This window comes from Gorilla gorilla, chromosome 1 (assembly GCF_029281585.2).
Source record: "Gorilla gorilla gorilla isolate KB3781 chromosome 1, NHGRI_mGorGor1-v2.1_pri, whole genome shotgun sequence".
In the NCBI taxonomy this organism is placed as follows: Eukaryota; Metazoa; Chordata; class Mammalia; order Primates; family Hominidae; genus Gorilla; species Gorilla gorilla.
This window is the reverse complement of record NC_073224.2, coordinates 207,756,358-207,894,379: the sequence shown is the minus strand read 5'-3', so window position 1 is coordinate 207,894,379 and position 138,022 is coordinate 207,756,358. Positions and strand designations below refer to the sequence as shown.

Sequence of the window (138,022 nt, the reverse complement as noted above, 5' to 3'; positions counted from 1 at the left end):
CCTGTTACCACTTATGGCCCTTGGGATCTTCCTTTGAGAGCCCCGACTTGTTGGGCTTGGCCCACCCACCCAGCTGCCCTGTACGTCAGTCACCTCCCCTGTAAGCTAAGAAGGGATGACATCAGCCTTTCCCTCTTCCCCCCTCCCAAGCCTCTAGGCTGTTTTGAGCCATAAATATTTTAGCTGGGCCTTTCTCTGGCTGTTGCCAAGGTGATGGGCTCTCAGGGGACTGGGGTGGGAGTGTGGAGGTGGGGCTGGCAGCCTGGGGCCTGGCAGCAGAGCTGGCCCTGGAGGAGTGGGTATGAGGCCTGGCCAAGAGCCAATGCTTGCAGCTCGACAAGCAGGCTGTTGCTCTACCTGCCTGCCTTTCCTTTCCTCAGCCCCTCAGAGCCACTCCTATTGCCTACAGGCCCACTTCTGCCCTTGGCTGCTGCTCTTCAACCTCAGGTAAATTGTTCAATGTCCCTAGGCTTTCATTTTAACATCCGTAACAAAAATCCAAGAAAGCAAAGGAGGTTTTGTAAAAATGCTGTAAGATGCCAGGCTAGTGAATCATGATTGGAGAAGCTAGGTCCCACTGCCCTTTCTGATAGACCTAAAGGCTGAGGTCTTGATGCCATGTGGATGTCACCCTAAAGACAGCTCTTAGATATGCCACTCTCTCCCCTTCCTCCTTCCCCACGATGCACCCCCTGCTCTTTTTCCTAAAGTTCCCGGGCCAGCTAGATGACCTGGCCTGCCATGGGGTAGCCCAGGAAGGAGTTGGGCCTGGTGGCTTATGAGCAGAGTTGAGAGTCTCTTTTTCTTGAGATACAGAAATTCAGGTCCCTAAACTAGATCTGGCCCTCATCCTTACCCACCTCACCTCTTTCCTGGTGACCTTACATCTGGCTAGCTGCTAAATTCTAGGTTGTGGCAGCATGCCCCACCCCCTCTCCTTGGGATGGGTCTAAGAAGGCCCATAGAGGAGGCACTGGGATCCATTCCCTACCCTACCATTGAGAATCGCTGCAGTTGTATCCAGGATTCCACATCTTATGCCCAGCTTAATTTCTCTGTTGTACTTGGAGTTGAGATTCCTTTGTATCAGGCTCTCTCTGGTGGTTAAGATGTGCATTACAGAAAAATAAGATAAATGACAGACTGAATTTCAGGCCACCCTGAGAGGTGGGGATAGTTTACACTAAGGAAAAGAATCTGTGTCTCCAACTCCTAATAACATCCGCTCCATTTGTCACATAGGATATCTCTCCCATGTGTTTGCTTCTCTCCATTAATCCTCACAACATAGTAATTTTCCTAATTGTACAGATGAAACAGGCTTAGAGAGTTGAAATCAAGTCCAAATTCTTTACTGTGTGTAACATTCAGGATCATCAAGTGATCTGAATTGAACCTGTTTTTCCAACCTCATCTTCAGTTATTCTCAAGCCAAACTAGACTCATCCTTCTGGAACATAGCCTACTTGACAGTTCCCTCTATCTTAATTACCTTAAATACATTACCTGCCAAAATCTTATCTCTTTTTAAACTAAAGAAATGTGATATTTTCTGGGTTTTCTATAGTTTACATATATTTGTAATATAAGATGTGGGAAGACAAATGTCTGGATAAGAAGGGGGGTAGGGGGATTGCCTGACAGGTGGGAGGTTGTGTGGGGAGACTAATGAATACATGGAGTGAGAATGGCCCAGGAAACTGGAAGAACATGAAGACACCTGGATTCTCTGGTATTGAAAATCAGATGTAAGTATTCTTGCTGGCAAGAGAAGGTGAAAGCAAATCCCTGGTGGGCTGGGACCGGGCTGCAGGTGACATTTTTTTCAAAGCCTTCAATCTTAAATTCACATTAGTTTGTTTTGTTTGTTTGAGATGGAGTTTTGCTCTTGTTGCCCAGGCTGGAGTGCAATGGGATGATCTCGGCTCACCACAGCCTCTGCCTCCCGGGTTCAAGCGATTCTCCTGCCTCAGCCTCTTGAGTAGCTGGGATTACAGGCATGCGCCAACATGCCCGGCTAATTTTGTGTTTTTAGTAGAGACGGGGTTTCTCCATGTTGGTCAGGCTGTTCTCAAACTCCCGACCTCAGGTGATCCACCCGCCTCAGCCTCCCAAAGTGCTGGGATTACAGGCGTGAACCACCACGCCTGGCTTGTTTTTGTTTTTGACACAGGGTCTCGCTCTGTTTCCCAGGCTGGAGTGCAGTGGCACAATCTCAGCTCACTGTAACCTCCACTTCCCAGGTTCAAGTGATTCTCATGCCTCAGCCTCCTGAGTAGCTGGGATTACAGGTGCACAACACCAAACCTGCCTAATTTTTGTGTTTTTAGTAGAGGTGGGGTTTTGCCATGTTGGCCAGGCTGGTCTTGAAGTCCTGGCCTCAGGTGATCTGCCCATCTTGGCCTCCCAAAGTGCTGGGATTACAGGCGTGAGCCATCATGCCCAGCCCACATTAGTTGACTTTGTACTTCACAGTATATCCATGTTTTAATAAAAATAGCTAATGCTTCAATAGCACTGAATGCATGTCAGGTTCTAGTCTAAATACTTTACATAGATTCTCAAACCCATAAGGCTTGAGGAAACTGAGACCCAAAAAGGTTAAGTAACTTGCTAATGTCATACAGCCAGTAGGTGATGGGGCTAGGAAGTCTGGCTCCAGAGAACGTGTTCTTAATGACTGCGATTTGATGTTGAAAATTCTGCCTTACAGGCCGGGCGCGGTGGCTCACGCCTGTAATGTCAGCACTTTGGGAGGCCGAGGCGGGCAGATCACAAGGTCAGGAGATCGAGACCTTCCTGGCTAACGTGGTGAAACCCCGTCTCTACTAAAAAATACAAAAAATTAGCCAGGCCCGGTGGCAGGCACCTGTAGTCCCAGCTACTCGGGAGGCTGAGGCAGGAGAATGGCGTGAACCCAGGAGGCGGAGCTTGCAGTGAGGCGAGATTGCGCCACTGCACTCCAGCCTGAGCGACAGAGCGAGACTCCATCTCAAAAAAAAAAAAGAAAAAGAAAATTCTGCCATATATTTCCATTGAATAAAACTGACATTCCAGAAAGCTGCATTGTGTTTTATCCTGCGGATTCATCACTTCTGTGTACCACCAGAGGTCTGCATAGTCTGGTCTGAAAACTGCTGATTTAAGGCCAGGCGCAGTGGCTCATGCCTGTAATCCCAGCACTTTGGAAGGTCGAGGCGGGCGGATCACCTGAGGTTCAGGAGTTCGAGACCAGCCTGGCCAACATAGTAAAACCCCAACTCTACTAAAAATATGGAAATTAGGCATGGTGGTGGGCACCTGTAATTCCAGCTACTCAGGAGACTGAGGCAGGAGAATTGCCTGAACCCAGGAGGCAGAGAGGTTGCAGTGAGCCGAGATCGTGCCATTGCACTCCAGCCTGGGCAACAAGAGCAAAAGTCCATCTCAAAAAAAAAAACTGCTGATTTATAGGACAGATTTGGGCCAGGTGTGGTGGCTCCATTTTGTAAACCCAGTGATTTGGGAAGCCCAGGCAGGAGGATCATTTGGGCCCAGGAGTTGAAGACCAGCCTGGGTAACATAGTGAGACCCTGTCTCTACAAAAAAAAAAAAAAATTTGTTTTCATTTGAGATGGAGTCTTGCACTGTCGCCCAGGCTGGATGGAGTGCAATGGTGCAATCTTAGCTCGCTGAAACCTCCACCTCCCAGCTTCAGGCAATTCTCCTGCCTCAGCCTCCCAAGCAGCTGGGATACAGGTGCACACCGCCATGCCAGGCTAATTTTTTTTTTTTATATACTTTTAGTAGAGACGGGGTTTCACTATGTTGGCCAGGCTGGTCTCGAACTTGTGATCTGCCCACCTCGGCCTCCCAAAGTGCTAGGATTACAGGCCTGAGCCACCGCGCCTGGCCAGTTTTTTTTTTTTTTTTAATTAGCCAGGCACAGTGGTGTGCACCTGTAGTCCTAACTACTCGGGAGGCTTATGTAGGAGGATAACTTGAGCCCAAGAGTTGGAGGCTGAAGTGAGCTATGATTGCACCACTACATTCTAGCCTGGGTGACAAAGTGAGGCTGTGTCTCTAAAAAACAGGACAGATTGCCAGCTTTTGGCCACGGTCCCAGAATAACATGACCAAAGAAGAGATCTCAGCTTCCAGTACCCAGTGACAGGACTGGCTTAGAGCCAGTGGCATTTCCTCAAAAACTTAAGACTCCTGGAAGGGCCAATAGATAGCAAGTTTATCAGGAAATGAAGGCTCAGGGAGGGGAAGTGAGGGTTTCAAAGTTACAAAACAGCTGAGATTTGTGGCCACAGGTCTGGAAGACAAGGGCCTAGCCAAAATCCTGCCGTCTTACTATTTTCTCCAGAGATTGGTAATGATCGTATGTGAGATATAAGAATATTTTTTACAAAAGAAAAGATAAATATTTTATCCAGGGAAACTGTAAGAGGCAGATTTGAAAAGGACAAAAACCCTAGGTGTTTCAGGTAGATTCTATGACAGAATTGTAGATTCTAGATTATTTCAGTTGCAGTTGTCAAACACCAGGCACAAACTGGCTTTCTGCAACAGAAAAAAAATCCATAAAAGCTTCAGGTATAGTTGGATCCAATTGATGCCATCAAGAAAGTGTCGGGCCAGGCATGGTGGCTCACGCCTGTAATCCCAGCACTTTGGGAGGTTGAGGCAGGCAGATTGTGAGGTCGGGAGTTCGAGACCAGCCTAACCAATATGATGAAACCCCATCTCTACTAAAAATACAAAAATTAGCCGGGTGTAGTGGTACACGCCTGTAATCCCAGCTACTCAGGAGGCTGAGGCAGGAGGATTGCTTGGAGCTGGGAGACGGAGGTTGCAGTGAGCTGAGATCGCGCCATTGCACTCCAGCTTAGGCAACAGAGCAACAGCGAGACTCCATCTCAAAAAAAGAAAAAAAAGTGTTTTGGCTGGGCGTGGTTGCTCACACCTGTAATCCCAGCATTTTGAGAGGCCAAGGCAGGAGGATCACGAGTTTGAGATCAGTTTGGGCAACACAGACCCTGTCTCTCCAAAAAAAAATTTTTTTTAATTAGCCAGGTATGGGCCAGGCGCGGTGGTTCATGCCTGTAATCCCAGCACTTTGGGGGGCCAAGGCTGGCGGATCACCTGAGGTCGGGAGTTCAAAACCAGCCTGACCCATCCTGGCTAACACGGTGAAACCCCGTCTCTACTAAAAAAAATAGAAAAAATTAGCCGGGCGTGGTGGTGGGCGCCTGTAGTCCCAGCTACTCTGGAGGCTGAGGCAGGAGAATGGCATGAACCCGGGAGGCGGAGCCTGCAGTGAGCTGAGATCGCGCCACTGCACTCCAGCCTGGGCAACAGAGCGAGACTCTGTCTAAAAAAAAGAAAAAAAAAAAAAAGCAGCCTGATGAACATGGAGCAACCCTGTCTCTACTAAAAATACAAAAATTAGCCGGGCATGATGGTGCATGCCTGTAATCCCAGCTACTCGGGAGGCTGAGGCAGGAGAATCGCTTAAACCCAGGAGGCAGAGGCTTCAGTGAGCCGAGATCGTGCCATTGCACTCCAGCCTGGGCAACAAGAGTGAAACTCCATCTCAAAAAAAAAAAAAAAAAAAAATAGCCGGGTGTGGCCGCGTGGACCTGTAGTTCCAGAAACTCTGGGGGCTGAGGTAGAAAGATCACTTGAGCCCAAAAGGTAGAGGCTGCAGTGAGCCATGAACACACAATTGCACTCTAGCCTGGGTGACAAAGCAAGACCCTGTCTTGAAAAAGAAAGAGGCCAGGCACAGTGACTCACGCCTGTAATCCCAGCACGTTGGGAGGCCGAGGCGGGCAGATCACGAGGTCAGGAGATCGAGACCATCCTGGCTAACACGGTGAAACCCCGCCTCTACTAAAAAACACAAAAAATTAGCCGGGCATAGTGGTGGGTGCCTGTAGTCCCAGCTACTCGGGAGGCTGAGGCAGAAGAATGGAGTGAACCCAGGAGGCAGAGCTGGCAGTGAGCAAGATCACACCACTGCACTCCAGCCTGGGTGACGGAGCGAGACTCCGTCTCAAAAAAAGAAAAAAAGAAAGAAATGTCTACTGATCTCTTGACCTTTTTTTTTTTCCTTTTGAGACAACGTCTCTGTTGTCGAGGCCAGAGTGCAGCCTCAAAGGCCTGGGCTCAAGGAATCTTCCAGCCTCAGCCTCCTGAATAGCTGAAACTACAGGCATGCACCACCATGGCCAGCTAATTTTTTAAATTTTTTGTAGAGATGGATCTTGAATTCCCGGGCTCAAGTGATCCTCCTCCCTCCACCTCCCAAAGCACTGGGATTATGGGCATGAGCCACTGCAGCCAGGCATTTCTTGATTCTTCTGTTTCCTTGTCAGCTAAATAATTCTCAAAAGATGGCAAGATGGCCACCAAGACCTCCAAGTTTATAACTTACTTGCTCAGCCAGCCCAGAGGGGAATAAAAATTTCCTTCCCAATAGTTCTAACAAAGATCCTAGGATTGCACCTCATTTGGGCTGACAGGTCACTAATCCCCTCCTACTCCCCAACAACCCCAACCAGTCACTAGCCTTAGGAGGCAGGGATATTGGAATGCTTTGATTTGCCAAGCCTGTGTCTTCTGCCCACAAAGGAACTGCAAAGTAAGGCAAGTCCACCAAACCACACAGACTGAGAGAGTCAGAGGAAGAGTAGTTCCCCAAGGGAAAAATCAGTGTTCTTATGAGGAGGAAGAATATATGCTGAGCAGGCAAATTTAGTAGTCCACCACTACAAGGTAGGCTGGAGCCACAGGTAATAGGTGGGTCACATTCATGGCAGTCCATACAAGTGGACTTACCTCCCCCGCTTTTTTTGAGACAAGGTCTCACTCTGTCGCCCAGGATGAATGCAGTGGTGTGATCATTTCACTGTCATCTCAAACTCCTGGGCTCAAGTGATTTCTCTCCCTTCAGCCTCCCGAGTAGCTAGGACTACAGGCACGCATCCACCATGCCCAGCTAATTTTTAAATTTTTTGTAGAGACAGGGTTCCCCTGTGTTGCCCATGCTGGTCTCAAATTCCTGGACTCAAGTGATCCTCCCACCTCAGTCTTCCAAAGTGTTGAGAAAGTGTTGAGATGACAGGCATGAGCCACTGCACCCAGCCTCTAACAGAATTTCTTTTTTTTTCTTTTTTTCTCTATAAGAATTTCTGTGGCTGGAAAAAAGAACTCCCAGTCCTGCTTTCTTCTTTGCTTGTTGAGCCAGGGATAGTCATTTTCCATCCCTGGGCCACTTTTCCCCTTGAAGGGAAGGACTGACTTGGTGTAAAATCTGTCATAATTGGCCGGGCGCGGTGGCTCAAGCCTGTAATCCCAGCACTTTGGGAGGCCGAGGCGGGTGGATTACGAGGTCAGAAGATCGAGACCATCCTGGCTAACACGGTGAAACCCCCGTCTGTACTAAAAGTACAAAAAAATTAGCCGGACGTGGTGGTGGGCGCCTGTAGTCCCAGCTACTCCGGAGGCTGAGGCAGGAGAATGGCGTGAATCCGGGAGATGGAGCTTGCAATGAGCCGAGATCGCGCCACTGCACTCCAGGCTGGGCGACAGAGTGAGACTCCGTCTCAAAAAAAAAAAAAAAAAAAAAAAAACTGTCATAATTTTAAAATATACATCTGTTGAATTGGACTCCATATTTTCATTAGTGCAGGCTACATACCTTGGAGTCATCCTTCTCTCTTCTCTTCCTCACACACTCCTATCCATTTTGTCAACAGGTCCTGTTTTGTTTTTGTTTTAATTTTTTTTTAGATGGGGTCTTGCTACATTTCCCAGGCTGGAGTGCAGTGGCACTATCACGTCTCACTGCAGCCTCAGTTTCCCAGGGCTCAAGTGATCCTCGTACCTCAGCCTCCCAAGTAGCTGGGACTACAGGCGCATGCCACCACACCTTGCTCATTTTAAATTTTTTTTTTGTAGAGACAGGGTCTCACTTTGTTGCCCAGGCTGGTCTCAAACTCCTGGGCTCAAGCAATCTTTCCACCTCAGCCTCCCAAAGTGCTGGGATTACAGGCATCAGCCACCATAGTCAGCCCAACAGATCCTGTAGACTTTACCTTCAAATCCAGAATTCAACCATGTCTCACCATCTCACCCAACCTGGTGCAAACGATCAATATCTCTTGCTAAGATCATTGCCACAGCCTCCTGCCTGGTCTCCCTGCTTCCACCCTGGTGCCCCTGCAGTCTATTCTCACCATACAGCTGGAATAGTTCTTTTAAATAGAAGTCCAAACCCTATAATAGCTCTGCATCTCATTCAAAGTAAAAGCCACACAGCCCTACATGATCTATCCCTTCTCATGTCCTACTCTGATATCTATACCTGTGTCACACTGGCCTCCTTATTTCTCAAACACACCCTCTTGGCTGGGCATGGTGTCTCACGCCTGTAATCCCAGCACTTTGGGAGACCGAGACTGGCAGGTCAGTTGAGATCAGGAGTTCAAGATCAGCTTGGCCAACAAGGTAAAACCCCGTCTCTACTAAAAAGTACAAAAATTAGCCGGTGGTGGTGGCACGTGCCTGTAATCCCACCATTTTGGGAGGCCAAAGCAGGCAGATCATGAGGTCAGGAGATTGAGACCATTCTGGCTAACACGGTGAAACCCCATGTCTACTAAAAATACAAAAAATTAGCAGAGTGTGGTGGCACACACCTGTAGTCCCAGCTACTCGGGAGGCTGATGCAGGAGAATCGCTTGAAACCGGGAGGTGGAGGTTGCAGTGACCCGAGATCACACCACTGCACTCCAGCCTGGGGACAGAGTGAGACTCCGTCTCAAAAAAACAAACAAACAAAAAAACAAAAATTAGACCAGGCGTGGTGGTGCACACCTGTAATCCCAACATTTTGGGAGGTCGAGGTGGGTGGATCATTTGAGGTCAGGAGTTTGAGACCAGCCTGGCCAACATGGTGAAACCCCGCCTCTCCTAAAAATAGAAAAATTAGCCGGGCATGGTGGCGGGTGCCTGTAATCCCAGCTACTTGGGAGGCTGAGACAGGAGAATCGCTTGAACCCGGGAAGCGGAGGTTGCAGTGAGCCGAGATCGTGCCACTGCACTCCAGCCTGGGCAACAGAAAGGGAGACTCCAGTCTCAAAAAAACAAAACAGAACAAAAACAAAAATTAGCCGGGCATGGTGGTGCACGCCTGTAATTTCAGCTTGTTGGGAGGCTGAGGCAGGAGAATCGCTTGCACCCAGCAGGTGGAGGTTGCAGTGAGCCGAGATCGAGCCACTGCTCTCCAGCCTGGGCAACAGACTCCATCCCCCAAAAAAACAAAATAATAAAATAAATACACCCTCCTGCCTGAGGGACCTTGCACTAACTATTCCCTCTGCCTGAAATGCCCCCTTTCTCCAGAAATCTGCACCACTGACTCACTCATTTCCTTCATGTGTTTACTCAAGTCAACTCTGAAGCCTACTCTGCCTGCCCTATTTAAAACTGCAACCCCATCCCCCTTTCCTGTTTTTCCTTCACACCGTTCCCTTCTAACATACTACAGAATTTACTAATTTTGTTCATGTCTATCTCCTCCCACTTGACTGTAAGCTCTATGACTATTAATGAAATATCTACTAATTCATTCAATTAATTGAATACTGCTATTAAGTGCCAAGCACTGTGCTAAGCAATGGAGCTACAAGATGACTAAAACTGCTTGTAGGTCTTGTGAGGGAAGAAATCCTAATGACAATAAATGTAGCTCATTTAATCAATGCTTCTCCAAACATCATGATGGCTAATACTAAAACAGACTCAGTTCTGCATGCTCTATTTCATTTAACCCTCACCGAAACCTACACGGTGACTATCAGCAGCCTCAACGTAAAGCATAAAAAACAAGATTGCAAGGCTGGGAAATGGCAGTCAGGATCTGAACCACGGTGTTAACAATGAGAACGGTGAGTAACGTCAAATGTGAGAAATATTTAGGACTTAGGCTCACAAAGACTAAGGCAAAGATCGGATGTGGGGGCCGAGGGAGGGAGGAAATGACTCCTGGATTTTGACTGGGGTGGACTAAAGCGCAGTGAGGCCTAAGAGAAGGATGAAGCGCAACGTGGGGCTGGGCTGGAGGTGCCTGCGGACGGGTCAGGGATATGGTCCACCCCTAGGGGAGCGGAGAGGCGGCTCCGCACCCTCCCCCGGTCGCCGCCGCCCCGGTCCAGGAGATGCTGAGAGAAGACACGCACGGGAAGAGCAGGAGGTGGGTTCCGTTCCCCTCCCTCTTGAGTCTCTTCACCAGCAGCTGCAGGAAGGGCGTGGGGGACCGAGAAACAAAGAGCGCGCAGGCACCGCCTCCGTCCGGGCGGCCCCTTTAAGAAGCGCGCGCCAGCTTCCAGCCCGCCTTGTATGCAAATGCAGCGGCGCGGCGGGAGCGCGCGGCTGATACCCGGGACTGGGCTGCGGCGGTTAGTCCTCTCCCGGCCGCCGTCGCCTCCGACATATTGCCCGCAGGAGCTGCGGCGGCGAAGCGGAGAGCACCGGGGGGAGGAGATGGGTGAGCAGAGCGGCTCAGGCTCGGCCTGGCAACGAGCGGGCGCACGGGTTAGGATGGCCAGGCTGCTAATTGCTGCTCCACGCGGACAGGAGCCCGGTGACGGGAGGGGGAGGGGATGCGAGCGCAGACGGGATCCCGCCCCCTCCTGTCGTTTTGCGGGGTGGGGCCTCTGTTGTGGGGGCGGGGCATTGGATGGTGGGCGGGGCTTCTAAGACGAAGCCCTGTGGGGGCTTGGGCTTTCGTGAGGACCAGTTCGTCGGGGCTAGAAAGGGGGGCGGGACTTACCAGTGGGCGTGGCTTCAGCGCTAAGGGTGGAGATTCTGGGCAGGGGGCGCTAGTGCAGTCGGCGTTTCTGGGTTGGAGGGGTTACACTGGGGGCGGTGGGGTGGGGAGACTTCCGACTGAGGGAGCCCATTCTGGAGTGGGGCTTCTGGGCTGAGAGGGCTTTTACTGGCTTGTGGGCGGGGTTTCTGGGCTGACAGTTGTGTGTAGGCGGAGCTTCTGGGCTGAGGGGCTTTATGTGGGTGCAGAGCTTCTGAAGAGAGGAGAGTGGGTGTGGGCAGAGCTTCTGGACTGGACTAAGGGTGTTTGTGTGGGATTTTCTAAGCCAAGTATAACAGCGTATGAACAGAGCTTCTGGTCTGGGGGTTTATGGAGGGCAGAGCTCTTCGCCAGGTACTTTTTAGAGACTTGTGGAGGTTTATAATTTTGGGCATACATCCAAGCCCAAAATTGGCTCCGAAGTGTGGGAAACGCTTCCGAGCTGAGATGCTACGGCGTGGGGTGTATGTGAATGGAGGCTGCTGTGTTACTGTGAAGAGGTATGAACAGGTTATAACTTTTTAAAAATATGTATATGTATATATATATTTTTAATAGAGACCGGGTTTCGCCATGTTGCCCAGGCTGGTCTCCAACTCCTGGTCTCAAGCGATCCTCCCGCCTCGGCCTCACAAATTGCTGAGATTACAGTCGTGAGCCACCACACCCAGTCAGGTTGTGACTTTTTTAGGTGCTTAGGAGCTTTGTGCAGAACTTTTGTGCAAAGTGGTGCGTGGGAGCTTGGGCTAGACTGCTCAGCCTAGTAGGTCCAATTTTTCAGTCCACAGCCACAGGATTCTCCCAGCCATATCCTTGACCCTTTATTTAGGCCCTGGGTCCTGCCCATGAGATCCCAGAATGCCCTTTGAGCTGAATCATGGGGCCCTGGATGAAAAAGCTGTCCCAAAGGTACCCAGAGTTATAGGCCTCCAGAAACTTATGTCTGAATGGGACCCAATGTGTACCAGAGTTGAGAGCACACGATCCAGCCACGATACTGTGACATAGTGTAAGCTGAGTTTCCTAATGTGTGAAAAACCTACCTTGCTGGGTTCATTCACTCATCAACATATACTTGCTGGGCACTGAGGTAGGGCATATAGCAGTGAAAAAGACAGATAAGGTAACTGACCTCATTGACCTTTCATTGTAATAGGACAGACAAGCAATAAGCATATTAACAAATGAGTAAGATAATTTCAGAGAGTGAATTCTGGTGGAAAAAAAGAATAGAAATTGGAGAGAGAGTGATGGGGAGTTACTTCAAAACTTCAGAAATGGCAGTCCAGGAAAGGCTTTCCAGATAGGATATTATAAGTGCTAGAGGTAGCAATGAGCTTGGCTTACTGAGGAAAGAAAGATCAAGATGTTTAGAGCATGGGGCGGGTGGTAGAGGGTGGGTGTGAGGTAGAGAATGATAGGGGATGAAGCTGAAGGTGTAAGAAGGGGCCAGATCATAGGTCTCAGTGAGGATTAAATGATAAAGTGAGATACTAGGTGACTGGCAGCTGGTTTCATTGCTGTTATCCTTGATATATGCCCCCTGGCTTGAGGCTCTATTTTATGTTGAGCCCCACAGGAGGACGAAGAGGTCCCAACAGGACATCTTACTGTCGAAATCCGCTCTGTGAGCCGGGATCCTCGGGGGGCTCTAGTGGAAGCCACACTTCCAGTGCATCGGTGACCAGTGTTCGTTCCCGCACCAGGTAAACCACCTCTCTGTCTCACCCCTCACTGTGGCCTCACAGGGACGGTGTGGACAGGGCTCTCTCTGACTGGATTCTAAGATGTGAAATCCTAGATGCCAGTGGGGGCTTAGAGGGGAGTAAGCAGCAGAAAAGACCCAGAGGGAGCTCAGTTGAGGGTGATCACTTGGACAGATGCAGTGGGACATGGTAGAATAAATCCAAAGGCCTGGATTCTAATTACAGTTCTGCTCCAGATTTGCTGATGGCTTGGACAAGTTGCCTCCCTTCTCTGGGCCTCCTTTTCCTCATCTGTAAGATGGACCTAATAATTCTTTCTCTCCTAGGGGGTGTTGGAAGACCTGAATAAGATTAGGGATAGGAAAAGGCTTTGTCAGGTTCCTTTGTCTGACAAGCAGGATTAGGAAGACCCCGTCCTTGCTATGAGCTGCTTTTCTGATCTTATCCCACAATCCTTTGCCTCAGAAGCCCTTCCTGGTAGGATTCTCAGGTCAGCTGCTGATGTTGTTCCCTCCCCACTGTCAGGAGCAGTTCTGGAACAGGCCTCTCCAGCCCTCCTCTGGCCACCCAAACTGTTGTGCCTCTACAGCACTGCAAGATCCCCGAGCTGCCAGTCCAGGCCAGCATTCTGTTTGAGTTGCAGCTCTTCTTCTGCCAGCTCATAGCACTCTTCGTCCACTACATCAACATCTACAAGACAGTGTGGTGGTATCCACCTTCCCACCCACCCTCCCACACCTCCCTGGTAGGTACCCAACAAGGGTGTGTGTGTGTGCATGTGTGTGTATGTGTGTGTGTGTTTCTTTTGGTTTCAGTTTAGCATATCCTACTAAGCACCGCTGTGCACTTGGCTCCATGCTGAACATGGAAGGTGCTGAAGGAACAGGAAACTGATGATTCACTGAATACTCCTAGTGTGTTTAGTAGCACATTGGGCACTGTAAGTGTATGGGAGATTAATCTGACAAAGATTTTGCCTAAAGGAGCTCAGAGTCCTTTTCTTTTCTTTTCTTCTTTTTTTTTTTGAGATGGAGTTTCACTGTTGTTGCCCAGGCTGGAGTGGAATGGCGCAATCTTAGCTCACTGCAACCTCCGCCTTCCAGTTTCAAGCGATTCTCCTGCCTCAGTCTCCCGAGTAGCTGGGATTACAGGCGTGTGCCGCCATGTCCGGCTAATTTTGTATTTTTAGTGGAGACAGGGTTTCACCATGTTGGTCAGGCTAGTCTCGAACTCCTGACCTCAAATGATCCACCTGCCTCAGCCTCCCAAAGTGCTGGGATTACAGGCGTGAGCCACCGCGCCCGGCCAGGAGCTGAGAGTCTTAATCCAGTAGTGGAGATGAACCACAGGCATACATGAGTGCTTCAAGGGGAGGAAAGACTTCAGTGCAGACACAGTATAGGGACAGGGGCATGTGTGAGCAGAGCAAGAGGGCTCACATACCACTCTCTTATCCCCAGGGACTGTCCCACTTCCCTTCTCGGGGTCCTGTCCTACTCCTCTAGGTAATTTCCTGGCCTGACTCAGCTGGAGGCCGATGAAGGTCAGAGAATGAGGACAGTCTCTGTGGAAAGAAATGGGCAGCGGGAGGTGGGTATGAAAAAAGCCTGCGTATGGGCAAGGGGCCCACATGACCCCCAGGCCTCTGCCCCCTGACAGAACTTCCATCTGATCGACTTCAACTTGCTGATGGTGACCACCATCGTTCTGGGCCGCCGCTTCATTGGGTCCATCGTGAAGGAGGTGATTGGGTCCTAGAGGCTGGCCAGGGACTTTGGGATTCCCCTTTTCCCCTGGGGATGCCAAGGAAACATGCCCAGCCCTTCAGCCTTAGGGTATTTCCTTGGGGCTCCCTTTGGACTTGGTTGAAGAACATTAGTTACATCCCATCTTGGAGTTTACTGGGCATCAAAGAGAAGGATTTACCTTGCCAGGTTCTGCCCAGCCTGCTGTGCCACCTCTCCCTGGGTGGGATCACAGGTCATGCTGGGTGGGATTTGGGCACAGCCCCTTCGGCCTCCATCCAAGGCCCCATCCCGTCCTATCTTGCCCTGACCCAGGCCTCTCAGAGGGGGAAGGTCTCCCTCTTTCGCTCCATCCTGCTGTTCCTCACTCGCTTCACCGTTCTCACGGCAACAGGCTGGAGTCTGTGCCGATCCCTCATCCACCTCTTCAGGACCTACTCCTTCCTGAACCTCCTGTTCCTCTGCTATCCGTGAGTACCCCTCACTTCACCCATCACTGCCCAGCACCTGGCCCCTGACCTCTGCCCTGACCGTGGCTGGCTCACCAGGCCTCCATATCTGGAAGATCGGAGGCAGGCAGCAACATCCTCTCACATTGTCAGATGACACTCACTGAGGTCAGGATAATTAGCCTTTTTTTGCAGAAGAAACTGAGGTGGCATAATTTACCCAGCTCTCACTATGGGGGAGGTCAGAATGGGACTCAGATCTGCATATATATCCCAAAGGAACATTCCCAAGAGGGAATGTATGGGCTTTGTCTCCCTCGCTGTTCCTTTCCCCTCCCTCTGGTTCTTTCCCTTTCTCTGTGTCTCTCTTTGTGTATCTCAGTGTTTGTGTAATCTCTTGGTGTCTCCCTGAGTCTGTGTGCCAGCAAACAGCTGCATGGTTGCATGTCTCTGTGTGGGTGTCTATGCTTGAAGCATGTGTGTGTGCCTGCATATGCATGTGTGTATGCCTTTGTGCCTGTTTTTGCTCTCTTTCTCCGTCTCACCAGACCCTAGATTGTTGAGGATGGAAAGACTGTTTCGAGGATGTGCCCAGGACTGCCCATTTCTCGCCTTGCATCAGGGAGAACTTTGGTGAGGTGTTGGATCTGGCTGCTTCTGGGGCAGGCTCCTGGCTGCCTGAGCATTAACAGTCATTTCCCAAGCCCTAGGTTTTCTGGTTCACAAAATTCCTCAAGCTGGGTCAATCCTGGTCTCTGGGAAGCTTCAGAGCTGGCACCTCCCCCTTTCTACCCTGCATGTCCAAAAAGGCACTGGCATGGGAGCCCTGTCACACTTCCTTCAGTTATATCTACTTTTTAATTATAAGAGTGACATGTGGCCAGGCACAGTAGCACACACCTGTAATCCCAGCACTTTGGGAGGCCAAGACAGGCAGATTGCTTGAGTCCAGGGGTTTGAGACCAGCCTAGGCAACATGGCGAAACCCTGTCTACTAAAAACATAAAAAACTAGCCAGGTGTGGTGAGGCACGCCTATAGTCCCAGCTACTCAGGAAGCTGAGGTGGGAGAATCACCTGAGCTCAGGAGGTCGAGGCTGCAGTGAGCCAAAATTGTGCCACTGTACTCTAGCTTAAGCAACTGGAGTGAGGTCCTGTCTTTAAAAAAAAAAAAAAAAAGTGACATGTGTGTCTTATAAAAACATTAAACTTTACAGAAGCTTTTAACATGGGAAAAGAAAGTCCCACATAGTCTTATTCCCCCAGAAATCCATTACTGGCAGCATATTTTCCCAAAATATTTTCTGTGCAAGTACACACACACAGTTTTTTTGTTTGTTTGTTCTTGAGACAGTCTTATGTCACCCGGGCTGGAGTGCGGTGGCACGATCTCAGCTCATTGCAACCTCTGCCTCCTGGATTCAAGCAATTTTCCTGCCTCAGCCTCCCAAGTAACTGGGATTACAGGTGCCCACCACCACACCTGGCTACTTTTTGTATTTTTAGTAGAGTTGGGGTTTCACCATGTTGGCCAGGCTGGTCTCGAACTCCTGGCCTCAAGTGATCTGCCCACCTTGTCCTCCCAAAGTGCTGGGATTACAGATGTGAGCCACCGTGCCTGGCCACATGCAGTTTTTTAAAAAAGAAAAATGATATTATGCTATGCATGATGTACAATTTACCACACTTTTCACTTAATCATATAACAGATATTTTTCTATGCCAATACATACGGGTCTGTCTCATTATTTTATTTTATTTTAGAGATGAGGGTCTTGCTGTATTGCCCAGGCTGGAGTGCAGTGGCTATTCACAGGTCTGTTCCAACTACTGATCAACACAGGAGTTTTGACCTGTTCTATTTCTTTCTTTCTTTTTTTTTTTTTTTTTTTTTTTTTGAGATGGAGTCTCGCTCTGTCGCCCAGGCTGGAGTGCAGTGGCACAATCTTGGCTCGCTGCAAGCTCCGCCTCCCGGGTTCACACCATTCTCCTGCCTCAGCCTCCCGAGTAGCTGGGACTACAGGCGCCCGCCACCTCGCCCGGCTAATTTTTTGTATTTTTAGTAGAGACAGGGTTTCACCATGTTAGCCAGGATGGTCTCGACCTCCTGACCTCATGATCTGCCCGCCTCGGCCTCCCAAAGTGCTGGCATTACAGGCATGAGCCACCGCGCCTGGCCAACCTGTTCTATTTCTAACCTGGACCAGTTCATCCCCTCCTTAGGCAATTATGTGGTCCCCCACTCCCAGGAGTTTACCATATGGATGCTGAACTTCTGTGCAGGCACCTCATCGGCATAGCACATTATAGCCTAGAATTCCTCGGCTCAAGCGATCCTCCCGCCTCAGCCTCCTGAGTAGCTGGGACTATGGGCATGCACCATCATGACCTGCTGCCTAATTTTTTTAATGGCCTCGCAGTATTCTATGTTATAGAATTTTCACAATTTATTTGTCTTCTGTTGGCAAATTTTTTTTTTTTTTTTCTGAGATGGAGTCTTGCTCTGTTGCCCAGGCTGGAGTGCAGTGGTGCAATCTTGGCTCACTGCAGCCTCCAACTCCCGGGTTCAAGCAGTTCTCCTGCCTCAGCCTCCCAAGTAGCTGAGATTACAGGCATGCTCCACCACACCCAGCTAATTTTGTATTTCTAGTAGAGATGGGGTTTCTCCATGTTGGTCAGGCTGGTCTCAGGTGATCCGCCTGCCTTGGCCTCCCAAAGTGCTGGGATTACAGGCATGAGCCACCGTGCTCGGCAATTTTTTGTATTTTTAGTAGAGATGGGGTTTCACCATGTTAGCCAGGATGGTCTCGATCTCCTGACCTCGTGATCCGCCCACCTTGGTCTCCCAAAGTGCTGCAATTACAGGCGCGAGCCACCGTGCCTGGCCTACTGGCAAATTTTTAAGTTGTTTCTAGCTTTTCCTTATTCATAACAATGAATAATTGCATATGTGTCCAGTATCTCTGCACAGTAGATTCCCAGAAGAATTAACTACACCAAAAGATGGATTCATTTAGATTTTTCATAGTTATTAACAAATTGTCCTTCGAAAGGGTTGCACTGGTTAGAACTTAAGAGTTGCCTGTCGGACGCAGTGGCTCATGCCTGTAATCCCAGCACTTTGGGAGGCCGAGGCGGGTGGATCACGAGGTCAGGAGATTGAGACCATCCTGGCTAACACGGTAAAACCCCGTCTCTACTAAAAAAATACAAAAAATTAGCCAGGCATGGTGGATGGCACTGGCAGTCCCAGCTACTCGGGAGGCTGAGGCAGGAGAATGGTGTGAACCTGGGAGGCGGAGCTTGCAGTGAGCCAAGATCGCACCACTGCACTCCAGCCTGGGCAACAGAGTGAGACTCTGTCTCAAAAAAAAAAAAAAAAAGAGTTGCCTTAATTTGACAGTTTATGGTTACTACCTGGTGAATCTTTTCTTCCTGGATGCAGATGACACCCAATGTCATATTATGCTTTATTTTTCATTATTTAATTTAAAAATGTTTATCGACCAAATATAAACATATTGTAAAAAATTGAATCCAATAGTGCTGAAAAGCTTATAATGAAAACCATTGCTGGGTGCGGTAGCTCATGCCTGTGATCTCAGTGACTTGGGAGGCTGAGGTGAGAAGATTGCTTTAGCTGGTGGATTTGAGGCCGAAGTGAGCCATGATCACACCAGTGCACTTCAGCGTGGACAACAGAGTGAGACCCTGTCTCTAAAAATAAATAAATAAATAAATAAATAGAAAAACATTAGCCTCCAATCCCGCCTCCAGATTTTTAGTCCCACTCTTCAATAGCAGTCTCTTTTACTTTCTGGGTTTTTTTATTTGTTTGTTTGTTTGTTTGTTTAGAGACAGAGTCTGTAAACCTATTATCCAGTTCTAAAGTGGCACTGCACTCCAGCCTGAGTGACAAGACCCTGAGTCAGGGTCTGGCTCTGTTGCCCAGGCTGGAGTGCAGTGGTGCGATCTTGGCTCACTGCAACCTCTGCCTCCCAGGCTTAAGCCGTCCTACCACCTCAGCCTTCTGAGTAGTTGGAACTACAGGCATCAGCCACTGTACCTAGCCTGCTTATTCTTTTTAAAAATTTATTTATTGGCCAAGCGCGGTGGCTCACGCTTGTAATCCTAGCACTTTGGAAGGCCAAGGTGAATGGATCACTTGAGGTCAGGAGTTCAAGACCAGCCTGGCCATCATGGTGAAACCCTTTCTCTACTAAAAATAAAAAAATTAGCCAGGCGTGGTGGTGCACGCCTGTAGTCCCAGCTACCTGGGAGGCTGAGGCAGGAGAATTGCTTGAAACTGGGAAGTGGAGGTTGCAGCGAGCTGAGTTTGCACCACTGCACTCCAGCCTGGGCAATAGAGTGAGACTCCGTCTCAAAAAAAAGAAAATTATTGATTTATTTTAGAATTGAATAAGAGGTTTACATAGTTAAAATTCAGAAGGTTTAAAAGAGTATACCATGAAAAAGTCTCCCCTTGACTGCTGCCTCCCAGCCACCCAGTTTCCTTTCCAAGAGGTAATTATCAATGTTTTTGGTTTCTTGTATATCCTGGAAACAAATGTTCTACGCATATACAAACATACCACATACACATATATGCAGGTATATTGATGTCCTGCAATGACAGATGATTTAGCTCACCATCCCATCCTTACTGTTCCCAGTAATTGATAGCTTTTAATATTTTTAAGTTTCTGTTGGTTATTTTCATCAATAGTATAAGTATCCCTATAATTTTTTTCCATCAACAATAGTCAATATCTTGAATCCTTTTTATGTAAGACAAGAATATTAGGCACCCTATCCAACCACTTTTCCTCCCCTCTTCCTCTTTTCACTTCCTGGCAGCTGTATTTTTACTTTTATATCGTCAAGCTTGACATTCACGTTCTCCTATGTAACCACGTTTAAACCTTCCATTCTTTGTCTAAGCCTAATTCTGAAAATTAAAAACCAGTATGTGGCTTTGATATAATTATGTGTATGAAAATATCGTTCACTCCAGGGCCCAGTAGTATGCATACATGATATTTCTTCTCTATAGTTACAGAGTTACAGTCTTGGACCTCTTTATTTTTTTTTTTTTGAGATGGAGTCTCTCTCTGTCACCCAGGCTGGAGTGCAGTGTCGCAATCTCAGCTCACTGCAACCTCCGCCTCCCAGGTTCAAGCAGTTCTCCTGCCTCAACCTCCCGAGTAGCTGGGATTACAGGTGTGCACCACCACGCCCAGCTAATTTTTTGTATTTTTAGTAGAGATGGGGTTTCGCCATGTTTGCCAGGCTGGTCTCGAACTCCCAACCTCAAGTGATCCATTCATCTTGGCCTCCCAAAGTGCTGGGATTACAGGCATGAACCACCAAGCCCAGCCAGGAACTTTTTTTGTTTTTTGTTTTTTGTTTTTTTTTGAGACGTAGTCTCGCTCTGTCGCCCAGGCTGGAGTGCAGTGGCGCGATCTCAACTCACTGCAAGCTCCGCCTCCTGGGTTCACGCCATTCTCCAGCCTCAGCCTCCCAAGTAGCTGGGACTACAGGCACCCGCCACCACGCCTGGCTAGTTTTTTGTATGTTTAGTAGAGACGGGGTTTCACCGTGTTAGCCAGGACGGTCTCGATCTCCTGACCTCATGATCTGCCCGCCTCAGCCTCCCAAAGTGCTGGGATTACAAGCGTGAGCCACTGCGCCCAGCCTGTTTTTTTTTTTTTTTTTTGAGACGGAGTTTTGCTCTTGTTGCCCAGCCTGGTGTGCAATGGCGCCATCTCTGCTCACTGCAGCCTCTGCCTCCCGAGTTCAAGTGATTCTCCTCCCTTAGCCTCCCGAGTAGCTGGAATTACAGGCATGCGCCACCATGCCTAGCTAATTTTGTATTTTCCGTAGAGATGGGGTTTCTCCATGTTGGTCAGGCTGGTCTCGAACTCCCGACCTCAGGTGATCCACCCACCTCGGCCTCCCAAAGTGCTGGGATTACAGGTGTGGGCTACCACGCCTGGCCGGCAGGAACATTTTTTTAAAGGACTTCTTTTTTTTTTTTTTTTTTTTTTGAGATGGAGATTCGCTGTTGTTGCCCAGGCTGGAGTGGAATAGTGCAATCTTGGCTCACTGCAACCTTCACTTTCCAGTTTCAAGCGATTTTCGTGCCTCAGCCTCCCGAGTAGCTGGGACTACACACGCCCGCCACCACGCCCGGCTAATTTTTTGTATTTTTAGTAGAGACGGGGTTTCACCTTGTTAGTCAGGATGGTCTCGATCTCCTGACCTCGTGATCCGTCCATCTCAGCTTCCCAAAGTGCTGGGATTACAGGTGTGAGCCACCACGCCCAGCCTTAAAGGACTTCTTTAAAGGACCTGTACTCCCAGCTACTCAGGAGGCTAAGGTATAAGAATCACTTGAACCCAGGAGGCAGTGGTGCAATCTCAGTTTATTGCAACCTCTGCCTCACTGGCTCAAGCCATCCTCCCATCTCAGCCTCCCAAGTAGCTGGGACTACAGGTGCAGGCTACCATGCCCAGCTAATGCCAGAGGTTACAGTGAGCTGAGATTGTTCCACTGCACTCCAGCATGGGCAATAGAGCAAGACCCTGTTTCAGACACACACACACACACACACACACACACACACACACACACACACACACACACAAATGTTCCTAGTGTCAAGGTGAAAAGATTTTTCTTACATTCCATCAGTTACTTAAAATCATAGCACATTTTAGTTTGCTTCATGTTTACACCATAACTTTCTTATATGGCTTTTTATTTTTCTTGGACTTTCTAATTGCCTTTCTTTTTTCTTATTGACAAAAGAATGATGAGCCTTCATCATATCCTCAAGTTTATCCAGCCTCTCAGTCATACTGCCTGTTGCCTGGAGTCCATTTCCTTCTCCCTGCTTCCCCCTACAAAGGCATCCCTCCTGGAGCCCTTCCTCCTCCTGCTGCAGTCTGGAGTGTTTGCTCTTTAGGTCTGCTGTACAGCTCTCAGCCTGGGACTTCCCTTCGCTGCCGTCCTGGGTTGGACCCCCTGCTTCCTGAATCCCATGTCTTCCTCTTTCTTGGTTTTCTTATTTTGTTGGAGTAAATTATCAGGTAATTACTTTAACAATGGGTATGTTGGAGATGAGTCCTTGCATGTCTAAAAGTGTGTTTATTCTGCCCTCGTACTTGATTGATAGTTTGGCTGAATGTAGATTTCTTTTTTTTTTGTTTTTTTATTTTTGAGACAGAGTCTCGCTCTGTCGCCCAGGCTGGAGTGCAATGACACGATCTCAGCTCACTGCAACCTCCGCCTCCCGGGTTCAAGTGATTCTCCTGCCTCAGCCTCCTGAGTAGCTGGGATTACAGGCACGCCACCATGCCCAGCTAATTTTTGTATTTTTAGTAGAGACGGGGTTTCACCATGTTGGTCAGGCTGGTCTCAAACTCCTGACCTCGTGACCCACCCACCTCGGCCTCCCAAAGTGCTGAGATTACAGGTGTGAGCCACCGCACCCAGTCTCAATGTAGATTTCTAAGTTCAAATTCACATTCTCAGAACTTTTGCAGTTATTATTCCATTGTCTCTAGTATCCAGTGTTGCTAGTGAGAAGTCTGATGCCAGTTTGAGTTTGATTCCAATTCTTTTATAGATGACTTGTATTTTCCTTTCTGAAAGCATTGAGGAATATTCTGTTTATCTTTTTTTTTTTTTTTTTTTTTTTTTTTTTTTTTTTTGAGACGGAGTCTCGCTGTCGCCCAGGCTGGAGTGCAGTGGCGCGATCTTGGCTCACTGCAAGCTCTGCCTCTCGGGTTCACGCCATTCTCCTGCCTCAGCCTCCAGAGTAGCTGGGACTACTGGCGCCCGCCACAACGCCCGGCTAATTTTTTGTATTTTTAGTAGAGACGGGGTTTCACCGTGTTAGCCAGGATGGTCTCGATCTCCTGACCTCGTGATCCGCCCGCCTCGGCCTCCGAAAGTGCTGGGATTACAGGCGTGAGCCACCGCGCCCGGCCTCTGTTTATCTTTTGATTACTTGAAATTTCAAAGGATGTGTCTGTTGTGGGACGTTTGTCATTCATCCTTTCAGGACTCTATGACTTTTTTAACCTGGAGATTTGAGTACTTCTTTAGCTTGGGGAAATTTTCCTTTGATATTTCTTTGATAATATCTTCCTCTCAATTTTTTCTATTATCTCTGGATTTCTGTTCATCAGATGGTAGACCTCATAGATTGGTCATCTTTTTCTCCTATATTTCTCTAATATTTAATCTCTCTCTCTCTCTCTCTTTGTATGTGCATTGCCTTTGGAGAGATTTCCTCAACTTTATCTTCTAGCTTTTTTACTGAGATTTTTTCAGCAATCATATTTTTCATCTCTAAGGCCTCTATGTTTGTTGATTGTTCTTTTCTCATAGCATACTATTCTTGTTTTAAAAATCTCTTATTTGGCCGGGCGTGGTGGCTCACGCCAGTAATCCCTGCACTTTGGGAGGCCAAGGTGGGCAGATCACAAGGTCAGGAGTTCAAGACCAGCCTGGCCAACATGGTGAAACCCCGTCTCTACTAAAAATACAAAAATTAGCTGGGTGTGGTGGTGCAGGCCTGTAATCTCAGCTACTCAGGAGGCTGAGGCAGGAGAATTGCTTGAATCCGGGAGGTGGAGGTTGCAGTGAGCCGAGATTGCGCCACTGCACTCCAGCCTGGGGAACAGAGCGAGACTCTGTCTCAAAAAAAAAAAAAAAAAAAAAAAATCCCTTATTTTCCTCAATTTTGTCTTTTCACTGGGGTCAATTTTTCTGTTTCATGCTGCTTGTTTTCCAAGTATAGTTGACTTGTTTGCTTGTCTCTTTATATGTAAAAATGAAGGACTGAGTAGCAGGAGTGCATTTTCTTTCTCTCTGTCATTGTTTAAGGGGGTGAGAGCTTTGACTGGAAACTCTAAGTACATGGGCAGGGCACACTGACTGTCAGGCTTTGCTTTGAGGATGAGTGAGTGAAGTGCTGGTTGTTAGGCTTTGAGCCTCCGTAGGCCAGAAAGGGAGTGGTGGGGGTGTTACTCTAAGATATCGCCATTAGAGACCTCAATTCTCAGTTTACTCAATTTCTTTAGAAAAGAATCCTTCAGGGTGTGTTGTATGAGGTGAGTAGGGGAATAAAGGGACTGACTCTTATAAATAAACATAGGTCATTGTTTAATCCCGTTTGTTCAGCCCTGCTCCCCACTTCATCGTCTATCATATGTGCCCACTTCAAGCCAGAGTCTCTCTTGGGTCACTCTGGGTAGATAAGCTCCCACCTCCAGTCCAGTTTGCTCATGCCATATTCTAGACTTGTACCGTCCAGTTGAGTAGCTACTAGCCCCCCTGGTTATTGAGCACATGAAATAGGGTAGTCTGAGTTGAGATGTGCTCTAAGTGTAAAATACACACCGATTCTGAACCCTTAGTACACACACAAAAAAGAAAGTAGGCTGGGCATGGTGGCCCATGCCTGTAATCCCAGCACTTTGAGAGACTGAGGCAGGCGGATGGCTTGAGCTCAGGAGTTTGAGACCAGCCTGGGCAACTTGGCAAAATGCCATCTCTACCAAAAATACAAAAATTAGCTGGGCATGGTAGCCTGCACCTGTAGTCCCAGCTACTTTGGAGGCTGAGGTGGGAGGATGGCTTGAGCCTGGGAGGTGGAGGTTGCAATAAACTGAGATTGCACCACTGCACTCTAACCTGGGAAACAGAGCCAGGCCCTGTCTCAAAAAAAAAAAAAAAAAAAGAGAGAGAAACTAAGGCTGGGCACAGTGGCTCACACCTGTAATCCCAACACTTTGGGAGGCCAAGGCAGGGTGGATCAGGCCCAGGAGCTTGAGACCAGTCTGGGCAACATGGCAGAACCCCGTCTCTACAGAAAATATAAAAATTAGTTGGGCATGGTGGCACAAACCTGAAGTACCAGCTACTCGAGAGGTCAGAGGATTGCTCCTGAATAGCTGGGACTACAGGTGTGTGCCAGCACCTGAGCCTAGGAGGTAGAGGCTGCAGTGAGCCATGATTATGCCACTGCCCTCCAGCAGCCTGCGCAACACAGCAAGACCCTGTCTTAATTAAAAAAAAGAAAGTAAAACATCTCAAAATATTCATTATATGTTGAAGTGATAGTATTTGCATGTATTGGGTTAAGTAAAATAGAATCTTAAAATTAATTTCAGGAGGCTGATGCAGGAGAATCTCTTGAACCCAGGAGGTGGAGGTTGCAGTGAGCCGAGAATGCGCGACTGTACTCCAGTCTGGGGCACAGAGTGAGACTCCGTCTCACAAAAAAAAAAAAAAAAAAAAAGGCCGGGTGCAGTGGCTCACACCTGTAATCCCAGCACTTTGGGAGGCCAAAGCGAGCAGATCACCTGAGGTCAGGAGTTCGAGACCAGCCTGACCAACATGGAAAAACCCCGTCTCTACTAAAAACACAAAATTAGCCAGGCGTGGTGGTGCATGCTTGTAATCCCAACTACTAGGGAGGCTGAGGCAGGAGAATCGCTTGAACCTGGGAGGCAGAGGTTGCAGTGAGCCGAGATCATGCCACTGCACTCCAACCTGGGCAACAAGAGTGAAACTGTCTCAAAATAATAATAATAATAATTTCATCTCTCTTTTTTTTTTTCTTTTTTTTTTGAGACAGAGTCTGTCGCCCAGGCTGGAGTGCAGTGGCACAATCTCTGCTCACTGTAAGCTCCACCTCCCAGGTTCACATCATTCTCCTGCCTCAGCCTCCCGAGTAGCTGGGACCACAGGCGCCTGCCACCACGCCCAGCTAATTTTTTGTATTTTTAGTAGAGACGGGTTTTACTGTGTTAGCCGGAATCGTCTCGATCTCCTGACCTCGTGATCCACCCGCCTCAGCCTCCCTAAGTGCTGGGATTACAGGCATGAGCCACCACACCTGGCCCATCTCTTCTGTTTTTTAATGTGGCTAAATTATGTGACTCTGGTGGCAGGCGCCTGTAGTCCCAGCTACTCGGGAGGCTGAGGCAGAAGAATGGCGTGAATCTGGGAGGTGGAGCTTGCAGTTAGCCGAGATCTCGCCACTGTAGTCCAGCCTGGGTGACAGAGCCAGACTCCGTCTCCAAAAAAAAAAAAAAAAAAAAAAGCCAGGCGCGGTGGCTCACGCCTGTAATCCCAGCACTTTGGGCGGCCGAAGTGGGCGGATCACGAGATCAGGAGATTGAGACAATCTTGGCTAACATGGTGAAACCCCGTCTCTACCAAAAATACAAAAAAATTAGTCAGGTATGGTGGCGGGCGCCTGTAGTCCCAGCTACTCGGGAGGCTGAAGCAGGAGAATGGTGTGAACCTGGGAGGCGGAGCTTGCAGTGAGCCAAGGTCTCGCCACTGCCCTCCAGCCTGGGTGACAGAGCCAGACTCCGTCTCAAAAAAAATAAAAATAAAAATTATATGACTCATCTTTCTGTTGGAAAGCAATGCTCTAGACCATGACTGCTTCTTCGTCTGTCATCATGTCTCCATCTGCTTTCTAAATTTGTCAGAATCATTTGTGCACTGATGACCCTCACTCCCTTTTTTTTTTTTTTTTTTGCTGATACAGATTTATTTTCTGCTTTGATAGACTCACATGTAGGGTGGAGGAGGTGGGAGGGAATCTGCTATCATGCATATGAAGCTCCTTCTAACTTCTAACCTGTCAGAGCAGTCTGTCACCAAATAATTTAATTGATCATAGGACCTATCTGCAGTCCTTCTTAGAGACAAAGCCAGCGAGATTCTTTAAGTTTAAGCTGGAGACCTTTGTATGTTCACATAGGTGCCCCCGCCCCCTCATTACCACAAGATACCCTGAAGAGTATTTCGGGAATGCCATTTTAGTCTTTTTTCCTGTCCCCATAGAATCACTGGCCTCTTCCTTTTCTAGTCAAAATTCTATTGATCATCTATTCTGGGCCAGAAACTATGCTAAGAGTTGTTGTAGGACTAAAAGACAGTATTTATGAGAACACCAATGTAATACCTTGCTGAGAGTGGGATCAATACAAGCTATGTAATTTAGGGCAAGTTAAGGAAACTGAGGCTCATAGAGGTTAAATAACTTGCCATGAATCACAGAGCTAGTAAGTGGCAGAGCTGGGAATTTTTTTTTTTTTTTTTTTTTTTTTAGACAGGGTCTCATTCTGTCACCCAGGCTGGAGTGCAGTAGTGTGATCCAGCTCATTGCAGCCTTGAACCCCGCTAGGATCAGGTGATCTTCCCACCTCCACCTCCCAAATAGCTGGAACTATAGGCAGGTAGTCTGGCTACTTTCTGTATTTTTTGTAGAGACAAAGGTTTCGCCATCTTGCCCAGGCTGGTCTGGATCTCATGGCTCAAGCAGTTTCTCTACCTCTGCCTCCCAAAGTGCTGGGATTAACAGGTTTGAACCACCACACCCAGCCCAGAGCTGGGATTTTGATCCAGGCCTGTTTGACCCTAAAGGTTGTGCTGTTGACCACAGTTCTGTTTTTATATTACGGACTGTACAGTATAATTGACCACAATTATGGTAGCATCCCTATTTTATAGACTGGAAAACAGAAACTCAGGGAGGCTAAATGACTTGCCAGGGACACCAGATATTTCTTCTTGGGACCCCCAGAAAAAAGTAAAAGGAGATTTTTTTTTTTTTTTTTTGATGGAGTCTCACTCTGTTACCCAGGCTGGAGTGCAGTGGTGTGATCTCGGCTCATTGCAACCTCTGCCTCCTGAAATGTAGCATTGTCAGCTGGGTGCAGTAGCTGACGCCTGTAATCCCAGCACTTTGGGAGGCTGAGGCGGGTGGAGGTCAGGAGTTCAAGACCAGCGTGGCCAACATCATGAAACCCCATCTCTACAAAAATACAGAAATTAGCTGGGCATGATGGCGGGTGCCTGTAATCCCAGCTGCTCGGGAGACTGAGGTGGGAGAATCGCTTGAACCCAGGAGGCGGAGGTTGCAGTGAGCTAAGATCGCGGCACTGCACTCCAGCCTGAGCAACAGAGTGAGACTCTGTCTCAAAAAAAAAGAAAAGAAATGTAGCATTGTGATCAGCCCTAACTCCTGGGGGCAGCCCAGGAACCCTTGTGGGGGTGTGTAATTCTGAGGACCTGGGGAAATTGAGAGGCCCCAAGCTGAAAAAGGGAATATTTATAAAAGCCCCTACTATGATGGGCATGGCACTTACTCAGTTTTTATAATTACTCTTCTAGACTATGGGCCCATCTAGTTTTCTCCACATACAATAGCAGCCACACACATAATTAGCTCCAGCCCTGCTCTCAGGGTGCTGCTCAGGGGAAAGGATTTGTTCTGTTCAAGGGCCCATTTCAGTGCCTGGTACGTAATAAACACATACATATTTGTTCCTGAACCACCCTCTGCAAACTAAAGAGCTGTTCTCATATGCACCCATAACAACTCATTACTTATACCTCTCTTGTGTGTGTATTTTTTTTTTTTCTGAGACAAAGTCTTACTCTGCCCGGCCAGAGTGCAGTGGCACAATCATGGGTCACTGCAGCCTCAACCTCCTAGGCTCAGGTGATCCTCCTACCTCAGCTTGAGTAGCTGGGACTATAGGCATGTACCACCATACCCGCCTAATTTTTTTTTGTTGTTGTTGTTGTTTGTTTTTTTGTTTTTTGAGACGGAGTCTCGCTCTGTCGCCCAGGCTGGAGTGCAGTGGTGCGATCTCGGCTCACTGCAAGCTCCACCTCCCGGGTTCATGCCATTCTCCTGCCTCAGCCTCCCGAGTAGCTGGGACCACAGGCGCCCGCCACCACGCCTGGCTAATTTTTTGTATTTTTTAGTAGAGATGGGGTTTCACCATATTAGCCAGGATGGTCTCAATCTCCTGACCTCGTGATCCGCCCGCCTCAGCCTCCCAAAGTGCTGGGATTACAGGCATGAGCCACTGCGCCCGGCCCATACCTGCCTAATTTTTAAATTTGTTTTGTAGAGATGGGGTCTCACTGTGTTGCCCAGGCTGGTCTTGAACTCCTGAGCTCATGTGATTTTCCCACCTCAGCGTCCCAAAGTGCTGGGATTACAGACATGAGCTACCGTGCTTGTCCTCTGTGTACACTTTTAACTAATTACTCATAATGATTTGTTGAGTAGGTGCCTTGATCTTTGGTACCAAACAGTTCTGATTTTGAGTCCCATCCCCACCTGCCCTATCACTTCCTTACTAATGTGTAAGCTTTGGGAATTTACTTCACCTTTCTGAGCCAAGGCTTCCTCAGCTGAAAAGGGGACAAAATAACAGCACCTAATGAATAGTGTTGTTATGAGAAAAGCGTTTGCCTGAAAGCATTCGGTACAGTGCCTGGAACATAGGCCGTGCCCAGCGAATGTGGGCTGTTGCTGTTGTGAGTCATCCCTAGGCTGCGAGTGCAGGGACTTGTCTCTTGCTTCCTACTGTAGCCCCAGTGTCAGCATTTCTGCTATACCCCTAGTGCTTGGCACGTACCAAGTGGTAATACGTGTGCTGAGTGACTGGCCATTGGATGGGAGGGTGGATGGATGGAAGGACTGGTAAATTCTCCCCTCTGGGCAGCCAGGAGAGCTGAGGCCCAGGAAGGAAAGAAGATCCCCTCAGTGGCTGAGAGTTGGGATCCTGGCCCATGGGCAGGGCTTCCCTCATCACCGTCTTCCCCAGCAGGTTTGGGATGTACATTCCGTTCCTGCAGCTGAATTGCGACCTCCGCAAGACAAGCCTCTTCAACCACATGGCCTCCATGGGGCCCCGGGAGGCGGTCAGTGGCCTGGCAAAGAGCCGGGACTACCTCCTGACACTGCGGGAGACGTGGAAGCAGCACACAAGACAGCTGTATGGCCCAGACGCCATGCCCACCCATGCCTGCTGCCTGTCGCCCAGCCTCATCCGCAGTGAGGTGGAGTTCCTCAAGATGGACTTCAACTGGCGCATGAAGGAAGTGCTCGTCAGCTCCATGCTGAGCGCCTACTATGTGGCCTTTGTGCCTGTCTGGTTCGTGAAGGTGCGTACCTCAAGCCAGGGAGGGAAAGGGCCTAGCTGGGACTTTACCCTGCTGCCTGCCCAGTGTGAGTTCTCCTGCTGGCCTAACTAACTATGCTGTTTTTGATGTGATTTCCCATCTCTGGAGGACTGGAGTGGCTACTATCTCCATTTTATTTTTTATTTTTAGAGACAGGGTCTTGCTCTGTCACCTACACTGGAGTGTAGTGGCACAATCATGGGTCACTGCAGCCTCAACCTCCTGGTCTCAAGTGATCCTCCTGTCTCAGCCTCTTGAGTAGCTGTGACTACAGGCATGAGCTACCATGCCCAACTAATTTTAAAATTTTTTATAGAGATGGAGTCTCACTATGCTGCCCAAGCTGGTCTCAGAATTCCTAGTCTTAAATGGTCCTCCTGCCTCAGCTTCCCAAAGTGTTGGGATTACAAGCGTGAGCCACTACATCCAGCCTGTGTCCATTTTATTTTACTTTTTTTATTTTTTATTTTACTTTATTTTTTTGAGACAGAGTCTCATTCTGTTGGCCAGGCTAGAGTACAGTGGCACGATCTCGGCTCACTGCAACCTCCACCTCCCAGGTTCAAGCAGTTCTCCTGTGTCAGCCTCCCAAGTAGCTGGGATCATAGACATGTGCCACCATGCCCAGCTAATTTTTGTATTTTTAGTAGAGACGGGGTTTCATGATGTTGGCCAGTCTGGTCTCAAACTCCTGGCCCCAAGTGATCCGCCCACCTTGGCCTCCCAAAGTGTTGGGATTACAGGCATGAGCCACCACACCCCAGCCTGTGTCCATTTTAGAGTGCAGAGAACTAGACTCACTGAAGGGAAGTGACCTGTCCAAGGTCACCCAGCCAATGAGGGAGACATGGCATTGTTATTCATAATACTTGATTACAAAGACTAGTGAGTTTGTATTTCAGCAGCTGTTGTAACACAGACATGTCACAATGTCTGGTTTTATCATTTAGTAAGGAAGCCAGTGTTCATCCAGATTTGAGTGATCCCAAAAGCCTGTGCTCTCTTTGTCCTAACCTCTCAGTCTCCTGGGAAGGTACCTCCTCAGCTGCAAGCTGCAGTGGGCTTGAGAGAACTTAATCTCTTTTTTTTTTTAGACGGAGTCTCACTCTGTCGCCCAGGCTGGAGTGCAGTGGTGCGATCTTAGCTCACTGCATCCTCCACCTTCCAGGTTCAAGCAACTCTCCTGCCTCAGCCTCCCAAGTAGCTGGGATTACAGGCGAGCACCACCACACCCAACTAATTTCTGTATTTTTAGTAGAGACGGGGTTTCATCATGTTGGCCAGGCTGGTCTTGAACTCCTGACTTCAGGTGATCCACCCACCTCAGCCTCCCAAAGTGCTGGAATTATAGGCAGGAGCCACCAAGCCCGGCCGTTTTTTTTTTTTTTTTTTTTTTTTAAGACTAGGTCTTGCTCTATGGCCCAGGCTGGAGTGCAGTGGTGCAATCTTGGCTCACTGCAGCCTTTGCCTCCTGGGTTCAAGCAATTCTCCTACCTTAGCCTCCTGAATGTCTGGGACTACAGGTATGCAGCACCATGCCCGGCTAATTTTTGTATTTTTAGTAGAGACGGGGTTTCGCCATATTGGCCAGGCCAGTCTCGAACTCCTGACCTCAAGTGATCCACCCACCTTAGCCTCCCAAAGTGCTGAGATTACAGGCGTAAGCCACCGCGCCCGGCCCTTAATGTCTTTTGAGCACCTGTAACACGCCTGGAGCTTTCATAAGTGTTACAATCCTCCTAGCGCCTCTTGGAGGTGGTTCATGGTTGCTCTTTTTTTGTTTTGTTTTGTTTTGTTTTGTTTTGAGACAGAGTCTCGCTCTGTTGCCCAGGCTGGAGTACAGTGGCACAATCTGGGCTCACTGCAAGCTCCGCCTCCCGGGTTCACGCCATTCTTCTGCCTCAACCTCCCGAGTAGCTGGGACTACAGGCGCCCGCCACCACGCCTGGCTAATTTTTTGTATTTTTAGTAGAGGTGGGGTTTCACCGTGTTAGCCAGGATGGCCTCGATCTCCTGACCTTGTGATCCACCCACCTTGGCCTCCCAAAGTGCTGGGATTACAGGTGTGAGCCACTGCGCCCGGCGTTTTTTTTGTTTTTTTTTTTGAGGCAGAGTCTTGCTCTGTTGCCCAGGCTGGAGTGCAGTGTCGTGATCTTGGCTCACTGCAACCTCTGCCTCCCAGGTTCAAGCGATTCTTCTGCCTCAGCCTCCTGAGTAGCTGGGACTACAGGCGCACGCCACCACGCCTGGCTAATTTTTGTATTTTTAGTAGAGACAGGGTTTCACTATATTGGCCAGGCTGGTCTCAAACTCCTGATCTCGTGATCTGCCCACCTCGGCCTCCCAAAGTGCCGGGATTACAGGTGTGAGCCGCTGCGCTGGGCCTAGTAGTTGCTCTATCCTCATTTGACAGATGAGGAAACTAAAGCACAGAGAAGGTAAGTGACTTGCCCAATGTCACATAAATAAGCAAAAGAGCCCAGATTTGAATTCAGGTCTCTTGGATCCCAGAGCCTGTTCTCTGGCTCAGAGTGGTGGGCAGTGGGAGCAAATTTCCTTGTAGAAAACCAACTAGTGGGCACAGGGCCTAAGCCTTGTTTGTTGGGTGTTTGATTCTTGGTTTCAGGCTATTCTGAGGTCTCCCCAGGACTGTCCTAACCTCTCAGTCAGGTAGAATCAGGGAAGGAAAGGGAATGAGGCCATTATGGGGATCCCAGGCCTCACCCACCTTCTGCTACCCCCAGAACACACATTACTATGACAAGCGCTGGTCCTGTGAACTCTTCCTGCTGGTGTCCATCAGCACCTCCGTGATCCTCATGCAGCACCTGCTGCCTGCCAGCTACTGTGACCTGCTGCACAAGGCCGCCGCCCATCTGGGCTGTTGGCAGAAGGTGGACCCAGCGCTGTGCTCCAACGTGCTGCAGCACCCGTGAGTCACCCTACCCTGCTCAACCCAATCCCAGCCCTTCTGGTCAGCATCTGGAGTCACTTGTCCACCCGCTGATTAACTTATTCAGTTAGCAAATAGTTATTGAGCGTGTCTTGTATATTATTAGGCCAGGTGTCCAGGGTGGGGTATGGTGGGGCCTGACCCACATGTTCCCTGTCTTTGGGTAACTTGCAGTGTACTGAAGATGGGAGGGGACTGATGGTAATTCATGGACTTGTTGACTTTCTCTTTGCTGACTGTTTATTTACTCATTGCCTTACTTGCTCATGCTTCACTCTTCTCTTACCTGCTCACTCATCCACTGGGTCATTACGTCACCTACTCTTTCAGCAGACATTTACTTCCACCCAATCCATACCAGGCCTGTGGATGTGCCAGGCAAAAGAGCTTGGACTTTGACTTAGGCCCAGCGGAGATAGAGGATTTTTAGCAGTGGAGGGACCCATGCCAAGGTGTGCTTTAGAGTCATCAGCCTGCTGCCAGGATGTGGTGCTGTGCTATTTGATGCTGAACCCTGGCCAGGGAAGGATGAGATGGGCAAAAGAGACCTAGCTGCAAGAAGGCACTGCACCCAGAGCAGACACAGAAGTCACACTGCTCAGGGGCCCTTTTCCAAAGTACTTTTCACCCCATTATACTAATTTTCCTGCCTGTATTTCCCCATTAGACTGGAAGCTCCTCAAGGCCAGGATCACCTCGGAAGCACATCTGAGTCTTGGGTCCAGGACAAGGCTTGGCAGAGAGGAGGCCCCTAGGACAGGTTTGCAGAGGTAGGCCCACCAAGGAGCAGAGATTCAAGCAAGGCCATAGAAGCTAAGCCTCCTGGTGTTGGCCATGCATGTCAGTCAGGGTCCCTTTCAGGCTCTGTCCTGGAGGTCCAGAAGAGTGACTGGGCATTGCTGATTGGGCCAAAAGGAGGCTTGGCTTAGCCTTGGGCTCTGAGGGGTGGGAGGAATAGAAAGATAGAACATAGCTGAACATGAGGATATACCTGTCCATGGCTCACCGTGGTCCTTCGCGTGGCTTCCCAGATGATGAGCTGGGTCCTGCCAGATGTTTCTGCCTCATCTTTTACCATGCCCCAACCCATCCTCTGCTCTTCAGCAAAGCAAAGCAAATCTCCTCAGGTCCTCATATGCTTTATGCACTTGTGCCTTCAGGATTTTGCATGTGATGTGTCTTTTGCTTGGGATGGTCTTTCCATTCTTTCTATCCTGATTAACTCCTATTCATCCTTTAGCACTTTGCTTCCTCCAGGAACACTTTCCTGACCATCCAGAATGGGTTCAGTGCCCCTCCCCTATAAGGGGCCCCTCCTTTCAGTGGCCCATAATACCATGATCATTGCATTTAATGCTTTCTACTGTGTTTGCTTAGTTACCTGCCTGTCATTTCAGGACTGAAAGTTCACAAAGGTCAGGGCCCTTGCCTGTCTAGCACTCAGTTGTCTCCTCAGGCCTTTTTTTTTTTTTTTTTTTTTTGATATGGAGTCACGCTCTGTTGCCCAGGCTGGAGTGCAGTGGCACAATCTTGGCTCATTGCAATCTCCACCTCCCGGATTCAAGCGATTCTCCTGCCTCGGCCTCCCAAGTAGCTGGGATTACAGGTGTGCACCACCACACCCAGCTAATTTTTACGTTTTTAGTAGAGATGGGGTTTCGCCATGTTAGCGAGGCCGGTCTCAAACTCCTGACCTCAGGTGATTCACTCGTCCTGGTCTCCCAAAGTGCTGGGGTTACAGGCGTGAGCCACTACACTTGGCCTAGGCCTTTCTTTTTAAGGTAAAATTTCCATACAGTGAAATGTGCAATCCTTTTTTTTTTGAGACAAGGTCTCACTCTGTCTCCCAGGCTGGAGTGCAGTGGTGCAATCACAGCTCATTACAGCCACAACCTCCTGGGCTCAGGTGATCCTCCCACCTCAGCTGCCAAGTCGCTGGGATTACAGGCGCATGCCACCACGTCCAGCTAATTTTTGTATTTTTTTGTAGAGACAAGGTTTTGCCATGTTGCCCAGGCTGGTCTAGAGCTCATGGGCTCGAGCGATCCACCCACCTCGACCTCCCAGAGTGCTGGGATCACAGGCATGAGCCACTGCACTTGGCCTACAAATCTTAAAGGGTACAATTCTTTCAGTTTTGATAAAGGTATATATGCTCATGTAACCCACCCCTCATTCAAGATATAGAACATTTCCAGCCCTTCAGAAAATGTCCTCATGGCCCTTCCCAGTGATCTTTCCCCCAAGACAAACTACCGTTCTGTTTTCTTTCACGAGAGGTTAGTTTTGCCTGTTGTAGAACTTAATATAAATGAAATCGTGTCCAACTTTTTTTTTTTTTTTTTTTGCTACAGAGTGTCACTCTGTCACCCAGGCTGGAGTGCAGTGGCGCGATCTTGGCTCAGTGCAATTTCCGCCTCCCAGGTTCAAGCAGTTCTCCTGCCTCAGCCTCCCGAGTAGCTGGGATTACAGGCGTGCGCCACCATGCCCAACTAATTTTTTGTATTTTTAGTAGAGACGGGGTTTCACCATGCTGGCCAGGCTGGTCACGAACTCCCAACCTCGTGATCCGCCTGCCTCGGCCTCCCAAAGTGGAACTGGGATTATAGGCGTGAGCTATTGCACCCGGCCCCAACTTCTTTTTTTTGTTTGTTTGTTTTTGAGATGGAGTCTTGCTCTGTCGCCCAGGCTGGAGTGCAGTGGTGCGATCTCGGCTCACTGCAAGCTCCGCCTCCCAGGTTCACACCATTCTCCTGCGTCAGCCTTCTGAGTAGCTGGGACTACAGACGCCCGCCACCGCACCTGGCTAATTTTTTGTATTTTTAGTAGAGACAGGGTTTCACCGTGGTCTCAATCTCCTGACCTCATGATCCATCCACCTCAGCCTCTCAAAGTGCTGAGATTACAGGCGTGAGCCACCGTGCCCGGCCCCCAACTTCTTTTATTCAGCATATTGTCTGTGAGGTTCATTCATGTTGTGAGTCGCACACTAACTTTTCTTTTTTGTTTTTTGAGACGGGGTTTTGCTCTTGTTGCCCAGGTTGGAGTGCAGTGCTGCGATCCTGGCTCACTGCAACCTCCACCTGCCGGGTTCAAGCGATTCTCCTGCCTCAGCTTCCCGAGTTAGCTGGGATTACAGGCCTGTGTCACCATGCCCTGCTAATTTTTTTTTGTATTTTTAGTAGAGACGGGGTTTCACCATGTTGGCCAGGCTGGTCTCGAACTCCTGACCTCAGATGATCTGCCCACCCTCGGCCTCCCCAAAGTGCTGGAATTACAAGTGTGAGCCACTGTGCCCAGCCAACTATTTTTTTTTAAATGAGTGAGTCAGCAAGGCAAGAGCATTGGGTTGAGAAGGGGGCTGCTTACAGGCTGTGACTTGCAGTCCTCTGGTCCAGGCCCTTGGGATTCCTGGGAGATCTCACAGGACATTATAAGAAAGCTCACTGGGCCAGGTGCGGTGGCTCACGCCTGTAATCCCAGCACTTTGGGAGGCCAAGGTGGGCGGATCACGAGGTCAGGAGATCGAGGCCATCCTGGCTAACACGGTGAAACCCCGTCTCTTCTAAAAATACAAAAAAATTAGCCGGGCACAGTGGCGGGCGCCTGTAGTCCCAGCTACTCAGGAGGCTGAAGCAGGAGAATGGCGTGAACCTAGGAGGCGGAGCTTGCAGTGAGCCGAGATAGAGATAGCGCCACTGCAGTCTGGCCTGGGCGAAAGAGCGAGACTCCGTCTCAAAAAAAAAAAAGAAAGCTCACCGGTCCTACCATTTCATTCACATGGTCACTAGGGCCTCTCTGTGCCAGGCCTTGCGGCATGCTCTGAGGACACAGGGTTGGATTAGATCCTCCCGCTCAAGGGCTCTCAGCCTAGTGAGGTATACAGATGGGAAATAAACAGATGACCAGCATTGGGGAATGTGGACTAGTAGCAGGAGATGCAGGGAACAGTTAAAGGATGCCAAATGGGCCAGGCACGGTGGCTCATTGCCTGTAATCCTAGCACTTTGGGAGGCCAAGGCAGGCGGATCACGTGAGGTCAGCAGTTTGAGACCAGCCTGGGCAACATGGCAAAACCCCGTCTCTACAAAAAATACAGAAAAATTAGCCGGGCGTGGTGGCAGGTGCCTATAGTTCTGAGGCAGGAGAATCACTTGAACCCAGGAGGTGGAGGTTGCAGTGAACCGAGCGCCACTGCACTCCAGCCTGGGCGGCAGAGTGAGACTCTGTCTCAAAAAAAAAAAAACACTCATAGGTTGTAATTGAACAATGAGAACACTTGGACACAAGGTGGGGAACATCATACCCCAGGACCTGTGGTGGGGTGGGGTGGGGGAGGGATAACATTAAGAGAAATACCTAATGTAAATGACGAGTTAATGGGTGCAGCACACCAACGTGGCACATGTATACATATGTAACAAACCTGCATGTTGTACACATGTACCCTAGAACTTAAAAGTTTTTTAAAAAAAAAAAAAGGATGTCAAACTCTAGGGAGTTTGAGAAAGACTTTGTGGAGGAACTTGGGTTTTGAAAGATGATGAAGAGCTTACCAGAAGGATTAGGCTTTGGGAAGGGCAATCCAATTGGAGGGAGCAGCTTAGGGAGAGACGTGAAGCAGTACAGAGTGCTGGAGGAACGAGAAACAGCATGAGCTGTGTGGTGAGGGTTGTGGGAAGCCACACAAGACCTCAGAGGCCATGTCAAATCCTTGGGGCCTTGACCCCAAGGGCACTAGGAAGCCTTCAAAAGGTTTTAAGCAGGACCAGGCGCTGTGGCTGACGCCTGTAATCCCAGCACTTTGAGAGACCGAGGTGGACAGATCACCTGACGTCAAGAATTCGAGACTAGCCTGGCCAACATGGTGAAACCCCATCTCTACTAAAAATACAAAAATTAGCTGGGCATGGTGGCAGATGCCTGTAATCCCAGCTACTCTTCAGGCTGAGGCAGGAGAATTGCTTGAACCTGGGAGGCGGAGGTTGCAGTAAGCCAAGATTGTGCCACTGCACTCCAGCCTGGGCGACAAGATCGAAACTCATTCTCAAAAAAAAAAAAAAAAAAAGCCCACAAAGAGTTTTAAGCAGAGGGTGGTCAGGCTGAGCTTAGTATTTTACAAAGACCACTCAGACAACTGTGTGGTGGACCACTTGGAGGCAAGAGGTGAGACCAGATGAAGCAAAGGGACCCAGAGAGGAAGAAGGGTTCTCTCAACAGTCTCTTAGTAATTAATGTCAGCCCTAGACCACCTAACTCACAGTACAGTGAATTCCTCATGATTCTTACCCCATTTTACAGAGGAGGCAACTGAAACCCAGAAAAGGAAAGTCAGCGTGTCTAAGTGATAGAAATGGGAGTAGAGCCCTGGTGATTCCCTCCTGCCCATTCTTCTGGTATCCCTTTTGTGGGTGAGCTGGGGATAAGGGGCACCATTGAACTGTGCCCCCAGGTGGACTGAAGAATGCATGTGGCCGCAGGGCGTGCTGGTGAAGCACAGCAAGAACGTCTACAAAGCTGTAGGCCACTACAACGTGGCTATCCCCTCTGACGTCTCCCACTTCCGCTTCCATGTGAGTCTTCTCCCCGGGGAAGGAGGGTTGGGGCCTGAGAGGGTGGGAGGATCTGCAGGGCAGGAATGTGATGTCATTGCAAAAGAAAGCTATTTTCAGTATTTCCCCAATCCAAAGGAAGACAGTGCACACATGTAGCACAAGGACAGCCATATAAATTGTCACTTAATAACTGCAGCTCAGCCGGGCATGGTGGCTCACGCCTGTAATCCCAGCACTTTGGGAGACCAAGGCAGACAGATCACCTGAGGTCAGGAGTTCAAGACCAGGCCAGCCTGGTCAACATGGTGAAACCTTGTCTCCACTAAAAATACAAAAATTAACCAGGCATGGTGGCGGGCGCCTGTAATCCCAGCTACTCGGGAGGCTGAGGAGGGAGAACCACTTGAACTCAGGAGACGGAGGTTGCAGTGAGCCGAGATCACGCCACTGCACTCCAGCCTGGGCAACAGAGCAAGACTCATTCTCAAAAAAAAAAAAATAAATAACTGCAGCTCATTTGGTTGTAGATCTTTGAGAACATTGGACAGAGGGAGAGAAGATGATACAGTAAAAGAAGGTGCTCTTGGCAATGAAAGACAATACTGTCTTCATTTGTTACTGTGTGCCAGGCATGTCATTAAGCACTCTCCATGTACCTTCCTACTCAGCCTTACCCTGAACCTTGTACGTGAAAGATATGCTAGGGTTATCTCTGTTTTTAGATACTGAAATCAGCTAAGAGAGTTTAACTTGTTAAAGGGTGCCTTCTTGGGAAACTTGAGAACTAATGGTAATGACTCATGACTTAGCTATGGAAAGGGCTGCTCAAAATTATCTAAACTGGTGATCTCTATTTTTTTTTAAATTTCACTATGAAATGCCCTCCCCCCCTTTTTTAAAAAAAACAATCAGAGGCCAAAATCCAATATATGGGACCTCCTGGCACTGCTCTGTTTGGAGGAGTTAGAACCCCCTTCACTTCCTGCTCACCCCCTCTGTAACTCCTAAAGGATCCCCTTGAAACCTGGGGCTCTAAGGAACACAGCATGAGAAATCACTGACCTAGACTGATGTCTTCATTTCACAGTTGAGACATCCAAGCCCCAGAGAGGAAAGGGACTTGCCCAAAGTATTGCAGCCTGTTAGGTGCAGAGCTGAGCCTGACATCCTGGTCTCTTGGCCTCCCATTTCCTACCACTTCTCCTGTCCTGTAAGCAGCTCTTGAGATTTAGGTACCTTGGCCCCTGTGGAATCAAAATCCCTAGACACTGTGCACTCTTTTGAACTCATCAGAGATTTTTTTTTAGTCCCTACGTTCTACCTTGCTGTTGAGAGTGAGCTGTTGCCATGTCCCTTGGCAGCTTCCAGCCTAGCTAGGGATGTACCTATGAAGAAGTAGGTAATTCAGGCTGTAGAGTCTGTAATAACTTTCCATGCCTATGTCATAGGATTCTAATTTGTTCAGGCCCAACAATACCCAGGAGATGACATTAAAAGGTGTTGATTTTATTGAGGGTCAGTGGATGAGGGAGAAAAAGTTTTCAAAAATTAAAAAAAATTTTTTTAAAGGTGTTGACTTTAGACCACGAAAAGAGTTTGAGAGAGCAAGCAGAACCTGTCAAGAAAGACTTCCTAGGGGAGGTAGAAGTTGAACAGGATCTTAGATGACTTACATCAGAAGCAGCAGTCCTATGAGGAGGAATACCACAAGCAAAGGCAGATGAGGTGGCAAAGTCCACATCCAACCCCAGAAAGTCTTCTTCCCCACCCATGTCTGCATGGGGCCCCAGGAGCCTGTCCCCTTCACTGACCCACCCAGAACCCCCATCCAGGAGGAAGGTTTCTGGAGCACACCTTTTAGCCATGCCCACCCGCTTCCGGGCAGTTCTTTTTCAGCAAACCCCTGCGGATTCTCAACATCCTCCTGCTGCTGGAGGGCGCTGTCATTGTCTATCAGCTGTACTCCCTAATGTCCTCTGAAAAGTGGCACCAGACCATCTCGCTGGCCCTCATCCTCTTCAGCAACTACTATGCCTTCTTCAAGCTGCTCCGGGACCGCTTGGTATTGGGCAAGGCCTACTCATACTCTGCTAGCCCCCAGAGAGACCTGGACCACCGTTTCTCCTGAGCCCTGGGGTCACCTCAGGGACAGCGTCCAGGCTTCAGCCAAGGGTTCCCTGGCAAGGGGCTGTTGGGTAGGAGTGGTGGGGGGGACAAAAGACAAAAAAATCCACCAGAGCTTTGTATTTTTGTTACGTACTGTTTCTTTGATAATTGATGTGATAAGGAAAAAAGTCCTATTTTTATACTCCCAACAAGCCTGTGTCCTGTGGTTCTTTCCCTTCGTGTGTGTGAGACCTATTACAGAGGTGTGGGATTCTGGTTTAGGAAGCCCCAGCATGTGGCTTCTGAAGCCTCTGTGGGTACTGCCTTCTTCAGGAGAGAGGAGATGAGAAGGCACTGGAGGCCACGGGAGCAGTGATAGCTACTGCGAACTGAATGCTCACTGTGTGCCAGATGCTGCTCTGTGTGTATTTCAGGCCTTGCCTTAATCTAACTGTTATGACAACCCTAGGAGGAAAGTGCTATCACTCCAATGGATGAAGAACTGGAGCTCAGAGAGTTAAGTGACTTGCCCGTAGTAACACAGCTAGGAAGTGGTAGAGCTGGACATAAAACCTCTGAAAGGCCGGGCACAGTGGCTCAAGCCTGTAATCCCAGCACTTTGGGAGGCCGAGGTGGGCAGACAGATCACTGAAAGCCAGGAGTTCGAGACCAGCCTGGCCAAGATGGCAAAACCCCATATCTCTACTAAAAATACAAAAATTAGCCAGGTGTGGTGGCGCATGTTGGTAGTCCCAGCTACTTGGAAGGCTGAGCCACGAGAATCGCTTGAACCTGGAGGCAGGGGTTGCAGTGAGCTGAGATCGCGCCATTGCACTCCAGCCTGGGTGACAGAGCAAGATGCTGTCTCAAAAAAAATAAAATAAGGCCGGGCGCCATGGCTCACACCTGTAATCCCAACACTTTGGGAGGCTGAGGCAGGTGGATCACCTGAGGTCAGGAGTTTGAGACCAGTCTGACAAACATGGAGAAACCCTGTCTACTAAAAATACAAAATTAGCCAGCCATGGTGGGTGGCGCATGCCTATAATCCCAGCTACTCAGGAGGCTGAGGCAGGAGAATTGCTTGAACCCAGGAGGCAGAGGTTGCAGTGAGCCAAGATCCCGCCACTGCAATCTTGCAGTGCCAAGACTGAGCCAAGATCCAGCCTGGGCAACAAGAGCAGAACTCTGTCTCAAAAATAAAAATAAAAAACCTCTGAAAGATGACACTACTATCCAGGCAGAATGTGATTTCTTGATTATCTCAGTATGCAGTCACTGGGACCCTCCTTGCTGGGTATTATGGTAGATGGTGAGGATGCCAAGACACTGGAACAAGCAAGTAATACTACACTGGGATGAGCCCAACAGTTACAAGATACAACAGAGCAGAGGGGAGAGAATGCTTAATGTTCTCTGGGCTTTTTGGAGGAGGGGATCGTCTGAATTGTATTAGCCACTTCCTAGGTGAACGAGAGGAAAAGGGTGTTTCAGTTAAGTAGGCAAATATAATAGTGCACATGCAGTAGCACATAGATTTGGAACATCCTGGTGTGTTTCGGGGAAGGTAAACAGAATGTGGATCTTAGAGCAGGAATGATTAAAAAAAAAAGTGGAGTGGGAAAGGTCAACAGAGGCTGGATCAGGGAGGACCAATAGTCCTAGGCTAGCAAAGGTGTATGAGCAGGGTCACGTGCTAGAGTAGAAACAGCTGCTTGTAGGTCACTGCCTCCTATGGGCATAGGATGGAGGGTTCAGGCTGAAAGGAGAGGAAACATGGACACTCAGCCATTCTCATCTATTCAGCCCACGTTCCCTGAGCCCTTCTTGGCCATAAGGTATGCAGACGAGCTCACAATGCTATATGGGAGACACACACCTCAACAAATATTTTTGGTGCCTCTACTGAGGCAGACACCGTGCTGAACACTGGGATGGTTACAAAGATAAGGAAGATACTGTTCCTTCTATAGACAAGGAGAGATAGACACACATTGTGAGCAAATTTGGGTGTGAAATGCTAAGGAAAATTAGTGTCCATTTCTTCCTGTAGTAGCAGAGAGGACAGGTGCCCTATCTGGAAAGACAGGCTTCCCCAAAGAGCTGATAGCTGAGTTCAGTCTTGAAAGTGAGTAGTTCTCAGAGTCAGGCGCGGTGGCTAACGCCTGTAATCCCAGCACTTTGGGAGGCTGGGGTGGGTGGATCACCTGAGGTCAGGAGTTCAACACCAGCCTGGCCAACATGGCAAAATCCCGTCTCTACTAAAAATGCAAAAATTAGGCTGGGTGCCATGGCTCATGCTTGTAATCCCAGCACTTTGGGAGGCCGAGGCGGGTGGATCATAAAGTCAGGAGTTCGAGACCAGCTTGGCCAACACAGCAAAACCCTGTCTCTACTAAAAATACAAAAATTAGCTGGGTGTGGTGGCAGGCACCTGTAATCCCAGCTACTCGGGAGACTGAGGCAGGAGAATCGCTTGAACCCAGGAGGCAGAGGTTGCAGTGAGCCGAGATCACACCCCTTTACTCCAGCCTGGGCAACAGAGCTAGACTCTGTCTCAAAAAAAAAAAAAAAAAAAAAACCAAAACAACAAAAAAAACCCAACAACAAAAAATTAGCCGGGTGTGGTGGTGCATGCCTGTAATCCCAGCTAGTCAGGAGGCTAAGGCAGGAGAGTTGCTTGAACCCAGGAGGTGAAGTTTGCAGTGAGCCAAGATCATGCCATTGCACTCCAGCCTGGACAACAAGAGCAAAACTCCGTCTCAAAAAAAAAAAAAAAAAAAAGTGAGTAGTTCTCATGGTTAAGTGGGGAAGGGAGGGCACTGCATTCTAAGCAGAGGGAACAGCATATGCAAAGGCACATGAGAAGACAGGCGCATATTTGAAGAAAAGTGGTTCTCCAAATATGGTTGGAGCCTGCATTGCCTGGTGGGGAGTGTCCCAAGAAGCAGGTAAGGACCAGTCTATGTGCCAGATTAAAATGTCTGGGCATTACCTAAGGGCAGGCAGTAGGAAGTTGCTAAGCAGAAGAGTTACACTGTAAGGTTTCTGCTTTTTTTCTTTTTCTTTTTTTTTTTTTTTAAATGAGACAGCGTTTCTCTGTGTTGCCCAGGCTGGTCTTGAAATCCTGGGCTCAAGCAATTCTCCCACCTCAGCCTTCCCAGTAGCTGAGATTACAGGTCTCCGCTTTTCAGGAGATAGCGGGTGGGAGCCAGAGAGTCTGGAGGCAGGAGGCCAGAGAGGAGGCAGGCAAAATAGAACAGGGCAAAGTGATGAGGTCTCACCTTAAGCAGGGGCAGTAGGAAGGGAAATAAAGTGCGCCCCTTCCTGACCTTCATCCTAGAGTTTTCCTTTTGATTTCTTTGCCTCAAGAAAATGGGCCAGGCACACAACTAAAATTGGCAATTTGTTGTGACAGGCCCTCGTTCTGCTTCCAGAAGATAGATCCCTCTGTGTCTTGAAGATATAGCCTGGCTCTGTGTGTCAAGGTGGGGGACAGGAGGGCTGGCATGTCATGGAAAAAGAAAGGCCTGATATGTACTAGCCATACGTCCCGTGATTGAAAAGGCATATGAACAATAAGAGCCTCAATTTCCTCATCTCTAAAAGGGGAGATCATGTCCCTTGCTCTGTGTAACTCAATTTTTTGTTCATTCCTTTGTTTATTCATTCAATAGTTATTTATGGAGCATACACAATGTGCCAGATTCTGTGCTAGGTGCTGGAGATACAGTGGTAAACAATATAGAACCCACCCCTGCCTTCAAGGAGCTTGCTGTGAGGATAAATGAAATGATTATGAAATCACTCTGTTAACTATACTGCATGGGTCTCATTGTTTTTCTTTTTTTTTTTAAGAGACGGGGGTTCTTGCTATGTTGCCCAGGCTGGTCTCGAACTCTTGGGCTCAAGCAATCTGCCCGCCTCAGCCTCCTAAAATGCTGGGATTACAGGAATGAGGCACCATGTCCAGCCTATTTCTTTTCTCTCTCTCTCTTTTTTTTTTTTTTTTTCAGAGACAGGGTCTCACTCTATCACCCAACCTGGAGTATAGTGACACAGTCATGGCACTGCAGCCTTGACCTCCTGGACTCAAGTGATCCTCTCGCCTCAGCCGCCCAAGTACAAGTGCTCATTACCATGCCTGGCTAATTTTTTTCTTTTAATTTATTTTTTGTGGAGATGGGGTCTCACTGTGTTGCCCAGTCTGGTCTTGAGCTCCTGGCCTCAAGTGATTCTCTGGCCTCAGCTTCCCAAAGTGTTAGGATTATAGACAAGCGTGAACCACCACACCTAGCCCTATTTTTCTATTTCTCATCTCCCAATAAGATTGCAACCTCAACTAGGGCTACCTACGTAGGCCTAATCAGAAAACCTGAGTTTAGTCTTACTTCTTTGTTTCCTTCTCTCCATAGCCTCATTGAGCAAGGCACTTCCCCTCTCTAGATGATTCGTTATTCATATTCAGCCCAAGGTCTATGATTGTTGTTTTTGTTTTTAGAGACGGAGTTTTGCTCTTGTCTCCCAGGCTGGAATGCAGTGGCACAATGTCGGCTCACTGCAACCTCTGCCTCCCGGGTTAAAGCAATTCTCCTGCCTCAGCCTCCCAAGTAGATTACAGGCATGCGCCACCACACCCAGCTAATTTTTGTATTTTTTAGTAGAGACCATGGGCAGGCTGGTCTCGAACTCCTGACCTCAGGTGATCCGCCCACCTCGGCCTACCCAAAGTGCTGGGATTACAGGCGGCTCTGAGCCACAGCGCCCAGCCGATTGGTTTCAACTATTAGAAGAAGGGATAAACTGGCCCGGCGCAGTGGCTCAAGCCTGTAATCCCAGCACTTTGGGGGCGGGCGGATCACCTGAGGTACGGAGTTCGAGACCAGCCTAGCCAACATGGTTGAAACACCGTCTCTAGTAAAAATACAAAAATTAGCCAGGCGTGGTGGCAGGCGCCTGTAATCCCAGCTACTCGGGGGGCCGAGGCAGGAGAATCGCTTGAACTCGGGAGGCAGAGTGTGCAGTGAGCCGAGATCGCGCCATCGCACTCCAGCCTGGGGGGACAAGAGCGAGACTGCGTCTCAAAAAAAAAAAAAAAAAAAAAAAGGAGGGATAAGCTTCTGGAAGAAAAAGTTCCGGGTAAAGAAATCTCACTATAAAAAAGAAATAGTAGCAGAAACAGCTGGGAACTCCTAGACACACTTAACTTTCTTAGGTATCCCTTCCAGTCTCCTCTCAACCACTCCTTTCCTATTTCATTTCCACTCCCCACCTTTAGTAGCTGCGGTCTCTTTAAGTGCGCACTTTCGGTGTAATGATAGGCGATTGGGCCAATAAAGCGTTTCGTCCTGGAGTTAACTGGTTTGTCCCTTTCGGGCTGCCGTCCTACAGATCCGCCATATTGTCTACTGAAAGCTGCCGCTGAAGCTGCCGCCGTTGCCTCCGCCGCCAAGAGTGAGCGAGCGGAGCCGCGATGGGTGAGTGAGGAAACCACGCAGTAGGGTTCTTGGGCTCAGGGAGTGTCGGGGCCCGGGATTTGGCGAGAGCCTGTCTCCGGTCTGCGGAAGATGTCTGCATCCCCTCTAGCTAGGTCTGAGGGGAAAAGTCAGGCCGGGAGTGCCCCTCTTGCCAGTTTTGGGCCGAGCTAGGGCCCGTGCTGGAAGCAGTCCTTTGGTGCTGGTTTCGGGGACACCTTGGCACTCCTGGAACCCCCCACATGGTGGCCTCGGGCAGGAGCCCACGTGTTCCTGGGAGGTAGAAAGGGGCCTACTCTGTCCTGCGCCCAGACTGGGGCTGGGGGACGGGCTCCCGGCGGCAGGCCTGGGCGGCGCTAAGGTAGCTTTATCCTGGGTTGTGTTTGGCCAACGCGTGTCTTGACTAGATTCAGTGGCTCCCCTGAACTCAGGGAAGTCCTACCTACGTAGCGAGGTGGAGTCCTCTAGTGAGGGGACGTCAGGCGAGCCAGCACCAGGCCGGTAAGCATGGGCAGCCAGGCCGAGGGCAGCTTGCGCCGCTGAAGGCCGGGAGAACGGAATCAAGGCGGAAATAGTGTGGTTCGTTTGGGCTCAGAGTGGCATCGCTTGTGATGGTAGAACACCAAAGGCCAAGTCCTCTTGGCCATCTTTAGGTTGAGGACTTTAGGTTTCTGGGCTGGTCCTGGTAAGGAGAAAAGGAGCGACCTGTTGATCTTTCTGAGGGGACTCCGGCTGGCAAGGCCTCTGTTCAGAGAAAATACCATGGCGAAGTCTTTGGATTTAGAGACAGAACCAACAGTGGTAATTCCTCTAAAGCAGTAAAAATTGTGAAATTTGCTAAGCTCTTTCTACGTACGGGCATTGTTCTGATTGCTTTACATGTCTTGTTTTACTTAATTTGTACAACCTAAGGAAATAGGTTGCCATTTTACACATGTGGAAGCTGAGCTTTAGAGAGGTAAAGTAACTTACCCAAGGTCATGCAGTGGCTAAGCCAGGGTGAACACTCCCAAGCCTAGTTTGTAACTGCTGTTTGTTGTTGTTGATAGAGTCTTGCTCTGTCGCCCAGGCTGGAGTGCAGTGACGCGATCTCGGCTCACTGCAACCTCCTGCCTCCCGGGTTCAAGCGATTCTCCTGCCTCAGCCTCCCGAGTAGCTGGGATTACAGGCGCCCACCACCACGCCCGGCTAATTTTTGTGTGTTTTTGGTAGAGACAGGGTTTCGTCATGTTGGCCAGGCTGGTCTCGAACCCCTGACCTCAAGTGATTCGCCTGCCTCGGCCTCCCAAAGTGCTGGGATTACAGGTGTGAGCCACTGCGTCCAGCCTTTTTTTTTTTTTTTTTTTTTTTTTTTTAAATGACCTGGCCCTCTAGTGGTTGGGCAGGGAGAAAAGGGGAAAAAAGCTTTTAACCCTAGGCAAAGTTGTAAATGTGTTTGGGTTTTCTGTTTGTTTGTTTATTTTGTTTTGTTTTGCTTTTTGTTTTTGCATGTGGGCCCATTTTGAAATCTTTTTTTTTTTTTTTTTTTTTTTTTTTTTGAGACGGAGTCTGGCTCTGTCGCCCAGGCTGGAGTGCATTGGCGCGATCTCGGCTCACTGCAACTACCACCTTCCCGGGTTCACGCCATTCTCCTGCCTCAGCCTCCCGAGTAGTTGGGACTACAGGTGCCCGCCACCACGCCTGGATAATTTTTTTTGTATTTTTTTGTATTTTTAGTGGAGACGGGGTTTCACCGTGTTAGCCAGGATGGTCTTGATCTCCTGACCTCGTGATCCTCCCGCCTCGCTTTCCAAAGTGCTGAGATTACAAGCGTGAGCCACCATGCCCGGCCACTTTGAAATCCTTTTTCTGAACGAAACTGAAGGAGTCCAGAGTGAATTGATAACTCTAATTACTGTGTGTGGGGCAAGCAAAATGAGAATCTGGAATTGAATTTTTTTTTTTTTTTTTTTTTTCTGAGAAGAAATTTCACTCGTCTCCCATGCTGGAGTACAGTGGCTGGATCTCGGCTCACTGCAACCTCTGCCTCCCGGGTTAAAGCAATTTTCCTGCCTCAGCCTCCTGAGTAGCTGGGATTACAGGCATCCGCCACCACACCCAGCTAATTTTTGTATTTTTAGTAGAGACAGGGTTTCACCATGTTGGCCAAGCTGGTCTCGAACTCCTGACCTCTGGTGATCTGCCTCCCAAAGTGCTGGGCCTCCCAAAGTGCTGGGATTACAGGCATGAGCCACCGCGCCTGGCCTGGAATTGGATTTTTTAAGATCTGAGATTCTAAGGAAGCAGAAATTATTCACTTGAGCTTCAAGGCAATGACTTTAGAATCAGATCTGGTATTGGAAGTCACTTAAATGTCAGACACAACAACACATATGGAAAGCATCTAGCACAGTCCACAATAATGTTTTTCTTCCTTTCTGAGCCTTCCTTTTCTCACCTCTAGAAAGAAGGGGTGGGGCTGTGTTATCAAGATATTTGGGGACTAAATAAGATAACAGCATTTGGGCTGGGCAAGGTGGCTCAAGCCTATAATCCCATAGGCAGAGGCGGGTGGATCACCTGAGGTCAGGAGGACGACACCAACCTGACCAATAAGGTGAAACCCTGTCTCTACTAAAAATACAAAAATTAGCTGGGTATGGTGGCGTGCTCCTGTAATCCCAGCTACTTGGGAGGCTGAGAAGGGAGAATTGCTTGAACCCGGGAGGCGGAGGTTGCAGTGAGCCGAGATTGTGCCAGCCTGGGCAACAAGCGAGACTCCATCTCAAAAACAAACAAATAAACAAACAAAAAAACAGATAACAGTGTTTGGAGCCTAAAGGGCTCCATGAATATCAGAGCAGATTCTTTTCCACTTTCAATAATGTTCCTTTCCCTTAAGCACTCTGGTTTCCAGGTTTCCCTATTGAGTAATAAGACTGATAGGCCTTTCTTAATAGCTGGAGCTTCATCTTTCAGTGAAAAAAATTTAGGGGGTTTTATGTTATAAACTTTATGTTATAAATTTTATATTGGTCTTCAGTTTCAGAAACACTGTTGCCTCAAAGGGAAGGAACTAATGTTTAATAAGCTCAGTGAAATAAGTAGAGATTTACTCAGTTTTATAGATTGGGAAACTGTCTCGGAGAAGATAACACAGCCAGTAAGCCACAAAGCCAGGAGTAAGATTCTTACCCATTTTGCAGCACATAAATCTATAAGACTTAAGGAGTTAAGAAATAAAGTTAGTCCTATTCTGGTACAGTTCAACATGAAAGTTCTTCAGTGGAGCAACAAACCCTGACCAAGGTCTTGAAGGGGGTTTTTAGCCTAGAGTCAGGTAACTTCCTCTTTCCAGCTCCATCTCAGGTACCTCTCCCTCATCGTAGCTTGTCTTTATCAATGTCAGCTTTTTGTTTGTTGTAGACCAAACTAATGCATTCATTTAATTCTAACATCTAATCTAAGGTATCTTGGGTTATCTCCATTTACACTTATAAACTGAGGCTTTGAGAAGATTAGGCGACTAGTCCAAGGCTGGTATTCTGGATCCTTTGGGCACTGGAGACACTAACACAGCCTGCCGTCACATGCCCACAAGTACGGAACCTGCCGTATTTCACTGCCTCTTAAGTGTACTCTCAGTCTATATCCTACTAGCTCAGTCGTATATCCTACACTATTTCTGCTATGCCAAACTTCATTACCCTTAACAGACCTTTGCAGTGATTTCCCTGCCACTAGGTGCCCTGTAGGGGTGATATTTGTAGCTCTGGAGATTGCTTTATTCTGACCCTCTAGCAGAGACTACAACCTCATGAGTCTTGGCAGACACTACTTGTCTTTTCACCATTACTGCTACTTTGCTAACTGGGAATCTGGCCACCCTTCCTTACCCTAAGGGGTGGGTCTTGATATAAACTCTAAACCAATCATTGTAACTCTAGCTCCCTAGACAGTGATTGATTTAGGCATGGGCATATGATGCAGTTCTTGCTAATTAGATGGGAAGGGAAGCCTGGGGAACTTCTGGAGAAGCCTTCCTTATTTAAAAGAGACTTGCCAGCTTTTATTTTATTATTTTTTGCCAGTTTGTATTTTAACCCAGGTTGCACCAAAATGTGTGAACCACAAAAAAAGACAGAGATGGGAAAGCTATAATAATAATAATACCCAACACTTGTATAGAACTTGCTATGTGCTAGGTACTCTTCTAAGTAGAGGCATACCTCAGAGCTAAGGCAAGTTTGGTTCCAGACCACTGCAATAAAGCAAATATAATAAAGCAAGTCACACGAATTTTTCTGTTTTCCAATGCATATAAAAGTTATCTTTATACTATACTGTAGTCTCTTAAGTGTGCAATAATATGTATAGTAAAAGTACCTCTTTTATTTATTTATTTATTTTTTTGAGACAGGCTGGCCCTGTCTGTCACCCAGGCTGGAGTGCAATGGCGTGATCTCGGCTCACTGCAACCTCCGCTTCCTGGGTTCAAACAATTCTCCTGCCTCAGCCTCCTGAGTAGCTGGGATTACAGGTGCCCACCACCACACCCAGCTAATTTTTGTATTTTTAGTAGAGACGGAGTTTCACCATGTTGGACAGGCTGGTCTTGAACTCCTGACCTCATGATCTGCCTGCCTCAGCCTCCCAAAGTGCTGGGATTATAGGCATGCATGAGCCACCATGCCCAGCCAAAAGTACATATCTTAATTAAGAAATCCTTATTGTGAAAAATTGCCATTTGGTGAGCTGTAATCTTTGCTGGTGGAGGGTCTTACCTTGATGTTGATGGCTGCTGAGACTGATCAGGGTGGTGATTGTCTGGGGTGGCAGTAACAACCTATGAAATTTGCCACATCAATTGATTCTTCCTTTCACCACAGATTTCTCTGTAATGTGATACTGTTTGATAACATTTCTCTCCGCCGTAGACCTTCCAAAATTAGAGTCAATACTCTCAAACCCTGCCACTGCTTTATCAACTAAGTTTATGTAATGTTCTAAATCTGCCAGTCTTGGTGGCTCACGCCTATGATGCCAGCACTTTGAGAGGATGAGGTGGGAGGACTGCTTGAGCTCAAGAGTTTCAGACCAGCCTGGGCAACATAGTGAGACCCCATCTCTAAAAAACATTTTAAAAATTAGCTGGGTGTGGTGGCGCGTGACTGTAGTCCCAGCTACTCAGGAAACTGAAGTGGGAGAATCACTTGAACCTGGGAGGTTGAGGTTGCAGTGAGATGATTGTGCCATTGCACACCAGCCTGGGCAACAGAGCAAGATCTTGTCTCAAAAAAACCCCAAAAATCCTTTGCTGTCATTTCATGTATGTGTGTATGTATGTATGTATATATTTTTTTTTATTTATTAAGACAGGGTCTCACTCTGTCACACAGGCTGGAATGCAGTGGTGCTATCAACAGCTCACTACAGCCTTGAATTCCCAGGCTCAAGCAATCCTCCTACTTCAGCCTGCCGAGTAGCTGGGACTACAGGCATGCACCACCATGCCCGGCTAATTTTTTAAATTTTTTTTAAAGAGTGTTGCCTAAGCCTGTCTTGAACTGGGCTCAAGTGATCTTCCCGCCTTAGCCTCCCAAAGTGTTGGGATTACAGGTGTGAGCCACCTTGCCCAGCCTATTGTCATATCAACAGGATTAACGGCATTTTCACAAGGAGTAGATTCCATCTCAAGAAACCACTTGTTTGCCCACCCGTAAGAATAGCTGCTCATCCATTCAAGTTTGATCGTGAGATTGCAGCAATTCAATCATATTTTCAGTTATCTAGTTATCACATTTTCACTTCTGGTTATCTTGCTGTTTCCACCCCATCTGCAGTAACTTGCTCCATTGAAGTCTTGAACCTCTTAAAGTCATCCGTGAAGGTTGGTATCAACTTCTTCCAAACTCTTATTTATGATATTTTGACTTCTCATGAATCGTGAATGTTTTTATAAGACCCGAAAGTTGAAATCACTCCTTAATTCGTACAGAATGGATGGATTCTGTATGGCTACAGAATGGATGTTGTATTAACAGGTGGGAAAACAACATTAGGCCGGCGCGATGGCTCACACCTGTAACCCCAGCAATTTGGGAGGCCGAGGCAGGCAGACCACTTGAGGTCAGGAGTTCGAGACCAGCCTGGCCAATGTGGTGAAACCTTGTCTCTACTAAAAATACAAAAAATTAGCCTGGTGTGGTGGCGCACACCTATAATCCCAGCTACTGTGGAGGCTGAGGCAAGAGAATTGTTTGAACCTGGGAGGTGGAGGTTGCAGTGAGCTGAGATCACGCCACTGCACTCCAGCCTGGGCGACAAGAACGAAACTCTGTCTCAAAATATATATATATATATATATATTTTCAGTAAATCAAGCTGTAAACAGATGTGCTGTCATCCAGGCTTTATTCCATTTATAAAGCATAAACACAGTGGATTCAGCATACGTTTTAAGCTTCTGAGATTTTCAGAATGGTAATTGAGCATTGACTTCAACTTAAAGGCCCCAGCTGCATTAGCCCATAACAAGAGAGTCAGCCTGTCATTTGAAGCTTTGAAGCCAGGCATTGACTTCTCTCTAGCTATGAAAGTCCTAGATGACATCTTCCTCCAATGGAAAGCTGTTTCTTCTACAATGAAAATCTGTTGGCTAGTGTAGCCACTTTCATTAATGATCTTGGCTTGATCTTCTGGATAACTTGCTGTAGCTTCTGCATCAGCACATGCTGCTTCATCTTGCACTTTTTTGAGACAGTGCCTCACTCTGTCACCCAGACTGGAGTGCAGTGGCACGATCTCGCCTCACTGCAGCCTCTGTCTCCTGGGTTCAAGTAATTCTGGTGCCTCAGTCTCCTAAGTAGCTGGGATTATAGGTGTGCGCCACCATGCCCAGAACATTTATGTATTTTTATAGAGACAGTGTTTCGCCATGTTGGCCAGGCTGGTCTCGAACTCCTGACCTCAAGTGATCCGCCCACCTCAGCCTCCCAAAGTGCTGGGATTATAGGCATGAGCCACCACACCCGGCTTCACTTTTTTTTTTTTTTTTTTTTTTTTGAGACGGAGTTTCTCTCTGTTGCCCAGGCTGGAATGCAGTGGCGCGACCTCAGCTCACTACAAGCTCGGCCTCCCGGGTTCACGCCATTCTCCTGCCTCAGCCTCCCGAGTAGCTGGGACCACAGGCGCCCGCCACCACGCCCGGCTAATTTTTTTTTGTATTTTTAGTAGAGATGGGGTTTCACCGTGTTAGCCAGGATGGTCTCGATCTCCTGACCTCGTGATCCGCCCATCTCGACCTTCCAAAGTGCTGGGATTACAAGGCGTGAGCCACTGTGCCCAGCCTTTTTTTTTTTTTTTAAGATAGGGTTTTTGTCTGTCACCCAGGCTGGGGTGCAGTGGCAAGATAGCACACTGCAACCTCTAATTCCTGGGCTCAAGGGATCCCCCCACGTCAGCCTTCTAAGTAGCTGCGGACTACAGGTGTGTGCCACCACACTCAGCCAATTTTAAATTTTTGTGAGACAGTGTGTCACCGTGTTGCCCAGGCTGGTCTTCAAGTCCTGTCCTCAAGTGATCCTTCTTCCTCAGCCTCCAAAGCCACTGGGATTACAAGCATGAGTCACTGAGTTTGGCCTCCACATTGATGGCTTCTTTTCCTTAAACCCTTTCTTTTTGAGACGGAGTCTCACTGTCGCCCAGGCTGGAGTGCAGTGCCATGATCTCAGCTCACTGCAACCTCTTCCTCCCAGATTCAAGCGATTCTCCTGCCTCAGCCTCCCACGTAGCCGGGATTACAGGTGCCCGCCACCACATCTGGCTAATTTTTGTATTTTTAGTAGAGATGGGGTTTCACCATGTTAGCCAAGTTGGTCTCGAACTCCTGACCTCAGGTGATCCACCCGCCTCAGCCTCCCAAAGTCTTGGGATTACAGGCATAAGCCACCGCGATCGGCTCCTTAAACCTTATGAACCAGTCTCGTTAGAGCCTGGCTCTGGATTAGGCTTTGGTTTAAGGCAGTATTGTGGCTGATTTGATCTTCTGTCAAAACCACTAAAAGTTTATCCATATTGGCAATAAGGCTGTTTTTTCTTTTCTTTTCTTTTTTTTTTTTTTTTGAGACAGAGGCTGGAGTGCAGTGGCCCTATCTTGGCTCACTGCAAGCTCCGCCTCCCGGGTTCATGCCATTCTCCTGCCTCAGCCTCCTGAGTAGCGCCCAGCCGGTTGTTTTTCTTAAACATTTGTGTGTTCACTGGACTAGTACTTTTCATTTCCTTCAAGATCTTTTCCTGGCCAGGTGCAGTGGCTCATGCCTGTAATCCTAGCACTTTGGGAGGCCCAGGCAGGCGGATCACCTGAGGTCAGGAGTTCAAGATCAGCCTGACTAACATGGAAAAACCCTGTCTCTACTAAAAATACAAAATTAGCCGGGTGTGGTGGCACATGTGTGTAATTTTAGCTATTTGGGAGGCTGAGGCAGAAGAATCGCTTGAACCCAGGAGGTGGAGGTTTCGGTGAGCTGAGATCGCACCATTACACTCCAGACTTGGAAACTCCTTCACAAAAAAAAAAAAAGAACTTTTCCTTTGCATTCACAGCTTTGCTAACTGGCGCAAGAGGCTTAGCTTTCAGCATATCTTGGCTTTTTGACATGCCTTCCTCACTAAGCTTAATCATTTCTAGCTTTTGACTTAATGTGGAGACATGCAACCGCCCCTTTCACTTGAACAAATAGAGGCCATTGTAGGGTTATTAATTAGCCTCATTTCAATATTGTTGTATCTCAGGGAATAGAGTGGGAGAGAGACTGTGGAATGGCTTGTTGGTGGAGCAGTCAGATCATACACAGTATTTATCAGTTAAGTTCTCCATCTTATATGACCATGGCTCATGGCACCCCAAAACAGTTGCAATACTAGCATCAAATATCACTGATCACAGATCACCATAACAGATAAAACAAAAAACAAAAGTTTGAAATATTACGAGAATTACCAAAATGTGGCACAAAGTGAACACATGCTGCTGGAAAAATGGCACCAGTAGACTTGCTTAACATAGGATTGCCACAAACCTTCAATTTGTTTTTTTTGTTTTTTTTTTGAGACGGAGTTTCACTCTGTCACCCAGGCTGGAGTGCAGTGGCACGATCTCGGCTCACTGCAACCTCCACCCTCCGGGTTCAAATGATTCTCCTTCCTCAGCCTCCTGAGTAGCTGGGACTACAGGCGCCTGCCACCACGCCCGGCTAATTTTTTGTATTTTTAGTAGAGATGGGGTTTTACCATCTTGGCCAGGCTGGTCTTGAACTCCTGACCTTGTGATCCACCCGCCTCGGCCTCCCAAAGTGCTGGGATTACAGGCGTGAGCCACTGCACCCGGCCCAATTTGTTTTTTTTTTTTAAAAAACACACATTGGCCGGGTATGGTGGCTGACGCCTATAATCCCAGCACTTTGGGAGGCTAAGGCAGGTGAAACTCTTGAGCTCAGCAGTTTGAGACCAGCCTGGGAAACATAGTGAGACCCTGTCTCAAAACAAAAACAATAACAACAACAAAAAAACACACAGTATCGGTGAATCACAGTAAAATGAGATATGCCTGTACTTTATATATTCATTTAATTCTCAGATTCTCATGTTTTAGTTGAGAAAACCAAAGGATGGAGAGGTTTCAGTAACTTGGGCAAATTCATAGCTAATACATGGAAGAGACGCTTACTCAGTATGATTCTAATCAAAATATGGGCTGTTCGTACATAAGCATTCCTGAAGTAGCTAAAGCAATCTCTTCCCCACCCATCTTTTCCTATACAAATCTTACCTGTTTTTCTTTTCTTTTCTTTTTTTTAATTTGATATGGAGTTTCGCTCTTGTTGTCCAGGCTGGAGTGCAATGGCACAATCTCCACTCACCGCAACCTCTGCCTCCCAGTTCAAACTATTCTCCTGCCTCAGCCTCCTGAGTAACTGGGATTACAGGCATGCACCACCACGCCCAGCTAATTTTTTGTATTTTTAGTAGAGACGGGGTTTCACCATGTTGGTCAGACTGGTCTCGAACTCCCAACCTCAGGTGATCTGCCCGCCTCAGCCTCCCAAAGTGCTGGGATTATAGACGTGAGCCACCGTGCCCAGCCATCTCACCTGTTTTTCAAGATATACTTTAAATGCTGCCTTCTTCATGAACCTTTCTGAAGTACTTTATGCCTTCCAGTTTGGAAATGAACTCTCCTAAATTCTATAGCACTTTGTTCTTTTTTTTTTTTTAAATGGAGTCTCGCTTTTTCTCCCAGGCTGGAGTGCAGTGGTGTGCGCTTTTCACATCCTTTTTTCTATTACAGTTATTTTATTCCATGTTATTAGTTTTTCGACCAGTTACTTACTCTACATAGCCTCATTTTCTTATCTTTAAAATAGGTATAGGTTAGGTGCGGTAGCTCACACTTGTATTCCTAGCACTTTGGGAGGCTCAGGAAGGAGGATTGGTTGAGGCAAGGAGTTCCAGACCAGTCTGGGCAACATGGCAAAACCCCTGTCTCTACAAAAAAAAAATTAGTTGGGCGTGGTGGGATGTGCCTGTACTCCCAGCTACATGGGAAGCTGAGACAGAAGGATCGTTTGAACCTAGGAGTTTGAGGTTGCAGTGAGTTATATGATCTCACCATTGTACTCTAGCCTAGGTGACAGAGCAAGACTTTGTCTTTAAAAAATAAAAATGAAATAAAATAGAGATAATAGGATTGTTACAGGAATTAAATGAGGTAATGCCTGTAAAGCATTTTAGCTCGGTGCTTAGCACATAGTAAGTACTCAGTAAGTGATAATTAATAGCTGTTAATCACTTAGTAAACAAAGTACTTTCTATGTGTCAAGCCATATGTGTGTGTGTGTGTGTGTGTATATATATATATATATTTTTTTTTTTTTTTTTTTTTTTTGAGAGAGAGTCTCACTTTGTCACCCTGGCTGGAGTGCAGTGGCCTATCTCGGCTCACTGCAACCTCCACCTCCTGGGTTCAAGCGATTCTCCTGCTTCAGCCTACTGAGTAGCTGGGATTACAGGCATCCACCACCACGCCTGGCTAATTTTGTATTTTTAGTAGAGGTGGGGTTTCACCGTGTTGACCAGGCTGGTCTCAAACTCCTGACCTCAGGTTATCTGCCTGCCTCGGCCTCCCAAAGTGCTGGGATTACAGGCATGAGCCACCACACCCAGCCAGGCCCTACCTTAAATATAAAGTTAAATTTACTAGTCTTTGTCTTTGAGTGGAGGACAGGAACATATTGTGAATACTTGTCAGAAACTCATACTTTTAGGACCAGGCAGACAGCAGTTAATTTCAGCAAATGATTATTAAGTGCCCACTATGTGCAAGGGACTTTTCTAGGCCCTGGAAATACAGTGGTTAACAAAACAGACAAAACCTCTTTCTGGTGAAGTCCCAGATTTTATATTCTAGTGAATAATTTTATGAAATAAACCAAAGGGAGACTGTTAGATGAACGGGACAACCCTATTTCCTGGCTGCTAAGCTCCAGCCAATTGTTGCCATGGGGAAATGTGGTTCTAGTGTTGTTGATTTCGCATCCTTTCCACAATTCCTCTCCCTCTTGAAGCTGGAAATCTGGAATTTTTTTTTTTTTTTTTTGAGACGAGGTCTTGCACTGTTGCCCAGGCTAGAGTGCAGTGGCATGATCTCAGCTCACTATAACCTCCGCCTCCTGGGTTCAAGCAATTCTCCTGCCTCAGCCTCCCAAGTAGCTGGCATTACAGGCGCTCACCACTGCACCTGGCTAATTTTTGTAATTTTAGTAGATTTCACCATATTGGCCAGGCTGGTCTCAAACTTCTGACCTCGTGATCCACCTGCCTCAGCCTCCCAAAGTGCTGGGATTACAGGTGTGAGCCACCACGCTCGGCCTGGATTTTTAAATAATATTTACTGCTTTGTAAAGGTTACAAGCTAACTTTCAAAATCTGAAAACACTAACAAAAGATATTTGAGGCCAAATATAGCCTGAGAATTGTCTGTCTTATTTGTAAATGTTACTTCAATTAATATTCTGTGTATCTTATGAAATATTACGTAGTCTCTGTCATTTTACAAAATTATATGTATTTTTTTAAATGTTAATTTTTTTTTTTTTTTGAGACGGAGTCTCGCTCTGCCGCACAGGCTGGAGTGCAGTGGTGTGATTTTGGCTCACTGCAAGCCCTGCCTCCTTGGTTCAAGCGATTCTCCTGCCTCAGCCTCCCAAGTAGCTGGGATTACAGGCATGGACCACCATGCCTCCCTAACTTTTTTTGTATTTTTAGTAGAGGCGGGGTTTCACCACGTTGGCCAGGCTGGTCTCGAACTCCTGACTTCAGGCCATCTGCCCGCCTCAGCCTCCCAAAGTGCTGAGATTATTGGCTTAAGCCACCGCACCCAGCCAATTAATTTTTTTAAATTAATTAATTAATTTTTTATTTATTTTTTTGAGATGGAGTATAGCTCTGTCACCCAGGCTGGAGTGCAGTGGCGTGATCTCAGCTCACTGCAACCTCTGCCGCCTGGGTTCAAGAAATTCTCCTGCCTCAGCCTCCCAAGTAGCTGGGATTACAGGCGCCTGCCATCACACTCAGTTAATTTTTTGTATCTTTAGTAGAGACAGGGTTTCGCCATGTTGGCCAGGCTGGTCTTGAACACCTGACCTCAGGTGATCCTCCCTCCTTGGCCTCCCACAGTAGTGCTGGGATTACCACCACACCCAGACGGAGTTCCTCCTTTTTTTTTTTTTTTTTTTTTGACAGAGTCTTGCTCTGTCACCCAGGCTGGAGTGCAGTGGCGCGATCACAGCTCACTGCAACCTTTATCTCCTGAGTTCAAGCGTTCAAGCGACTCTCCTGCCTCAGCCTCCTGAGTAACTGAGATTACAGGCGTGTGCCACCATGCCCAGCTAATTTTTGTATTTTTAGTAGAGATGGGGTTTCAGCATATTGTCCAGGCTGGTCTGGAATTCCTGACCTCAAGTGATCTGCCTCCCTCGGCCTCCCAAAGTGATTACAAGCGTAAGCTACTGCTCCTGGCCGTAACTAGGAGCTCTTTGAGTAATGTGGTAGTCCTGGCAGGAGATGATGGCAGCAGCTGAGATGGTAATGGTAGGGAATAAGAGAGTTAGGAATTTGAATCATCAGGACTTGGTTATTGATTTCATCTGGTGGCTGAAGCCAAGGGGAAAAAAAATTAAGCATGACTCCTACGCCTGTTGCTTTGAGAGCAGAATGGATAGTGATGCTGAATTTAAATTTGTGCATTTTGAGGATTCTCTGACCTCCAGGGAAGTTGTTCAAAAATCAGTTGAATGTAGAAGTCTGGAGGTCAAGAGCGAGGCCTGGGAATGGAGATAGAGGTTTGATCATCTATTTATCTCTATACATGGCAACTAAAACTATGGAGTGATTCATCAACACTCATGAAAAATGTGATGAGAGCTGGGCTAAAAAGCTGGCCAAGGTAGATCAGCTGTGATGTGCAGAAAGGAAGGAAACATCAGTCAGAATTAAAAGAAAACAAGGAGTGCTTGGTGTCTTAAAAGCCAAGAGAAAGAGGCCAGGTATGGTGGCTCACACCTGTAATCCCAGCACTTAGGGAGGCTGAGATGGGTGGATCACCTGAGGTCAGGAGTTCGAGATCAGCCTGGCCAACATGGTGAAACCCCAGCTCTACTAAAAATACAAAAGTTAGCCGGGCGTGGTGGTGTGTACCTGTAATCCCAGCAACTCAGGAGGCTGAGGCAGGAGAATCACTTGAACCCGGGAGGCAGAGGTTGCTGTGAACTGAGATTGTGCCACTGCCCTCCAGCCTGGGTGACAGAGCGACACTCCGACTCAAACAAAAAAGCCAAGAGAGGCTGGGCACGGTGGCTTACGCCTGTAATCCCAGCACTTTGGGAGGCCGAGGCAGGCGGATCACCTGAGGTCAGGAGTTCGAGAGCAGCCTGGCCAACATGGTGAAACCCCGTCTCTACTGAAAATACAAAAATTAGCTGGGCGTGGTGGCAGGCGCCTGTAATCCCAGCTACTCGGGAGGCTAAGGCAACGGAATCGCTTGAACCCAAGAGGCAGAGGTTGCAGTGAGCCGAGATCATATCATTGCACTCCAGCCTGGGGGACAAGAGCGAGACTTTGTCTCAAAAAACAAAATGTGAAACAAAACGAAAAAAAAGCCAAGAGAAAGAGAGTATTTCAAAAATAAGGAAGTGGTTGTCAGGATTGAGTGCTGCCAAGAGAACAAGCAAAAAAAAAAAAAAGACTGAAAATATCTAGTGAATTTAGCATCATGTACTTGGTAAGTGGCCTGTACAAAGACGGTTTTGATGGCATGGAAGTGCTAAGTAAGCTAAGAAATGAGAGAGGAGAGGCCTGGCACAGTGGCTGATGCCTGTAATCCTAGCACTTTGGGAGGCTGAGGAGGGAGGATCACTTGAGGTCAGCAGTTTGAGACCAGCATGTGCAACTTAGCGAGACCCTTTCTCATTTTGAAAGAAAAAAGGAGAGAGAAGAGGCAAGCTGTTTTAAGAAGTTTGGGTGGGCCGGGTGCAGTGGCTCATGCCTGTAATCCTAGTACTTTGGGAGGCTGAGGCAGGCAAATCACTTGAGGCCAGGAGTTGGAGACCAGCCTAACCAACACAGAGAAACCCCCTCTCTACTAAAAATACAAAAAATTAGCTGGGTGTGGTGGTGCATGCCTGTAATCCCAGCTACTCAGGAGGCTGAGGTAGGACAGTCACTTGAACCCGGTAGGCGGAGGTTGCAGTGAGCCGAGATCGTGCCATTGCACTCTAGCCTGGGCAACAAGAGCGAAACTCCATCTCAAAAAAAAAAAAAAAAGTTTGGATGTAAGGAGCAAAAAGGCAGTTTGATGAGGCTCTTATAATGTCTAGGCAAGAGATTATGAAGACCTAAATTCGTGCAATGGCAGTAGGAATGGAGAAAAAGACACAGAGTCCAGAAATAATTAGGAAATAAAGCTGGCCATTCTTTCTGATTGGATGTGATTGGATGTGGGGTGGGAGTTAAGGGAAACAGAACTGTCAAAGATTATTCCCATGTTTCTGGGTTGAAAAACTTTGAAGGTATTGGTACAGATCACTAATCCAGTGTTTCCAGGCGTGGTGTTTCTCAACTTTTTTTTAATCACCTTCCTAAGGAAACTTTATAGACCTTTTTTTTCCCCCTAATGTACCTGCCCTATGACATATTAATACTGAGATAAACTCTGTATCTTTTTATGTACCATGTCTGTGCTTTATACATAAGCGTAAGTGTACAATTTAGTTTTTATTCAATGCATGGTTAAGAAAGACTAAACAGGGCGGGGCATGGTGGCTCATGCCTGTAATCCCAGCACTATGGGAGACTGAGGTGGGTGGATTGCTTGAGGTCAGGAGTTCAAGACCAGCCAGGACAACATGGTGAAACCCTGTCTCTACCAAAGATAAAAATTTAACTGGGTGTGGTAGCATGCATCTGTAGTCCCAGCTACTCAGAAGGCTGAGGTGTGGGAGGATTGCTTGAGCTCCGGAGATTGAGGCTGCAGTGAGCCAAGATCATGCCACTGCACTCCATATTGGGCGACAGAGTGAGACCCTGTCTTAAAAAAAAAAAAAAAAAAAAAAAAAGAGGCCAAGTGGCTCTCGCCTGTAATCCCAGCACTTTGGGAGGCCAAGGCAGGTGGATCATGCAGTCAAGAGATTGAGACCATCCTGGCCAACATGGTGAAACCCCATCTCTACTAAAAATACAAAAATTAGCTGGGCGTGGTGGTGTGCACCAGTAGTCCCAGCTACTCAGGAGGCTGAGGCAGGAGAATTGCTTGAACCTGGGAGGTGGAGGTTGCAGTGAGCTGAGGTCATGCCACTGCACTCCAGCCTGGCAAGACAGAGCAAGACTCTGTCTCAAAAAAAAAAAAAAAAAGGAATGACTAAACAAAATTTTTAGGTTAAAAATTTTTAACCTTAAATTTTTAGGTTAAGCTCAAACTCCTGAGCACTTCGGGAGGTTGAGGAGGATCGCTTGAGCCTAGGAGTTTGAGACCGGCCTGAGCAACATGATCAAACCTCGTGTCTACAGAAAATACAGTAATTAGCGGTGTGTAGTGGCATGCACCTGCAGTCTCAACTACTTTTGAGGGTGAAGTGGGAGGATCAATTGAACCTAGGAGGTAGAGGCTGTAGTGAGCCAAGATCACACCACTGCACTCCAGCCTTGGCAACAGAGTGAGACCTGTCTTTAAAAAGAAAAAAATCTATTTGGGCTGGACAAGATGGCTCACGCCTATAATCCCAGCACTTTGGGAGGCCAAGGCGGGAGGATTACTTGAGGCCAGGAGTTCAAGACCAGCCTGGGCAACATAGTGAGGCCTCATCTTTTTTTTTTTTTTTTTTTTCCCAACAGTCTCTCTCGCTCTGTTGCCCAGGCTGGAGTGCAGTGGCACGATCTCAGCTCACTGCAACCTCTGCCTCCTGGGTTCATACAGTTCTCCTGCCTCAACCTCCTGAGTAGCTGGGATTACAGGCCCCCGCCACCACGCCCGGCTAATTATTTGTATTTTAGTAGAGACGGGGTTTCACCATGTTGCCCAGGCTGGTCTCAGACTCCTGAGCTCAGGCAATCCTTCCGCCTTGGCCTCCCAAAGTGCTAGGATTACAAGTGTGAACCAACGTGTTCGGCCAGCCTCGTCTTTTTTTAAGAGCTGTTTGCGTTTAACGTATTTATTTATTTATTTTTGAGACGGAGTTTCACTCTGTCGCCCAGGCTGCAGTACAGTGGCGCTATCTCAGCTCATTGCAACCTCACCTCCCAGGTTCAAACAATTCTCCTGCCTCAGCCTCCTGAGTAGCCGGGACTACCGGCGCATGCCACCACGCCCAGCTAATTTTTTGTATTTTAGTGGAGATGGTGTTCCACCGTGTTGCCCAGGCTGGTCTCGAACTCCTGAGCTCAGGCAATCCACCCGCCTCGGCCTCCCAAAGTGCTAGGATTACAGGCCTGAGTCACTTCACCTGGTCTTAACTTAATTTTTATGGCTGTATTTGCTTTGTAACTTTTAATGCAGTTTACTTGCTTACATAAATTCTATCAAATTACAATCCAGTTTGGCAGTTTGTATAAAAACAATGTAATCAAAACTTTAAAAATCATTCAAAACTAGAATTTATCTAACAAAAGTAAAACAATTTGAAACAATTAAAAATTATTTAGTGAGTTTTTAGACTTTTGCTTGATAATGACCAAAGCCCAAGTCACACAATCCACTGAGGATAAAACATAAATAACATTCATGAGGCAGCCAACAGGCCTGCACAGGCCATGTCTTGCCATATCGAGATCCAGCGATCAATCAAGAGAAAGTTCCCCAGTCACGGCCATCTGGTCACCATAATTTTGTAGCATAGATCCTGCATATATTTTGGCTGCCTTCCATGAAGTCACTGTCAGTCCTGCTCATGTAATAGTAAGATTTTGTTGGGTAAGGTTGAGCTTTGGAGGGCTACGTACCATTCTAACATCTAACTTTTTTTCTCCCTCGCTGACAAACCTATTTTGCCCTTTGGGTATGATATTGCCCCCGTTGAGAGTGTATGCCTTGTAAGAAATTATTCATGCCAGATGTTTCAGAATCCTAATTTTTTGAATTTTAGAAAGGCATTATGGTGCATATAACTTGTATAACACCTCCAGTGAGGTTTGGGATAGAACCCTGTATAGTCAAATATTATGAATGTTTCTGTAGCAAAAATATCCAGTTGAAAATTAATTGAGACTATATATATAAAGACTATAAATAATCTCATGTGAGGTTCAGATTTTGCCGCCAAATGTGTTTTGAGACTATATTTACTAAAAAAAAAAAACAAAAAAAAAACAAAAAAAGTCCTATTTTCAGAGCTTGTTTTTCTTTTAATTTTTTTTTTTTTTTTTTGGTAGAGACTGGGTCTTGCTTAGTTGCCTAGGCTGGTTGCAAACTCCTGGCCTCAAGCAATCCTCCTGCCTCGGCCTCCTAAAGTGCCAGAATTATAGGTATGAGCCATTGTGCCTGGCCTTGAGAGCCCCTTTGATTTCAGAATTCCAGGTAAGGAATTGTGGACCATGAATTAAGAGAAATATATAAGGAACAGGTTTATGGAGAAGAAGATGCTTCCCCACCCCCCCACCCCCCATTTGAGGTACTTACAGACATGATTGGAAGGAACCCATGTTCCCTCTAGGTGTTAGGTATAGATTGCAGAAGTCATCAGCATTTGTTTGTTTATTTTTTGAGATGGAGTTTTTGCCCTTTTGCCCAGGCTGGAGTGCAATGGTGCGATCTTGGCTCACTGCAACCTCTGCCTCCTGGGTTCAAGTGATTCTTCTGCCTCAGCCTCCCAAGTAGCTGGGATTACAGGCGCCCGCCACCACACCTGGCTAATTTTTGTATTTTTAGTAGAGACGAGGTTTCACCATGTTGGCCAGGCTGCTCTCGAACCCCTGACCTCAGGTGATCCACCCGCCTCAGCCTCCCAAAGTGCTAGGATTACAGGTGTGAGTCACTGTATCTGAACAGTCATCAATATTTAAATCACCCAAGAGGCTATAATTTTCTAATGAGTAATGATTGGAATTGTCCACTTTGAGGTGAAGTAAAGGGGGAAATAGGCCCTTTTTTAAACCCCTGGTCATTGGTTCCTTAAGTGTAGCTTTCAAGGGAATGAAGATAGAATGGAAGGATAAAGATTAAGAGAAAGAACTGAGTGTTGGAAGGAAAAGGAAAAACCAACTGTTCAATAGAAAGCAAGAAAATAATGTTTTTTTTCTTTGACCCTAACTTCCTGAAAATTTCCCTTATAAGGAATTTAGGCCTTTCACTGCAGGAGGTGAGAAGAAAAAGGGAACACCATTGATTCAGCATTTAGGCCCTAGATACTTTCACATTACCTCCTTAATCCTACAGGGCCCTATAAAGTTTATTGTGCCCATTTTATTTTATTTATTGCTTTCTGAAGACTTGCGCCATGAGAAATACCCCCGTTTTAGAGAGGCAGAAGCAAGACTAAGATAGTGGGTACTTTGCCCACAGTTATACAGTTGGGCTTGGAACTCAGTTCACCTGACTTCCAAATCAGTGCTCTTTTCACTACATCATGTTGGATCAAGTTGATAGAGTTTGAGGGTGAACATTGGATGTTTGTTCATGGCATGTCTTCTGGGAGTGGAGAGGATTCTTTGTGTGGCCTTTCAGCCTGGCTTTTCTCTCCCATTTCACCCTGGGCCTTTCTCACATGGGGCCTTAGAATATTGCCTCCTAAATCTAACTCCCTCGTTTTTGATGAATACATACAGGTTAGAGAAATCCCTGTTTCCAATTTGTCAGAAGGGCTGTTAGAAAGGCCCTTTCTTGTATTGTTGCTAAGAGCTAAAAGGAAGAGCTAATCAGAGGGATTTTTATAATTCAGCTGACAGACAATGCAGAACCCTCTTTGTCTGAAGACGAGTTGGGGGTGAGGGTACTGCAGAATAGAGGCCAGGTAACCAGCCGTTTTGCCATTCTCAGAGGCATTTTGCTGTGTGGACCTTTGTTTTTATGCCTCTTTAACTGAACTGGTCTTGTGCCCCAAACCCTTCAGAAATATTAACCATCTAGCCTTCAAAGACCACTTCAGACCTTACCCACTCAGTAAAGAGAGTTCTCACTCTCACTCTCTGAACTCATTGTACAGTTACATTCATTATCTTTTGTATTCTTAGAGCTGTGAGTCTAAACTAAGTTGTAAAGCTTCCTGAAGGTAGAAACAATTACACAGTGCCTGTTTGAGATTGGAGATAACCATTTGGTTATCTGCAACACACACACGTACACACACAATGCAAGTGCTTAGGAGCTATTCAGTGAATATTTTTGTGCTGGCTTAAATGGAAATTGAGCTCTTTCATTTTCCTACTTTAATTCGTTTTAGTCCCTTGTGGTACCTAGTGGTAGTGGCAGTGAAGTGTTCCTAGAAAGGTAAGAGCCACCTGATTCTATTTCAAATGAGATCGCTGGAAAATTTCTTTTGGAGAAACTGTTTGGACTATAGTTATCCTAGTCTTCTCCTGTGTCTCCCCTCCACCTCTTACCTCCCTTCCGTAGATCTGAGCATTGTGTTTACGTATTTATATATACACTCAAGGGCCAAAGGACTAGTAAATCCTAAGAGAGAATTAGGATTAGCAAACTAGAAGAACTAGGAATATATATATTTTTTATATTATATATGTATTTATATATATATATTATATATATATATACACACACACACATATATATAACACATTTTTTTTTTCCTTAGACCCTGAGCTTTGGATATATAGTCATGTGTACAGGAGATAGTTTTCCCCCAGTGGCCTTTAGCTAAACCACCTAGTTTATAAATTTAGCTTTGTTTCCTAGAGTGATTACTGTTCAGCCCAGTTCAGTGAAGATGCTACCAGAATATGAGCAGCCTTATTATGGTCCCATTGTGGACTGACCCAATTGTCCAGTAGAAGAAGAGCCTCTGCCATTGTTGTGGTGACTGGCAATTCTGACAGGCTTGCACATAACACCCTGAGAGCCTCATGCTGCCAGACCTGTTTCAAACTGTTTTCTCGTTTGCAGCATTTCCTGGTCATGAATCTCTGAGAGAAATTCAGGAATTTTGAAAAGCCATCTTCAAATCTAACCCACTTTACCAGCATAGCATTTTACTGTTTACAAAGTACTTGGGTATATATTCTCATTCAGTCTTCACTGTGACTCTGAGATAGTCTGGTAAGGGTATGAAAATTAAGATACAGATAAATAATACCCAAGTTGCACAATTATTAAGTAGCAAGACCAAGAATTAGATCTGTCTTTGTAGCTCTTTTCACCAGTACCACACCACTTCCAATGTGCCTGTTGGTGGTCCATCCAGCACAGCTACCTTCTGTCAATACTAGATATTTCCCTCCCTCTCTCTCTCCCTCCCTCCCTTCCTTCCTTCCTCTTTTCTTTCTTTTTTTTTTGAGACAGGCTCTAGCTCTGTTGCCCAGGCTGGAGTGCAGTGTGAGATGTCAGCTTACTGCAACCTCTACCTACCTTCCAGGCTCAAGCCATCTTCCCACCTCAGTCTCCCTAGTAGCTGGGAGGCATGTACCACCATGCCTGGCTAATTTTTGTATTTTTTTTAGTAGAGGTGGGGTTTCGCCATGTTGCCCAGGCTGGTCTTGAATTCCTGGGCTCAAGCAATCTGTTTGATTCAAATGCGGTTGTTTTTGTTTTCCCTTTGAGGTGATAGCCTTCAAATGACTACCTAACTACTTGCCAGTCCCTATAATTTTGTTTCTCTGCATATTAGTATCATTTGATATTTGTGTTTTTTTTGTTGTTGTGTTGTTTTGTTTTTATTTGGAGACAGGGTCTCGCTCTGTCACCCAGGCTGGAGTGCAGTAGCGCCATCATAGCTCACTGCAGCCTTGATCTCCCGGGCTCAAGTGATCGTCCTGCCTTAGCTTCCCAAGTAGCTGGGACTACAAGTGTGCACCACCATGCACAGCCAATATTTTTTATTTTTATTTTTAGTAGAGACGAGGTCTCACTATGTTTCCCAGGCTTATATTCCTTGTTCACAGCAAGAACTGGATCATACCTCAATTGAGAGATTGAATCAAACGTGGTGGAACTGAAAAGCAGCATTGACACTCCTGGGAGCACACTCCTTCCAGGAAACAACAAAGGAGTCCTCTTGTGGTTGGTATGCTGTCAAATAAGGAATATGTAGTGCTGGAAACATTGGCTCTCATGGAAATACCTGGTTTAATCTCTCCCACTTATTAGCTGGTTCTTCTGCAAGTTATGCCTCAGTTTGCCTACCTCTAAAATGAGAATTCTATGTGAGTCTAAGCTAATAATCAAATCCTTACTAAATCAATTATCAATCAAATATGAATTTTGCCTGAGAATGCCTCCCTCTACAGATATTAGAGATTGACTTTGGGGTATTTGAAAGATATTTCAAATATAATATCTTGGTTTTTAGTCTGGATTTAGTAGATAAAGATTTTTTTTTTTTTTTTTTTACCATGGCCAGTGATTTTGAAAAGCATTCTAGACTGAACTTGAGAAGACTGCTTCACAGCTAGTAGAGAGGACACAAATGTGACTTTCTTGGCAAAGCATTGTGATCCTTGCCTGCCTTGGTGCCTTATAGAGGTCCTCTCCCAGCAGGTCATGGAAAATAAGTAACTTGACACAGGAAAGGAACTTGTATACTGCAAGTCAGTTGGTTTGATAAGTTGATTTAATCACAAAAGTCATTAACATTGAAGGCATCTCAGGCCAGACGCAGGGTCTCATGCCTGTAATCCCAGCACTTTGGGAGGCCGAGACGGGCAAATCATTTGAGGTCAGGAGTTTGAGACTGCCCTGGCCAACATGGTGAAACCCTGTCTCTACTAAAAATACAAAAATTAGCCGGGCATGGTGGTGCATGCCTGTAGTCCCAGCTGCTTAGGAGGCTGAGGTGGGTGAATCACTTGAACTCCGAGATTGCACCACTGCACTCCAGCCTGGGTGACAGAGTGAGACTCTGTCTCAAAGAAAAAAAAAAAGTCACAGGCATCTCAAAGAAGTTCATTAAGAAAGGGCTCATGTGGATCATTGATTTATTTTTATTATCTTAATGTGCTAATTGCTATATATAATGCCTAAAAAGAATAGATAAACATATGCAGAAGAATTAATTTGGATCCCTGCCCTACGTCATACACAAAAAATTAACTCACTGGATCAAAGACCTAAATGTAAGAACTAAAACCATAAAATTACTATAAGAAAAAATAGTGGGCCGGGCACAGTGGTTCACACCCATAATCCCAGCACTTTGGGAGGCCAAGGCGGATGGATCACCTGAGGTCAGCAATTCGAGACCAGCCTGGCCAACATGGTGAAACCCCGTCTCTACTAAAAATACAGAAATTAGCCAGGCCTGGTGGCGGGCGTCTGTAATCCCAGCTACTCGGGAGGCCGAGGCAGGAGAATCACTGGAACCCGGGACGTGGAGGTTGCAGTGAGCCGAGATTGCGCCATTGCACTCCCGCTGGGCGACAAGAGCGAAACTTCATCTCAAAAAGAAAAAATCTTACGGGTATATCTTTGTGGCTTTGGAGTAGGCAGTGATTTGTTAGATAAGATGCCGAAGGCTGGGCATGGTGGCTCATGCCTGTAATCCCAACACTTTGGGAGGCCAAGGCAGGAAGATCACTTGAGCCCAGGAGTTCAAGACCAACCTGGGCAACAAAGTGAGACCCTGTCTCTACTTTTATTTTTTAAAGTAAAAAAAGATTTAAAAATTTAAAAAGACACTGAAAACACATACAACCACATACATACATACACATATATATGTATGTATATATATATTTAAATGTTAAGTCTATGTACACACACACATATATATACATATATACATATATGTATGTGTATATGTATACACACACACAACAAAGGAGTAGTGTGTGTGTGTGTGTGTGTGTGTGTGTGTGTATATATATATATGTATGTATATATATACTTAAAATTTAAAACTTTTGGCAAGGTGCAGTGGCCCACACCTATAATTCCAGCACTTTGGGAGGACAAGTCAGGCAGATTGCTTGACCACTGCACCCCACCTTTTTTTCTTCTAATTTTCTGTCTCCCTATCAGGGAATCCAGCCTGGTCTCCTGTGTGACAGGCAGGGATACTATACAAATGAGGATACATTTTCACTTTCTTGATGGTGTCTTTTATTTACTTTTTATTTTTTATATTTATTTATTTTTTATTTTTTTTGAGACGGAGTCTTGCTCTGTTGCCCAGGCTGTAGTGCAGTGGCATAATCTCGGCTCACTGCAACCTCCGCTTTCCAGGTAGAAGCAATTCTCCTGCCTCAGCCTCCCAAGTAGCTGGGATTACAGGTATGCACCACCATACCCGGCTAATATTTGTATTTTTAGTAGAGACAGGGTTTCACCATGTTGTCCAGGCTGGTCTTGAACTCCTGACCTCAGGTGATCTGCCCACCTGGGCTCCCCAAAGTGCGGGGATTACAGGTATGAGTCACCATGCCCGGCCCAGTGGTGTCTTTTAAAGCATTAAAGTGTTTTATTTTGTTTTGTTTGAGACAGTATCTCACTCTGTTGCCCAGGCTAGAGTGCTGTGATGTGATCACAGCTCACTACAGCCTCAACCGCAAGGGCTCAGGCAATCCTCCCACCTCCCAGGTAGCTGGGACTATAGGCACATGCCCCCATGTCTGGCTTTTTGTATTTTTTATAGAGATGGGGTTTTGCCATGTTGCCCAGACTGGTCTCAAACTCCTGGGCTCAAGTGATCTGCCTGCCTCAACCTCCCAAAGTGGGAATACAGGCGTGAGCCACCATTTCCAGTCAGTGCAGCCATTTTATTTTAAAAATATGGGGTCCCGGCCCAGCGCGGTGGCTCAAGCCTGTAATCCCAGCACTTTGGGAGGCCGAGGCGGGCGGATCACAAGGTCAGGAGATCGAGACCATCCTGGCTAACACGGTGAAACCCCGTCTCTACTAAAAATACAAAAAATTAGCCGGGTGTGGTGGCAGGCGCCTGTAGTCCCAGCTACTGCGGAGGCTGGGGCGGGAGAATGGCGTGAACCCGAGAGGCGGAGCTTGCAGTGAGCCGAGATGGCGCCACTGCACTCCGGCCTGGGCGAGAGAGCGAGACTCCGTCTCAAAGAAAAAATATATACATATGGGGTCCCACTCTGTTGCCCAGGCTGGTCTCAAACTCCTGGGCTCCGATGATCCACCTGCCTCAGCCTCCAAAAGTGTTGGGATTACAGATGTGAGCCACGGTGCGTGGCCCCAAAGTATTTTTTTAAGTGGTTGCAGGGCTGGGCGCGGGGTCTCACACCCCAGCACTCTGGGAGGCTAAGGCAGGCAGATCACTTGAGCCCAGGAATTTGAGACTAGCCTGGAAAACATGTTGAAACCTCATCTCTACAAAAAATATGAAAATTAGCCGGGTGTGGTGGTACACACCTGTAGTCCCAGCTACTCAGGAGGCTGAGGTAAGAGGATTGCTTGAGTCTGGGAGGTTGAGGCAGCAGTGAGCCATGATTGCACCACTGCACTGCAGCCTCGGTGACAGAGCAAGACCTTGTCTTAAAAAAAAAAAAAAATTGTGGAGGTTAGAAAGCAGTAGGATAACAAAGTGCTGAAAGAGGCCAGGTGCAGTGGTTCATACCTGTAATCCAGCACCTTGAGAGGCCAAGGCCAGAGGATCACTTGAGCCAAGGAATTCAAAACCAGCCTGGGCAACATCACAAGACCTAGTCTCTACAAAAAAAAAAAAAATTACTTGGACATGATGGCATGGGCTTGTGGTCCCAGCTATGTGGGAGGCTGAGGTAGGAAGATTGCCTCACAAGGTCTAGGCTGCAGGGAGTTGATTGCACTACTGCATTCCAGCCTGTATGACAGAGCAAAAACCTGTCTCAAAAACAAAACAAAACAAAAAAGCAAAGTGCTGAAAGAAAAACCGTCAAGCAAGAATTCTATATCTGGCCAGGCAGCATGGGCGTGGTGGCTCACCCCTGTAATCCCAGCACTTTGGAGGCCGAGACAGGCAGATCACTTGAGGTCAGGAGTTCAAGACCAGCCTGGCCAACATGGTGAAACCCCGTCTCTACTAAAAATACAAAAATTAGCCAGGTGCAGCAGCCGGCATCTGTAATCCCAGCTACTGCGGAGGCTGAAGGAAGAGAATTGCTTGAGGCCAGGCGTGGTGGCTCATGCCTGTAATCCCAGCACTTTGGGAGGCTGAAGTGGGTGGATCACCTGAGGTCCGTAGTTCGAGACCAGCCTGGCCAACATGGTGAAACCTCGTCTCTACTAAAAATACAAAAAATTTTTTTTTTGTATTTAAAAAATGGGTGGTGGGCCCCTGTAGTCCCAGCTACTGGGGAGGCCGAGGCAGGAGAATTGCTTGAACCCAGGAGGCGGAGGTTGCAGTGAGCCGAGATTGCACCATGGCGCTCCAGCCTTGGTGACAGTACAACACTTCATCTCACAAAAAAAAAAAAAAAAAATTCTATATCTAACAAAACTGCCCTTCTAAAATGAGGGAGAAATTAAGATATTTCCAGATAAACAAAAGCTTAGGGGGGTTGTTACCACTAAACCTGCAGTGACTTAGCCTATGATCTTAGCACTTTAGGAGGCTGAGGCAGGAAGATCACTTGAGCCCAGGAATTCAAGACCAGCCTGGGCAACATAACAAAACCCCGTCTCTACTCAAAATACAAAAATTAGCCAGATGTGTTGGTGCGCCCCTATAATCTCAGCTACCTGGGAGGCTGAGGCAGGAGAATTGCCAGAACCCGGGAGGCAAAGGCTGCAGTGAGCTGAGACCATGCCACTGCACTCAAACCTGGGCAACAGAACAAGAGTCTGTCTCAAAAAAAAAAAAAAAAGTGCTATAAAAAGAATGTACTGATATATGTTAAAACATGGATGAACCTCAAAATCATTATGCTAAGTGAAAGAAGCCAGTCAAAGACCACATATTGTATGGTTCTATTTAAATGAAATGTCCAGAGCAGGCAAATCTGTAAGAAATAGAAAGTACCTTAGTGATTGTTTACAGCTTAGGTGGGTGAGCATTGGGGGTGACAGCTAAAGAGTAATGGGGTTTCTTTTTTTTTAATTTTATTTATTTTTTTTTACTTTTTTTTTTTTCCTTCGAGACGGAGTCTTGCTCTGTTGCCCAGGCTGGAGTGCAGTGGCACAATCTCAGCTCACCACAACCTCTGCTTTCCAGGTTCAAGCAATTCTCCTGTCTCAGCCTCCTGAGTAGCTGGGACTACAGGCACGTGCTACCACTCCTGGCTTATTTATTTATTTACAGACAGAGTTTCACTCTTGTTACCCAGGCTGGAGTGCAGTGGCGCAATCTCAGCTCACCGCAACCTCCACCTCGCGGGTTCAAGTGATTCTCCTGCTTCAGCCTCCCAAGTAGCTGGGATTACAGGCATGCACCACCACGCCTGGCTAATTTTGTATTTTTAGTAGAGGTGGGGTTTTTCCGTGTTGGTCAGCCTGGTCTTGAACTCCCGACCTCAGGTGATCTGTCCCCCTCAGCCTCCCAAAGTTCTGGGATTACATGTGTGAGCCACCACGCCTGGCCAATTTATTTTTAGTAGAGACAGGGTTTTGGCATGTTGGCCAGACTGGTCTCAAACTCCTGACCTCAAGTGATCCACCTACTTCGGCCTCCCAAATTGCTAGAATTACAGGCGTGAGCCACCATGCTTGGCCATTTTTTTTTTTTTAGAGGCAGGGTCTAATTATGTTGCCCAGATTGGTCTTGAACTCCTGACCTCAAGTGATCCACCCACTTCAGCCTCCCAAATTGCTAGAATCACAGGTGTGAGCCACCATGCTTGGCCATTTTTTTTTTTTTTTTTTTTTTTAGGGGCAGGGTCTAATTATGTTGCCCAGACTAGTCTTGACCTCCTGGGCTCAAGTGATCTGACTGCCTTAGCCTCCCAAAGTGCTGGAATTACAGGCATTAGCTGCCATGCCTGGCCATAGAGTTATGGGTTTTTTTTTTTTTTTAGGATGATGAAGATGTTCTAAAATTGTGCTAATGGTTGCCCAGCTCTGTAAATACACCAAAAATCATACTAAATATACTAAAAATGTATGAATTGTATGGTTTATGAATTACATCTCAATAAACCTATTAGCAAAGGAAATAAAAATAATAGGACTTCTTTGCCAACAGGACACTTAAAAGTCTGCACAAAGAGATAGGATCACTTAAAAATTCTAACATGCTCTTTAATTTGTATTAACAGAATTTAACCAGAGGCTCCAAACTAGTAGTCTGTAGGCCACACTTGGCTTGTAGTAGATGTGTCTTACAGGGACTAATATGTTTTTCAAAAATTAAACAAACATTAAACAGTTGGCTGTATATAAAATCCACATTTCTAGCTTCTCTTTTTTTTTTTTTTTTTTGAGTTGGAGTTTCACTCTGGTTGCCCAGGCTGGAGTGCAAGGGCGTGATCTTGGCTCACTGAAACCACCTGGGTTCAAGTGATTCTCCTGCCTCAGCCTCCCAAGTAGCTGGGATTACAAGTGCCTGCCACCACACATGGCTAATTTTTTTTGTATTTTTAGTAGAGACAGGGTTTTACCATGTTGACCAGGCTGGTCTCAAACTCCTGAACTGAGGTGATCTGCCTGCCTTGGACTCTCAAAGTGCTGGGATTACAGATGTGAGCCCTGCCTTTAGCTTCTCTTGAAAATCTGATCTAGCATATCTAACAAATGGGACTCATGTAAGTTAGTCATATGTAGGTCTCATTCACAATGATGGAAACCTTAGTAATCAGAGCTGTGTGAATTGAAATGGGTTGCTTTTGTAATAATATATTATCACTGGTAGTACTCAGACATAGGTTATAGGTCAGGGAAATAGAACAATGATTCAGAGTATCAGAGGAGAGATCAGACTAATAATCTAAATCTATTCTGATTCAGCCTATGGATTCTGTTTGATAAAGTGGGAAGTTATATGGAATAAGCAGAATGAGATTCTCTAGGCATTTATTCCTCCCCAATTCATTACATTTGGAGTGAAGATATGGTTAGAAGAGACATCATACACTATTACTGCCAGCGTTTCTGGTTTTCAAATCAAAGCCTAAAGGGCAGACCCTAAAGCCTTAGGTATTATTCGTTCTTGAAGCCAAGTTTCAGAAATACGTTGCTTTCCTTCTTGAATGAGTAGTAGAGGAGAAAACGAAAATAAAACAATTAAAAAAGAATTACTTTGTTTTCCAAATATACTTGAGTGTTCTCTTCAAGGACAATGAAAATTATGTAAGTGCTCATTTTACTTTATTTTGGATGCCGGGTAGCTGACATGCCAAAATGCCACTCTGTTTTAATAATTAAGTGGTTCTTTGGGTTCTGTTTACTGCATTCATCTTCCCCCACTTTTTTTTGTTTGTTTTGAGAAAGGGTCTTGCTCTGTCACCCAAGCTGGAGCATTGTGGTACCAGCACGGCTCACTGTAGTCTCAAGCCCCGTTCAAGCAATCCTCCGAGCTCAGCCTCCCGAGTTGCTGGGACCACAGGTGTGTGTCACCACGCCTGGCTAATTTTTGAAATTTTTTTCAGAGACGGTTTTGCTAGGTTACCCAGGCTGGTCTCTAACTCCTGGGCTCAAGTGATCCTCCCACCTTGGCCTCTCAAAGTGCTAGGATTACAAGTGTGAACCACTGCACCTGGCTACTTCCCCCAATTTCTATATAAATTTGTATATTCCTAGTCCAGATTCTTGTTTTATTTATATTTCGTTGAATTTATTGTAAACGACTTCAGATTCTCTAGAAAACTGAAGTTTAAAATGTTAGATGGAACATTTGAGGGCATGCTGTGTACTTTGCTATAGACGCAAAGATAAGTAAAAGAGTTCTTGTTCTCAAAGATTTAATAATCTAGAAGTGAGAGGTGATGAGGGTGTAAACTAAAATTTATTGGAGGTGGTCAGTAGGAGCCAATTTGGAGTAACAGATAAAAATCAGTTTCCTGAATCGGGGAGGAGAATGTTCATGGGTGACTCCAAGACCAGGTGAATGGTGATGGCATTAACTCCGAAATAGGGAAGATAGGCCAGGCACAGTGGCTCACGCCTGCAGTCCCAGCACATTGGGAGGCTGAGGCGGGCAGATCACTTGAGGTCAGGAGTTCGAGACCAGCCTGGACAACATGGTGAAACCCCATCTCTACTAAAAATAGAAAAATTAGCCGGGCATGGTGGTGGGCAACTGTAATCCCAGCTACTTGGGAGGCTGAGGTAAGAGAATCGCATCAACCCGGGAGGCAGAGGTTGCGATGAGCCAAGATCGTGCCACTGCACTCCAGCCTGGATGACAAGAGTGAAACTCTGTCCAAAAAAAAAAAAAAAAAAAAATAGGAAAGATAGCAGAAACTGGTTTAAAGAGAAAGTTGGGTGAAGATAGCTGGTAGGCAAGATGTTTTGACAATAGGGATTTCAAACTTGGTTTAAAAGTAGAGGTGGAAGCTGGCCAGGCGCGGTGGCTCATGACTGTCAACCCAGCACTTTGGGAGGCCAAGGCGGGTGGATCATCTGAGATCAGGAGTCAAGACCAGCCTGACCAACATGGAGAAACCCCATCTCTACTAAAAATACAAAATTAGCCGGGCGTGGTGGCACATGCCTGTAATCCCAGCTACTTGGGAGGCTGAGGCAGGAGAATCACTTGAACCTGGGAGACGGAGGTTGCGGTGAGCCGAGATCGCGCCATTGCACTCCAGCCTGGGCAACAAGAGCGAAACTCCATCTCAAAAAAAAAAAAAAAAAAAAAAAGTGGAGGTGGAAGCTAAGGGAGATTGTGAGCTTGGAGTGGGGGCTCCTCCTGCTGAGAAGAGGACCAAAGGTAGGATTTTGGTACACACTGACATTGAGAGGTTGGCTCTGGAAGATGAGCACAGTAAGAAACTTGAAGAGTGGTTGGAAGGCTAAGAGAAAAATTGGGAGAGGATGGTGTTACTAGAATCATGAATAGAGTTTCAGGAAGGCAAAGGTGATCATCAGTGACAAATTAGAAAGCTAAATGCAATGACTACTGAGTGGGTCACTGGATTTAACAGTCTAAACTGGCTTTTTCTGAGGTATTTGTGTCTTGTGTCCTGTAGTTTTTATAATGGATGGTTTTAGTTTAATTTTCACATGAATTCTGGAGGAAATTGTGGTTTCTGGGTTTTTAGTAAGAAATTCTTCTGTAATCTGCTTTTGGAGGGTCTGCTTCACTCCAGTCACAAGGAAGGTTTCTTTGCTATATACTCCTTTACTTACCTATCTGGCAAACACTTGTTAAATAGCTGTTGTGGCTAGGCCTTGTGTCTGGAACAACGTATATGCTCGATGAGTATATAATAAATATTTGAATGGTGATTCACTCAACAAATATTTGTTGTAGATGCCGGGGATACAACAACTGCCTTCGTGGAACTTAACATCCTACAGAGAGCAGATGGATTGGAATTAGTATAATGAAAGAAAGAAAACAGGTGTTCTGACAAAAATAGCGTAACTTACTTTGGGTTAGGGTAATGGGGAAGGACCCAGCAATTCCAAGAGCTAAGGAAAAGCGTTGAAGGCAAAAAGAACAGGAAGTGCAAAGGCTGTGTAGTAGGAAACAGTATGAAGCACACAGCATCACCTATATATGTTCTTGGCCAACAATTACTATATATATATGTTTTTTTCTCCATCTATAACCCAGCAACACCAAAAGTTATTTTTAACCTGAATCTATTCTAGCCCCTAGACTTAACTTCCATTTTACAGGAAATACAAGGGATAAGGGTATGAGTTTAATAACACAAAACTAGAATGTGAGGCGTTCTATAAGAAAACTGACCTAGTCTCTTCAGAGAGTATCACAAGCAAATAAAAGGATTGGGAGGATGGGCATTGTAGATTAAAAGTGATCAGATGTTGGATAATGATATTGTAGTTTTTAAAATGGCTTTGTTGTTTGCAGATACATACTGAAATGTGGATGAAGTGATAGGTCAGGAATTTGCTTCAAGGATCTGGGAGAGGCAGAAGCATAGATATGAATGGCTGCTAGTTGATCATTGAATCTGGATGGTTAGTGTATGAGATTCATTTTATTTACTGTTTTGTCTACTTTTGTGTATATTTGAAATTTTCCATGATAAAATGTTAAAATAACAAATACAACGTGTGAACCTTGGCTGGATTTGGGGAGAAAAACCCAAATATAAAGGATATGTTGAAATAATTAAGAAATTTGAATATGGACTAGATATTGGGTATTTTGTTAATTTCTTAGGTTTGAAAATGCTGTTGTGGTTGTATAAGAAGAAGGTCCTGGGCCTGGCTCACGCCTGTAATCCCAGCACTTTGGGAGGCCGAGGCAGGTGGATCACGAGGTCAGGAGTTCGAGACAAGCCTGGCCAACATGGTGAAACCCCATCTCTACTAAAAAAATAAAAAATTAGCTGGGCATGGTGGTGTGAACCTGTAATCCCAGCTATTTGGGAGGCTGAGGCAGAAGAATTGCTTGAACCCAGGAGGCAGAGGTTGCAGTGAGCTGAGATGGTGCCACTGCACTCCAGCCTGGGCAACAGAGCGAGACTCTGTCTCAGGAGAAAAAAAAAAAAAAGAAGGTCCTTATTATGGGATACATACTAAAGTAATTGGGCAAAGTGCCAAGTGATGACATTTACAATTTTCAAATGTACAGTTAAAAATATAGCTATATTATATATACATCTGATAGAATAAAACTAATATGATGTTAAAAATCATTGAATCTTAGTGGATAATTTATAGATATTTATCGTACTATATCAAACTTTCAGTGTTTAAGCAGTTTATAATGGAAACAGAAAAAATAGTTCGGCTGTTCCTGAGAACTGAGAAATGGGGCAGTAGCTAAGGGAAAATGAATGAAAAAATGCACTCACAAGTGTCTGGTTCTCAGTATAAGGAATCACAGGAGGTGAGATTCCTAGAACTGTTCCTACAGTGTGTTTTTAGCTGGCAAAGTTACAACAATACCCAAATTTTGCCATCAACTTTGTATTAATTTATAGTAAATAACTAATAGGTAGACCAGTAAGAAGACAGCAAAATTTAAGCCATCTTTGATGTTTTCTTATGGCATCTTTGGTAAGAAACTGGGCCAGGTAAGATTTGGAAGAACATCTGTGAAATCTTTGGATTTATTATTGTGTCTATCACTTGTGTATTGTGTGTTATCTTCTCACCCATCACATCCCAGCATCATGGCTGGCTTTACCTGCTTTGGGGGAATTAATCCTGATGTTGTAGGTGTTAGTCCATACATGTACTTCAGGTTTGTGGTTGGTTGGATCTGTGGTCTAGGGTGAGAATTCATTGTATTAATAAAACGAAAATTTGTACTGTGAAGGTGAGTTCCTATGAAAATCTGGTATGGTGGTGGAGGGGAGGCTCAACAGTCAATTGGCCTGAGTTTAAAATGTGTATGAATCTCAAAATGTTAAACATACCAGTGATTAAATGGAGCACTATGGCAATCTTGCTACTCACTAATGTGTGACCTGAGTGAGCCTCAGTTTTTCCATTTATCCGTTAGGGCTTTTTTTTTTTAAGTGAATCCTTTTTTTTTTTTTTTTTGAGACGGAGTCTCACACTGTCACCCAGGCTGGAGTGCAGTGGCGCGATCTTGGCACACTGCAACCTCCGCCTCCCATGTTCAAGCAATTCTTCTGTCTCAGCCTCCCAAGTGGCTGGGATTACAGGCACCCACCATCATGCCTGGCAAATTTTTATATTTTTGTGGAGACAGGATTTCACCATGTTAGTCAGGCTGGTCTTGAACTCCTGAACTCAGATGATCCACCCGCCTCAGCCTCCCAAAGTGTTGGGGTTACAGGCATGAGCCACCGTGCCTGGCCTATTAAGTGAATCTTAACCTTTCTTATTACAGGCGTGTCCTTGTGTCTCATGAAAGCAGTTTACTTCGATTGTCGCCTTTGCCCAGGTCTAAAGACAAGGCTTAATTAACTTGAATTTGATATCAGACACTGGCAGGAGTCGGTGCCTTCTTTAGATTAGGTAATTAGGGCCTATATTAGTTTGCGAGGGCCACCATAACAAAGAACCACAGACTGGGTGGTTTAAACAACAGAAATGTATTTTCTCACAGTTCTGGAGGCTAGAAGTCTGAGATCAAGTTGTCAGAAGAGGTCAGGTGCAGTGGCTCATGCCTGTAATCCCAGCACTTTGGGAAGCCAAGGCGGGCGGATCACGGAGTTTGAGACCAGCCTCAACATGGTGAGACCCTGTCTCTACTAAAAATGCAAAAAATTAGCCAGGCGTGCTGGCCTGCACCTGTAATCCCAGCTACTCAGTAGGCTGAGGCAGGAGGATCGCTTGAACCCCGGAGACAGAGGATGCAGGGAGCTGAGATTGTGTCCCTGCATTCCTGCCTGGGTGACAGAGCGAGACCCTGTCTCAAAAAAAAAAAAGGTTGTCAGAAGGGTTGTTTTATTCTCAGCTGTTTGTTGTTGGCTTCTATATAGCTGTCTTCATGTTCACATGCTGTTCTCCCTCTCTTGTTTTAAGGACACCAGTTACTGGATTAGGGCCTACCCCAATAACCTTATTTACCTTAATTACCTCTTTAAGGACTCTATCTTCAAATATAGATGTGTTTTGAGGTATTGGGGTTTAGGACTTCATAATATGAATTAGGAACAGACATGATTCAGCCATTTTAAGGCCCCTACCTATTTTGTATTATCATTGCTAGCTCTTTGGTTTTAAAAGCTTAGAAACTGCATGGCAACATTAGACATTCCCTAGAAATGAAAGGTGTGACTTCAGAGACCTATTCACTTTGAGAGAGTTCCTTGACTAAGAAAACCCAAAGACAGTCTAGGACAGCCAGATGCTAGAAAAGTTTATTTGTATTGTGAATTTTAAAAAATTCATCCACAGCAAGTAAGGGAGTACATAATGGAAAAAGCCGCTGGCCTGCTGGATCCCTGAGATTCCAGATGTGCTTGTGCAGATGTTCCTCCTTCCAATCTAACCTCCCTTGTCTGCTTCCCCAGTGAAGTCATAAGCAAATATTTGTGATAGTTTCTTGTCACCATGGTGACTAAAGAAGCTCAGCATGGCTCTCCTCCCAGCTTCACTGTCAGCTGTGCTTGAAGGAGAGGCTAGCGTCCAGGACAGCCCAGGCTCAGTCATGAAAAGCTATGTGTCAGGTAATAGGGGACAGCAGTTCATAGTGCTGCCTTCAGAAATCTGTTGTCTACTCTGTTAGTCTCACAGGGATAATCAGGGGCCTCAAAGGGAGTGCAGAGGTGCAGACACAGCTCACTTGCAGCCTCAACCTCCTGGGCTCAAGCAATCCTCCTGCCTCAGCCTCCCAAGTAGCTGGGACCACAGGTGCATGCCACCATGCCCAGCTAATTTTGGTATATTTTTGTAGAGATTATGGTTTCACCATATTGCTCAGGCTGCTCTTGAACTCCTGGGCTCAAGCAGTCTGCCCACTTGGGCCTCCCAAAGTGCTGGCAGTACAGGCCTGAGCCCAGGCTACAATGCCGATTAAAAAAAAAAATTATTCCAGCCTGGGCAACATGGAGAAACTCCATCTCTACTAAAAATACAAAAAATTAGCCGGGCATGGTGGTGGGTGCCTGTAATCCCCACTACTTGAGGAGAATCGCTTGAATCTGGGAGGTGGAGGTTGCAGTGAGCCAAGATCGCACCACTGCACTCCAGCCCGGGTGACAGAGCAAGATTCTGTCTTAAAAAAAAAAAAAAATTATTAGTGGTAAAATATATGTAACAAAATTTTCAATTTAAGTGTACAATACAGTGGCATTAATTACAGTTACAATGTTATGTGACCATCATCACCACTATTTCCAAATATTTTACTACCCCTAACAGAAATTCTGTACCCACTAAGCAATAACTCCCTATTTTCCTCTCCTCTCAGCACCTGGTAACCTCTAATTTTCTTTCTGTCTCTGAGTTTGACTCTAGGTACCTCATGTAAGTGGAATATTTTGTGTCTTGCTTATTTCACTTAGCACATTAATTTCAAGGTTCAATCATGTTGTAGCATGTGTTAGACCTTCATTCCTTTTTTGGCTGAATGATATTCCATGGTATCCATATGCAGTAGTCCTTGCCTTATCCACAGGCAATATATTCCAACACCCCCAGTGGACACCTGCAACGACAGATGGTACCAAACCCTATATACTATATTATTTCCTATACATACGTACCTATGATGAAGTTTAATTTGTAAATTAGGCACAATAAGAGATTGAGAACAATAATAATAAAATAGAACACTTATAACAATATGCCAGCATCATCACTTTTGCACTTTGGGGCCATTATTAGGTAAAATAAGGATTACTTGACCACAAACACTGCAATATCTGCTACTAACTGTCAGTGTATACAGTGTGGATATACTGGACAAAGGGATGATTCATGTCCCAGGTGGAATAGATGGGTTAGCGTGATATTTCATCATGTTACTTGGAATAGTATGAAATTTAAAACTTATGAATTGTTTTTATCTGGAAATTTCCATTTAATATTTTCAGACCACTATTGTCCATGGGTAACTGACACTCTGCAAAGCAAAACTGAATAAGGGAGGAATAGTATAAAAGTAGAATTGCTGGATTATATAGTAATTCTTTTTAATTTTTTTAGGAACTACTATTCTGTTTTCCACAATGGCTGCACCATTTTCCATTCTTATCAGCAATCCACCAGGTTCCAGATCTTAGCCAGCGTGTGCTTTTATTATTCTTACTCCATCCTAGTAGGTGTGGAGTAGTATGTCATTGTGGTTTTTAAAACTTTTTTTTTTTTTTGAGGTGGAGTCTCGCTCTGTCGCCCAGGGTGGAGTGCAGTGGCACAATCTCGCCTCACTGTAACCTCCACCTTCCAGGTACAAGCAGTTCTCCTGCATCAGCCTCCCGAGTAGCTGGGATTGCAAGGATGTGCCACCATGCCCAGCTAATTTTGTATTTTTAGCAGAGATGGGATTTCTCCATGTTGGCCAGGCTGGAGGGTCCCACCCTTAGATAATCTCCCCACCTCAGCCTCCCAAAGTGTTGGAATTACAGGCGTAAGCCACCGTGCCTGGCCTAAAACTTTTTTTTTTTTCTTGAGACGGAATCTCACACTGTCGCCCAGGCTGAAGTGCAGTGGCGCGATCTCAGCTCACTGCAAACTCCGCCTCCCAGGTTCATGCCATTCTTCTGCCTCAGCCTCCCATGTAGCTGGGACTACAGGGGCCCGCCACCACACCCAGCTAATTTTTTTGTTGTTGTATTTTTAGTAGAGGCAGGGTTTCACTGGGTTAGCCAGGATAGTCTCGATCTCCTGACCTCGTGATCCACCCACCTCGGCCTCCCAAAGTGCTGGGATTACAGATGTGAGCCACCACGCCTGGCCAAAACTTTTTTATATACGTTTTTTTCAGTCAGCTTTCTCAGGTTGAATCATTGTTGTGGTTTTGATTTGTCTTTCTTTTTTTTTTTTTTTTTTTTTGGAGATGGAGCAAGCTCTGTTCCCCAAGCTGGAGTGCAGCAGCACGATCTCAGCTCACTGCAACCTCTGCCTCTTAGGTTCAAGTGATTCTCCCACCTCAGCCTCCTGAGTAGCTGTGATTACAGGCACCCGCCACCATGCCTGGCTAATTTTTGTATTTTTAGTAGAGACGGGGTTTCATCATGTTGGCCAGGCTGGCCTCAGACTCCTGACCTCAAGTGATCTGCCCGCCTCGGCCTCCCAAAGTGTTGAGATTACAGATGTGAGCCACCCCGCCTGGTCTGGCTAATATTCTATACAATGAAATATTTATTTCTCCACTGAATGGACATAATATCATTCTTCAAAATCAGTTGGCTGGCCGTAGATGTAAGGGTTTATTTCTGGACTCTCAATTCTATTCTGTATGTCCATATGCTTATCCTTATGCCAGTACCACACTGTTTTAATTACTGTACCTTTGTAGTAAGTTATGAAATCAGGACATATGAGTCTTCTGACATTTTAAAGAATGTCTTCCTTAATTTCTGTGTATTTGTGAATTTTCTAGTTATCATTCTGTTACTGATTTCTAGCTTCATTCCATGTAGTCAGAGATAATGTTTTATATGACTTCAGTCTTCCAAAATTTATTGAGACACTTTTAGTGGGCTAACATATGGCCTATCCTGGAGAATCTGTACTTGAGAAGAATGTATATTCTGCTGTTATTGGGTGGAATGCCTTGTATATCTCTCTTAGGTCTACTTTATAATTTTGTTCAAGTCCTCTGTTACTTATCGATCTTCTGTCTAGGTGTTCTGTTCATTATTGAACGTGGTTCATTAAAAGTCTCCAAATATCTGTAGGCCACAGTTGGTGGGGACAAAAAAGTCTCCAAATATTTTTTCTGCTCTTCTGTCAGAACTTGCTTCATGTTTGGGGGCTCTTGTTTATTGCATATGTTTTTTAATAGCTTGATGAATTGGCCATATGATGTCCTTTCTTTTTGGTAACAGTTTATGACTTAAAAGTTTGTTTTGTCAGATATTCATGTAGCTATTCCAGCTCTCTTTATTCCTTTCTCATTTCCTTTTGTGTATATTTTTAATTTTTATTTTCTGTGCATGTAGTTTTTTGGATATTTCCTAGTGAACACCATGGGGATTACACTTAATATTCTAACTTTATAACACTCTAGTTGGAATCAATACCAGCTTAATTCAGAAGCATACAAAACTGCTCATGTACAGCATTGTTTCCTCCTTTATGCTGTTGTCATCACACATTGTATGTTTAAACATTGTGTGACCAATAATGTAGATTTATAATTATTTTATGCATTTGTCTTTTAAATCATGTAGGAAATGAAAAGTTACAAACTGATGTATAGTAATACTGGCTTTTATATCTGCCCATATAGTTACCTTTATCAGAGATCTTTATTTCTTCATATGGCATCAAGTTACTGTGTCCTTTCATTTCAACCTGAAGGGCTCCCATTAGTTTTTTGTTTTTTGTTTTTTTTTGACAGAGTCTTGCTTTGTTGCCCAGGCTGGAGTCCAGTGGTACAGTCACGGCTCACTGCAGCCTGAACCTCCCAGGCTCTAGCAATCCACCTCAGCCTCCCAAGTAGCTGGGACTACAGGGGCATACCACCACGTCCGGCTAATTTTTATATTTTTTTTTGTAGAGATGGGGTTTCACCACATTGCCCAGACTGGTCTCGAACTTGGCTCATGTGATCCTCCTGCCTCAGCCTCCCAAGTGCTGAGATTACAGGCCCAGCCAGCATTTCTTGCAGAGCAGGTCTAGTGGTAACAAAGCCCCTCAGTTTTTGTTTATAGGGAAATGTCATAATTCTCCCTCATTTTTGAAGGACAGTTTTGTCAGATATAGAATTCTTGCTTGACGGTTTTTCTTTCAGCACTTTGCTTTTTGTTTTGTTTTGTTTTGTTTTGTTTTTGAGACAGGGTTTCGCTGTGTCACACAGGCTGGAGTGATGGTGCAATCACAAGTCACTGCAGCATCAACCTCCTGTGCTCAGGCAATCCTCCTGACTTAGAGGTGTCCCAGGTACCTGGGACCATAGGTGCACGCCACCATGCCCAACTAAATTAAACAAAATTATTTGTAGAGACAGGGTCTTGCTCTGTTTCCCAGGCTGGTCTTGAACTCCTGGGCTCAAGTAATCGTCTGGCCTTGTCCTCCCAAAGTGCTGGGATTACAGGCATGAACCACCGAACCCAGCCTCTTTTCGGCACTTTCTTATTCTACTTCCTTCTGACTTTCGTGATTTCTTTTCTTTTCTTTTTTTTTTGAGACAGGGTCTTGCCCTGTTGCCCAGGCTGGAGTCTAGTGGTACAACCACGGCTCACTGCAGCTTCAACCTCCTGGGCTCTGGTGATCCTTCCACCTCGTCCTCCCAAGTAGCTGGGATTACAGACATACACCACCATGCCCAGCTAATTTTTGTACTTTTTGTAGAGACGGGGTTTTGCCATGTTGCCCAGGCTGTTCTTGAACTCTTGGTCTCCAACGCAAGCCATTCGCCTGCCTTGGCCTCCCAGAGTGCTAGGATTACAGGCCTGAGCCACTGCTCCCAGCCTGACTTTCATAATTTCTAATGAGAAATCACCTGTTGATCTTATTGGGCATCTTTGTATGTGATAAGTCACTTCTTTCTTGCTGCTTTCAAGATTCTGTCTTTGGCTTTCATCAGTTTGATTATGTGTCTCAATGTGGATATCTTCTTTTTCTTTTTTGAGACAGAATCTCACTCTGTCACCCAGGCTGGAGTACAGTGGCATGATCTTGGCTCAGTGCAGTCTCTGCCTCCCAGGTTCAAGTGATTCTCCTGTCTTAGCCCCCCCACTTGCTGGGATTACAGGTGCGTTCCACCATGCCTGGCTAATATTTGGTTTTTTAGTAGGTGCCACCATGCCTGGCTAATTTTTGTTTTTTTTAGTATAGACACAGGGTTTCACCCTGTTGGCCAGGCTGATCTCGAACTCCTGCCCTCAGTTGATCCACCTGCCTCAGTATCCCAAATGTGTATATCTTCATTAGAGTTCATTGAGCTCCTTCATGTGTAGATTCATGTGTTTTATTTAATTCGGGAAGTTTTTGACCATATTTTTTCAAATATTCTACCTCTTCTGCTTTTAGGACTCCCATAATGTGGTGTATATTGGTCTTTTTTTTTTTTCTTCTTTTTTTCTTTTCTTTTTTTTTTTTTTTTTTTTTTTTTGAGAAGGAGTCTCGCTCTGTCACCCAGGCTGGAGTGCGATCTCGGCTCACTGCAACCTCCACCTCCCAGGTTCAAGCAATTCTCCTGCCTCACCTCCTGAGTAGCTGGGATTACAGGCGCACGCCACCACGCCTGGGTATTTTTTTTGTATTTTTAGTAGAGATGGGGTTTCACCATATTGGCCAGGCTGGTCTCAAACATCTGACCTTGTGATCCACCCGCCTCAGCCTCCCAAAGTGCTGGGATTATAGGCATGAGCCACTGTGCCTGGCCCCCCTACTTTTTTTTCAATAGAGATGAGATCTTGCTATGTTGCCTAGGCTGGTCTCAACTGTGGGCTCAAGCTGTCCTCCTGCCTCAGCCTCCAAAATTGCTGGGATTACAATCATGAGCCACCGTGCCGGCCATATTGGTCCTTTTAATGGTGTTCCATGGGTCCACTCGATTCTGTTCATTTTTCTTCATTCTTTATTCTTTCTGCTCCTCAGATTGGATAATTTTAATTGATCTGTCTCCAAGTTTGCTACTTTTTTTTCTATCTGCTTGTATCTGCTGTTGAACCCCTCTAGTGAATTTTTTATTTCAATAAGTGTACTTTTGAGCTCTAGAACATTTGTTTGGTTCCTTTTTATAATTTCTTTTTATTGATATTCTCATTTTATTCATATATTGTGTTTCAGATTTCCTTCAGTTCATTGTCCAGGTTTTTCTTTATCTCTTTGAGCATATTTAGGACCGTTGTTTTAGAATCTGTCTAGTAAGTCCAGTCTCTGGGCTTCCTCAGGGATGGTTTCCTATTTTTATAAAATTATTTAAAATAGAAACAGTGTCTCCCTATGTTGCCCAGGATGCTCTCTAACTCCTGGCCTCAGGCAGTCCTATCATCTTGGCCTCCCGAAGTATTGGGATTATAGGCTTGAGCTACCACACGCAGCTAGGAATGGTTTCTACTTTATTCCGTGAATGGGCCATGCTTCCCTGTTTTTGTGTGTGTGTCCATGCGCCTTATTTTTTAAAGACAATTTTTAAATGGCAAAAAAGTTATTTTATGTTTATCTGCCATATCTAGTGTTTTTCATTTTGTGGATATCCGAGTTTCCATCTGGTATCATTTTCCTTCTACTTGAAGAATTTTAGCATTTCTTTAGTGCAGGTCAGCTAGAGAAAAAGTCTCTCAGCTTTTATCTGAAAAAGTCTTTATTAATATTATTTTTAATTTAGCCCATGACGTGCTGAATTGCTTTCATTTCAAAAAGTATCTTTGTTGGATATAAAATTCTAGTTTACCAGGTTTTTGTTTTTTCCAGAACATTAAAAATGTTTTGTTGTTTTCTGACTTAACGGTTTCTGACAAGAAGCTAGGCCATTCTTATCTTTGGTCTTAATAGGTCTTTATCTGGCTGCTTTTAAGATTTTATCTATCGCTGCTTTTCAAGATTTTGGTTGTGATGGGTCTTGTGATTTTCTTTGTTTTTATCTTGCTTAAGGATTAGCATAGCTTTTAGGGTTAATGGGATTAGATGTGGAAAATTTTTAGTCTTTTTTTTTTTTTTTTTGAGACAGGGTCTTACTCTATTGCCCAGGCTGTAGTGCAGTAGCATGATCTTGGCTCACTGCAACCTCCGCCTCCCGGGTTCAAGTGATTCTCCTTCCTCAGCCTCCCGAGTAGCTGGGATTACAGGCACCAGCTACCACGCCTGGCTAATTTTTATATTTTTAGTAGAGACAGGCTTTCACCATATTGGCCAGGCTGGTCTGGAACTCCTGGCCTCAAGTGATCCATCTGCCTCGGCCTCCCAACGTGTTGGGATTACAGGCTTGAGCCACCATGCCCTGCCAATTTTTAGTCTTTGCTTGTAAATGTTTTTCTGTCCGCCTCTCAATTTTTTTCCCGTGTGAATCCAGTTACTAATATATGAGAGCACTTGAAACCATCCTACTATCTACTGAAGTGTCATTTCTGGATCTAACTTTTGACTGATTTTTCTCCTATGGGTCACAATTTTTCTGCTTCTTGGCATGTATAGTACTTTTTGTTGTTTGTTCGTTTGGAGACAGAGTCTCCCTCTGTCACCAGGCTGGAGTGCAGTAGCATGATCTCTGCTCACTGCAACTTCCACCTCCCTGGTTCAAGTGATTCTCCTGCCTCGGCCTCCCGAGTAGCTGGGACTACAGGTGCGTGCCACCAAGCTCAGCTAATTTTTGTATTTTTAGTAGAAACGAGGTTTCACCATGTTGGCCAGGATGGTCTCAATCTCTTGACCTCGTGGTCCGCCCACCTTGGCCTCCCAAAGTGCTGGGATTACAGCCGTGAGCCACCACGCCCCGGCTGTTTTTGTTTTTTAGAGACAGGGTCTCACTCTGTTGCCCAGGCTGGAGTACAGTGGTGCAGTCATAGCTCACTGCAGCCTTGAAGAACTCCTAGGTTCTTCAAGCTATCCTCCCACCTCAGCCTTCCAAAGTGCTGAGATTTATAGGCATGAGCCACCATGCCTGGCTCTGGCCCATAATTTTTAATTGGATTCCAAGCATTGTGAATTTTATGTTTTTAGTGTCTGGATTTTGTTGTCTTTTTTTTAAAGGATGTAGGGCGTTTTATAGCTGTTCTGTTTTAGCAGTGTAAGGCTTGTTTTTAAGCTTCATGAGTAGCCTTTTCTGGGAATAGTTTAATCCCACTACTAAGCCATAGCCCTTCTTAGGGTCTCTACTATGCCCTGCGTGAAGTGATCAGGGAGAAATCCCCATTCAGATTTGTCTAAAGTCTCTCAGCCCTGTGCGAGCTCTGGGAACTGCTGAGCTTACATACAGCTTCTCAGTTGCCCTTTGTGTGACTCATGGAGCTTCACCCAGCATGTATGCATCCTTAGTCTTCAGCAAAGATTTAGGGAACCCCAAACAGATTTCCCAATTTTTTTTTTTTCTGCCTATTTCTCTCCTCGCTGGAATGCTGTCTCAGTGTTTTCAGCCATCTCAGTCTCACTGAAGTCTCTAGTCTCTCCTCCACTAGTGAGATTTCCGTGGTGCTGTTTGGGACCCCTCTTCTGCTATAGAATGTGCCTCTGGGCAGAAAGCCAAGGAGACAAGTAGAGCTCACTTAATTCGTTTCCCTCTTGGAGAATCACAATTCTGCATTGCTGTTGCCCGATGTCTGAAACAGTTCATAGCAACAGGGGGAAATCCTATCCCTCTTATTCCATCATGGCTGGAAGTGGAAGTGATAACTATATTAATATCCAACAAAAGAAAAAGGGCAACAAAGGGCATTGTTAAGGAATAATTTGGCTCACTTTATAACAAACTTCTATTCACAGTCAAGATACAACAGTTCTAAATTTGTATGCTTCTAATGAAATAGTATTAAAATACATAGAGCAAAATTAAACTATGGGGTAAAATGGCTACATTCACTATCAATAAGGAAAACATTAGTGAAGTGAAACATTAATAGAAGATTTGAACAACATGATGGGCATGGTGGCTCATGCCTATAATCCCAGCACTTTGGGAGGCTGAGGCAGGGGGATTGTTGAGGACAGGAGTTCAAGACCAGCCTAGACGATATAGCGAGACCCCATCTCTACAAAAAAAACGTAAAGATTAGCCACGCATGGTAGTACGAGCCTGTAGTCCCAGCTCCTCAGGCTAAGGCAAGAGAATTGTTTTAGCCCTGGAAGTTCAGGCTGTGGTGAGCTGTGATCGTGCACTGCACTCCAGCCTGGGCAATAGAGTGAGGCCCTATCTCAAAAAATAATGAATAAATAAAGAACAACATGATGACAACTTAATTTAATGGACATGATATTCAGAAAGCCATGCACAATAATTTAAGAATACAGATTCTTCTCAAGCACACATGGGACACTTATGTAAATTGAATAAATCAAAAGTAATTAGATATTTAGGATGGAATTACAATACAAATATTAATTTGAAGGAAATGTATAAGCCTTAGAAAGGTAATATAGAAGTATAGTGTGGGGCCAGGCACGGTGGCTCATGCTTGTAATCCCAGCACTTTGGGAGGCCGAGGCAGATGGATCACGAGGTCAGGAAATCAAGACCATCCTGGCTAACATGGTGAAACCCCATCTCTACTAAAAATAGAAAAAATTAGCTGGACGTGATGGCGGGCGCCTGTAGTCCCAGCTACTTGGGAGGCTGAGGCAGGAGAATGGTGTGAACCCAGGAGGCGGAGCTTGCAGTGAGCCGAGATGGCGCCATTGCACTCCAGCCTGGGCGACAGAGGGAGACTCTGTCTAAAAAAAATAAAAATAAAAATAAAAAAAATTAGCCCTGCGTGCACACCTGCAATCCCAGCTGCTTGGGAGGCTGAGGCAGGAGAATCACATGAACCCAGGAGGCGGAGGGTTGCAGTGAGCCAAGATCGCGCCATTGCACTCCAGCCTGGGTGACAGAGTGAGACTCCGTCTCAAAAAAAAAAAAAAAAAAAAAAGTATAGTGTGAACATTAATTACTTACATATACGACTTAAATTAGAAAAAATGTAGAAAGGGGATAGAAATCATATAGTAGAGAAGACTCAATGAAGCTAAAACTTGGATCTTTCAAAAGACTAAAATAAAAATAGTCAAGTCTCTGGTAAAGGTTCTCAAGAACAAAAGAGGGCACAAATAAGACAATATTAAGGATGAAGAAAGTACACAGTCACAGATAACTGATTTAAAAGAACGTGAACAGGCCAGGCGCAGTGGCTCATGCCTGTAATCCCAGCACTTTGGGAGGCCGAGGCAGGCAGTTCACCTGAGGTCAGGAGTTCGAGATCAGCCTGGCCAACATGGTGAAACCCCGTCTCTACTAAAAATACAAAAATTAGCCGTATTAGGCATGGTGGCAGGCTCCTGTAGTCCCGGCTACTCAGGAGGGTGAGGCAGGAGAATCATTTGAACTTGGGAGGCATAGGTTGCAGTGAGTCAAGATGGTGCCATTGCACTCCAGCCTGGGCAACAAAAGTGAAACTCTGTCTCAAAAAAAAAAAAAAAAAAAAGAAGAAAAATATTTAAAAATACAGAAACAAACATTTTTCACAGAAGGGGAAACATATAGCTAATAACAACATGAAATCTAACCTCATTAGTAATCTGGGATATGCAAATAATCATCTCTGTGAAATACTTTATGACACCCAGTAGATTGTCAAAAGTATTGGTCAAGATATTTGTCAGTGGCAGTACTATGGAAGACAACTTTGGCACTAGCTGGTCAAGTTAACATTTATTTACCTACAACTGAGTAATTCACTGCTTAGAACAGCAGTTCTTGGCTGGACGTGGTTGCTCATGCCTATAGTCCCAGCACTTTGGGAGGCCAAGGCAGGTGGATTACCTGAGGTCAGGAGTTTGAGACCAGCCTGGCCAACATGGTGAGACCCCGTCTCTACTAAAAATATAAAAATTAGCCAGTTGTGGTGGTGTGCGCCTGTAATCCCAGCTACTCGGAAGGCTGAGGCAGGAGAATCACTTGAGCCCAGGAGGCAGAGGTTGCAGTGAGTCGATATCGTGCCACTGCACTCCAGCCTGGGTGACAGAGTGAGACCCTGTCTCAAAAACAAAAAACAGCATTTCTCAAAGTATGGTCTGCAGACCGCTGGGATTACAGGTGGGAGCCACTGTGCCTGATGTGTTCCTGTTTTATTAAAGATTAAATTCTGAAGCAATAAAAGTTAAAGGAGCTTGTCCAAGGTTGCACAGCTAACAAGTAAAGGGTCAGGATGTGAACCCAGACAATCTGTCTCTAGGGCCCACACTTTTAACTACTAAGCTTATACCAATTGCTTTAATACCACCTGTTTAGCAAGCTTATTGTAATTAAAGGAGACTGGGGCTGGGGGGTGGGTAGAGATGTCAGGCGCTATTGAGAGCTCCCAGAGAGCTGTATTCCCCCCAGAGTAGGGGAGGGTGAAGGGTGGGTAGGGATAGAAGTCTAGTGAAAAGGAAATGCTGTCCTCTCAAGAGTTTTTGGCAATGTGTATCTTTTCTTCTAGAGACCATGGCGAGCCCAGGGAAAGACAATTATCGAATGAAGAGCTATAAGAACAATGCTCTAAACCCTGAAGAAATGAGACGAAGAAGAGAGGAAGAGGGCATTCAGCTCCGGAAGCAGAAGCGGGAGCAACAAGTGAGTTAATGGGAGTATTCTCAAACATACTATTCTGGGAAACAAGCCCCTATGGTTGGCCTCCACCATGCACCCTGACTTGCCCTGTAGAAAAGTAGCTTACTAGGCGGGCGTGGTGGCTCATGTCTGTAATCCCAGCACTTTGGGAGGCCAAGGCAGGCAGATCACCTGAGGTCAGGAGTTCAAGACCAGCCTGGCCAACATGGTGAAACTTCATTTTCTCTACTAAAAATACAGAAATTAGCCGGACGTGGTGGCATGCGCCTGCAATCTCAGCTACTTGGGAGGCTGAAGCAGGAGAATTGCTTGAACCTGGGAGGCGGAGGTTGCAGGAGCTAAGTTCGTGCCATTGCACTCCAGCCTGGGCAACAAGAGTGAAACTCCATCTCAAAAAAAAAAAAAAAAGAAAAGTAGCTTACTTACTGAGTGAGCTACTCATCCAGTTTCCTTTGTTGTAAATAAATGTTGGGAGCTTTGAGAAAGAGAAAACTGACCTTATCCCCTTTTCACAAGTTAGACCAACTTAGACATCATTTATGTCTTTACTGTAACATTCTAGTTCTAGTTCCTTGTTACCTTTTCTTTTCTTTTCTTTTTTTTTGAGACGGAGTCTGATTCTGTCACCCAGGCTGGAGTGCAATGGCACGATCTCTGCTCACTGCAACCTCTGCCTCCTGGGTTCAAGCAATTCTCCTGCCTTAGCCTCCCGAGTAGCTAGGATTACGGGCATGCACCACCACGTCCAATTAACTTTGTATATTTTTGGTAGAGACTGGGTTTCACCATGTTGGCCAGCCTGGTCTCGAACTCCTGACCTTGTGATCTGCCCAGATCTGCCCGCCTCAGCCTCCCATGGTGCTGGGATTACAGGCGTAAGCCACCACGCCCAGCCTGAGACTATAATAATGCCTCACCATCTGCACTCCCACACCACCCCGCCAACAGATTCAGTCACCTGATCATCATTATTATTATTATTATTATTATTTATTTATTTATTTATTTATTGAGACAAGGTCTCACTCTGTCACCCAGGCTGGAGTGCAGTGAGTGACATGATCTCAGCTCACTGCAGCCTCAAGCTCCCGGGCTCAAGTGATCCTTCTTCCTCAGCCTCCTGAGTAGCTGGACTACAGGCATGTACCACCACGCCCGGCTAATTTTTGTGGATTTTTTTTTTTTTTTTGTACAGACAGGGTTTTGCCATGTTGCCCAGGCTGGTCTTGAACTCCTGAGCTGAAGTGATCCATCTGCCCTGGCCTCCCAGAGTGCTGGGATTGCAGGCATGCGCCACCGTGCCTGGCCAACCTAACCTGATTTTGCCCACCCTTTTGCTATACTATCATTCCTTTTTTTCTTTTTTTTTAAAGACAGGATCTTGCCCTGTTGCCCAGGTTGGAGTACAGTGGCGTGATCTTGGCCCACTGCTGCCTCTGCCTCCAAGTCCTTGAATATCTTTTCCATGTCAGTATTCAGTAGTCTCCTCTTCTCTTTGTGGAATACATTCCAGGACCCACAGTGGATGCCTGAAACTGCAGATATTACTGAACCTTACATATACTATGTTTTTTTCCATGTTTTCATCTTTTTACTTAAAGGAAGCACTTTACAGCTTCTCTTTGGCACATTTGAATTGCCAGCATCACTACTCTTGCACTTTGTGGCTATTACTAAGTAAAATAAGGGTTACTTGAACACAAGCAATTGCCACCTGATAACCAAGTTGGTTATTAAGTGACTAACTGGCAGCAGCGTATACAGCGTGGAATGGATGCACTGGACAAAGGATGTTCACATCCTGGGCCAGACAGAACAAGATAGCATGAGATTTCAACACTACTCAGAATGGCATGCAATTTAAAACTTATGAATTGTTCATTTCTGGAATTTTCTGTGTAATATTTTCAGACCACGGTTGACTGGATAACTAAAATAATAGAAAGGAAAACTGAATAAGGGGAGACTAATGTATAAAGCTTGGCCTCACTTCTCAGCTACTCTAGTATATCCTTGTCAGTTATGCCATAATTTAACATTGGATTGTTCTTTGTTTTCTTTGGTTCAGAGAGTACTCTTAACCACTGTCTCTTTACTTTCAGCTTTTTAAACGGAGAAATGTGGAGCTGATTAATGAAGAAGCTGCCATGTTCGATAGTCTTCTCATGGACTCTTATGTGAGCTCTACCACTGGGGTAAGGCCCCTGCGTGTGCCTCAGGCTGACCTGGAAAACACCTGCTTCTAAGGACAGAAATTGGGCCGTTCACATCATCTACTAGCTTTGCCAGTAACCATGACAAGTTCTTTCCTCTGTGGACCCTTTCGTCAGCTTTAGGAGTCAACAAAGATTCAACTTTGTTAGATATATCTGAGGAAACATTTAAGAGAAGCCATCAGTTGCCTCAGAATTAGGAATCACTTTTCAAATGTCCCAACTTGAAGCACCTATAGATTAAACAGACCCCTTCTCCTGAGCCTATTATGCCATCCTCTTGCCCTCAGTTTTTTAGAAAACAGGATGCCAAGCAGTATTATGTGCTCACATCTGGCTCTAATGTTGGTTTGCAAAGTCCTAAACTTGTTTTATGTTCTAGGAGAGTGTGATCACAAGAGAGATGGTGGAGATGCTCTTTTCTGATGATTCTGACCTGCAGTTAGCAACCACACAGAAATTCCGGAAACTGCTCTCCAAAGGTACAAAGCCTGGCCCTTGTCAGAGAGGCCTTATATGATTTAGCCTCTTTTCTCTTCACTGATGTCATCAACTTACACGTGCCCTCACTCATTCTGCTCTAGCCCTACTGACCTTGGTGTTGCTTGTACAAGATAGACACATTGCTACCTTCACACTGGATACTTCGTCTGCCTGATGTCCTCTATTCCCAGATATCTTTGTAGCAACTCCCTTACTCCTATGATTAAATCCTACCTTCAACAGTTTTATCTTTTTACCTTGCCCTACATATTCTCCTCCTCTCCCCCCATTATATTTATCTTCTAACATAATAAAATGACTCTTCCCACTAGGATATAAGCTCTCTGAGGGCAGAGACTTTTGTTTTTGTTCCCTCCTGTGTCCTCTGTACCTAGAACTGTGTGGCACACCATAGGTACTTAATAAAAAAATTTAATGTATGATTGGAAAAATACCTCTTGTTTCAGTATATCAAATAGTCTTCCCAAGAAGAGAGTACTGGTCTTTCTTGAAAGGGAAATGTGTAGACCATGGTTGTTCATCCCTTAGGCGGTTCTCTCTCCCACACCTTTCTTTGCTTACATTTAGTAAGCCAAAGATGAGCATTCTTAAATTAGGATTGGCTTTACTCTTTAACATTCCAGCTGTATTATACAGTTCAAAGACGAGTAGATATTGTTAAAACCACCTTACCAGAAGGGAGTTTGGGAATGTTTGTAAGGGTGGTCAGAAGTGTCTAAGAAGGATTGCAAGCTGACCCCCATGAAGGGATCAGCAAAAGCTTCTCCTGTGTTTTTATTTTCCCTTCTCCCTTATCCAGAGCCTAGTCCTCCAATAGATGAAGTTATCAACACTCCAAGAGTGGTGGATCGGTTCGTGGAGTTTCTGAAGAGGAATGAGAATTGTACATTACAGGTGAGGCCTGAAGGGAAGGGGTTTGTTTTGTCTTTTAATTTTGGGAGGATACATAGTAGGTATATATATTTATGGGGTACATGAAATGTTTTGACACAGGCATGCAATTTGAAATAAGCAAATCATGGAGAATGGGGTATCCATTTCCTCAAGCATTTATCCTTTAAGTTACAAACAATCCAATTATACACTTTAAGTTATTTTAAATTGTGTAGTTATTATTGACTATAGTCACCCTATTGTGTTACCAAATAGTGGGTCTTATTAATTCTTTCTGGGTTTTTTTGTACCCATTACTTATCCCCACCCCACCCCCAGTCCCCCACTACTGGGAAGGGGTTATTAGATGAAAGCCCTACTTCCAAGAAATTGCAGTGGGATGCTTCTATTGACATATCTCTCAGGAAGTACAAAAGTAATGTTAGGAAACATTCAGGAGAAACCATCAGTTCCCTCACAGCCAGAATCTCTTCCTTAAAACAATTTCAAAGGAAAGGCACCAGACTATGATAGACTGATCATTCAGTTATAAATCAGAGGGTATAGTCCACTACCTGTGTGCCCTGAGGCAAATTGTTTAGCCTCTCTGGGTCTCTTGTTTCAGAGATGGGTGATGGGTCAATCCGTTGGAACTTGCCAGAACTCAGCTGAAAGGGACTTTGAGAGGCCCATTTCATTCTAATCCTCATTTCAGAAATGAAGAAAGTGAAGCTCAGGAAATAAAAGAGTGACCTGGCAAAGGATGCATGGGTGTTGTGGTAGTGCAGGACTAAACCTGGGACCCTGGAAGCCCAATGTCTTATTCTCATCTATATCACATCACTGCATCTTCCCACTCTCTAAAGACGGGAGGGGAAAGGCTTGTATTTTATGTGTGTGTGTTTTAAATTCGTGGGCAAGAGGCTTGCTTGTGTTTTTGAGGTTTTGTTTTGGTTTTTTAAATTCATGGGCAGGAGGCTTACTGTTCTGAACCGGCTGATAGGCATGGCTGCTCAGTCTAAAATGACCTTTCAATCATTGCTTAATCTCACTTTCAGTTTGAAGCTGCCTGGGCTCTAACGAATATTGCCTCTGGAACCTCTCAGCAGACCAAAATTGTCATTGAAGCAGGGGCTGTCCCCATTTTTATAGAGCTGCTTAATTCAGACTTTGAGGATGTTCAGGAACAGGTAATGCTTAGATTTGGTGTGATTCTTTATAGTACCTGTGGTATAATAAAAAATATATTTGGTCTTTGTCCTGGTTCTTGGCACAGTGTTAAAACTCTTGGAATTTCCTGAGTGATAGGAGTGTCAAGTACAGATGGCCCCTGGGACTTGCAACTGGTATCTCAAGTTGGGGCAATCTTGTGGGACTAACCTGCGGAGTCTGCATTAACTCTAGCTGTTAGTGTCAGAATTGAATTAAATCGTTGGACACATGGTTGGTATCAGAGAATGGGTGGTTGATGTGGAAAAAACTCTATACATTTGTTGTTGGAAGTGCCATTGGAAAAAAGACACCACAGTACCCATATCTGAGTACCCACAAATCATGGAGATAAAGATACAACTTCCATTTCTCCCATTGAATTCTTGCTAGTTGGATAGAATTGGAGAGTGGTAGTGGGCTCTTTTCTCTATTACTACATATAGACTTGGTCCAAGGCAGCTACAAGAGTGCAACTTTCGCCAGGCGCGGTGGCTCATACCTATAATCCCAGCACTTTGGGAGGCCGAGGTGGGCAGATCACGAGGTCAGGAGTTCAAGACCAGCCTGACCAACATGGTGAAACCCCATCTCTACTAAAAATACTAAAAAATTAGCTGGGCATCGTGGCGCTTGCCTGTAATCCAAGCTATTCAGGAGGCTTGAGACAAGAGAATCACTTGAACCCGGGAGGTGGAGGTTACAGTGAGCAGAGATTGCGCCACTGCACTCCAGCCTGGGTGACAGAGCGAGACTCCGTCTCAAAAAAAAAAAAAAAAAAAAAAAAAATGCAACTTTCTGATTACTTTCTCCTTTTCTGGGCGATATTGTTTTGGCTTCTGTGGCTATAGTACAGATGGCAGCCTGTCTTTCCCTGCTGAACCAGGAGCTCCCAGGGATAGGTCGTTGTAGAACAAGTGCTCAGTAATAATTTCAATAGGGAGGTTACCTGAGCTTGTGTAGTATATTTGGGGCCTTGACATCATTCTCATCCTGGTGGGTACTCACTTTGCAGTTGTGGCTATAAAGTACTCACAGAAGTACCAAGCTTTGTGGGTGACAGTTTCATTATCCCCTTTTCAGGCAGTCTGGGCACTGGGAAACATAGCTGGAGATAGCTCTGTTTGCCGAGATTACGTCTTGAACTGTTCCATCCTTAATCCTTTGTTAACGTGAGTAATTATAATCATCTGTACCTGGGCGTCTACCGGGTGGCCACGTGACAGGTCATTTGGGGGCAGCATACTTGATTCCTTAAGATGATAGGTAAGTGCAAAAACTATAAAAATGCATTCTGATTGCCAAAGTAAAAGATAGGTATCTTTGGAGATTGAGAAGGTTGTGGCCGGGCATGGTGGCTTATGCCTATAATCCCAGCACTTTGGTAGGCCAGAGCAGGTGGATCCCTTGATCCTAGAGTTCAAAACCAGTCTGGGCAACATGGTGAAACCCCAACTCTACAAAAAATACAAAAGTTAGCCAGGTGTGGTGGCATGCACCTGTAGACTCAGCTACTTGGGAGGCTGAGGCAGGGAGGATCACCTGAGCCCAGGGAGATCAAGGCTGCAGTGAGCTGTGATTGATCACACCACTGCACTTCAGCCTGGGCAAAAGAGTGAAAAAAAAAAAAAAAGATTGTGCCACCCATCTGCCAAGAAGGATCTTGTTCCTCACTTCATGGCACTGCAGAACCTCATGTTAGTCATATCCTCATATCCTCCTCATTGGTGAGCCAGGGGAGAGAGGCAGGACTAGCCCACCTGGAAAAATCCAACCTTCTCTACAAAATGCATTGATTTGCTATGGGGTTTTGCATACATACATCAGACAGCTCTGTCGTAAATTATAGATCAAAGACCCCGTGAAGCGTCATTGTATCCTTCTCCCATCCTTCCCTCCGTGCCCTTAGAGTAAACTATGCCTAAACCAAAACAGATGAATGAACTATTCTTCAGAGACCGCAGTCTCATAGCCTACCACTGTCACTTTCTTGGACCCTTCACAGAAAATTATTCCATACTGTGTGGCTAAAGCTCTCACAGTAGACCTATAGCTTTTATTTCTTAGACTTTTAGCTTTTATTTCCAGGGAACACCATTCCTTGTCCTGGACTTGTGGCCAGGGTTACGGGCATGATATATCCCACTTTAGAAGCTTTACAGGCTTACTCCAGATCTAGCCCTCTGTTTCGTCCCTATTATCTATGGTATTAACTAGCCACAGCTGGTCCTGAAATGAATACTCTGTATAGAGGTTGGCCTCCTAACCTATACCAGCTCTATTAACTTAGGTCTATGAGTAGGAAGAAACAGGCTGCTAGAGTCTGAGAGGTCTCATTGGATTTGTCTCTGGGTTCATTGGCAACAGTCCTATGCCAAGGCCTCAGTGCTCAGGATCTGGCTTTGCTGTTTCCTTCAGACTCCTTACCAAGTCCACACGACTGACGATGACACGGAATGCGGTCTGGGCCCTGTCAAATCTCTGCCGAGGGAAGAACCCACCCCCAGAGTTTGCAAAGGTGAGAGAGCTACTTACTAGACCCTGAGTGACATCAGGTTCCTTCATATGGAGTTTTTAAGTCTTTGGGCTACTCCTTGGAGTCTCAAATCATGGGAAACTGAAAGAAGCAATTGTTAGTGAAGTAGATGATCTTGTGTACCTGGATAGTAAAGTGAAAAGGTAGACCTAAATGTTTAATGTAGTAGCGATCCCTAGGGTCTGGAATTACTTGTGTGTGTGTATTGTGGGGGCGGTGGTTGCAATGTTAGGGTTTGTGATAGAGCTGATATAGTCTTGTCCCCCTATGAGTCTTTCTCACTCTGCTTCCCACAGGTCTCTCCTTGTTTGCCTGTACTGTCTCGCCTACTCTTCAGCAGCGACTCGGACTTGCTGGCAGATGCTTGCTGGGCCCTTTCTTATCTGTCCGATGGCCCCAATGAGAAGATCCAGGCAGTCATAGACTCCGGAGTCTGCCGGAGATTGGTAGAGCTGCTGATGTGAGTGGTCTTACAAGGGGTACACGTTCTGGCTGGGCACAGTGGCTTATGCTTATAATCCCAGCACTTTGGGATGCCAAGGTGGGCGGATCACAAGGTCAGGAGTTCGAGACCAGCCTGACCAACATAGTGAAATCCCGTCTCTACTAAAAATACAAAAATTAGCTGGGCGCGGTGGCAGGCGCCTGTAATCCCAGCTACTTGGGAGGCTGAGGCAGGAGAATCATTTGAACCTGGGAGGCAGAGGTTGCAGTGAGCTGAGATTGCGCCATTGCACTCCAGCCTGGGTGACAGAGCAAGACTCCGTCTCAAAGGAAAAAAAAGAATCCCAGCACTTTGGGAGGCTGAGGCGGGTGGCTCACAAGGTCAGGAGATCAAGACCATCCTGGCTAACACGGTGAAACCCTGTCTCTACTAAAAATACAAAAAATTAGCCGGGCGTGGTGGCGGGCACCTGTAGTCCCAGCTACTCGGGAGGCTGAGGCAGGAGAATGGCATGAACCCGGGAGGCAGAGCTTGCAGTGAGCCGAGATCGCGCCACTGCACTCTAGCCTGGGCGACAGAGCGAGACTCTGTCTCAAAAAAAAAAAGAAAAAAGAAAAAAAAGGGTACAGGTTCCTTAAGCTTCTCCAGGCTCAGACTAAAGAGAAAGAATCAGCAGGGCCGAAAATGGTGTGCTGGCCTTCTGCTGATCAGATCTCCCTCCTCTGTAGGCACAATGATTACAAAGTGGCTTCTCCTGCCCTGAGAGCCGTGGGTAACATCGTCACTGGGGATGACATCCAGACCCAGGTAAGAAAGAGGAGGGTGCAGGATCTTAGACCAACTATGGAAGAGCTTGTGGAGAGCTGCCTGTGGACAAAAGCCTTTCCTGCAAAGGACTGTGGTCCTGATGGGAGGCACTATGGTCTAAGAAAGTAAGTGTGGGCTTGAGTGAAAAGTTCCAGCTCTGTTATTCTCTAAGCAGTCATGGGAAACTTGGTTCCTTCTTTTCTTACATAAATTGGGAACAAATCATCATCTAATGGGTGAAGGAAAACTAAATGGAATAACTGGACTTACCACCTGGGACATTGTGAGGTAGTTAAGTTTGAGTCATGGTCCCTTTGAGATACTGAAAGCTATGGAACTCCACCCCTACTTCCTAGATCTTTAAGGTCTCATGGATATCATGGACCTTGGAATAATCTTTTGTAAGTAACCCTTCTGGTGAAGGCATAGTAAACAAAGTTCCCCTGCTCAAAGGCTAGAGATTTGGGTATTCTTTGGGTTTTGAGTAGTGGGCATAATTCTGTGGGATTCTGGACAGGTTTCTTAACAGGTGAGTAGTCTCACTCAAACACTCAAACCCACACACTCATTTTCTGGGTTACTTTGTATATGTATATGCATGTACTTTAAAATACAACATAAAATTTACCATTTTAACCATTGGCATAAAATACATTCACATTGTTTTTCCGTTATTGCCACTAGCCAGCTACAGAAATTTTTTATCATCTCAAACTGAAACCGTACACATTAAACAGTAACTCCCCATTCTCCCTTCCCCTAGTGCCTAGTAACCACCATTCTATTTTCTGTCTCTGTGAGTTTGAGTGCTCTAAGTACCTCATGTAAGTGGAATCATACAGTGTTTATTCTTTCTCGTCTGGTTTATTTCACTTAGCCTGGTATCTTTAAAATTCGTCCATGTTGTAGCATGCATCAGAACTCCATTGAAAGGCTGAATGATATTCCACTGTATGTATATACCATATTTTATTTATCCATCGATAGACATTTGGGTTGTTTCCACCTTTTGGCTATTGTGAATAATGCTGCTATGAACATTGGTGTACAAATATTTGTTCAAGTCCCTGTTTTCAGTCCTTTTGGGTATATACCCAGAGTGGAATTGCTGGATCATGTTCTAATTTTATGCCTAATTTTTTTGAGGGGACACCATACTGTTCTGCACAGCTGCTATGCCGTCTTACATTCCCACCAACAATGCAGCATGTTCCAGTTTCCCCACAGCCTTGCCAACAGTTGTTATTTTCCGTTTTTTTTTTTTTTTTTTTTTTTTTGATAATACCCACCCTAATGGGTGTGAAGTGATATTTGATTGTGGTTTTGATTTGCATTTTTCTAATGATTGGTAATGTTGAGCATCTTTTCATATGCTTATTGGCCATCTGTGTATTTTTTTTGTTTTGGACACATGTCTATTCAAGTCTTTTGCTCATGTTTTAATTGGGTTGTTGAGTTTTCTGGTTGTTCAATTTTAGGAGTTCTTCATAAGTTCTGGATATTAATCTCTTATCAGACACATGTTTTGCAAATATTTTCTCTTGTTCTGTGGTTTTATCTTTTAACTTTGATGTCTTTAAAAAAAAAAAACTTTTAACTTATTTAATTTTTTAAAATTGAGACAGAGTCTGTCTTTGTCACCCAGGCTAGAGTGCAATGATGCCATCTCGGCTCACTGCGACCTCTGCCTCCTGAGCTCAAAGCAATCCTTCCACCTCAGCCTCCCAAGTAGCTGGGACTACAGGCATGCACCATCATGCCTAGCTAATTTTTTGAATTTGTTTTTTTTGGAGAGACAGGGTTTTACCATGTTGCCCAGGCTACTCTTGAACTACTGGGCTTAAGCAATCCTCCCACCTTGGCTTCTCAAAGTGCTGGGATTACAGGCCTTAAGCCACCTCACCCAGACCAACTTTCTTTTCTTTTTTAATTTTTTTTTAGAGGGTCTCACTATGTTGCCCCAGCTGGCCTTGAACTCCTGTGCTGAGGTGATCCTACTGCCTCAGCCTCCTGAGTAGCTGGACTGCAGGTGCATACCACTGTGCCCAGCTTACTCCAATGTCTTGATGCACAAAAGTTTTTCATTTTGATTAAGTCCAGTTTACCTGGGCCAGGTGCAGTGGCTCATGCCTGTAATTCCAGCACTTTGGGAGGCTGAGGCGGGAGGATCACTTGAGCCCAGAAGTTTGGGACCAGCCCTGCAACATGGGAAGACCCTGTCTCTACAAAAAAAAAAAATGTTTTTTAATTAGCAGAGTGCGGTGGCCCCCTGCTACTCAGGAGTCCCCAGCTACTCAGGAGGCTGAAGTAGAAGCATTGCTTGAGACTGGGAGGTCAAGGCTGCAGTAAGCCGTGATCATGCCACTGCACTCCAGCCTAGGCAACAAAGTGAGACCCTATTTCAAGAAAAAAAATGAGGCCGGGCACAGTGGCTCACGCCTGTAATCCCAACACTTTGGGAGGCCGAGGCAGGCAGATCATCTGAGGTCAGGAGCTCGAGACCAGCCTGGCCAACATGATGAAACCCCATTTCTACTAAAAATAGAAAAATTTTCCAGGCGTGGTGGTGGGCATCTGTAATCCAAGCATCTTGGGAGGCTGAGGCTGGAGAATCACTTGAACCTGGGAGGCGGAGGTTGCAGTGAGCCGAGATTGTGCCATTGCACTCCAGCCTGGGCGTCAGAGCGAGACTGTGTCTCAAAAAAAAAAAAAAAAAAACCAACAAAAAAGAAAGAAAAACATAAAAAAAATTAAAAACAGTTTAATTTTTCTTTTGTTTCCTGTGCTTTTGGTGTTCTAGGTCATTCTTAACTGTTCAGCCCTACCTTGCCTTCTCCACTTGTTGAGCAGTCCCAAGGAATCAATTCGGAAGGAAGCTTGCTGGACTATTTCAAATATTACTGCTGGCAACAGGGCTCAAATACAGGTAAAACAGGCAGGGAAGTCAAGGGGCATGGGAAGTCATAGGAACTTGGGAGGTTGTTGGAATATTTGCTTTCAGAAGAAAGAATTTGTTTCCCTTTAAAAATAGGAGTCAATTAGCCGGGCACGGTGGCTCACGCCTGTAGTCCCAGCACTTTGGGAGGCCGAGGTGGGCAGATCATGAGGTCAGGAGTTTGAGACCATCCTGGCCAACATGGTGAAACCCCATCTGTACTAAAAATACAAAAATTAGATGGGTGTGGTGGCAGACGCCTGTAATCTCAGCTATTCGGGAGGCTGAGGCAGGAGAATTGCTTGAACCCAAGAGGCAAAGGTTGCAGTGAGGTGAGATCACGCCGCTGCACTCCAGCCTGGGCAACAGAGCGAGACTCCGTCTCAAAAAAAAAAAGAGGGGCTGGGCGTGGTGGCTCATGCTTGTAATCCCAGCACTTTGGGCGGCTGAGGTGGGCGGATCACGAGGTCAGGAGATCAAGACCATCCTGGCTAACGTGGTGAAACCATGTCTCTTCTAAAAATACAAAAAAAAAAAAAAAATTAGCCGGGCGTGGTGGCAGGCGCCTGTAGTCACAGCTAGTCGGGAGGCTGAGACAGGAGAATGGCGTGAACCTGGTAGGTGGAGCTTGCAGTGAGCCGAGATCGCGCCACTGCACTCCAGCCTGGGCGACAGAGCAAGACTGTCTCAGAAAAAAAAAAAAGAAAGAAAGAAATTGGAGTCAGTGTGTACTATTGGTCAAAGAAGCTGTGTAACCAAAACTGGGTTCTTCTGTAGTAGCCTGTCACCTATATAGGAAGAACAAAAGAAAACTCCCAGAATGGGGAAGATGTCTAAGTCTTAGCTGATTTGGGGACTAGATTTATTTATCATGCTGAAATGACTTTCTCCTTCCATCTGCCTCCTCTCAATTCTCTCTCAGGCTGTTATAGATGCAAATATCTTCCCTGTGTTGATTGAAATCCTTCAGAAAGCAGAGTTTCGTACAAGGAAAGAGGCAGCCTGGGCCATCACCAATGCCACATCAGGAGGAACCCCTGAGCAGATCAGGTATTACATTCCTTTCCCGTTGTCTTGAATGATAATGGATGCTCTCCCTGTTTGCTCATGGTTTACAGGTGACCTATAAACTGCTCTTGCTCAGACAGGTCTGCCCCCTAGTCTCACTGTAATAGAATTTTACTGGTAAACTGCTACAGTGTCACTAGAATCTGGAATAGATTCCATGTAAGCCATGTGGGAATCTATTCCAGATTCCAGTGACACTTTAACAGTTTACCAGTTTTCCCTTCTGGAGAAGAGAACCATGACATGGACATCCATCCTTTCTCTACCTTTTCTTATCCAACAGAGAACTGAAATCTATGTAGTTCTCAATTCAAATGAAGGGGAACCGTGCTATGGCTCACTCAAAACAGGTTCTTCAGCCTGACCAACATAAGAAGACTCTGTCTCTACGAAAGATATAAAAATTAGCCAGGCGTGGTGGCATGTGCCTATAGTCCCAGCTGAGATGGGAGGATGGCTTGAGCCTGGAAGGTCAAGGCTGCAGTGAGCTGTGATTGTACCACTGCACTCCAGCCTGAGTGACAGAGCCAGAGTCTGTCACAAAAAAAAAAAAAAAAAAAAAAGCAAGCTGGTGTAGTGGCTCATGTCTGTTATTCCAGCACCTTGGGAAGCTGAAGCAGGAGGATCCTTTAAACCCAGGAGTTCAAGACTAGCCTGGGCAACATAGGGACTTTGTCTTATGTGTACAAAAATGTAAAAATTAGCAGGTTGTAGTGGCGTGTGCCCGTGGCCACAGCTACTCAGTAGGCTGAAGCAGGAGGATCACCTGAACCCAGGAGGTCACAGTTGTAATAAGCCGTGATTGTGCCACTACACTCCAGCATTTGCTACAGAGTAAGGTCCTGTCTCAAACAAAAAAGCAGCTTCTTTGAGAAATTAATTTGGGATATGAGACTTGAAAGAAGCGAATAGAAAGCTATTTTGTGTATGTGTGCTCTTTTTGAGACCGCAACCTCTGCCTTCCAGGTTCAAGCGATTCTTCTGCTTTAGCCTCCTGAGTAGCTGGGATTACAGGCACGTGCCACCACGCCCAGCTAATTTTTTGTATTTTTAGTAGAAACGGGGTTTCACCATGTTAGCAGGCTGGTCTTGAACTCCTGACGTCAGATGATCCTCCCACCTTGGCCTCCCAAAGTGCTGGGATTACAGGCATGAACCACCTGGCCTGTGCACTCTTTTATTTTAGTTTCCATTATCTGAACATTAGTGGAAAGTGGTGGGAATAGTTAAGTGTTTTGCCCTTCACTTGTTGCCTATTAAGGGGAGCATAGTTAGTATATATAAAGTCTTAGGAGAAAAGAGATAGCTGTTGAGTTAAGCTTTGAAGGATAAATATGGGATTGTAAAAGGCCTCTTAGACAGGGAAAAGCATAAATAAAGGTACAGGAATCAGAAACCTGGAGACCTTTACAAGTGTGACTAGAATGTATTGTCCTTGGAAGGGAATAATGGGAGGCAGAGCTAGAAAGGAACTAGGAGCCAGATTGCAGAGCATCCAGGCTGGGCTGGGCTTGGCTTGTGGTATTATGGTATTGTTGTGCCATAGAATTTGGAGTTCAGGGAATTAGGGAGCCTGTGAAAAATTTTATGGAGGGAAGTGATGTGTTCAGAGGGGTAATATTGCAGCCAAGGAGACATTAGAGGCAAGGAGGAGGAGTGTTTGGTAGCATCCACATGTGAAATGAACTAGACCAACCACATGTGAAATGAACTAGAACAATATCAACAGGAAGGTAGAGAGATAGAGAAAGGATAAGCGGTTATCAAGGCTCAGTAAGAGCAGTGGCTCACACCTGTAATCCCAGCACTTTGGGAGGTCAAGGTGGGAGGATCGCTTGAGACCAGGAATTTGAGACCAGCCTGGACAACATAATGAGACTTTGTCTCTACAAAAAATAAAAAATAAATTAGCTGAGAATGGTGGCACACACCTGTAGTCCCAGCTGTTTGGGAGGCTGAGGCAGGAGGATCACTTGAGCCCAGGAGGCTGCAGTGAGCTGGGATCGCACCAGTGCACCCCAGCCTGGGTGACAGAGCAAGACCCTGTCTCAAAAAAAAAAAAAAGACTTGGTTGGGGAACACTCTCATTCTCTGGCATGGAATGGGGTGTTGCACAATTCTTTTTTCTTTTCTTTTTTTTTTTTTTTTTTTGAGACGGAGTCTCACTCTGTCGCCCAGGCTGGAGTGCAGTGGCGTAATCTCGGCTCACTGCAAGCTCTGCCTCCTAGGTTCACACCATTCTCCTGCCTCAGCCTCCCGAGTAGCTGGGACTACAGGTGCCTGCCACCACACCTGGCTAATTTTTTTTTTTTTTTTTGGTAATTTTTTTGGTAGAGACGGGGTTTCACCATGTTAGCCAGGATGGTCGCGATCTCTTCACATTGTGATCCGCCCACCTCAGCCTCCCAAAGTGCTGGGATCACAGGTGTGAACCACCGCGCCCGGCCTCACAATTCTTAAAGATAAAAAAATAAATTAGTAAGAGTGGGTTGCTGAGAGTTCAGAGCACCTGCCCAGCACTTCATGTGTCCTGTACTAGTTTAGCACTTGCCTGGTCTCTGGCCCCTAGGTACCTGGTCTCACTGGGCTGCATCAAACCCCTGTGTGACTTGCTGACTGTAATGGATTCGAAGATTGTGCAAGTGGCCCTCAATGGACTGGAGAACATCCTGCGGCTTGGAGAGCAAGAGGGCAAGCGCAGTGGCTCAGGGGTCAATCCTTATTGTGGCCTCATAGAGGAAGCCTATGGTATGTGCCCTCTCCTCAATCTAGGTCAGAACCTGAGACTGTAGGCCTCCAACGTGGTATACATATGTTGGTGGTGGTGGAGTGTGGGTTGGGAAGCATCCATAGCTTCCATGAGACTGATGTCTGTGTCTTCAGAACAGTTAAGAGCTCCTGCCCTAGCCAAGTTTCACCATCCACAGGGTTTCAGACGTTACCATGAGTATAATCAGGATGTGCTGAGTAGCTGGGGTACAGCTAGGATTTGGATTTGGCTCATCTTTTGAGTTGAGAGTTGTCTCTCACCAGTTTCTTCTCCTTCTAAGGAGTGATAGGTCAGTTCTCTTTCTGATAGGCTGTACCTATAAGAGTGCTGAATTAACTCATCACTCATCCCTGAGAGGCTGATGATTTGCCCAGGTCATGCTTCTAGTTTAAAGCAGAATCAGGACTAGAACATCTGTAACTGACATTTTGGTCTCTTTCCTTTGGGATTCTGTAGTTTTGAGAAGAAATCTTAACTCTCCCCTTTCAGGTCCAAGAGTGATCTGATCATATGACTTGTGTTTGTAAGCACTAACATACCTCAGGGAAGGAAAAATAGGTAAATGTTTCACCTGCCCATAGAAAAGCACTCACACTTCCCTCTCCTTCCTTCTTACTACTGTAGGCTTGGATAAAATTGAGTTTCTCCAGAGCCACGAGAACCAGGAGATCTACCAGAAGGCCTTCGACCTCATTGAGCACTACTTTGGTGTAGAAGACGATGATAGCAGCCTGGCTCCCCAAGTCGATGAAACGCAACAGCAGTTCATCTTCCAGCAGCCTGAGGCCCCCATGGAGGGCTTCCAGCTATAATATCTGCCTCCGGGGAGGGGAGGGGATGGGAAGCACCACCAGCCAGCGGAAGAGCAGCCCTCTGGTGGGCGGGAAACCAGTGTCCCCACCATCAGCCACCACACACCTCTGCTGCCCTGGAGACTGTGCTCTTGACCTGCTCCGCCCCCTTCCCTGGAGGGAGCACCCTCTGGACAGACAGAACCATCTGAGGCTCACCTTTGGGTTTTGTGACAAGAAGGGGACGTGTTGGGTTTTTCTTCCTTACACTATATTTTGGCTGCACACATGTCTTTAACCCAGGAGCCCAGGGGTAGACAAAGGAGGACTAAGGTAATCAATTTGCACCTTTTTTTATTTTTATTTTTTTTCTTTTTTTCTTCAGTGGTGACTTCCTTCCCTTTATCTTTTTTCATTCTTCCCGGTCCTCTGCCCTGATATGTGTAACTCTTATCTTGGGTACTTGAGCAGACGGTATATTCCAGAGGTGGGAGGTGGGAGGGGAAGGGAGAAATCCAAAACAAAGTGTTCTTGCTCTGACAGAATATTAATCTTGTATGCTTGGATTGAGTTATTTAATTTTTTTTTCTTTTGCACATTTTTCTTGTATTAAGATTGCTCTTCCCAAGAGCCACAAGTTCCTGGTTTTAGTAAACCCAGCTGCCTGCATTGCCTGGGACTAGAGGCTGGGGAGGCTACCATGAAACAAAGGTCCCTCCCTCCCTCTGACTCTTTGCCCAGACCTCTTTAGTTTGGGAGATCCTCCTCACTCTCCTGAAGTGTCTCAAGTATACCAGTGGGAGTGCAGGGGAGGAGCACAGGCCTTCAGATGGGGCTTCCCACGTGTAGCTACTGATCCCATATTTCCTACTCACCTTCCAAATGGTGCGACCCAACTTCATTTGTTTACTTGAAAATTCCCCCTCGAGGTTGAGAGAACCTCTGAGGTGGCTGTATTTTCTCCTAAGCTTGAGATAGGGGGCTGTGGTCCTTCCTTTCTCCTGAGGAGAAAGTCCTTGCTCTGGTGACCTGTAAGTTGCAGAGGAGGGTGGAGTGAGAGTGTCATGTATTGGGATAGTCAGGGATCCCTGCCTTTGGCCTTTCTTCTTCTTCTTCTTCCTCTTCCATAGTTGGATCATGTATATTTTACTTCTAAAGGAGAGAATGTCAAAAAGTTCTGTATTTTTTTATATTCTATATATTAGGTAGGTCAATCTTAATTGGTCTCAAGAGGAAGAACTGTCTGTCATTTCGGTAAGTAGGATACTGTGAGGAAGACCAAAAAGAGATATGGATGCTTCCTCGCTCAGGAGGCCTGAGCTTGGTCCTTTTCCTCTCTGCTTGGATTCTGGACCACCACCTGGGACCAACCTTCAGCTCTGGAACCTTCATAAAGCAGGTCAGCGTGGCCTGATTGTCCCAGGACCTGAAGGGAGCAAGGATGGCCTCAGGGCCTGGTGAATTCTGCTACTCTGTCCTTACTGCTGAACATCCTGCTTGTATCAGGAAACTCAGAAGCAGTTTGCCTTGTCAAATTCAATCTCAATGGCCATTGTCCACATAACTGATCACCCATGGCTGCCTCTCCTATTATCTATTATCACTGAAACTTAGTAGCCTGCTTTTTTTTTTTTTTTAGAGCTATTGCTTATCTTCCCTGTTTGGGATCCTTGTACCTGGTTTGGGTTTTCCCTTCCTTGTGACAATTATAATCCAGATGCCTCTTCTTTCTGTTTGAATTACGATAGTGCATTGCCTTAGTGGCTTGCCTGTGCCTCTGGGTGGATTACATATGATAGTAAAGCCCACCTGTTTGGATGGGAGTAGAGGAAGTTGGTGTAGACCAGCTGTGGAGCTGAAGGCACAGTCTGCCCCACCCCCACCTCCCCACTGTGGTTAGTCAGAGGCATCCTGCTCCAAGCTCTGCTTTTCCTTCCTCTGAAACAATGCCATTCTTGCTTCTATTGCTACACATCTCCTTCTAGCTCAGGTGAAATCCATGCCCTTCTGCTTATAGACCTAAAGTTCAGGTACTTATTATTGGCCATTGGTCTTGAATTTGCCCTCTCCTAGTGCTGCAGTCCCACTTCAAAGCCATTTTCTGAGGAGGATGGTTTAGGTCTGGCAATTGTCCTTGAAAAATCCCACCCATGTTGTACCACCTTGGTGAGTCAGATGCCACTCATCAGCTTGGGAATGATGGCTGCCAACTCCCAATCTCCCAGGAAGGCAGGGGGCAGAATCTTTTTTTCACTTGGCCTGCTACCTCCATTAAAAAACCATTCTCTTACAGTTAAAAAAAAAAAAAAAAAAAAAGCCTTCCCCTACCCAACCTCCGCCCATTGTTCTCTTCCAAAGGGCAATTTAGTAGGATCTACTTTGTACATCTCAAGTAAGAGTTAAGTCCCTGATATAGGGACCAGTTTCTTAGTGTAAGACATACACATCCTGCTTGTCCAGCTGTTCCTCCAAAATCTACTTTGGCTTCAGCTCCGGGTCCTGTACCAGATGGAAAATGTTTTTGGTGATCTGGCTGCTGCTTAAAGCCAGTTTTCCCTAAGAACTCCAAAGGCTGAAGTCTACTAGGGGCAGAGTGTGAGGATAGATTTCTAATCAGAGAAAAGTGGCCTCCAGGAGCTTTCATTTAGGTCTTCTCCAGACCAGGTTTTCCTGTTATCTTCCTTTAATCCCCTTTCAACCAACAGGTGAAGTTCTTCCAGCCCACAGAGGTAGTAATATCATCTTTTCTATCTCCTCCTCTCCTTTGGCCATGTAATGAAGCAAAATATTATTTATTTAGCCCAGGCTTGAGAGCCACTGTTTGTGGACAGTCTTCATCTAGATTCCATACCCTGGCCTAAGCGAGGTAAGGCTCTCTGGTTATTGCCAGGATGGAGCCCCCCTACCCCAGTCTGCTGTAGGGAATACCCTAATTAGTTGAGGCATGCTTTTGGAATCCTGGCATGTTGGCATATGGCTGGTCTATCCTTTTTAAGATCTCTGGTTGGGGGTATCTGGATATGGATTAGGAGGGACAAGGAGCCTTTTTCTTGGCTAATGTTTTCCAATACTTTTTTGAATGGTGCCAGCTCCTCCAGGCATCCCACCCCCAAATCATCATCTTTAGTACTAACAGGGTGTCTGGTCTTAGAAGCCTCCCTTCAGATCCCAGCTGATCCCGGTGACTGCCTGGCCTTGATGTTGGCTGCAGCCTTCTGATAGAACCACATGGATTCCACCCACAGCTGGCCAGGCTTGTTACATGGGTCAGGGAATACAAATGGCCCCCCCCAGGGAGCAGGTGTTGGCCTCAGTTTTCAGGGACCCTTGGTGTTGCTCCTTACCTAGAGCCCATTAATCTACCCCATCAACTCTCTGCCATGAAAGCCATCTTCCAGGAGCCCTGTTTTTTGGAGCTGAACTGCACAGATTATAGCTGCTATTGTACTTAAATAAGGGAGAGGAAAAGAAGGTTCTCAGGCACAGACTTTCTATTTTTCTCAAGCCAAACCAGTTTAAAATGTCTAGCAGAATGAACTGTATTTCCATTTCTTCATGTCTACCTGCCTTCCCCCCACACCCTAAAGTTGTACTTGTTTCTAGCAAACTAGAAGGAAAAGATAGGAAAGCCTGGCACTACTAACCTCACCTCTCATACACCTCTTTGAAGGCCCCAGCTCTTTTGTTCAGGCCTCTCTTCTCCCCTAGACTCACTCAGCTTGGTATCCATCATCTTGAGCATTCTTCAGTAGATTCATCTAGGGTTCAGATTCCAGACTCTCAGCTGAAGACAGGGAGCCAATTTCCCCCAGGTCCCTGCAGGTAATCCAGGGACCCCATAGGGAGAACAGGCTGACTGGGGCATTAGGAATGTTTGTACCTCTCTGCCTCCCTGGCAGCCTGGGGAAGGGTGCAGGGCTCAGTGCGCTAAACCATGGTAAACATCTTTGATAGAACTACCCTAGAATTTAGTGAGTGTGAGACCGAGATATTGCTCAGAATAAATTTATTCCATAGTCATTTAGGATTGCATGTTCTGGACCAACCTTGTCCAGTATGTTTTCTGTTTGAGCTTTTTCATTCTTTTGTTAAGCCAACAAGTTGAGAATTTGGCCCTGCTGGGATCCATGTAGTGGGCACTAGCTGCTCTTTGGCCAGGGCCTTCATAAATGATTCAGTCTCTCATTATCTGTCCTCTAGCCCCACACCCTGATTTAGACCGTGGCAAAGGAAGAACTTGAGGTCAAGGCCAACCAAATCTGTGAATTAAAGCTGTTATTTTTTTCTCTGCAAGGGCGCTTTGCTTCAGGTCTGGGCTATGTGCAGAACCTAAGCAGGCTGTGAGAGTTAGAAGAGGCAGCATTACATGTTAGGCCCAGAACACCATGGGAAAAGGTTTATGTAGCGTATCTTAGTGGCCTGCCTAGCTGCCTCTGGGCCAGGCTGACTTCTGATGTCCACATTAGCTCATACCTGAACCCTGTTGCTGAATGCCAGCCCTGTTCTCCTGTAACTATTATATACGCCATGGCCTGGGGGGCATTGAAGGAAGTAAGCTCTCAGAGATCCTAACACTGGCTGGGAACCTCTGACTCAGAGCATGTCTTTAAAGAGTCCACATCTGGCCAGGCGCGGTGGCACATGCCTGTAATCCCAGCACTTTGGGAGGCCGAGGCGGGCGGATCACGAGGTCAGGAGTTTGAGACCAGCCTGGCAACATAGTGAAACCCCATCTCTAATAAAAATACAAAAAATTAGCTGGGCGTGGTGGCAGGCGCCTGTAATCCCAGCCACTTGGGAGGCTGAGACAGGAGAATCACTTGAACCCAGGAGGCGGAGGTTGCAGTGAGCCAAGATCATGCCACTGCACTCCAGCTTGGGTGACAGTGCGAGACTCCATCTCAAAAAAAAAAAAAAAAAAAAAAAATCCACATCTTCAGCTGGGCGCGGTGGCTCATGCCTGTAATCCTAGCACTTTGGGAGGCTGAGGCGGGCAGATCACTTGAGGTTAGGAGTTCAAAACCAGCCTGACCAACATAGTAAAACCCCGTCCCTACAAAAATAAAAAAATAAAAAAAACAAGCCAGGTGTGGTGGTGGGCACCTGTGATCTCAGCTACGTGGGAGGCTGAGGCAGGAGAATCTCTTGAACCTAGGAGGCAGAGGTTGCAGTGAGCCAAGATTGTGCCAGCCTGGGCGACAGGATGAGACTCTTGTCTCAAAAAAAAAAAAGTCCACATCTTCATGAACCCTCAGACTCTGGAGTTGGGTGTCGGCTTTTTAAGCCAGCTTTTGTGGGAATTGCCTTTGACCTATTAAAGAAGGAAAGTGGGTAATGGAGTCCCAGCCACTCAAGAGACTGGATATCCCCCGAGAATGGCTTGGGTTACCAGCTATGGACCCTTGGAAGATGAATCTAATCCTTCTCACTGGTTTTTCTTTGCAAATTCATTTGCTTTTATTTTTCTAATAACAATAAACTCTATTTTCCATGTTCTCAGGGCCCCTGGGTAGACAGACACAGCTTGATTTCAGAGCAGACATAGGCCAAGAAAACATGGCATTGAGTGTGCTGAGTCCAGACAAATGTTATTTATATACACATCCAAATTTGAAGAGAAAATGTATTTCTTTAGGTTTCAAACACTGTAATAGATATAAAGCAAAAATAAAAACCTGTTGCAAAGTTCTAAATTGTCTTCTTTGGCTTGGAGTGACCCTAGACTGGATTTGGGGGAAGAGAATGAGGAGGTGTTTAAACTTGTAGCTTAACAGTGGAAATAAGAGTTGTACCAACCTGCACCTGCTGTAAAGTTTTTTTCATCGACTTTATTGAAATATAATTGACATACAATAAACTGTACATATTTAAAGTATATACACTTTGATAAATTGAAACACATATGCACCCATAAAACAACCACAAGATAGTGAATATATCTATGACCTTCATAAGCTGTAAGCTTCCCGCTTGAGAATCCCTCCTTTCTGCCCCACCTCCAGCAACCACTGATCTGTGGCTGTCACTGTAGTTTAGTTTGCATTTTCTAGAGTTTCTCTAAATGATTTTGACTTAGTTTCATCAGCACCACTCTACAGCCCTTTGAACCTTTTTTTTTTTTTTTGAAACGGAGTTTTTTATTCTTGGCATCCAGGCTGGAGTACAATGGCGTGATCTCGGTTCACTGCAACCTCTGCCTCCCGGGTTCAAGCGATTCTCCTGTCTCAGCCTCCCAAATAGCTGGGATTACAGGTGCCTGCCACCACGCCCAGCTAATTTTTGTATTTTTAGTAGAGACGGGGTTTCACGTTGGCCAGGCTGGTCTTGAACTCTTGACCTCAGGTGATCCGCCTGCCTCCGCCTCCCAAAGTGCTGGGATTACAGGCATGAGCCATCGTGCCCAGCCTGAACCTCTTAAGATCAAATAGTTCACAGACTCCTCCCTTCAGTTTAGATAATTCCTAAAGCAGAGATTACAGACAAGCAGCCAGAAAGTTGATTGAACCCACAGGAAGGTTTTGCTTGGCAGAGCGTGTTTAAGTTTGAATTAGTTGCCAACATTTTTTTTTTAAATCAAATGTCTGTCTTGAAAAAGACTGTTCTGAAGTCTCCATTTTTAAAAAGAGGCCAAGCACTGTGGCTCATGCCTGTAATCCCAACCCTTTGGGAGGCCAAGGTAGGAGGATCACTTGAGGCCAGGAGTTCAAGACCAGCCTGGGCAGCAAAGTGAGATCTGTCTTTACAAAAAAATTTAAAAGTTAGCTGGCTGTGTTGGCACATGCCTGTAATCCTAGCTACTTGGGAGGCTGGGGCGAGGGGATCACTTGAGTCCAGGTGGTCGAGTCTGCAGTGAGCTATTATGATCACTGCACTCCAGCCCCAGCAGCTGAGTAAAACCTGTCTAAAAAAACAAAAATACAATCTGGCCCTACCCGGCCTGAGTTTCTGCTTGGTAACAATGTGCAAGAGCTGCTGTATTTTACTGCAATCACCACCTCTCCCTCACTCTGGCAGGTGCTAATATTGTTGCTATATATTGTTTATAGCAAAGGAGAAAGTAACTTGTTAACCTATGTTTCTGTCAATTATTCTTGCCTGTTCTCATTACCCAACCGGCCCCTCTAGGCTATTGTTGACCCTTCTACTACATCCTCTACCCCTCACCCCATGCATACATTTTTATGTTCTTTATCTCACCTAGAACACCCTTGTTATATGGAAATCTATCAAGGCCTGATTTATATGGTGCCTTCTCAAGAGATTTCCAGAATGCTTTTCTAGAAATAATCAGGGCCTTGGTTTCAGGACACCTAGATTCCAACCTTTCTGAGCCTCAGTTCCATCATTATACTAAAAGTTGAATATCTCTTATCCAACATGCTTGGGACCAGAAGTGTTTCCAATTTGGGATTTTCTCAAATTTTACCGGTTGAGGTTCCCCAATCTGAAAATCTGAAATCCAACATGCACGACTCTGAAGTCTTTCACTGAGCCTTTGGGGGAAATATTTAACATCCTAACAGCCCTAAACCAACGCTCAATTAGCACAACAGTTTACAATCTTCTCTACCCACAGCCCGATGCGAGGCTCTGGGACTAGACTATTTAGCCAACAGTTCTTGCAAAATTCACTGACTTATAAGTAAATAGTAATTTCAACACCTCACTGCTAATGCTGTAACAACTCTGCAGACCTAGGGAGCAAGCACGGTTTGCAGAGCACTGGGAAGGTTCTGAAGTGACCTTTGAACTGGGCCTCAAAAAATTTTGGGTTTGGCAAAAGCCAAATCTCTTAGGCTTCAAATTCCAGGCACAAAGATTGTTGGGTTTGATTTCATTATCCAGCAGCAATGGGGATACAGAATTGTGATCTCATGTGTAGGGAACTGTGGGGGTTTTTTCTACTTTAACCCCAGTGAGACTTTGTAGAGTGTGGGGTAGAGAAAAGGCTCATGAATATGTCTGAAGCCTAACTCAGCACCTTTCTGAGGAACTGACTGCCAAAATGGTAATGGAGAGGGGAAAATATGACCTACTTTCACAAGTTACCTTGACTGCCTCAGGGAAACCTGCTGTGGTAGTGTTTCTTATGGGTGAAAGACCAGGTAATTACCTGGGTGCTGGTCTCAGACTTACCAGTTTTGAATCCCTGTTTTAACTACTCACTATCGATATGACCTTGGATAAGTTACCTAACCTTTCTCTTACTGTCCTTTTCCGTAAAATGGGGATAACAGATAGTAGTTATTTCTATGAGTGGTTATGAGAACCAAGCTATTAGATAGCGGGAAAGCACACAGTAAGCGTTCAAGGAACTGCTATTGTTATTAAAAGCCTCCTTTGGAAGATCATTGAGGCCCAGAGAGAGAACAGAACGTCCAGCCACACAGCAAATCCGTGATGAAGTTGGGACTGGAGTATGGGTCTCCTGAGTCTCAGCCCAGGACTCTATCCCTCTTCCCGAGTCCTCGGAGTTCCCGGATGGAGTCACATTTGTTCACGGCCAGGAAGGTTTGATGGAGGCCTGCAGGAAACAACTGCCAGGCGCAAGGCTTTGGGAGTTGAAGCATAGCTTCTGCGAGATAGAAACAAGGTTGACATGGGCACTCGTGCAGAATGACGGGCTCCTTTTGGACTCCCAGGACTACAGTCCCTTATGCACCTTGGGATCTGCGGCTAGCCCCTGCGTAAAGAGGAACGCGTAGTCTTTTCCCTGCCCCGCCCTCCCGGGGCGCCCGCCTCCGAGGCCGCCCTCGCTTCGTCCTTCCCAGCAAGCTCCGCGCCGGCGCCGGCTATTGATTGGCTGAGGCGGGAGCAGGCGGCTGGCCGGCAGCAGTTACTCGGGGTTTCCGGTGCGAGGCCAGAGGTGGGGAAGCCATCGGACGTCGGCGGTGAGGTACGTGCAGCGGTGGCCAGTGGGCGAGACTATTTGAGAGTGTGCGGGCCGGGATGTTCTCGGCCTGTGGGGAAATCACGCCAACTCCCCGCGTGGGGCGGGGGGGGCTGTCTGGGGATATGCGCATGCGCGGGCGTGCCTCGCGGCTTGAGGGCGCGCGGGGCGTGGGTGGCTGCGCGCGCGGGGGGCGCACGTGGGGCCTGAGGGGCGGGGGCGGTGCCGGGAGTCCCGCCACGTCAGTCTCCGGCCCTGAGCCAATCCCGCGCCCGGCCTGCCGCGAGGGGGCCGGTTGTGCCGGGAAGTGGCTCCAGGGAGAAGAGGCCTCTTCCCTCACCCGCTGTGGGAGCTGCGCCCCGAAAGCCTGCCCCGGCACGTCGGGCTCCCCTGACCCGCCAAGACCAGAGAGCCGTTGGCGCCCTCCGCCCGGGCCTGACGTTCCGTTTATTTTAAGAAGCTTTGTGCGCCTGCTGTGGGGATTTCTGATCTAGGCTGCGAAGAATTTCGAAGTCTGGAAAATAGCAACTGTGTTTGTTTCTAAAGGATCTTCTCCTGACCCAGCATCGCTCATCACAATGAAGAACCAAGACAAAAAGAACGGGGCTGCCAAACAATCCAATCCAAAAAGCAGCCCAGGACAACCGGAAGCAGGACCCGAGGGAGCCCAGGAGCGGCCCAGCCAGGCGGCTCCTGCAGTAGAAGCAGAAGGTCTCGGCAGCAGCCAGGCTCCTCGGAAGCCGGAGGGTGTGTGCCAGCTCTGCGTTGCCAGCGGGCAGGGGGAGGAGCTGTGGGGTCGGCCTCGCTTCTGGACTTAGAGGCCGAGGCCAGGTTGTCCGGGAGGAGGAGATGTAGAATGAGAGGACAGTGCTGGGGGCCGCGGTCCCCCCTGCGTTCTGGCGAGTTGGCGGAGCTGCCCCCTCTAAGCACAGGAACAGAGTTCTGGAGAGAAGCTCCGACGGGATTAAGTCAGGTGGCAGCCAAACGAGGCACCCAGTCAGGAAATCCAGGTCCCGTTAGAAACACCTCAGCCACCAGCAGCTAACTGCCCTTCCTGTTTGAGGCATTTCTAGAATGATCTGAATGGCAAGAAATGGTTTTGTGGGGGGGAAGGAGATGGACTAGAAGTTGCTCCGTGCCATCCCTGTGTGCTGATGCTTTACATACTTTTATGATCTAACAAATATGTTCGGGTGGTAGTGAGAAATAGTTGTGTCATTTTACAAGTAAACAGACTTAAAGAAGTTAAGCAACGATTACTATAATTTCTTGATTTAAAAGATGTTTCGAATCTAAATTCTGACAGGAACTAGATTTGCTGAATGATACTCCATTCTTGCTTCTCAGTTTCCATAAAAAAAAAAGTTAGGCAACATTTAACTCAAACTGATGAGTTTGGCTGGGCCTGAAAAATCCCAACCAGTGGTATAATCGTCTTCTTTCTCACTCTACCCCTCATCCTCTCCTGCTGTAGGGGCTCAAGCCAGAACGGCTCAGTCTGGGGCCCTTCGTGATGTCTCTGAGGAGCTGAGCCGCCAATTGGAAGACATACTGAGCACATACTGTGTGGACAATAACCAGGGGGGCCCCGGCGAGGATGGGGCACAGGGTGAGCCGGCTGAACCCGAAGATGCAGAGAAGTCCCGGACCTATGTGGCAAGGAATGGGGAGCCTGAACCAACTCCAGTAGTCAATGGAGAGAAGGAACCCTCCAAGGGGGATCCAAGCACAGAAGAGATCCGGCAGAGTGACGAGGTCGGAGACCGAGACCATCGAAGGCCACAGGAGAAGAAAAAAGCCAAGGGTTTGGGTGAGCAGAGGGCGGCTCTTTGTGAAGCTGGTGAGGAGAGGGAGTTTGGACTTGACGTTCTCTGGGCCAGTCTGTTCTGCCAGGATTCAAAGGAAAACGGTACTTCTCAGAGCAGCAAGTCACTCTAGTCTAATCAAAGCCAGGGATGTGGGGGCCACGGCATAGAGAGATGCAGGAGTTACCAGCACAAAGCCTTCTGGGTTTTGGAGCAACTGGAGCTTGGCATGGGACCTGTTCTCTCTTTGAGAAAATGGAGACGGGAGGCCAGGGTAGGCTCTTGTGCCAGCCAGTACTACCTGCTGTGTGACCTTGGGTGTGTCCCTTCTCCTCTCTGGGTCTTAGTTTATATTTCTCTTTACAGTAAGAAAATTAGACTAGGCCAGAGTTGAAAACCCAAATATCTGCATAAGCTGGGCTGGCCATGGGGCCACCTGAAGATGGAGGCTTTACTGCTTCCTGATTAGTTGCTCTCAGCTAGCCAACTGAGAGCAGGCAAAACTACAGGCTGGGTGCAGCCAGGCTTTTTTTTTTTTTTTTTTTTAATAAAGAAAAGCCAGAAATCTAGAGTTATGTGAGAACTCTAGATTTTTTCATAGTTAGCAGCTAAAATGGTAAGAGCCAAACAAAACCCATCCGTGGGTTGGATTTGGCACACATGCCTGCGAATTGCAGTCTCCATGCTGATCTCTTGGGCCCTTCTGGGGAGGCAGAGGGAAGGCTCCCTGACTCAGTCACAGGCAATGGGGAATAGGCAGTGACAGTCATTTTACAGCAGGGTATGTATGTTTAAGAGTCTAGACCGGGTGCGGTGGCTCACGCCTGTAATTGCAGCACTTTGGGAGGCCGAGGCGGGTGGATCACCTGAGGGTCAGGAGTTCGAGAACAGCCTGGCCAACATGATGAAATCCTGTCTCTACTAAAAATACAAAAATTAGCTGGACATGCTGGCACACGCCTGTAATCCCAGCTACTTGGGAGGCTGAGGCAGGAGAATGGCTTGAACCCGGGAGGCAGAGGTTGCAGTGAACTGAGATTGTGCCACTACATCCAGCCTGGGTGACAAGAGTGAAACTCTGTCTCAAAAAAAAAAAAAAAAAAAAAGCTAGAATCTAAGTCGAGTGTCATTATATCCATGTTTTATTCCTATTCCCTTTTCCCCTTATGTATCCTCTTACTTTAAAGAGGAACTTTAAAAAATCTTAGGGACGGCTAGGCAGAGTGGCTCACACCTGTAACCCCAGCACTTTGGGAGGCCAAGGCAGGCAGATTATGAGGTCAGGAGTTCGAGACCAGCCTGGCCAACATGGTGAAACCCCATTTCTACTAAAGATACAAAAAATCAGCTGGGCGTGGTGGCACGTGCCTGTAATCCCAGATACTCGGGAGGCTGAGGCAGGAGAATCACTTGAACCCGTGAGGCAGAGTTTTCAGTGAGCTGAGATCATGCCATTGCACTCCAGCCTGGGTGACAGGGTGAGACTCCATCTCAAAAAAAGAAAAAAGAAAAAATCTTAACGTCACATACATGGAAAGTATCATCTTCTTCACCCCCCACCCCCAACTGAGATGGAGTCTTGCTCTGTCACCCAAGCTGGAGTGCACTGGCACGATCTCAGCTCCCTGCAAGCTCCGCCTCCCGGGTTCACACCATTCTCCTGCCTCAGCCTCCCTAGTAGCTGGGAATACAGGCGCCTGCCACCATGCCCGGCTAATTTTTGTATTTTTTTAGTAGTGACAGGGTTTCACTGTGTTAGCCAGGATAGTCTCGATCTCCTGACCTCATGATCCGCCCGCCTGGGCCTCCCAAAGTGCTGGGATTACAGGCGTGGGCCACCGTACCCGGCCTTTTTTTTTTTTTTTTTTTTTTTTTTGAGATGGAGCCTTGCTCTGTCCCTAGGTTGGAGTGCAGTGGCGCGATCTCGGCTCACTGCAAGCTCTACCTCCTGGGTTCACGCCATTCTCCTGCCTCAGCCTCCCGAGTAGCTGGGACTACAGGCTCCTGCTACCATGCCCGGCTAATTTTTTTGTATTTTTTTTTAGTAGAGACGGGGTTTCACTGTGTTAGCCAGGATGGTTTTGATCTCCTGACCTCGTGATCCGCCCGCCTCAGCCTCCCAAAGTGCTGGGATTACAGGCGTAAGCCACTGTACCCTGCCTTTTTTTTTTAATTAATTAATTTTTTTAGACAGAGTCTCGCTCTGTCATCAAGCTGGAGTGCAGTGGCGCAATCTGGGCTCACTGCAACCTCCGCCTCCTGGGTTCAAGCGATTCTCCTACCTCAGCCTCCGGAGTAACTGGGACTACAGGCGCGTGCCACCACACCAAGCTAATTTTTTTGTGTGTGTCTTTAGTAGAGATGGGGTTTCACCATGTTAGGATGGTCTCGATCTCTTGACCTCGTGATCCGCCTGCCTCGGCCTCCCAAAGTGCTGGGATTACAGGCATGAGCCACCTTGCCTGGCCGAAAGTATCTTCATTTTAAAGTTCACTGTTTGGCTACTCTGTTGACAAGAGTTTAGTATTTCTCAAGGAGGCTAAGATACCTATTCCTTTTTGGATCCTACCTCTATCAGGAGGGTGGGCCTTCCTTGCATTGAAACAGTATGAAACAGTAGCCCTGAATTCATAAGTGGGACACCTTTCCTCTATTGGTAGAGCAGGCAGTTTTTTTTCTCCTGCCAATGGTGCCTACTAAGGAGATTTCACTAGGGTACAGTCGTTCATTTGATAAGCATTTGTTGAGCATATCCTCTGTGATGGTACTATGGGCAGTACTGGGGCTATAGTGAGGGCAGGATTGAGTTGGTCCTTATGGCAAGGAAGGCAGCTAATCAACAAGCAAAATATAAAGTATGATGGGGAGGGCTGTCTTCAGCACTCACGAGTGTGAGCCCAGGCCTGGAGGGAACACCTGGAGAAGGGGGTGCATGTCTTTGCTCCTGTGCTTTTCAGGGAAGGAGATCACGTTGCTGATGCAGACATTGAATACTCTGAGTACCCCAGAGGAGAAGCTGGCTGCTCTGTGCAAGAAGTATGCTGAACTGGTCAGTTCCCCCCTCCGCGGGCACCTTCCCTGTGTTGGGAAAATCAGCATGCCACCTGGTGTAAGGTTGAGGGTGCAGAGGCAAGTAGGTGGCTTAATTCCTGTTTAGCTTTTCTCTGAACTATCTGTTAAATGGGGAATCACTCCCAGCCAGCCTCTTCAGGGCTGTGCAGCAAGAGGAGAAACTGCATATTCCTTGAAAGAAATTTCTCAAAGAATGATTCCAAGGTGGTAGAGCCCTTGTTCCTGGCCTGAGTCCAAGACACCTTGTGATCTTGATGCTTCTTCCTCAAATACAGATGCATAGAGCCATTATCACAGTTAATAAAACTAACACTAGTCACTTGATACTTTTTCCTTTTACTCCAGAGCAGTCTTCTTGTCACTGCCTCCTCATATTCCCCATGACATTGACTTTTAAGAGAAACTAGACTAGCTGTCTTGTAGGATGCCCCCTTCTAGCTTTGTCATCTCTGTGGTATCATTTTACTTCTTTACCTTCTAGTGCCTGTAAGTGAAGTAGAAGTTAGCTCTAAAGCTTGATCCAATTCAGCTTCAACTTTTTGACAAGAATTCTTCATAAGTACTTCATGTTCCATCACAATAAATGCAAAGCATGCTCTTCCCACTTTGTTGTAACATTGTTCAGTGGGTTGGGGGTGGGGCAGCCAGATTCTTCCATCATCAGGTCCCTTGTCAGAATTTGAACTAACAGATTTATCCATTGATGGTCACAGCCTGTGTATGTATGTATGTATGTATGTATGTATTTATTTTTTGAGACAGGGTCTTGCTCTGTCGCCCAGGCTGGGGGGCAGTGGCACGATCTCGGCTCGCTGCAAGCTCCGCCTTCTGGGTTCATGCCATTCTCCTGCCTCAGCCTCCCGAGTAGCTGGGTCTACAGGCACCCGCCACCATGCCAGGCTAATTTTTTTTTTTTTTTTTTTTTTTTTCAGTAGAGACGGGGTTTCACCGTGTTAGCCAGGATGGTCTCGATCTCCTGACCTTGTGATCCGCCCGCCTCGGTCTCCCAAAGTGCTGGGATTACAGGCTTGAGCCACCGCGCCTGGCCTATTTATTTATTTATTCAGAGTCAGAGTCTCGCTCTGTCACCAGGCTGGAGTGCAGTGGCGCGATCTTGGCTCACTGCAACCTCCACCTCCCAGGTTCAAGCGAGTCTCCTGCCTCAGCCTCCCGAGTAGCTGGGATTACAGGTGCATGTCACCATGCCTGGCTAAATTTTGTATGTTTTAGTAGAGACAGAGTTTCAGTATGTTGGCCAGGATGGTCTCGATCTCTTGGCCTCGTGATCCGCCCATCTCAGCCTCCCAAAGTGCTGGGATTACAGGTGTGAGCCACTGTGCCTGGCCTCTAAGTATTTATTTTAAAATTAATTCATTCCACACACATTTATTAATATTTTCCTGTAAGGAACTTTACTCATCTTTAAAATGGGGAATGTCATACCTGCCTAATGACATTCTTGTAAGGATTAAATAAAAGGTATAAGGAAGATAAGCACCCTTTTGGAGTGATCCAGCCAGGGGAAAATTGCTGATGCAGGAGAGGAAATGAGTTGCTAGAGTGGTGTTGTGAGTAGAGGAGGGGAGCTGAGGCCTGCCCAAGAAGGGGGCTTGGCTGTGGTAACCACATGGCTAGGTCTGTGTGACTGGAGGAGAGGACGGGGCAGGTGGACTGGTAGATGTGGAGCTTGTGCCCCTGATTCTCTAGTTTCTTCTGTGTTTTGAGATTTGATGAGAACGATGAAATAGTTGTCTGGAAGGAGAGGAGTGTGAATAGCATATGCATTGTATCGGGATTGCTGGTCTTCCTGAAATTGGTGGCCATGAATTTAAAGTGAGACTCTTCAAGTAGGGTTGTTATAGTACTGGTGTAAAGCAGGAAGGTGCTTTACTAGGGTTGCAGTACTATTGGGGAAGGGCCAAGAGAGTTGAGGGTGTAAGAAATCCAAGCCAGGTAATGTAGTTATTTTAAAGGAGAGTGGAAGGATGGTTGAGTCAATGGATTGGAGGTCCTATAGGGTAAGAGACTTTCTGAGGATCACAGATACTGATTGGAATGAGCTAAAAAAGATAGGTGATGGTAGTCCTGGACTGGGATGCTGGAAATTGAGATAGTGGGTGTGCTCTCTGGTAGTGACAAAGTCTAGATCTGCGCTGTCCAAGATAAATTCGTCTCTAGCTAATTGACGTGGCCAGTTTGAATTTGAACATGCTATAAATGTAAGATACACATCAGCTTTTGAAGACTTAAGCAAAAACAAAGAATATAAAACATCTCTTTTTTGTGAGAGAGTGTCTCAGTCACCCAGGCTGGAGTGCAGTGGCGTGATATCCTGCTTCCAGGTTCAAACGATTCTCCTGCCTCACAGCCTCCTGAGTAACTGAGATTACAGGCGCATGCCACCAAACTGGCTACTTTTTTGTATTTTTTTTTAGTAGAAACGGTTTCACCATGTTGGCCAGGCTGGTCTTGAACTCCTGACCTCAAGTGATCTGCCTGCCTCAGCCTCCCAAAGTGCTGGGATTATAGGCATGAGCCACCACTCCCGGCCTCACTTTTTTACATTGATTCCATGTTGAAATTGTAATGTTTTGGATATTAGGTTAAATACATATATTACTAAAATTAATTTCACCTGTTTTTTACTTTTTTAGTGCAGCCAGTAGAATATTTTTAATTACTTATGTGGTTTGCATTATATTTCTGTTGTACAGGCCTGGATAGGGTCATGGGAGGGGAACTGAGCTGGGGAAAGGAGTGGGTTTGTGGAAGAGGTGATGGACTGTGAGGCCAGGGAGTTAGAAGGATTATCTGTTGATACTGAAGTGGCCACAAATGAGAAAAGTAATTGTGTTGGGGAGAGCGCTGATGAACGCAGCGCTAACGTTTTGAAGGAATGCGAGGGAGCGATGGGGGTCTGTCTGTTAATAGGCACAAGGTACGGTAGCAGGTGGTCTCATCCTCGGGCATGAGTGTCCAGCAAGTTGGGGAAATGCAACAGCTTGAAGTGGCTCTAGTGGCCCAGAGTCAGAGCTGGAATAGGAATTGGCATCTGCTGGCTGTGTGGCCCCTGCTTGCCCTAGTGAGTTACCATTTCTCTGTCCCTACGGTGGAGCCTTTGGGGTTATTGTGAGTTCATGGGAGGAGCGTGTAAGCACCGGCACAGCATCAGCCCATGAGAGTGCTCCTGGCCTGAGAGGGTACGGGTCAGGGCAGCTCAGGAGACCCTAGACCTGCATAGTGATCCCCCCACCAGGAAGGCCCCACAAGATGGCTCACCTGCCCTCCCTATCCCTGTCCCCAGCTGGAGGAGCACCGGAATTCACAGAAGCAGATGAAGCTCCTGCAGAAAAAGCAGAGCCAGCTGGTGCAAGAGAAGGACCACCTGCGTGGTGAGCACAGCAAGGCCGTCCTGGCCCGCAGCAAGCTTGAGAGCCTATGCCGTGAGCTGCAGCGGCACAACCGCTCCCTCAAGGTAGGCCTAGGCCCCCTGGAACAGGTGACTCTGGTTTCCTTGACTTCCACTTAATGTTTCTTTCATGGGCTTTCCTCTTAAAAAGTAGTGCAAGCTAGGGCCAGGCGCAGTGGCACACATAAGTGATTAAAAATCTTCTGGCCACTAAAAAACAGGTGAAATTAATTTTAGTAATATACTTAACCCAATATCCAAAACATTACAATTTCAACATGAAATCAGTGTAAAAAAGCAAGGCTGGGTGTGGTGGCTCACACCTGTAATCCCAACACTTTGGGAGGCTGAGGTGGATGGATCACTTGAGGCCAGGAGTTTGAGACCAACCTGGTCAACGCAGTGAAACCCCATTCTACTAAAAATACAAAAATTAGCCGAGTGTGCTGGCAAATGCCTATAATCCCAGCTACTCAGGTGGCTCAGGCATGAGAATTGCTTGCACCCGGGAGGCTGAGGTTGCAGTGAGCCAAGATTGCATCACTGCATTACAGCCTGGGCAACAGAGTGAGACTCAGTGTCCAAAAGAAAAAAAAAGTAGTGCAGGCTTGTGGCATAGAAATACACTTTCTCAATAATGCCTTACATTAAGAGAGTACTGCTTGTAATCATTTGACATGTATTAGATAAGGTGAAGGATAAAGTACTAAGAGAATCCATAATGCACTGGCGTTAGTATTTCTCAATGAAATGACAGTACCCTGGTAAGCGGAGGCCTGGCTCTGACAAGCAGCTCTTGTCCCAGAGGTTGGTCAGTCAGGAACCTGGGTCCTTCCCACGTTCTGCTGCTTCTATGGTGAGGTCAGTCTGTGATTCCACCAAGTTTAAATACAGCCTTTTAACTTTCTTTTTTATATGTAAAATCTTACATGTAGTTTTTAGAATGAAATTATTATACATGTACCATTTCATATCCTGTGCCTTTTTTTCACTTTACATAACATTTTTCCCTATCAGTATGTGTAGGGCTATCTTCTCATTATATGGATATATTATATCAGTGCCCTAGTTAAAGCATTTTGGGGGTTGTTTACAATTTTTCATTATTACATATAGAACTATAGTGAAAATTCTTGTTATATTTATCACTGGTCAGTTATATAGAACTTATCTGTAGGATAAGTCATGGAAGTGAAATGGCTAGGTCACAGTATATGCAGATTTTTCATTTTAATAGATTTTGCTGGATTGCCTTCCAGTGAGGGGGCAGTGTGCCTTCCCCATCAAAAGTGTTGAGTGCCTAATTCTGCACAACTTTGCAAACCCTGGGTGTTACTAAATTTTAACACCTTGGTCTCTGGGGGTACAGAGGGGACAAATGCACATTAATCTGAAATCTGGAAGAATAGGCCTTAGGAGATCCGACTTGCTTCAGAACGGCACTTAGCACTTACATGTGTGCATGTGTGCCTGCATTTTTTCTTTCTTTTTTTTTTTGGGGGGGACGGAGTCTTGCTCTGTGGCCCATCGCCCAGGCTGGAGTGGAGTGGCGCGATCATAGCTCACCACAACCTCCACCTCCCAGGTTCAAATGACTCCTCTGCCTCAGCCTCCCAAGCAGCTGGGACCACAGGTGCACGCCATCACACCGGCTAATTTTTGTATTTTAGTAGAAACGGGGTTTCACCATATTGGCCAGGCTGGTCTCAAACTCCTGACCTCGTGATCCGCCCACCTCAGCCTCCCAAAGTGCTGGGATTACAGGCGTGAGCCACCGCGCCTGCCATGTGCCTGCATTTTTCTAGGGGGAGAATCTCACTTGTTGTCACCTGATATACAGAGGGGCCCATTGGAACCCGCATTGCACAACATCCTGGAGTCTGGCTACTCCACGCTTTGGGAGCAGGGAGGGCTGTTGGCAGAGACCATCTGTGGACTAGCTGGGGGACCCTTGTGAGGTAGCAGTGGATGATGGCTCTCGGGCTGACTTCTTTGCCCAGGAAGAAGGTGTGCAGCGGGCCCGGGAGGAGGAGGAGAAGCGCAAGGAGGTGACCTCGCACTTCCAGGTGACACTGAATGACATTCAGCTGCAGATGGAACAGCACAATGAGCGCAACTCCAAGCTGCGCCAAGAGAACATGGAGCTGGCTGAGAGGCTCAAGAAGCTGATTGAGCAGTATGAGCTGCGTGAGGAGGTAAGGGTATCACGGACAGCAGTCATGGCCCAGAAATTGTGAGGTTTTGAGTGTGTGCTAGGCACTGGGACAGTACCTTTTCAGGCTTCATCCCATTCTCCCTTTCTTCCTCCTCCTCCTTGGGAGGAGAGTAATGTTATTCCTCATAGATAAAAAACAGGTGTGGAGAAGAGACTCACTTACAGCCACACAGCCCCAGGTCCACAGTGCCTTGTCCCAAATGACTGGGCCAGGCATCTTTTGGAATTAGAACTATCCACATTTTAGAATGGAGGTACATATATGGACTGTGTGTTATATAGCACCCTCAGCAGGGCCTTGGGGAAGCCAGACACATTAATGTATTTATGCAGTAGAACTTCCAAATACTCACCTACATTATGGGCTTACAATGATGCAGGTCAAGTCTGGCTGCCAGCTTATGACAATTTCCATTTTCAGAACTTTGTAGAATTTGGAATTGCAGGGGAGGGGCTGTACCTGTGATCAGTGATGGACTCCAGAGACTGTGTCCACTGATTCCTTGCTGCTCCTGCCACTTAAAAGGCAGAACTTATCAGGCCGGGCGTGGTGGCTTATGCCTGTAATCCCAACACTTTGGGAGGCCAAAGCGGGCGGATCACCTGAGGTCAGGAGTTCAAGACCAGCCTGGCCAACATGGTGAAACCCTGTCTCTACTAAAAATACAAAAAATTAGCCAGGTGTGGTGGTGCACGGCTGTAGTCCCAGCTACTCAGGAGGCTGAGGCAGGAGAATTGCTTGAACCCAGGAGGCGGAGGTTGCAATGAGCCAAGATTGTGCTACTGCACTCTAGCCTGGGTGACATACCAAGACTCCATCTCAAAAAAAAAAAAAAAAAAAAAGGCAGGATGTCACTCCCTTTGTCACTGCGTTGGCTGCCACCCCAGGCACTTGAATCTTTGGATCTTCCCTGTCAGTCACCTGGCTGTTCTGGGCGCGTTCTCATCATGAGAAGGGAGACCTGCAGCCCCCTTACAGGGCTGGCAGAGGACCTGCTCTGGATTAGGCCCTTTCCTAGCCCCTGGGGTGTGGCAATGGGTGAGACCGGGAAGATCTGCCCTCTTAGGTTCATAGGCCAAAGTGATGATCGTGTGTGCAGGACCTAGAGGGTGCTCCCCTGACCCACCCCTTTCCTTGCCATACTTCATCCTCTGGGAACAAAGCTGCTTGTTTGGTTTGAGGGGAGTTGGTTTGGTTCTTATCCCTCAGCGCTGAGACATAGAGGCTTCCTGGGCCACTACAGTGAGACACGAACTTCAAGAGTCTGAATACCCCCGTTTTCTCTCCCCGCCAAGGCAAAAAAGGACTTAGTACTACCTGTGGAGAAGGAGGTGCAGGACTACCAGGCCCTGCTGCTTTGCATTTACAGCCCTCCCCAGACAGACACAGGCACTCTCATCATACCCAAACTGGACTTACCTGCTAGGCACCTTCCCTTCCCCATCCAAAAAAATGGAGTTATTTTCCCTTATTTCAGCAAGTCCAGTTGATTTTACCTTTGAAGTAGCACCTGAGTCCTTCACCTTCTCTCCATCCCTTCTCTCTCACCTGACACAGGTCTGCAGCGCTCCTCTAGTAGGCAGGACAGCCATTCCTTGGGGATGCACATGTCTAGTCTTTGCCTAGATATGGCAAGTCTTTGCCAACTGAGCTAGGCTGTTATGTTCTTAGAGGCATTGGTTTTGCCCATTCTTCCAATTTACAAGAGAATCAGGGACACAGAAGTGAGGGCTTCCAGCCCCATAGGTGATCAATCCTGGGGTCAGAGATTTGAGTGTGTTTATTGCTTGCCTTCTTGGGAGCAGATTCCATCCATAAACCATGTGCTTACCAAGGACTGACTCACTGGGAGAGAAACGACGTGAGGTTGGAAAGCTGACCTTCCAGAGACTTGGGGCCCATGTTGTGTGGTACACATGGGAGTCCATCATATCAGATTGAGATGTGGGGCTGGGCAAAGTGCCCTGGTCTGTGGCTGTGGGGCTACCCTGAGAAAGGGAGCGCCTGACAAGCCGACTGCTCCCACCATCTTTGTTGCAGCATATCGACAAAGTCTTCAAACACAAGGACCTACAACAGCAGCTGGTGGATGCCAAGCTCCAGCAGGCCCAGGAGATGCTAAAGGAGGCAGAAGAGCGGCACCAGCGGGAGAAGGATTTTGTGAGGCTCAGGCCCCAGGGTTGGGGTAGGGGTGTGGGAGGAGGCAGGCTGGGCTCTGGCTCAGCTCATAGCTGAGTTATATGGGAGAAGTCTGGCCAGCCCAGGCACAGATTCCTTGAGTACCAGTCTGAGAGCAGGAAGCCTCAGTGGGTCTGGTGCTTGTGGCTAAAAACCAAACATAGCCCCTGGGGGCTTCTGACAGGATCTGGGGTTCTGTCTTGGAAATAGCTCCTGAAAGAGGCAGTAGAGTCCCAGAGGATGTGTGAGCTGATGAAGCAGCAAGAGACCCACCTGAAGCAACAGGTGAGAGCATATAACCTGACCCTGTGCCTTCAAGGTTCCCTCACTGGGCCCCATCCTGGGGGTAGTGAAATGGGACCCTCATTCTAGGACTGGCTGTGTCCTGGCTGCTACGAGACCTTGGTTGAGCCTTTGTTCTCTCCGGACCTGCACAGTACCTATGTGGTGGTGACCAGGTAGTTAGGTGGGCTCAGAGGACTTCATTTGTAGCTCAGAAATGTATTGCTTTTGAGGAGGTAGGAACAGAAGAGTTTGAAAATCAACGTAAAGGCAAAATAAAAGTCACCCTAAGTCTCCTACTTTCCAGGCTTAGCATTTTGGATTATATCCTTCCAAATATATAGCTTTGCTTTGTTTTAAGGAAAAATAGTATCTCAATAGAATTACTGGGTCAGAGAGTCAAGGACGGGTCTGAGTGTGTTGACCAGAGTGCCTCCCAGAGAAACCCAGTCTTATCTGTGGGCTGCTTTCTCCCCACAGCTTGCCCTATACACAGAGAAGTTTGAGGAGTTCCAGAACACACTTTCCAAAAGCAGCGAGGTATTCACCACATTCAAGCAGGAGATGGAAAAGGTAACTGTGGTCCAGGCCAGGCATGACTGCTGGGGCATAAGCTGCTTCATTCAAAATTGTTGGGCCTGCCTTCAGGAAGCTCCCATCTGGGGTGTCTCAAGGGCAGGGCTGTTAGGAAGGTTCACAGCCTTTCCCCTCTTGAGGCAGTATCAGTGGTATGTATACACTCCAGGTTGTCCCAGGGAATGGGGCAGTCTTTTTTGTTTGTTTGGTTTTTTTGGGGGGTTTTTTGTTCTTCTTGTTGTTGTTGTTGTTTTTTGAGATGGAGACTCGCCTCTTGCCCAGGCTGGAGTGCAGTGGCATGATCTCAGCTCATTGCAGCCTTTGCCCCCCGGGTTCAAGTGATTCTTCTGCCTCAGCCTCCTGACTAGCTGGAATTACAGGCGCGTGCCACCATGCCTGGCTAATTTTTTCTTTTTTTTTTTTTTTTGTATTTTTAGTAGAGATGGGGTTTCACCATGTTGGCCAGGCTGGTCTCGAACTCTTGGCCTCAAGTGATCTGCCCGCCTTGGCCTCCCAAAGTGCTGGGATTATAGGCGTGAGCCACCATGCCTGGCCCCTTACCATTCCTTATTATTGGTGGTGGACACCTCTGACTTCCTGGTGGTGAGGTGGCACAGAGGGCATTGACTGCATCCTGTAATGCCTTGCGCCTTGGGATCAATCATTCCCCACCTTGGAGACACAGGCCTTGGAGAGGCCAGCTCTGACCATTTCCTTCTGTCTGTCACATAATCTAGATGACTAAGAAGATCAAGAAGCTGGAGAAAGAAACCACCATGTACCGGTCCCGGTGGGAGAGCAGCAACAAGGCCCTGCTTGAGATGGCTGAGGAGGTGGGCTGTCTGTGATCTGCAGCCAGGGTGGGGGTGTGCACTTAGCGCATATCAGGCCCTTTCCTGTATGTTCTACCCATCAGTGACACAGCTAGCATGAGGTAGAGGTGAGATTTGCACACAGTGTCCAAGTCCAAAGTGAATGCTGTTCTCTCCCCATGGGAGGTGGTGAGCCCAGTGGTAGGTCTCCAGTGGGAGTGAAGGGAGCAAATGGAAGAAAGGAATAAAAGAGCAGAAAAAAACGGGTGCCAGTGATGTGCCTGGTTTACATGTAAAGCAGCCCAGGTAGTTTGTGATTTCATGGCTTGTAATGCAGAAGAAAGGAACTAACTGATGGAGCAGCAACTGCAAGCCAGACCTTGCTGAAAGTTTTTGGGTTTTTTTGGTCCTTTTTTTTTTTTGCTGCTGAATGTTTTTAGGTATGTTGTTCATTGAACCTTCTGTTGAGCTCTGAGGATGGTATTAGTAGTCCTGTTTTATAGATGAGACAGGCTCAAAAGTCAAGTCCTTTGCCAAGGTCACGTGGTAGATAAATGGAGGAATACGTTATCTCCAAGCCGTGCCCCTTTTCTGCACCATGCTGCCCCACCTGACAGCCTAGTCATGGCTTCAACTAGGACTGTTTCCTAGAGGGGGCCAGCTTTGGACTCGGTCTGCTCCCAGCCTTGTTGAAGTGTTTGCCGCCAAGTGGTGATGGTAAGTGGGAGGTTAATGGGGCACGGCACTGAAGGTCTCATTTCTCTCCCTAGAAAACAGTCCGGGATAAAGAACTGGAGGGCCTGCAGGTAAAAATCCAACGGCTGGAGAAGCTGTGCCGGGCGCTGCAGACAGAGCGCAATGACCTGAACAAGAGGGTACAGGACCTGAGTGCTGGTGGCCAGGGCTCCCTCACTGACAGTGGCCCTGAGAGGAGGCCAGAGGGGCCTGGGGCTCAAGCACCCAGCTCCCCCAGGGTCACAGAAGCGCCTTGCTACCCAGGAGCACCGAGCACAGAAGCATCAGGCCAGACTGGGCCTCAAGAGCCCACCTCCGCCAGGGCCTAGAGAGCCTGGTGTTGGGTCATGCTGGGAAGGGAGCGGCAGCCCAGCCAGGCCTGGCCCATAAAAGGCTCCCATGCTGAGCAGCCCATTGCTGAAGCCAGGATGTTCTGACCTGGCTGGCATCTGGCACTTGCAATTTTGGATTTTGTGGGTCAGTTTTACATACATAGGGCATTTTGCAAGGCCTTGCAAATGCATTTATACCTGTAAGTGTACAGTGGGCTTGCATTGGGGATGGGGGTGTGTACAGATGAAGTCAGTGGCTCGTCTGTGAGCTGAAGAGTCTTGAGAGGGGCTGTCATCTGTAGCTGCCATCACAGTGAGTTGGCAGAAGTGACTTGAGCATTTCTCTGCCTGATTTGAGGCTCAGACCCCTCCCTGCCCTTCAGAGCACAAGACAAGTAATACACCCAGGTCTTGACTGCATTTGTCTTGTGAGCAGGGCTTGCTTGGGCAGCTCAGGCCCTCCTAGCTGCTCTGGAGGCTCCTTTGATTCTCTAGTCCTGGAAAAGGTGTCCCTAGGCAGAGCCCTGGCAGGGCGCTCAGAGCTGGGGATTTCCTGCCTGGAACAAGGGACCTAGAGAATGTTTTTGCGTGGGATGATGTGCTGGTCAGGAGCCCCTTGGGCATCGCTTCCCCTGCCCTTTGGTAGTGCCAGGACCAGGCCAATGATGCTTCTCAGTAGCCTTATCATTCACAGGTGCCTCTCTAGCCTGCACAAATGATTGACAAGAGATCACCCAAAGGATTATTTCTGAAGGTGTTTTTTTCTTTATTTCTTTTTCTTTTTTTTTTTTCTTTTTCTTTTTTTTTGCACATGACAGTGTTTGTATTGAGGACCTTCCAAGGAAGAGGGGTGCTGTAGCAGTGGTGCCTGGGTGCCTGGCCTCCAGTGTCCCACCTCCTTCACCACCCCACTTGGCTCCTTTGCCATCTTGATGCTGAGGTTTCCTGTTTGGTGAGATCAGGTTGTTGTAAAATAAAGGAAAGGGCTTCTGATGGCTTTGCCACAAGCTTACCTGTGGGTTTCAGTCCTGAGGGGCCACCACCAGTTCCCATCAGCACCGTCACCATGCAGCAGTTGCTGGGCCCCATGTCCAGCTGCCTCTTTGGCTTCATGGGTTTTTCTGCTTCCTGCCCCCACCCCCACATGTGCAATCCTCAAGATTTGTCCTGATTCTATTTCCTGGCACCTCCCTGCCTGTCCTTGGGGATTCTACTTCTTCCTGTGTGGGAGCCCATAGCTGTTGTCTAACAGGTAAGAAATGAAATTGAACTATTGACTGGGCCCCAGAAATCCATAAAATGGCTGCAGACAGTTGTTTCTGTGTCCTGTTCTACCCCCACTCCAGTACATAACTACTATGTACTGTGTAGAGCCATTCTATATGCTGAATGTTCTGCTGTTGCAAACTTGCCAGGGTATTAGCCAGTGTTTGTGCAAAGCAGTTTTCTGGGACAATAGAATGACTCAGACCAAGATGGATAGGATGGTTAGGGCTTTGCTTCTTGCTGTTTTTCTTTGAAGCTAGTTCATTGTCCTGCAGGTCCCTTCATCTTCCATACCTAGCCCACTCTTTTAGCCCTTACCTTAAATCTCTCAGATAAGTTGGTTCACAAAGAATGTTAAGTACGAATCATGTGTGACTGAGACCAGAGATGGCAAATGAATGGCACACCATTTCTCCTTCTGCCCCAGGGCAGGTACCACTGATCTGCATCAGAGTTGCCTGCTATTCTCTGGTGTATCCTTCACATCTGGGTGCCCTCAAGCAGCTGTGAGTGTTGAGATCTCTGCCATCTCTGGCTGAGATACTGCTGTCCTATGAAGTGTTTCCCATGATCTTTTTCTTCCCCTTTGAATCCCTCTGTCTGGAGTAGTCCTTGCCTCTTCCTGCTCCAGTAGGGCCTTTTCCCTACCCCAGCCCCTGTGCCAGGCTAAGCTGGTACAAGAGCTGCCAACCTCACAGAGTGTTTGCTAGGCGAGAGAGGTGCAGGGAAGAGGCAGAGGTATGCACCTTCCCCCTTGAAGAGAGGGGAAAGGCCTACAGTGGCCCACATAATTGCCTGACTCACACTTCAGCTACCTCTTAATGCCTGTGGAGGGACTGGAGCTGCTGGATCCCAGTGTGGTGGTGTAGGAGGCCACAGTGAGCAGGTGGCCCCAGCTGGGTTTCCCAGGTCAGGAATGTGGGCCCCAGGCAAGGTGCAGCCTTTGCTCACAGCTCCATCCATGTCTAGACCTTCAGGCCAGTCTGCAGATGAGGGTCCCTACCTTTTTCTTCTCTTCATTGACCAAATCAACCAATCACTACAGCTGCTCTGCTTCTGCTTTCCAAAGTAGCCCAGGTCCTGGGCCAGATGCAGGGGAGGTGCCTATCCATGAGTGAAGGCCAGTGTCTTCCTCACCTGGGTGGGTCCCACACTTGTGACCTCAGTTTTAGGACCAAGATCTGTGTTGGTTTCTTAGATTGCTAGCTTTTCCTCCAGGGGACCACAGCAGGTGAAGCTCAAGAGCGCATGGCTCTGCTAGTAGTAAGTTGTTTTCAGGGCCTTGTCCAGCTGAGAGCTTCATGTCCACCAGATTCTGAGAGGTGTCAGCAGCACTTTTTTTTTTTTATTGTTTGTTTTCCATGAGGTTATCGGACCATGGGCTGAGCTCAGGCACTTTCTGTAGGAGACTGTTATTTCTGTAAAGATGGTTATTTAACCCTCCTCCACCCCATCACGGTGGCCCTGAGGGCTGACCCGGAGGCCAGTGGAGCTGCCTGGTGTCCACGGGGGAGGGCCAAGGCCTGCTGAGCTGATTCTCCAGCTGCTGCCCCAGCCTTTCTGCCTTGCACAGCACAGAGGTGGTCACCCCAGGGATAGCCAGGCACCTGCTCCTCTTGCCCTTCCTGGGGGAAGGGAGCTGCCTTCTGTCCCTGTAACTGCTTTCCTTATGGCCCAGCCCGGCCACTCAGACTTGTTTGAAGCTGCACTGGCAGCTTTTTTGTCTCCTTTTGGTATTCACAACAGCCAGGGACTTGATTTTGATGTATTTTAAACCACATTAAATAAAGAGTCTGTTGCCTTACTTGTTTCTCTCCTGACATGTGTATTCCTTTGTTTCTGGATCTGATCCATTCAGCCCCTTCCATCATCACTGACTTGTTCAGGTCTGCTGCAGAGCGCCCATGGTTGTTCCCTGGTATCTTACATATTCCACAGTGTCTTTGAGCAGTCGCCACAGCCTCAGGACGCTGGCATATTCACTTGAGCTGCCTGGGTGGAGCCCTTGGCAAAGTTGGCAAGACCCTTACCTCAGAGAGGATCACACACACACAAAAAAGTTTTCCCTGACCTGGGGGCTCACAGGCTAGTGAAGGGAAAAGGTACTTTTAGCTATAGACAGGTCAATGGTGCTGAGAGCAGAGAGGAGGCCCCTGCCCCCTTCAACAAGGCGAGGGGGTGATACCTGGAATGGCCTTCTGAACCAAAGGGCAGGTAGAAGATGAACGTCATTTAGTGATGAAATGGTACAGCTGGGAAGCAGGTGCATGGGACTGGGAGAGGGGGTGAGGCTGGGCCCAGAGTCTGGGTACCAGGTTAAGGAATGTGGGCTAGATCCAGAGGGTGGGGGGGGGGGTAACTGAAGGTGTTTCAATAGGAAATTGATAGGCTCCAGCAGTAAGGCAAAAGGCATGGAGCCAGGCATAGGCCATTTAAGGCCCAGGTTAAGAGAGGTGGACACTCATCACTGCTATTTGGGTCTGAGCTGTGGGTAGGCTCCTATAGCCCTGGCCTGCCCAAGGGAATGCACAGGGGCCTCTAATTGTATGCATTCCTTAAGGAGAGCACATTCTCTGTTCAGTTTTTACACCCCCCATTTACCCACCTCAAGCATGGGACTCCTATATGGGAGACATTCTGCTGGTGGCCTCACCCAGCACCCTGTTCTCTCTGGGTCCTGGGTTGGTCAGGCACAAAGGATGATATGTGCTGAATGCCCAGGAAATGGCAGAGACAACCCACCTGCCCTTCCCTCCAGGCCTCCACAAATCGATGTGCCCACAATGGCTGTGACAGTCCCAGCAGAGCCTCTGACCCTTCTAGCTGGGTCCTGATACATGTTTTCCATGCTGGCCATGTTATTTCTAGTCGCAGATCCTCTGGAGGGTGTGGTGGTGGGGGGGGGGGTGCCGCCCCAACTCTTGGAGATTCCAAGCAAAGCAGCTCTGAGAATAATGAGGTTTCTGACCCCCCAGTGAAGCAGCTGAGGATGGGAACCACAGGGGTGCTCCCTCTGTCAGCAGCATTACCACTGTCTACTCTAGCAGCTCCGGTGGGGAAGGAGAGGGATTTCTGTTGTCCCCAGTCTGGGCCCCTGGTTATTGAAAAAGTTCGGAATTACTCTTTACCCTTGTGGAGTGTTCTGAGTGTTGGAAGTACCCAGGAAGAAGCCCTGAGCAGGTGCCCTCAGGAGCAGTGCCCATGGCTCCCCACATCAGCCAGAGGCCCAACCCCAGGAAGCCACTCCTGCCCGGGGATGGGGAAGGTGGGCTGGGTGGCTGTGTGCACTGCCCTGGGCCAGCTCACTTGAGCCTGCTGAGCCGCCTGGCCAAACATGAGCCTCTCTCCTGTTGTATCAGATGCCGTTCTGGGGACCTGCGCCAGGAGCCTCTGCCAGGGCTTTAAATAGCTGCCCCCATTGATCTGGCTGCAGGCAGCAGCAGTCACACTGGGTCAGCCTCCATCAGGTGCTCAGGTTTCCCTGAGGACTGGAGTCAGGTGCCAGGGAATCGCGTGGTCTACCTTATGACCTGGTGCTCCCCACACCTGTCTCCTAGGCCTGGGGGGTGGGGAGGACTCCTGTCACTTCATCTGCGGCAAAATACAGCCCCCACCACTTACCAGAGAAAACTGTCTGGCATTGTAGAGAGAGGGGTTTTGCCCTCAAAAGACTGTTGCTTACTTTCAGTAGAATGGGGAATGACACTGGTATCTTCCTTAAGGGTTGTTATGGGGATGAAATGTATGTAAAGTGCTCAATAGGGCACTGGACTCACTCCATTGATGGCTGTCTTTGCTCGAAGTGTCTTCCTGATGCTGCTGCTGTTGCTGCTTGTGCTTCTTCTGTGCTTACATTCTCTCTCTCTCACTCACTCACTCACTCTGTCTCTCCTCTCCCC

The 138,022-nt window shown here is 46.7% G+C and overlaps 3 protein-coding genes across 15 annotated transcripts; all 3 read left to right on the top strand.

The window, feature by feature from the left end:
• The first annotated feature begins 10,276 nt into the window (after nt 1-10,276).
• Nucleotides 10,277-40,602, top strand: TMEM39B (transmembrane protein 39B). Of its 6 annotated transcripts, none has more exons than XM_031005791.3 (9): nt 10,277-10,540; nt 12,441-12,567; nt 13,093-13,312; nt 14,227-14,310; nt 14,628-14,782; nt 29,422-29,758; nt 32,521-32,708; nt 38,182-38,302; nt 40,170-40,602. In XM_031005791.3, exons 1-9 carry the CDS (start codon nt 10,393-10,395, stop codon nt 40,410-40,412), a joined length of 1,623 nt encoding a protein of 540 aa, XP_030861651.2. In that variant the 5' UTR covers nt 10,277-10,392; the 3' UTR covers nt 40,413-40,602. The 6 variants fall into 6 exon arrangements, with proteins under 6 accessions (XP_030861651.2, XP_030861722.2, XP_030861690.2 ...); XM_031005830.3 differs by having other exon boundaries at nt 10,393-10,540; nt 38,812-40,602; XM_031005807.3 differs by having other exon boundaries at nt 10,394-10,540; nt 39,854-40,602.
• A 4,964-nt stretch (nt 40,603-45,566) lies between these two features.
• Nucleotides 45,567-114,243, top strand: KPNA6 (karyopherin subunit alpha 6). 5 transcript variants are annotated; one of them, XM_019014413.4, is made up of 15 exons: nt 45,778-45,867; nt 77,469-77,578; nt 92,269-92,402; nt 94,502-94,594; nt 94,995-95,094; nt 95,916-96,010; nt 97,048-97,179; nt 98,282-98,370; nt 99,617-99,716; nt 100,031-100,194; nt 100,908-100,986; nt 103,787-103,912; nt 104,844-104,971; nt 107,559-107,737; nt 108,384-114,243. In XM_019014413.4, exons 3-15 carry the CDS (start codon nt 92,274-92,276, stop codon nt 108,569-108,571), a joined length of 1,602 nt encoding a protein of 533 aa, XP_018869958.1. In that variant the 5' UTR covers nt 45,778-45,867; nt 77,469-77,578; nt 92,269-92,273; the 3' UTR covers nt 108,572-114,243. The 5 variants fall into 5 exon arrangements, with proteins under 5 accessions (XP_018869953.1, XP_018869958.1, XP_055246627.1 ...); XM_019014408.4 differs by lacking the exon at nt 77,469-77,578 and having other exon boundaries at nt 45,567-45,867; XM_055390652.2 differs by lacking the exons at nt 45,778-45,867; nt 77,469-77,578 and adding an exon at nt 51,710-51,733.
• A 2,666-nt stretch (nt 114,244-116,909) lies between these two features.
• Nucleotides 116,910-135,927, top strand: TXLNA (taxilin alpha). 4 transcript variants are annotated; one of them, XM_019014434.4, is made up of 12 exons: nt 117,301-117,446; nt 117,987-118,187; nt 118,915-119,250; nt 122,203-122,294; nt 125,622-125,792; nt 127,727-127,921; nt 129,983-130,102; nt 130,331-130,405; nt 130,883-130,975; nt 131,716-131,811; nt 132,561-132,596; nt 133,676-135,927. In XM_019014434.4, exons 2-12 carry the CDS (start codon nt 118,019-118,021, stop codon nt 133,685-133,687), a joined length of 1,395 nt encoding a protein of 464 aa, XP_018869979.1. In that variant the 5' UTR covers nt 117,301-117,446; nt 117,987-118,018; the 3' UTR covers nt 133,688-135,927. The 4 variants fall into 4 exon arrangements, with proteins under 4 accessions (XP_004025403.1, XP_018869979.1, XP_055246594.1 ...); XM_004025354.5 differs by having other exon boundaries at nt 116,910-117,446; nt 132,561-135,927; XM_055390619.2 differs by having other exon boundaries at nt 117,322-117,446; nt 118,915-119,349; nt 132,561-135,927.
• The last annotated feature ends 2,095 nt before the right edge of the window (nt 135,928-138,022 follow it).

What these genes read in the sequence shown, in the direction of transcription:
- TMEM39B (XM_031005791.3), top strand. Translation starts at nt 10,393, where the DNA reads ATGCAAATGCAGCGGCGCGGCGGGAGCGCGCGGCTGATACCCGGGACT. An exon ending in CACCCTCCCACACCTCCCTG is followed by an intron (nt 13,313 to 14,226) that starts GTAGGTACCCAA and finishes GCCCCCTGACAG; the next exon opens with AACTTCCATCTGATCGACTT. An exon ending in TTGGGTCCATCGTGAAGGAG is followed by an intron (nt 14,311 to 14,627) that starts GTGATTGGGTCC and finishes GCCCTGACCCAG; the next exon opens with GCCTCTCAGAGGGGGAAGGT.
- TXLNA (XM_055390619.2), top strand. Translation starts at nt 118,019, where the DNA reads ATGAAGAACCAAGACAAAAAGAACGGGGCTGCCAAACAATCCAATCCA. An exon ending in TCAAGCAGGAGATGGAAAAG is followed by an intron (nt 130,976 to 131,715) that starts GTAACTGTGGTC and finishes CACATAATCTAG; the next exon opens with ATGACTAAGAAGATCAAGAA. An exon ending in TGCTTGAGATGGCTGAGGAG is followed by an intron (nt 131,812 to 132,560) that starts GTGGGCTGTCTG and finishes TTCTCTCCCTAG; the next exon opens with AAAACAGTCCGGGATAAAGA.
- KPNA6 (XM_019014402.4), top strand. Translation starts at nt 80,619, where the DNA reads ATGGCTCTCCTCCCAGCTTCACTGTCAGCTGTGCTTGAAGGAGAGGCT. An exon ending in ATGAGAATTGTACATTACAG is followed by an intron (nt 96,011 to 97,047) that starts GTGAGGCCTGAA and finishes TCTCACTTTCAG; the next exon opens with TTTGAAGCTGCCTGGGCTCT. An exon ending in TTGAGGATGTTCAGGAACAG is followed by an intron (nt 97,180 to 98,281) that starts GTAATGCTTAGA and finishes TCCCCTTTTCAG; the next exon opens with GCAGTCTGGGCACTGGGAAA.